The sequence below is a fragment of the Oncorhynchus nerka genome, linkage group LG8 (assembly GCF_034236695.1).
Source record: "Oncorhynchus nerka isolate Pitt River linkage group LG8, Oner_Uvic_2.0, whole genome shotgun sequence".
In the NCBI taxonomy this organism is placed as follows: Eukaryota; Metazoa; Chordata; class Actinopteri; order Salmoniformes; family Salmonidae; genus Oncorhynchus; species Oncorhynchus nerka.
In genome coordinates this window covers 27,395,588-27,532,753 of record NC_088403.1, presented here as the reverse complement: position 1 = coordinate 27,532,753, position 137,166 = coordinate 27,395,588, and the positions used below count along the sequence as shown (strand labels likewise).

General features: G+C 43.6%; 3 protein-coding genes across 14 annotated transcripts; 1 reads left to right on the top strand and 2 right to left on the bottom strand.

Annotated features, from left to right (window-relative positions):
• Window positions 1-5,524: 5,524 nt before the first annotated feature.
• On the bottom strand, window positions 5,525-22,635 carry LOC115133068 (protein ADM2-like). The gene is made up of 3 exons (XM_029665919.2): window positions 22,550-22,635; window positions 21,908-22,161; window positions 5,525-9,574 (listed from the first exon to the last, which is right to left on the bottom strand). The coding sequence occupies exons 2-3, from the start codon at window positions 22,003-22,005 to the stop codon at window positions 9,139-9,141; spliced, it is 534 nt and encodes a 177-aa protein (XP_029521779.1). The 5' UTR covers window positions 22,006-22,161; window positions 22,550-22,635; the 3' UTR covers window positions 5,525-9,138.
• Window positions 22,636-35,944: 13,309 nt separating this feature from the next.
• LOC115133064 (myotubularin-related protein 5-like) lies at window positions 35,945-117,104 on the top strand. 11 transcript variants are annotated; one of them, XM_065021612.1, is made up of 44 exons: window positions 35,945-36,158; window positions 68,961-69,046; window positions 69,750-69,887; window positions 72,835-72,960; window positions 73,194-73,304; window positions 73,911-73,997; window positions 82,419-82,448; window positions 83,920-84,025; window positions 85,880-86,012; window positions 86,252-86,360; window positions 87,423-87,536; window positions 90,307-90,384; window positions 90,641-90,754; window positions 91,004-91,132; window positions 91,235-91,333; window positions 93,635-93,845; window positions 94,383-94,495; window positions 94,899-95,048; window positions 95,323-95,391; window positions 95,514-95,672; window positions 95,842-96,122; window positions 96,363-96,535; window positions 96,767-96,840; window positions 98,399-98,591; window positions 98,676-98,803; window positions 98,986-99,161; window positions 100,563-100,699; window positions 100,900-101,107; window positions 104,320-104,516; window positions 104,851-104,988; window positions 105,806-105,901; window positions 106,225-106,299; window positions 107,001-107,173; window positions 109,085-109,261; window positions 109,451-109,552; window positions 109,750-109,935; window positions 112,458-112,584; window positions 112,807-112,937; window positions 113,160-113,402; window positions 113,525-113,632; window positions 113,886-114,091; window positions 114,189-114,276; window positions 114,356-114,487; window positions 114,633-117,104. In XM_065021612.1, the coding sequence occupies exons 1-44, from the start codon at window positions 36,104-36,106 to the stop codon at window positions 114,729-114,731; spliced, it is 5,865 nt and encodes a 1,954-aa protein (XP_064877684.1). In that variant the 5' UTR covers window positions 35,945-36,103; the 3' UTR covers window positions 114,732-117,104. The 11 variants fall into 11 exon arrangements, with proteins under 11 accessions (XP_064877684.1, XP_029521765.2, XP_029521768.2 ...); XM_029665905.2 differs by having other exon boundaries at window positions 95,842-96,134; window positions 104,320-104,534; XM_029665908.2 differs by having other exon boundaries at window positions 86,252-86,375.
• Window positions 117,105-118,137: 1,033 nt separating this feature from the next.
• Window positions 118,138-132,962, bottom strand: LOC115133066 (serine/threonine-protein phosphatase 6 regulatory subunit 2-like). Of its 2 annotated transcripts, none has more exons than XM_029665917.2 (23): window positions 132,593-132,962; window positions 129,406-129,571; window positions 128,524-128,778; window positions 124,851-125,037; window positions 124,625-124,762; window positions 124,422-124,487; window positions 124,075-124,301; window positions 123,672-123,798; window positions 123,248-123,400; window positions 122,835-123,074; window positions 122,214-122,278; window positions 121,955-122,070; window positions 121,758-121,843; window positions 121,540-121,620; window positions 121,368-121,465; window positions 121,186-121,243; window positions 120,957-121,084; window positions 120,669-120,841; window positions 120,409-120,490; window positions 120,127-120,209; window positions 119,824-119,977; window positions 119,358-119,480; window positions 118,138-119,107 (listed from the first exon to the last, which is right to left on the bottom strand). In XM_029665917.2, exons 3-23 carry the CDS (start codon window positions 128,748-128,750, stop codon window positions 119,056-119,058), a joined length of 2,664 nt encoding a protein of 887 aa, XP_029521777.1. In that variant the 5' UTR covers window positions 128,751-128,778; window positions 129,406-129,571; window positions 132,593-132,962; the 3' UTR covers window positions 118,138-119,055. The 2 variants fall into 2 exon arrangements, with proteins under 2 accessions (XP_029521777.1, XP_029521774.1); XM_029665914.2 differs by having other exon boundaries at window positions 120,409-120,553; window positions 132,593-132,960.
• Window positions 132,963-137,166: the final 4,204 nt, after the last annotated feature.

Sequence of the window (137,166 nt, the reverse complement as noted above, 5' to 3'; positions counted from 1 at the left end):
ATAAAACTGTGAAGGACCTCTGCGTTACTCTGGACCCTGATCTCTCTTTTGACGAACATATCAATTTTTCCATCTACGTAACATTGCAAAAATCAGAAACTTTCTGTCCAAAAATGATGCAGAAAAATGTATCCATGCTTTTGTTACTTCTAGGTTAGACTACTGCAATGCTCTACTTTCCGGCTACCCGGATAAAGCACTAAATAAACTTCAGTTAGTGCTAAATACGGCTGCTAGAATCCTGACTAGAACCAAAACATTTGATCATATTACTCCAGTGCTAGCCTCCCTACACTGGCTTCCTGTTAAGGCAAGGGCTAATTTCAAGGTTTTACTGCTAACCTACAAAGCATTACATGGGCTTGCTCCTACCTATCTTTCTGATTTGATCCTGCCGTACATACCTACACGTACGCTACGGTCACAAGACACAGGCCTCCTAATTGTCCCTAGAATTTCTAAGCAAACAGCTGGAGGCAGGGCTTTCTCCTATAGAGCTCAATTTTTATGGAATGGTCTGCCTACCCATGTGAGAGACGCAGACTCGGTCTCAACCTTCAAGTCTTTATTGAAGACTCATCTCTTCAGTGGGTCATGTGATTGAGTGTAGTCTGGCCCAGGAGTGTGAAGGTGAATGGAAAGGCTCTGGAGCAACGAACCGCCCTTGCTGTCTCTGCCTGGCCTGTTCCCCTCTTTCCACTGGGATTCTCTGCCTCTAACCCTATTAAAGGGGCTGAGTCACTGGCTTACTGGTGCTCTTTCATGTCGTCCCTAGGAGGGTGCGTCACTTGAGTGGGTTGAGTCACTAACGTGATCTTCCTGTATGGGTTGCCCCCCCCCCCCCCGCTTGGGTTGTGCCGTGGCGGATATCTTTGTGGGCTATACTCGGCCTTGTCTCAGGATGGTAATTTGGTGGTTGAAGATATCCCTCTAGTGGTGTGGGGGCTGTGCTTTGGCAAAGTGGATGTGGTTATATCCTTCCTGTTTGGCCCTGTCCGGGGGTTTCATCGGATGGGGCCACAGTGTCTCCTGACCCCTCCTGTCTCAGGCTCCAGTATTTATGCTGCAGTAGTTTATGTGTCGGGGGGCTAGGTTCAGTTTGTTATATCTGGAGTACTTCTCCTGTCTTATCCGGTGTCCTGTGGGAATTTAAGTATGCTATCTCTAATTCTCTCTTTCTCTCTTTCTTTCTCTCTCTCGGAGGACCTGAGCCCTAGGACCATGCCTCAGGACTACCTGGCATGATGACTCCTTGCTGTCCCCAGTCCCACAGACCTGCTGTTTTCAACTCTCTAGAGACAGCAGGAGTGGTAGGGATACTCTTAATGATCGGCTATGAAAAGTCAACTGACATTTACTCCTGAGGTGCTGACTTGCTGTACCCTCGACAACTATTGTGATTATTATTATTTGACCATGCTGGTCATTTATGAACATTTGAACATCTTGGCCATGTTCTATTATAATCTCCACCCGGCACAGCCAGAAGAGGACTGGCCACCCCTCATAGCCTGGTTCCTCTCTAGGTTTCTTACTAGGTTTCTTACTAGGTTCTGGCCTTTCTAGGGAGTTTTTCCTAGCCACCGTGCTTCTGCACCTGCATTGCTTGCTGTTTGGGGTTTTATGCTGGGTTTCTTTACAGCATTTGTTAAGCACATTTTTACTCCTGAACTTATTTAGGCTTGCCATACCAAAGGGGTTGAATACTTATTGACACAAGACATTTCAGCTTTAGATTTGTTTTTAATTTCTAAAATGTTCTACAAACAAAACTCCACTTTGACATTATGAGGTATTGTGTGTAGATCAGTGAAACAAAATCTCAGTTAAACACATTTTAAATTGTAAATAGTTTCTGAAGGCACTGTATCTGGGTTGCATGATTCCACAGATTTGAGGATTTACTTAGCATTTCTTTAAAACAAGCGTTTTATTGGAAGACAAAACACAAAACACACACACATAATTATAATGCATGAATTATCTTTCATGTGCAAACCTATACACTTTCACATTAATTTTCAGCCTGACAGTGTGTGCGTGTGTATGTGTGTGTGTGTGTGTGTGTGTGTTGCTACACAACTCCTATGTGATGGAATGTAAATGTTATGACAGGGGAAGAGGGTGAACCCTGACACTTGGGGTTCTGGTCAAGTGTGTGAGGAAAGAAGAGTTCTGGGTTCTGTCAGTTTATCACCTGACCAGCAGCGATTGACATACTATAGATCTCTCCGATTTGTAGCTGTATTTCTGTCTGTCTCACTCAATCCCTACTTTCCTCCCCATTTCTGTCTACCTCTCTCTTCTTTTTCTTGTCTCTTTCCCACAATCTCCAATGGACCCCTTTTCACTACAAGACACACTGACATCAAGCACAGATGCACACAACGTTTGGCAGCAGTAAGAAAGCCATCTCCATCTGTGCCCAATCAACATAGCCTGGATTTACGTTTTTATTACTTCTAAACAAAATAATTTTGGGGGGTTCTCATACGCTTACAATGATGTTTTGGTTATTGCTTGAACAGTCGCTAAGATTAGATTTTGTGGTGATCTTTGCAAAATAACAGTTGCTAGCTAGAATGCTGAAGCTCATTGACATACGTTGTAGCAAACGCTTGCCAAAGAGCCATTTTACTGGTTGAAGTGTTTTTTTAAGTGTAATGTAGTTGATTTGCAATGATGACGTGAACATTAAATTAAGCAGGACATTCACACGAGCCTTAAAATCCAATTACAATCCTAAAATAGTGTGAAACACACTCATAAGCAACATGTGAATTGAGACTTTTTTTGCTGGCATTGAGTACTTGCACGCATCGCCCCCGTGTGGCAATGTTTGCAAACACAGAAAGGGGTCTATACTCTCCATATGTGCATCTTTCCACGTCATCCTATCTCTTCCCAGCTCCCTCTCTTACTCCCTCCTCTCTTTGATATTCCAAACCCTCCCTCTCTCCCCATCTATCTTGTTCCACCTCTCTCGTGTTAGTGGTTGACACCGACCCATAGCTGATTTACACCAAGCAAGCTGTATTTGTGAGATGCATACCATGGTAGTGAAAGGAAGATGAATTCTATGGACTAAGTACAGTTTTACATCTCTCCCGCTGACCTGTCCTGCGGCGTGTAAATGTTAATGTGTTATACTGTATAAACTGACAACAAAAACCAGACCAACACACTGACACTGTCTGATCCCATCACAGATTCCACTACGCTGTTACAATGAAGTGCTTTGTAACACCAAAACTAGTGGCAATTGAGCTGCCACCAACTTAAAGGAGACAAAACCTTATCTGTGGTTGCAATTCCAAAGAAATGTATCATCTTACTGACCCTCCTGTTTCCAATCTGTCGAAATAAAGTACTGCAAAAATGAAGGTGGAATTCCACAAAAAAATAAATGTCTCTTATCACAATCAATATTTAGGCTATAAACAATTTGCATTTATAAGCCATTCTGTCACACCCTGATCTGTTTCACCTGTCTTTGTGATTGTCTCCACCCCCTTCCAGGTGTCGACCTTCTTCCCCATTATCCCATGTGTATTTATATCTGTGTTCTCTGTTTGTCTGTTGCCAGTTTGTCTTGTTTGTCAAGTCAACCAGCGTTTTTGTCTCAGCTCCTGCTTTTCCCAATCTCTCTTTTTCTCGCCCTCCTGGTTTTGATCCTTGCCTGTCCTGACTCTGAGCCCGCCTGCCTGACCACTCTGCCTTCCCCTGACCCTGTCTGACCACTCTGCCTGCCCCTGAGCCTGCCTGACCACTCTGCCTTCCCCTGACCTTGAGCCTGCCTGCCGACCTGTACCTTTTGTCCCACCTCTGGATTATTGATCTCTGCCTACCCTGAATCTGCCTGCCATCCGGTACCGTTGCCCCACCTCTGGTTTACCTACCCCTGCCTACCTTGAACTGTCTATTACCTGCCCCTGTTGGATTATTATACCATTGTGAATTCAACATTGTCTGCATCTGGGTCTTACCTTCATACCTGACATTCATTATCTGAGAAACACATTTTTTTGTGTTTTGATGCTGCCTTTTAAATGCACTGAAACCTCAAAAAGTGTTTTCACAACACTCTCTTAAGAACACCAATATTCAGGTTGAAGAACCACTTTGGGTGTTTCAGAGTCCTTGATTTTTTTGTTTTTAAACACATTCTGTAAACTGAAACACTTCCATTGGGTTTACATTCAAACACCCTCCAAACACCAGATCTCAGGTTAGGGGCACTACTTTTCATGGTTTCATTACATAATCATGGTGTTTTGAGATTTTCTATTTTTACAGTGTAGGTTAGAGATGTTTGCAGTTACATTCTGTCACTAGAAGTTTTACAAACATGGTCTTAGTGGATGGATTGCTGTACTGCACTGTATCAGTCAATGACACTGAACAGTCAGTTGAATACACAATGAGGCCCCCAGAAATGTTCGCACAAGACCCAGAAAGACAAATTGGATTTATCAGAACAATGTACTGGACTGAACTGGGGTGCTGCAGACTTGATATGTCTGATACGGGGCTAATAGATCTCTGTCACCATTTAGGCACTTGTGTATGATGCAACACCCTTGGGGGATTTAACAGACACACACCGTCTCCCAAGTTAAGATTCCACAAGTCCTGTGACTTGATCTCCACGTGTCCGGGGACTCTTGATGTGTGTGACACAGTTTTAGCTGACATGGGAACTCATATCAGGAAAGACGGCTGTAACATACTGAAACTACTCCTCGGATGTCACACATACTCTGAATAGACTGTGGGCATGGTCGGGTGTCCTGCACTCTGTGGAGGTTTGGATTTATCTAGTTCAGTGGTAGGACTAGTCCCCTTTCCCCCCCACCCTCCTTGCCCACCAACCAGCTGCCTCTAGGTGGGCAGACAGCCCAGGAATGTGGCTGACTACATGTGCCTTCTAGTTACTCATTAACTCTCCCTGTTAGGCACAACCTTTCGGGTATTACATGAATCTAAATCATGTGATGTCGAGTATGAATTTTGCTCCATTCATTGGGACGAATAATGATTAACTAGCTGTTAGGAGTAGTGGAGTGAAGGACATTGGATCAATGCTGATGCATCATGGTCAAGAGAACTTTCACCCATCTATTTTTCCACTATGATGTCACCTTTGCCCAGGTTTACCAGATTCGAGGAAGGGGTGTTTTTCCCCACATATTTCTGTCCCTTTAAGGAAATATTGTGTAATATGTATGATCTTGATACCTCTAGTTATGTTTATTTTTAAATGTAGTCATATCGAAGACTGCTGGCAACTGTCATGTTTTCTGATGTTTGTATAATTCTGTGGAGAGTAGATTTAATTCTGATTATAACTTCATTATTTTCCGTTTTGACAATGGCATCGATGTTGTTAACAATAACTGTTGTGAAGAGTTTCTCATACTGTACTCACACACACACGTGAAGGTAAACATGCATACACACGCACGCGCGCACACACACATGCACGCACACACACACTTTCACAAATTAGAGGCACACACTAGACTTTATCTCACTACAATGTAGTTCTTTATTTTTACAGAGAATGAAAGACATTGTCTGACATGAACATTTAGGATTGATTTTTCTTTCCTAACAAAAGGTCACCTTTTAGGGGCATGGAAAATACGAGATAAATAGTGTCTTTGGTGACATACATATATAAACATACAAAGATAACTTAAATATATTACTTTTCTTACATAGTACCGCTAATAATATATAATATGCACAAGTGCGCATGATATCATCTTCACTCCACTCCACTCATACAGATCTTTATCAAATGCAACATATACAATAACTCTCATCTGTCATTAAAAATAGAATTGCAATGTTTGAAATTCAAGTTGTGAGGAACTAACAACATTAAAGTGCTTTGCTCAGTTTGCTGTGACCCTAAAAGAGGCTTCTGACCTTAAGTATAATTAAACATTGAATGAGGAAAAACAGACTGGGATTGTGATGTGTCAGATCCCTGGCTAGGACGACTATACTATAAGTACCTACACATACACACTCACATACAGTCACATACACACTCACATACAGTCGCATACACACTCACATATAGTCACATACACACTCACACAGACGTGAACACACAACACAATCTCCTGCATCTCTTTACAACATAGGTTAAGTTAACAATGGCAGGCGATGGCAGCGTTAGTTTTGATGTAAGACTGATGGAGAGTGTTTCTCTTAACACACAAGGGGAGGTATTAGTGGTCAAAGGTCGTAAATAATCTGGTGGTACGCAGTTTACCCAGACAAAACACTCAGCTCTGCTTCTAGGAAAGGCTACGGACCCGCCAGTGACAACACTGACGTGTAATTACAACACAAAGAAAAAGTATAGCAAAAACAACATGGCTCCAACAATAATCCAACAAACACAAGATTGGTTCCTGATTCTATATGTGGCCGTTCAGACACAAACACACACCTGTGACTGTGGTGGTTAAGAAGTCGAGAGATTCACCAAGGTTTTTAGCATTTGAAAAGCCTTTTAATGGTCTGTCACGAGACATTTATTAGCTCCATTACAGCAGAGACAATGGCATGTGTGTTTCACAACGCCTTTGAACAGATTAGACTTAAAGAACCAATGAACCACTGATTATGACCTGCGACCTGGCGCAGGTCATAATCTGAGATAGAAGCTGAGAGAGTGGTAGAGGGAGAGATGGTGAGATAGAGCGAGTGAGACAGAGAATCACTCCACGATTAAATGAGCTAACTCTAAAATAAAATAAAGCCCCAGTTTTGATTAAGACGATTCAGTCCAAAAAGACAAAAATACGTCAAACAAAATGAAAGGGGGATATGGATGGAGGAATATAAGACCACACTATAGTATGATGTAGATCACAAAAAAAACAAAATGACTGTCAAGTATTGTCAGATATTTGGTGAATTTCAACCACTTGCCCAACTAACTTAAATAGTTATAGAATGACTTCATTGAGGCAACACTGTGGTCAAATCAAAACAGTAAAAACTTGGACCCTAAAAGACTCTAAGCTCATTTTGGGAACTCCTGTGACTGTATAATTATGACACGGTAACCTAATAGTTACATAGTTATAGTCATAAATACATGAATGTATGACTAATGGCTGACCTGGTTTCTAACAGCAATAATAGCAACATCAGCAAGTTTGGAAAACTAATAGTCTGAACGTTGAGGATTACTTCAACTATTCTAATCCTCTGACATAGAGAATATGAAACATTTGAATGTGTTTCAAAGAGCCAGGCTGCATGATTATTATGGGTATTAAAGATGTCACGGAGACGTTGTGGCTTGTTTTTTCAGGTGAACAGACTATGCACCTTTTGAAGGTTAGGCTAGTATTTTGCATGCATGCTGAGTTGAGATTGTTTTTGGTAATTTCTAGTGAGGGCATCCGGCCCACCATTTCAGAGACAGTTATAACAAGGGAAAATGGGAATCTCAGGGCATATCTTTTTTTAATGGTATTTCGTATCCAGATTTAAGATGTGGCACTCTGCCTCCCTTACTTTTGCTATCCGTGGTCTGTCATTACAAAGCCACAATGTAACAGTAGAGCACTTTGCTGTTGACTGTGCTAATTTAGACTCATTCGACATACTACACGCATACAACGTAATGTATTGTTGTATACACACTAAACTACTAGCGTTTTTAGGATCTCAGTATTCATAACTGACCGGATTATTATTGATAATGACAAAGTAAGCCTCAAAATATTCCTGGTCAGTACTATTAATAGCAGATTTTGGGTTTGGGTTGGCAACTTGTGATGCTTTAGTTATACGGTCCCCTGGGCAAGGCACGGTCAAGGTTTCTTTTGTTTATAAATACAGCAGACGATGTGTACCATGGCGGTACAACTAAAGAGATTAGGTCTGATTGGTTAAATTGCCGTAAACATAAAGTCGAGACTTAGTGGGAGAACTTAAGAATCACGTGAAGGGGATCATATTTCCCACTCAGACCCTGGGATAATGGCAGCAGGACTGTTCACTGTGTTCAAGAGCCAACCAATAGATATCACCGCTGAAATAGATCTGCAATGATTCATAATAAAAACATTGAAAATCTCCATCTTGTATAGGAACTGAGTCATTGAAATGTTTACCCTCTTCTTTCTCTTTCTATAAACAGTCTCTACTAGATGAGTCCAGAAGCATTCAGCCACTGCTGAACTTGACTATTATGCCTGAATGCGGCTGTCAAGGCTGTGGTCTGTTGAAACATATACTTCACAGAACCACAGACTGCTTCTGTCGGGAACATCATTGGCTGCAGATGAGAAAGGACTTACAGTAGGTTCTTGTCTGTAAGGTCTGTGTTTGTGAGGTCAGTGTCTGTGTCTGCCCACAAATGGTTGCTGGTGGTCTGTAAAATAGAGGATTACCCTAGATATGTCAAACATGGTCCCTCAAATTGTCCTGGCAGATCTAAGGGGGCAGGGTTTAGGGTGGGGTAAAAGGGTTCATCGGGTCGTTTTGACGGGTCTTCAGGAATATATTCCCTCTGACAGGGATCTGATCCTAGCCCTGGTAGAAATCCACATGAGAGGCTTAAGTGTTTGATCAATGGGGCCAGAGCTAACTGCTGCTGTGGAGGTCATCAGGCATTATACAGACACGTCCAGTTGCGTTGGCTTGTGTTAAGTAGAAAGGCAGGTGGACGGGAGCATTTATTCTTACATTAACAGGATTAGGAAGTCAAACTGAGCCCCTTGCAGCTCTTTGACTAGTCAGGAGGCCGGGAGAAACACAAAGACTTTGACGAGACCCAAATGTTCAGAGGATTTCTGGGTGACAGGTATTCGTTCCCAGGGGTGGTTGGTGGTGGGAAGCGTCGGCTATGAGGCTTTCATTCATGTCAGATTCCTTCTTCTTAAACAGCATGATGCGTTTTTGAGGTGTACAGAGGAGTAAGGCAAATGTCATTCAAAAAGTACATAAATTGTCATTTCAGGATCTAAAAAAGGTGTGGACTACATCTAATACTAATGCAAAGGCTATCTGTGATTCGTAAAATAGAGATAACTGTCTATATATTGAAGTTTGCTGGGGTGTTTATGTTTTCAGGGAAGAGAGGGAGAAGTATCTGTCAGTCGCTCATCCGTAACTATGCGGACTCCGGGGGTTAATGGGGGAGGAGTCTTCCCGTCCGCTCTGGCCAATCAGCTGATAGAGCCGGTGGCTGAGGTTCTGAACCTGGCAGGTTCCCAGGGCGCACCCCACTCTCATCAGCTGGGGGTGGTGACCCCCGCGTGACCCTGAGTGGGCATGGCGACGACCTCTTGACCCCATCCGTTGTGGCTCCACGCCCTCCTCACGCCTCGCCCGTACCAGAGCTTCAAGATGGGCTGTGTTCATGACAGTGGGTGGTGTGTCTCTGCGGAGGTAGCCAGGCAGCCATTTTGGAGATCTGATGGAGGACTGGAGGTCTGATGAAGGGCTGGAGTCTGTTGGTCTGGCGAGTTCGGTGCCAGTTTCTGGAGTGAAGATCTCCTCCTCTCTCAGCGCATGAAGCTTCTTAAGCAGCTCCAACCTAGGAACACAGAAAACAAATAAGACGTCGTTACGATTGATGTCTGTATCTTTCCACTCTGGTTCAATGCTGACCATTGAATCAGAGAAGTCATTTTAGAACTGGCCTAGTTATTCTCAGACTGATGTGAAGCACACTTCCAACAGCATTTTATGTCGACACACACTGACAGTAAATGTTACACACATGGAATGGGCATGGTGAGGGTTGATGTGTCACCATCCTGCCTTAATGCATTTTAGAAGACTAATGGCCTTTCAGCACAGGAACAAAACAGCATGGGGACCTGGCTGCTGTCCATTTATGATGGTCATTTCAACATACTGGACGTCACAACTATTGAGACTTCATGTTCACCTTAGCTAAAGCAAACAGACAGAGTGGCTCTGGAGATTTACTGACTATCCCCTCAATGGTCCACAGGACGGAGGCATCACTAAGTTTCAGGAACAGCCTGTTTAGCAAACACATCTCAGATTGACTCTGGCTTTTGCGCTGAGGAGGAGGAGGCCCTGCCATCTGTTCTCTTCTTGATGATGACACTAGCTGCTCAACTCAAACTTGGCACTGGGGATGCTATTCTCTGAACTGTTGTGGGTGTGTTTGCTCAGAGGGCTCGAATTTGTGTCTCTGTGTCTTAGTTTGTTACAGATGCCATAAATAGGTAGAGGCTCGTGCACCTGGCGGATGTCATATTGACAAAGCACTGGCCACAGTGAGTCAGGGAATTTCATTCTCAAAATGGCGCCAGTGCGTCCAGGTATATCAAGCCTAAATTATTTTAAGAAGTAAGTATGACTTTTGTGTGCTAAATGTCCTCCCATGATAAAGTTAGAACAAGGAAGAGAAAACGTCCCTTTTGTATCCTTTTTCCATTTTAAAGAGACACAGAAACATTTCCACAGCATCAGGTTCTGACCGGCTTCCAACTGCTCTTAAGGAGAAGCAGTAATGATAGTTGGCATACAGCGTAATTATAAAAAGAGCAGCGCTCTCCTTGTGAAACGCTGACTGGATTGTGAGAAATAACAGGGTAGGCCTACTGTAGAATGCCACTATGCCAGTGGTAACCAACCAATCTCTGTACAGACACAGCGAGAAGTGGCTATATTAATGAACAGGGTTCCAAACCCTTCTCTGCCTCCTCAAGGCGGTCTCTTAGTTAATGTGTTCAGTGCCTTGGCCAGGCTCTTGCTAAACATGTTGTTCGTGGTCAAAATTCTGCAGACCACAATCATGACTTTGAGCATTTATGGGTTTGTTCAACCAATTTAACCTCAAACTGAGTTTTCCGGTGTGTTGCAGGCTTGAAGCCCAACATAACTAGCCAATCTAGCTACTTCACAAACAAAAACATAGTGCTATTCCAGCAACAGCACTATGACTGGTCAGTCAGTGAAAGTTTCAAGGTAGCTATATTTGACGTGTACACAGAGTTCCGACACAAAGAAAACACTGAATCACCTGTGTCTCCCTGCCATCCAGCCTGTTTGCCCATACAGGGCAGGGCCCTGGTGCCTGGTGATGGTGGGTGTCACTGGTAACCACTGTGGTAATGTCGAGGGAGCACTATTTCCAGGAGCACCTAGTCATTCAGCTCTGTCCTGTGGCATTTTCCAGTCACACACGCCTTCTGTGCCAAACACCATGCTGACAGACAGGCACAAATTGTATTTGACTGCGCGGAAGAAGCTACATTCATACAGTATACCGCATAAATACTGCAATGTGGTTGTTATAGAGATTTGGATAGTCTATATTCATTACAGTAAACTTGACCTTTCTGTACACAAAATGGCTGAAATACAATCTTCTGTACAGGCTCAATCTTCTTTTGTGTTTGGAATCCATGGTGGAAAATGTGTTTCTCACACAGGAGGAAGGAGGAAACTTAATCCGTTTGGAAACAAGAGATGGTGAATAAACAAAACAAAGGTAAAACAGCTCCAGAACAGCTTCCTTTGGGGGAGTCCCTGGACAAAAACAGGACTTATGGGGTGTGTAGACTGCCAGTACCAAACAATGCCCACTGAGCACACACTGGTTGAATCAATGTTGTTGAAATGACGTTCAATCAACATGGAATAGATGTTGAATTGATGTCTGTGATCAGTGGGTGTGCTGTACCAAGCTTCACATCCATAAATAATTGATAGATTTAATTGTACACCGGATAGGTGCAGTCAAATGTGTTGTTTTACAGGGTCAGCCATAGTAGTACAGTGCCCCTGGAGCAAATTAGGATTAAGTGCCTTGCGCAAGGGCACATCAACAGATTTTCCACCTTGTCAGCTCAGGTATTTGAAACACCGACCTTTCGGTTAGTGGCTCAACACTCTAACCGCTAGTCTTCCTGCTGCCCTAAGACATTGTGTCAGTCCCAATCCACCCCATTGACCAAGTAGTTTGTGTGTGTGTTTCTAATGCCCATTTCCACCCCTGGTAGAGCAGTAGTGGACTTTGTGGCTCACTCAGCGCTGGAATCTCCCATAACACACCATGTCGCCCCGAGCCCGACCCAACGCAGCAGACAATGGCTGCTTCGCTAGTCAGGCTATTCTGGGCTGGCAGACAGCCATAAAGACCCTGTGATGTCGTTAAAAAAAACATTTTCTTGGAGAATTAGTAACTGGACAGAGGCGGAGAAGGAGAAAAAAGAAAGAAAGAATGAGTCTGCTGTTTAAAGGCGGTTAACCGTGTTTGGGTTTCTGTGGGGTTCACCTCCCACCTAGGGAGTTCTTGGCATGTCCTTTTGTCCTCCTCTCCTCTCTGTTACACCATCTGACCGGACTGCCTTACTTCCACCTGACACTGATGCCCTTAGACTTTTATATAGCTTTTATATAATGGCTTCACAAGCAAGTGTGAACTTGTCTGTTTTGTCGCTAGGGCCAGCCAGGACCCATTTGTATGTATCTGTGCTGGAGGGATCGGATGGATCTGAAGGGACTTTGGACCGGAGGTGTGACTGTGAGTCAGTGTGCCCAGAGCACATGCTCCTCTCCAGTTTCGTTGGGACGTTGTTCTGATCCCACAATAAGCCTTTTGGCCACCGTGTTCTAGCCCACAGCCAGGAGAAGGCAGCAGCACCATGTACTGTAGGCCGGCCCAACGTGGGAACTCTCTCACTGGATCACATCTGATCTGACAGCCCGTCTAATTTGGCTATTGAGAAAGTAATCCTGCAAATTGACAGTAATGGAGGTCTTTGTGATTGGGAGACGATCAAAGATATCAGAGCTTCACATTCTTGGAAACATTCACTCACTCACTCGTTTTCAGCACCATCTGATCTGTGGACGATTATAGAAGAAGAAAAAATATTGTAACAAATCCACCTACTTGTTCTGTAAAAGTCACATTTTCATTGGAGGGCATTAAGCTAAAAGTCACTCAGCCTGGGGAACTTTATTTTACCTTTATTTAACTAGGCAAGTCAGTTAAGAACAAATTCTTATTTTCAATGATGGCCTAGGAACAGTGGGTTAACTTCCTGTTCAGGGGCAGAACAACAGATTTGTACCTTGTCAGCTCGGGGATTTGAACTTGCAACCTTCCGGTTACTAGTCCAACGCTCTAACCACTAGGCTACCCTGGAATGGGCAGAGGGAGGGGGCTTTGAGGGTTCGATAAAAGGGTAAGCTGATCCCAACTCCTTTGTGCTGCAGTGTGGTGTTGTTCTTTCGTATTACTCCCACAGTTTAGACTGAGGTTTAGGTCTGGAATCACAACTGAGACCCACCAGTGGAACCACCACAATAGGGTGATTCCACACCAGCGGGAGTGGGAAATATTTTTGGTATTTACATTTGAGTCATTTGGTCATATCCAGAGCGACTTACAGGAGCAATTAGGTTTCTCAGATTGTTCTGACAATTCTCACATAGAAACTTGATTGGGGGGGAAGGATGTTTAACACGTTTTTTTTATTTTCTATCACAAGCCATTTTTTTGAAAATCATGATGAAATTAGCCATTTTATACCCTTTTTAGTATACATGCCTCCTATAAGACCCTATGATCTGTGAACTGTACATAATACAGACAACATCTGTCATTATACGCCTTATAGTGTTCTCTCTGAAATACACATTTTCACATTAATTTATTCAACATTAAAAATATTAATATTAATCTCAAAACTATCCTTTTTAGACATTCTCTTCAAACACGTAACATTTCCAGAGTGGGCTCTCTGGTACCTTTAATGATATGACCAATTTTATACATATAAATGGACATAATAGGTCATTAACCAATCACAGCCTCATGTAGGATTGCACATTCAGCAAATCACCAGCAGAGGGAGTTCCCTTTGAATCCATTTTCCCATTCACTGTGTTGGTGGTGCTCATAAAATTGATCATAACTTCAGAATTAGCAGAAAGGCCACACTGGAAATGTTATATACTTATATCTATATTGTTCCAAATTCTTAAAATAAACTAAATAAAAAAAGGTCCATTTGAGATATTAATATTTGAATGTTGAATAAATGAATGTGATATTTTTTTTTTTTTCAGAATCTAGACATACACTACCGGGAAAAAGTTTTAGAACACCTACTCATTCAAGGGTTTTTCTTTATTTTGACTATTTTCTACATTGTAGAATAATGGTGAAGACATCAAAACTATGAAGCAACACATGTGAAATCATTGAGTAACCAAAAAAGTGTAAAACAAATCAAAATATATTTGAAATTTGAGATTCTTCAAATAGCCACCCTTTGCCTTGATGACAGCTTTGCACACTCTTGGCATTCTCCAACCAGCTTCACCTGGAATGCTATTCCAATAGTCTTGAAGGAGTTCCCACATATGCTGAGCACTTGTTGGCTGCTTTTCCTTCACTCTGCGGTCCGACACATCCCAAACCATTTTGGTTACCACATGATTTCATATGTGTTATTTCATAGTTTGATGTCTTCACTATTATTCTACAATGTAGAAAATAGTTGTTTTTAAATAAAGAAAAATTAGTAGGTGTTCTAAACTTTTGACCGGTAGTGTACTCCATATTTTAGAGCACACTATAAGGAGTATAATGACACCAAGATGTTATCTGTTCCATGTACAGTTCACGGATCGTAGGGTCTTACAGGAGGCATGTTTAGGTCTAAAAAGGGCCTGAAATGGCTACTTTCATCATGATTTTCTCAAACATTGCTTGTGGTACAAATGTAAAAAGCATTTCAAACATCCTTTCCCTAATGAAGTTTCAATGTGAGAATTGCCAAAACAATATGAGATACCAAAAATATGTTCCGCTGCCGCTGGCGTGGAATCGCCAATGTCCCACCAGCCCCAGCCTGACGCCCTCCTCTGCCCCAGTAAGGCCCCCTCAGAGAAGGGTAAGCCTTGGCCAGCACCAGACCCTTCATACATGCTTATACCCAGGGGGCTGGAGCCTACCATAGGGTGCCTTAAATCAACAGTAAATGTGGCACATTCATACATAATCCTCGCCAGGCCCCATGCAGCTAACAGAGGACAGATTGTGGAGACAGAAATAAGCAAAAGGCGATTTATTTGTGAATGAACCATTGCTGACGCTTGTTCTCCATGCGTTGGTGGTTTTATAACCTCTTGTGTTGACGATAAGTACGTGCTGAGGCGTGATTTAGCACTTTCCTCATCATGCACTGCGTTGGGTGAAAGTGTACACAGTTGCTAAAATCCATGGCTTGAAAGAACGACTGCCACATATCCACTTAAGTGTGGACTTAAGTGTGTAGTGGTTTGGGAATTGGGAGACGGACTTCAAACCACAGTGGTTCCAATTGTACTGAGGCGGCCACTCACAGCTGCAGTGCTGACTCCTGATTGAGGCCTGATCTCCATTGGTACTGTAGGCATCCATCCACACTACAAATGACTGTACTTAGCTAGAATAACACCTACATTTTCCTCAACCACCAACAAGAGTATAGTCCTTCTCTCCTCAGACCTCAGAGCTCCATCTGTGTTCATTCTTCAGCCTTTATCCTGTGTTATTTCTTTAACACTGACAGTATACACACAGACAGACAGATATACTGTACAAGGATTGTCACGATTCCAGTACTGCGATAGTCAGAAGTATCGTGGCAAGTCACATTTTTATTGTACCATAGAGTTTTGTCTGATTCCTGTTTTCTTTATTGCCATGGAAAATCTGGTATCGTAGTATCTCAAGACTGGTATCGTGACAACCCTAATCCATACATACACACACACACAAGTATTTTGCCATGGTCAGGATATAAGTGCAGAGTGGAAGGATTTTCTTTATAGATGTGGACGGTGGAATTTAGGTCTTAGCCACTAATCCACTGTGGAATTCTGAGCTGCCTGGTGGGAGACTGGTTCCCCTTCTTCTTTAGGCCTGGTCATAATGACCCCCACGGAGCACAGAGAGAGAAGGAGAAAGAGAGAGAGAGAGAGAGAGAGAGAGAGAGAGAGAGAGAGAGGGAGGGAGGGTCATGGCAGTGTTTATGTGGTAGATACATTACATCTCCATACATCGCCAGTCCAGACCTCTGATTACAGTGTGGCCCACATCAGAGCAGCCATGCTTCCTCAGAGCAGAGGTCTAACCTCAGAGTCATACTTACTGCCTCTCACAGAGCAATCTACAGGGCCAGCTGGGGTTATATCAGACGGTGAGGCACGCAAAGTGTATTTTAGTACATAAAAGATAACTGGAGTAAAGTTTAAGTATTTATGAGCCATATTAGTCAAGTTAATGTTCATGTTATGTCTTTGATATTGTATAAGCATATCTATAAATCTATATAAAGTTAATGTATATAGAGTTATACAATCTATCACCATCTAATGGATGCAAAGAGCATCTGATATATTACTCAGAAGACAACAGTATGTCCTCTGGGTGGTGGATGATGATGCAATGTGCCTGATTCTGGGGTAAATATTGTGTTGGGACAATGGATGGGTGTTGACGTCTGAATTGCATGCAGGGGGCTTGGCTCTGACACTTGCCCCATATGGGGTGACAGAGGGAGTTAATGATTTAGGAGGAGGATGGACAGACGGGAAAACGTTGTTTTTTCTGTCCAGTCGGGATCCTGAGCAAATTCACACCCACAATACACACAGACTCAAATACACACAGACTCAAATCCACAGATTCAAATCCACACAGTCTCAAATACACACAACCTCAAATACACACAACCTCAAATACACACAGACAGACCAGTAGTCGACACATACACAGCCCCTCTTTCTAAAGAGAATATGCTTTACACTAACACACACGCTCAATACACAAACTGTGTTCACCCTGTCCGGGATGTCTGACATGTCATATCATTGACCTCTGTCCCAGACTGTGTGGAAGTAGTGGGTCATCATGACAACAAGCACATTACAGCACATCAGCTCCAGTAACATGCCTCTCTCTGGGGCGCCCTGCACCCCACAGCTGGAATCCACAACGTAAAACTGCTTCGTCGCTAAAGCCATAATTAAGCCATATTGGATTGGCTCTGGCCTACAACTATTTTCTCTCAAGCTGTTACTATATGTACAATGAAGGGTATACTTTGTATTGTGAATGGCCATGATCAGGACATAAAGCACTTTATCGGTACAGAGAAACAATGACCAATCACACCCATCACACTTCAGTCTGAAAAGGGGAAAGAGAGGAGGAGCAATGAGGCCTGTGTTATTGTTATCAGCCTGTGATGGGATCATCATGTGTGATGGGAAGGACAGAGCGTTTGGTATGGAGGGAAGAAAAAGTGGGACATTTACTGAGTAAATAAATAGATAAAAGGAGGGAAGAAGGCAGAGGGAGAAACCAGAATGAAAGAGGGAAAGAGAAGAGAGAAAACAGAATTGGAGAGAGAGTGAGGAAAAAGAGAGAGGACATTATGAATCGCCTTTCCATCACCAAGGGAACATCCTGAGGGGATTTCTAGGAACGATAACCCCTCACACAGCCACAGCTTGGACAAGACAAACAGACTCCCTCTTATTGAACTGTTTGTTTTTGAAAAGCTGCTGTGTTCACTCAAATACACTGATAGAGAGCACTGATGCAACCACAACCACATCCACCATTACCCACAAATTCTGTCCCTTCTGTTTTAAATGGAAAGTTAGTTCTGAGAGATTGAAGTCTTAACAACCATTGGGAAGCAGAAATAGCCCAACCCTGCTGGGAGCTCAGACTGACATAAACAGAGAGGTGTTTGAGTCATGCTTCTCTTTGCTTCAATTTGATTTCAGCAGCAGGTGTTTGTCCAATGCACAGACACACAGGCACACAGACACACACGCGCACACACACCTGTAGACAGAGGTTGTTGAGCTAAGTCCGAACCTCCAGCGTTGGGGCCCTCCTGTCAGAATAGGGTCACCTTATAAGGAGACTGTTGTCTGGCACATCCATCTCAGCCCTGCCAATCTAGTCCATGCAGGGTAAAAACAACCCTCTTTTTCCACATCCTCATAAATCAATAATCTCAATTATGGGCCTTAAAGACTTCACAGTCCATTGATGAATGCACGTCAGCAAAACGTGACATTTATCACTTTTCTGTTGAATGTTGATTCCCCTAAAATATCTGAGTGCAAATACAGTACCTTCGGAAAATATTTAGACCCCTTGACTTTTTCCACATTTTGTTACGTTACAGCCTTATTCTAAAATGGACTTAAAAAATAATAATCCTCAGCAATCTACACACAACACCCCATAATGACAAAGTGAAAAAAGGGTTTTAGACATTTTTGCAAATATATATATAAATATATAAAACATATTTACAGGAGTATTCAGACCCTTTGCTATGAGACACGAAATTGTGCTCAGGTGCATACTGTTTCCATTGATCATCCTTGAGATGTTTCTTGATTGAAGTCCACCTGTGATAAATTAAATTGATTGGACATGATTTTGAATGGCACACACCTGTCTTTGTAAGGTCTCACAGTTGACAGTGCATGTCAGAGCAAAAACCAAGCCATGAGGTCAAAGGAATTGTCCGTAGAGCTCCGAGACAGGATGTGTTGAGGCACAGATCTGGGGAAGTGTACCAAAAAATGTCTGCAGCATTGAAGGCTCTTTCTAGAGCTGGCCGCCTGGCCAAACTGAGAAATTGGGGGAGAAGGGCCTTGGTCAGGGAGGTGACCAAGAACCTGATGGTCACTCTGACAGAGCTCTAGACTTCTTCTATGGAGATGGGAGAACCTTTCAGAAGGACAACCATATCTGCAGCACTCTACCAATAAGGCCTTTATGGTAGAGTGGCCAGGCAGAAGCCACTCCTCAGTAAAAAGGCACATGACCGCCCGCTTGGAGTTTGCCAAAAGGCACATTAAAGACTCTCAGACCATGAGAAACAATATTTTCTGGTCTGATGTAACCAAGATTGAACTCTTTGGCCTCAATGGCAAGCGTCACGTCTGGAGGAAACCTGGCACCATCCCTACGGTGAAGCATGGTGATGGCAGCATCATGCTGTGGGGATGTTTTTCAGCGGCAGGGACTGAGAGACAAGTCAGGATTGAGGCAAAAATGAACGAAGCAAAGTACAGAGAGATCCTTGATGAAAACCTGCTCCAGAGCACTCAGGATCTCAGACTGGGACAAACATTCACCTTCGAACAGGACACCGACCCTAAGGAGACAGCCAAGGGTTAGCAGGTAGCCTAGTGGTTAGAACGTTGGACTAGTAACTGAAAGGTTGAAAGATCAAATCCCCGAGCTGACAAGGTAAAAAATCTGTCGTCCTGCCCCTGAACAGGGCAGTTAACCCACTGTTCTTAGGCCATCATTGAAAATAAGAATTTGTTCTTAACTGACTTGCCTAGTTAAATAAAGGTTTTTTAAAAATGTAAAAGACAATGCAGGAGTGGCTTCGGGAAAAGTCTCTGAATGTCCTTGAGTGGCCTAGGCAGAGCCCGGATTTGAACCCGATCTAACATCTCAGGAGAGACCTGAAAATAGCTGTGCAGCAATGCTTCCCGTCCAACCTGACAGAGCTCGAGAGGATCTGCAAAGAAAAATGGGAGAAACTCCCAAAATACAGGTGTGCCAAGCTTGTAGTGTCATACCCAAGAAGACTTGAGGCTGTAATCGCTGCCAAAGGTGCTTCAACAAAGTTGAAAGGGTCTGAATACTTATGTAAATGTGATATTTCCATGTTTTTAAATACATTTGCAAACATGTCTAAAAAAAACAGTTTTTGCTTTATTAAGGGGGTATTGTGTGTAGATTGATGAGGGTAAAAAACTATTTAATATATTTTAGAATAAGGTGGTAACCTAACAAAATGTGGAAAAGGTCAAGGGGTCTGAATACTTTCCGAAGGCACTGTATAAAGCAAGATAACAGTGGTGTCACTGACCTAGTAATAATATGAATAAGTCTCAACAAATGATCCTCTCCAGATCCCTCATGTCTGAGTTACCAGGCCAACAACACAACTCATGTACATTTTTTGGGACCTGTCAGTGTGTCCTACAGTGCTAACCCACATTAGAGGAACATTCTAGATACAACCAAGTGCCTTACTTCATTTGTCCCAAAAAATGACTAACAGGTGAAAATGTTCCTCTTTTAGCTTTGAACATCCCAGATTTATATGTAAAGGCATGGCTCTTGGTGAAAGTAATCATGTGTTTTAATTGGTTTCTCTCATTGATAGAGTCCAGGTTCCTGTCAGTCTCCCACCAGAAGAGGGCATGCAGACACTGACTCTACCCTCTGCTCTAGTTCTCACTGCACTAAAACACACCAGAGACTGGAGTCTTCACTAGTGCACTTCTCCTTCACTTTGAACAGGCACGTCTGCCCACCCAATGAAATAGGAAATGGGTATTATTGACCAATTCCCTGTGATCTTGGGATTTTACTACCACGTCACACATAGAAGAATAGCATAGTGGGGAAATACAAGTGCCACTCATTACAGTATTACAGTACAGTAGCCAATGGCTAAAACGTGGCAGGAGTTCAGCTAAATGCCAACATGAGGAGGACTGTTTTTTCCACCTCTGCTATCATATGTCCCACATGAGGTCATATCCCACATGAGGTCATATATACTGCTGTGTTAGGAATATGACCTCATGTGACCTCAAACTACTCAAACCAAATCTAATTGGTAAGACAAACACACAACCATATATATGTTGCATTCCAAAATATAGTCACACGTGAATAAGATAAAGTAGATGGTTTGGCGCAATAAACCTTGACTTTGAACACTGACGCAAGTAGCTAGCACTTTCGTTTAGGGACCTATAAAGAACTGTACGGAAGTATTTCGTGAATACGGCCAGATTTGATGTAACGTGTATCTACATGGGTAATATATCAATCAAATACTTAACAGTGTGTAATGACGCGCCTAACCTGCGCTTCAGTTTGCGCTTGTAGCGCAGTGTTGAAAAATATGATGCAATGACTGTCGTATTGTCCTCTGTCCCATTAGTTAAGTATGGAGTTTTTGGACTAAATTCAGTTGCATCATATAACAACACAGATTCTGAAGAGTACGCTTTATTATGCAGATGGAATAAATGCGTAATTTCGTCATAGTGCCCATTTTTCAACATAGTGGTCATGGATAAGATAGCACTCGTTAGCCTACACTATCATGAACTTTAAATCAACACAAGTGTTTAAATCCCATAACAGACCTAGCCCAATGGAGAGAGCAGTGCAAACCAGAGACTGCGCAAGGCGCGCATGGATGAACTCTCAATCCATTCTAAAAACAGGGATTCCCCTCAAACTTTACCACATTGTCATATCATAACTACAGAGTCCCCTGGTTATCTGAGCGGGAGCGCATGTTCCCTGTATCACGTCTGTCTTGCTCTGACCTTGCCCGCCAGGACTACACTCTATCCGTTATCTCCCCGACACAACACCCTGACTGAACAAACACTTCAGCGTACTTTATTCCATTAACCTCGACATTATATATTAAGTGGTTCATCTGTTTGTGGTTTGACAGTGTGATTTTTTTTTTTAAACAGTAGGCTAAAAAAAGGTGCACGTCAATTCACCAAACACCGGCAAAGTCATTGGACATTCGAGAACAACCAATGTCATAATAATGCATCTCATCCATCACTGTATTTTCCGAATCGTGGAATAAAACAAGACTACATATAGCCTATATTTGAATTAGACCTCCAGATTTCCTATCGAAATAGCATCAGCTTTTATATATCCAATGTGCCCTCCAGAAGAACGTTTCTGTTCAATAATCATCACTTCCAGAAAGGATCCCTTTTAGAAAGTGAAAGAGAAGGAACTGGAACGCAGGTTCAATATAGGAAGGTAATGTAATGCCTTTCTTCTTACCGGTTTCTCTCCAGACGGTCTGCGGCCGGGAGAGCCAGGAGCTGCTGGAGGGAGAGTAGGCTGATGCAATACACAGTAACCGGCAGAAGTGAACGCATCTCGGGACGAGTTCTCACACACACCCCTTGGGAAGGAGGGTGTTCCCAAACCACCTGGACGATGTTCAACTCCCGGGGAAGAAAAATTCCAAAATGTTTTGGTATTTAGGCTAGTACTGATATCCAGGCCACAATGCGTGAGACAGTCAAATGATGCTGTGATAAACAGAGAATACAAAAAAGGAAAGAAAAGTAAATACAATTGTCTAATTTAATCAGGATATTGATTATATTACCGAAATATGCACGAAATACAGTTATTTTGCAACAAATATTCAAGAGTGCCTGTGGGACACCTGCAAGTGCATTATTCACTCACTATTCAGTAGCCTAATCATGCGTACAAAGTGTACGAACCACTCTATGTGTGGCCAATTGAAAGCTATGCATAAAGAAACCTCAAGCACTAAAGAAAAAGTTTTAAAAAATATATCCAGCTAGACCCATTTTTCATATTTTACACAACAATTATATTGCATTTCAAATTATAGTTATAATAACTCATATAAAATAGTACATTTTATGAATGTTAGTAATATCTTACGTATATGAGGACTTTCAGAAATATTCTCGTAGGTCCAAGTACTTTCCCACGGATCTAACAAGTGTTGGTCAAGATGAAATTCTCAGATTCAACTTCTGAAGTTGAGCGAGACGACATTGTGCGTATAAATACTGAGTGGGCGGGACTCATTCTGAACCGGTGTACCTGGTAGGCTCCGTGGTTTGGTCGGATAATTTATTCCTCATTCACTAAATGACATGGATGTGTGCATGTTGAAGTGTGCCATTCACAACTATGTTGTTGGTTTTGGTGACAAATGCCAACTGAAATGCCAAAATGATGATGGTTCTTGACTGGTCAAAGACCTTCCAAGAACTTAGTTATACATATTAATATTTAAGATAGATTTTAAGAAAGATCCATACTAATCCTTAACCAACCATTGATCCAAATGTTGTTTTATTAACAATTTCCCATAGTATATGTCATGCAAACAAATGGTGGCATATTCTCAAAATTGTTTTCTCAGACTTCTATCATGTATTTTTCACCCCCTCCCTTTCCCTTCTCTCTTATCTTTGCCTTCAACACCAAGTGAGCCTGAGGGATAGGTATAGATAGTTCTCTTTCAGATTCCTCTGAATTTTGGACAGACACACCCATGGCTACACATTCTAAGTACTGCCCAATGTGCTATTGATACGTTAGATTGCTTCCTGATTATGCCACAAACATATATTTATTCTACATTTTCCAGAACTATAAGGAAATATGACCTCACAAAGAGTACCATGTGACCTATGATAATGAGTGGTTACAGTGGCTATCATACAGATTGATGCCACCAGGGCTATAAAGATCACGTGCAGCTAATTTGTTTAGGACATTTTCTTCCTGTATACAATGAGGATGTTGTCATTTGTGTTTAGTAACCTTACTACGGCGTTGTAGATGTGTCAGTCACACGTTTATCCTAAAACGGACTCACACGAGTCATATTCCACTCAGTGTCTGTTGGGAAAGTGGGTGAGTCTGTATTGTCTCCCGAGCTTAGCAAGCATGAACACCTGCGCTCTATCCTGTTTGTGACATGTTTGATTAATTAGGCTGCATAGTCATAATGTGCATATACCTGATCCACACAAAACACAGAGGAGAGTTACGAAGTTATGCAACCGTCATTTCAGAGAAAACTGACCAAATGTGTTGCCAAAGGTTGAGTGTCTTTCCTAGTTTAGGAGAGACCCCTTGAGCTCCAGCTTGGGTTAATATAAACAATAGAGTGGGGAAAGTAAATGTAGGGAATATTGGTCTGAAACAGAGCACCCCTGAAGAATCACACACATTTTGTTTGATTAAGTCAGTCAGACAATTTTCCACATTTTGAAATTCTCTCTCCCCCCTCTCTGTTATGAATTGTGTTTTTAAGCAATGTTCATTACTCGCCAAATCCTCTGACTGCTGCCAATTTCCCAATTTCTCACCCTCCACTGTTGTCACTGTGTTTATTCCAGCAGTGTTGAAGGCTTTGAAGTCCTCCATTAGTCTCTCATAATCATTATAATAACATTAGTATCAGTGCCCACACAGGTAATAGCCGCTAGCAGCCTAATCCAGCCTGGGCTGAAATTAAAGGATCCACTCCCTATAATCTATAATAATCTCTGGTTTGGTGTTATTTTCCCAGGGGGGATCATAACAATGACACAGTAAACCAATCAGGAAGTCAACTCACCTTCTTGACCTCGAAAGGCATCAGACAGGTCTAGCCTGTTACAGTGTTTAGTAAAAATGTACATTATACCATACATTACCCATCCATAAGCATGGTATAAACATGGCATTATAGCTACATAGAGCATTGTGATGTTCTGACCCTAATGAATGAGACATGTAATTCTCCTACTCTGTAGACGGCAATTAAAATTTGACCAAAGGTGAGTTCCCAATCAAGATTTTTTTTAAGTGACAAAAAGTCCAATAGTATATAACTTCACCCTTGCAAAACCAAGAGATGAATATCAACCGCAAGGATTCAGCAATGCATTACAGGTATCTGAATTGGTAACTGATTGATTCACATTTACATTTACATTTACGTAATTTAGCAGACGCTCTTATCCAGAGCGACTTACAAATTGGTGCTTTCACCTTATGACATCCAGTGGAACAGCCACTTTACAATAGTGCATCTAGGTCTTTTAAGGGGGGAGGGGAGAAGGATTACTTTATCCTATCCTAGGTATTCCTTAAAGAGGTGGGGTTTCAGGTGTCTCCGGAAGGTGGTGATTGACTCCGCTGTCCTGGCGTCGTGAGGGAGTTTGTTCCACCATTGGGGGGCCAGAGCAGCGAACAGTTTTGACTGGGCTGAGCGGGAACTGTACTTCCTCAGTGGTAGGGAGGCGAGCAGGCCAGAGGTGGATGAACGCAGTGCCCTTGTTTGGGTGTAGGGCCTGATCAGAGCCTGGAGGTAAGTGAGGTGCCGTTCCCCTCACAGCTCCGTAGGCAAGCACCATGGTCTTGTAGCGGATGCGAGCTTCAACTGGAAGCCAGTGGAGAGAGCGGAGGAGCGGGGTGACGTGAGAGAACTTGGGAAGGTTGAACACCAGACGGGCTGCGGCGTTCTGGATGAGTTGTAGGGGTTTAATGGCACAGGCAGGGAGCCCAGCCAACAGCGAGTTGCAGTAGTCCAGACGGGAGATGACAAGTGCCTGGATTAGGACCTGCGCCGCTTCCTGTGTGAGGCAGGGTCGTACTCTGCGGATGTTGTAGAGCATGAACCTACAGGAACGGGCCACCGCCTTGATGTTATTTGAGAACGACAGGGTGTTGTCCAGGATCACGCCAAGGTTCTTAGCGCTCTGGGACGAGGACACAATGGAGTTGTCAACCGTGATGGCGAGATCATGGAACGGGCAGTCCTTCCCCCGGGAGGAAGAGCAGCTCCGTCTTGCCGAGGTTCAGCTTGAGGTGATGATCCGTCATCCACACTGATATGTCTGCCAGACATGCAGAGATGCGATTCGCCACCTGGTCGTCAGAAGGGGGAAAGGAGAAGATTAATTGTGTGTCGTCTGCATAGCAATGATAGGAGAGACCATGTGAGGTTATGACAGAGCCAAGTGACTTGGTGTATAGCGAGAATAGGAGAGGGCCTAGAACAGAGCCCTGGGGGACACCCGTGGTGAGAGCACGTGGTGAGGAGACGGATTCTCGCCACGCCACCTGGTAGGAGCGACCTGTCAGGTAGGACGCAATCCAAGCGTGGGCCGCGCCGGAGATGCCCAACTCGGAGAGGGTGGAGAGGAGGATCTGATGGTTCACAGTATCGAAGGCAGCCGATAGGTCTAGAAGGATGAGAGCAGAGGAGAGAGAGTTAGCTTTAGCAGTGCGGAGCGCCTCTGTGATACAGAGAAGAGCAGTCTCAGTTGAATGACTAGTCTTGAAACCTGACTGATTTGGATCAAGAAGGTCATTCTGAGAGAGATAGCGGGAGAGCTGGCCAAGGACGGCACGTTCAAGAGTTTTGGAGAGAAAAGAAAGAAGGGATACTGGTCTGTAGTTGTTGACATCGGAGGGATCGAGTGTAGGTTTTTTCAGAAGGGGTGCAACTCTCGCTCTCTTGAAGACGGGAGGGACGTAGCCAGCGGTCAGGGATGAGTTGATGAGCGAGGTGAGGTAAGGGAGAAGGTCACCGGAGATGGTCTGGAGAAGAGAGGAGGGGATAGGGTCAAGCGGGCAGGTTGTTGGGCGGCCGGCCGTCACAAGACGCGAGATGTCATCTGGAGAGAGAGGGGAGAAAGAGGTCAGAGCACAGGGTAGGGCAGTGTGAGCAGAACCAGCGGTGTCGTTTGACTTAGCAAACGAGGATCGGATGTCGTCGACCTTCTTTTCAAAATGGATGACGAAGTCATCTGCAGAGAGGGAGGAGGGGGGGGGAGGGGGAGGAGGATTCAAGAGGGAGGAGAAGGTGGCAAAGAGCTTCCTAGGGTTAGAGGCAGATGCTTGGAATTTAGAGTGGTAGAAAGTGGCTTTAGCAGCAGAGACAGAGGAGGAAAATGTAGAGAGGAGGGAGTGAAAGGATGCCAGGTCTGCAGGGAGGCGAGTTTTCCTCCATTTCCGCTCGGCTGCCCGGAGCCCTGTTCTCCGGGCAGCCGATTCAAACTGAGGTTAGGATGTATTGGATATCAAAACTGGACAGCTCTACCAGGATTTTGACCCATTTATGTAGCAATGAGCAGGCATCATGTGACATCAGCCCCGTGAAGTAGTGCCCTCAGTGTACTGATGAACAGAGGGGTTACCGCCTGGTTTGATCTCTCAGTCTGTCACGACTCCTGCCGAAATTGGCTCCCCTGCCTGTTCGGGCAGTGCTCGGCGGTCGTCGTCACCGGGCCTACTAGCCGCCACCGATCCCTTTTCCTTTTCTGTTAGTTTAGTCTTATTAGTTTCACCTGTTCCTATTTGTGTTTTCTTGATTTGTTCGCCTATTTAAGCTTGTGAAGCCCGCTCTTGTTTGTGCGGGATTATTTTGTGTTCACGTTTTGAGTTGGAGGTGTTGTTGTGCTCCGGGCCGTGTTACCCTGTGTTTTGGGTTGGTCAGTGTTTTTCGCCCGGTGTTTGGGCATGACCATTTTGTGCCGGAATAAATTGCCATTTTTCCTTGAACCCTCTGCTCTCTGCACCTGATTCCTACCTTCCACTCCTAGTCATCCGTGACACAGTCATGCACTGGCGTTACTGGTTGTGTAATAATTTGGCAATTAGTGCACATGAGTAAGTGCTCTGTGCAGCACACACTGTGCTTGAAAAGATCCTCCAACTTTTACTCACTCTGGCTTTGAAATGGACCGACAGAGCTCCATGATGTCCTGTCGAAACAATGTCTTGGTCAAGCAATCAAAGGACATGGATCTGTGATTGTGCGACCCTGCTTTCTTTTTATATATGTATATAATTTAAAACAGGGTACACATACAAAATTATGCACTTGATTTAGAATCATCGAGGATGAACACCAAAAAGTCTACGACTTATTCCCATTGTGGTCCTCATTTTCATGATAGCACGTAGAAAGTTTGGCATGTACCAGGATAAAAAAACAGAAGCTAAAATTGAAGGCAAATTGGTTATTTAGTCATAACAACACAACATATCCATACTATACACAAAAGGAACGTTATTTAGCCATCATCAATGGGCGTGGAGGGAATTCTCACAGAGGCACACTATCCAATAACCGGGATGTCACCTTCCTTTAAAAGCTACACAGATTGGGAATAGTTTTAACAGAGGCTGACTATTCCACTCAGCGGCTCCTTAGTATAAAAAAGTACCTTTCTCTGTCAGGCTTCTGAATCTATATACACACACACGCACGCACACACACACGCACACACACACACACACGCACGCACACACACACAATCCTAGCTTTAGTGTTATGGTTGTGTGAGTCTCAAACATGGAGGAAGTAGTCAGACAAATACCTTGGGGCTGCCCCATGGATGATCCTATGTACCAGACTAAGCCACGTCTGTGTGACCTTTGACTCAACGGGCAGCCAGTTGAGCTCCTGAAACTGGCTTCTACCAATATGAGTACGTGGGCTCAGATTCAACACCAGCCTATTCAACTTGTTCTGGGCTCTCTGAAGCTTGCTTTTTAGTCGATTAGTTAAGCTTTCGAACCATGAAGTGCTATTGTAACGTGGGGGAAATGCACAGAAATATTTAATTCCTGTAGTCGTACTATGCCACCTTTTAATACGCGAGGTAGATCCTTGGGACTAAGCTAAACATAACAGGTTCTTTGCATCAAAAGGGAGAGCATGGGAATCAGACAACAACAATGTATTTTCATTGTCACAAGAAAGGCACAATCTCTTGGCCTACGTAATGTCCATATACTGTCTTCAGCTCCAGGAGCACCGTACAACTGTACTACAAGACAGACTTCAATATCACACAAATAATACTATACATTCCATTCACATACTCAAACAGACAATAATAATGTGTTGCCACGGTCGCGGAGGGCGTGCCCAGGGAGAAGGAGAGCAAGTCTAGGTGAAATATGGACGCCAGTGCCTAAACACACTACATGTACAATAATTCCTATTTCTCATACTTTATTAAAAACCACCATCACCGCTCCCGCCCTCCCAAGGCAAGCCAACCAGCACATAGTGAGGGGATCCACTGAATGACACAAACAGGAAGGGTTTTATACAAAAGGCCACACCCTTAAATAACAATGACACACACCTGGCGCAGGCAGACCAACAAGCGTGCGTTCAAAATAGGTAGACGGTTCTAACCCTTTACACTAGCATAGTCAAAATGACTGCATTAGCTAGCCCTTTCTTACCACGTACCTTAGTGACCATACTCCCCCTCCGATGTTGCCATCTAGTGTACATTCTAAGTAATTGCCGACTGTTTTGGCTGTGAGTACCTCTCCTGCTAGCTGTACCCTGATGCCTGAGGACTTGCTTAGTTTCAATTTAGACCCCAACATAATTGCTTCTGTTTTGCCAAGGTGCAGAGATAACTTGTTGTCTATGAGCCATGCATGGATGTTAGTGAGCTCTACATTCATTCTGCAGTGTGGTTTAGTTTTTGTGAGACACCAGGAGTGCAGAATCCTCCTCATACAGAAACCGGTTACATGAGCAAGCATCCTTTTTTATCATTAATGTACAGCAGGAATAACAGAGGCCCTAGCATGCTCCCCTGTGGCACGCCACAGTTTATGGATAGCCTCGGAGGGAAAACCATTTCCCTCTACCACTTGTTCCCTCCCCAACAAGTAGGACTCCCCCATTCAAGAGTGGTACTGCCCAACCTCCTCTCTTCTTGTCTCAGCCGATGTGACATTTTTTGGGTCACAGACTGGCTGATTGGTTGTGTAAACGTTCTGAAATTGCAAAATGTTTTACTATAATTTCACTGGAGCCCTTATAAACAGAGGCTCCCCAGGGGCGAAACAGAACATATTACACATCTGTGCTGTCTAATGTTGTGTACATAGGGGGGTCAGGGGATATGTCTGCTTATGGTTTCTGAACAGGAAGCACCACATAAACAAATTACAGAGCTGAAGTGTTCTGATCATTTCTCTCAAAGTAGGCGGCTTCGTTGCGAAACAACTTAATCGTTTTAGTACCAGTAATGTGCAGTCAAATGGCAGAAAAGATGTGCATACAAACAAACAACACCTGTGGGCTGGGGGAAGATTTATGGAGTCTCCCAGAGTCCAAAAGTCCCCCCCCTGTTTCTGAGAAAACCTCTTGATAGATCCTTAAAAAATATTTTCTACGGATATAGTACTTCATTTTCCGTATGTACTGAAAACAGTTACAGTATAACCCACTAGGCACAGACATCAATTCAACGTCTATTCCACGTTGGGTAAACATAATTTCATTGAAATGATGAGGAAACAACGTTGATTCAATTTCACAGTGGGTACCCAATAGCTGCTTTTCTTCCTTACACAGCAACTTGATCATAACTCAAGAATGATTTCTCAAATATTAATTTCTACTTTATCCATCTTCCAAAAATTCCATGTGCATCTAATCTATTCGTTTATCCATCAATTCACTCATTTATTAATTTACTTCCTGCTTTTTCTGTCGTTTCACTTAGTTATAGTGCAGTTCACTGTTTGTGAGTGTCTGCACAGTACCAGAAACCTCACTGTATCTGGTTATCTTACAATTGCTGCCCCCTAGTGAACCTCGTATCAGTCGAATGTTCTACAGTGGAGGACAGTTACTGAGGCCAGCTGCAGAGGCACACATAGCTGAGCCCAGTGGAGCTTTGCCAAGCACAAAGGCTTTGACATCCAATGGCGCTGGGGACAGACCAGATTATGTCCCAGATAGAAGATAAACATAATTTGTCAGCATTTTTTAAAACACAAGAAAACAAACATGATCAAATTAGGACTTTTTGTAATGTCAAGCAGACCCTTGAACCCTAAGTATGAGGCACCATTAAATCCTCCGTGAGAAATCATTTTGGAGACATGGTCTTTCCCACTGGGATGAGCATCTCCGTCTCCCCTGTGTGCTCACAGGCATAGTGGCTCCCCCCATCAAATTTGTTTACACCGCTAGTTTGTAGGGGATTGGGGCACAACCAAGATTGTTTGCATGGCTAGTCATCTCTCTGACAGCTCACAGTCAAGTTTGTTTGCATGGCTCTTATTACCAGCGAGGGGCCGAAGGTGACGGGGGTTGGAGGAGATGGCCTGATTGAGTTAGGGTTTTGCCCAGTGTGCCCATTTCATGGGCAAATGAGGGATCACTCCTATGTGTGGTGAAAGATGTTAGCACAGACGGGGGTGCTTGTTGCTCGGTGGGACAGTGGAGGCAGACAATAGTGGTGCTTCCAGAACTGACAGCGCCTGACTGGGCCCTTTAAAACTGGCGGCAGGAGAACAGGAGATCACAGTATCAAATAGCCAAACAAATAAAAGATTGATGATAGTATCATGGCTATGTACACTGAGTTTACAAAACATTAAGAACACCTGCTCTTTCAATGATATAGACTGACCAGGTGAATCCAGGTGAAACCTATAATCCCTTATTGGTGTCACTTGTTAAATATAAAGGGTTAAAGAAGATTATTAAGACTTGAGACAATGGAGACGTGGATTATGTATGTCTGCCATTCAGAGGGTGAATGGGCTAGACAAAACAATTAAGTGACTTTGAACGGGTTATGATAGTAGGTGCTTGGCACACCGGTTTGTGTCAAGAACTGCAACGCTGCTGGGTTTTTCACACTCAACAGTTTCCTGTGTGTATCAAGAATGGTCCACCACCCAAAGGACATCCAGCCAATTTGACACAACTGTGGGAAGCATTCGAGTCAACATGGGCCAGCATCCCTGTGGAATGCTTTCGACACCTTGTAGAGTCCATGCCCGGACACATTTAGGCTGTTCTGAGGACAAAAGGGCAACTCAATATTAGGAAGGTTTTCCTAATCCTTGGTATACTCAGTGTAGAATAAAACAAGGTTTAACCTACTGCAGTTAACCTACCTCATGCATTCTCTCAGAGGCATGCTTGGTTCATTAATACATTTACTTACAGACCTGGCAACGACTATGGGCAGGTGTTAAGTTTCTTTCAACTCATTGAATGGACAGGAATTTTCAAAATACAACTTGCTTATTGTCACGCCCTGGTCTTAGTATTTTGTGTTTTCTTTATTATTTTGGTCAGGCCAGGGTGTGACATGGGTTATTTATGTGGTGTGTTTTGTCTTGGGGTTTTTGTAGGTTATGGGATTGTGGTATAGTAGAGTAGTTTAGAAAAGTCTATGGTTGCCTGGAGTGGTTCTCAATCAGAGGCAGGTGTTTATCGTTGTCTCTGATTGGGAACCATATTAAGGCAGCCATATTCTTTGAGTGTTTCGTGGGTGATTGTTCCTGTCTCTGTGTTTGTTTGCACCAGAATAGGCTGTAGGTTTTTCACATTTATTGTTTGTGTTCATCTTTTATTAAAGATGTATCGCAATAACCACGCTGCAGTTTGGTCCTCCTCTCCTTCACTGGAAAAAAACCTAAACACTTATAATATATTTTTTTATATACAGTAAATTCATGTGACCTTTAATTCACTTTAAATAAATTAACAGAAGAGGTCTTGCACCAGAGAGCTCTGGAGAGACATCTCTGACATCTCTACCAGCCTTGAAGCTTTTTCTCTGTTATGAGTGAAAACACTAATAGTTACATAGCAGGAATATAGAGTTTACTGTACACAAAGCCCTTTGCTACATTTCCCATTGCCTGTGGGTGTGTGTGCTCCAGGCACCTGGGTACCATGGGGACTCTGTGGATCTCTGACCCCAGGGAAGTAGTGAGGAGGCTGAGCCTTGCAGCCTGGGTCAGGGCCTCTCCTATCAACCACAGATTGGTCCAATGACCACTTCATACAGGCCTCAGTCTGTCCAACACATGCATTTGGTTTGTTTTCTCAAATAGTAAATTCCCACGGCAGATAAACATCATAGGCTCAATTACTATTGTGTTTATGTATACTTAGATGGTATCTGCCTCCTTGAGAGGAAACATTCTGTATTATTGCAGCACTATAGACGTCAGTTGGATTGTCATCCTGAACTATCTCTCTTCCTTCCACAGTGGCAGCACTGCAGTATATATAGACCAGATTTGACCTTTACCAGAAAATCATAAAACAGTTAGCCTTTTCACTTCTATCGTCGGATGCAGTACAGTTTGAGACACTTGGGGAAGTGAAACCTTTTGATCTCTACTCTTCTTGTCCTCATTAAGGAGATTTTCACGCTTGCTTTATCTCAGAGGATGAGCAATTGAACGCTTGATGCCCCACGAGAGCTATGATTTGTAAGAGGCCTTCAACCCACTTCCTGTCTGTTGGTTTGTTAGCAGGAAGTCAGGTGACTCGTCGCATCCGGCCTGACAGTTCTTCTCTTTGTGTTCTGAGTGGGCTGTGTGTCATGAGTTACAAAGAATCAGTGACAGGAGGAGCTGGCCCTCTCTGTCGCTGTTTCTGTCTCGGTCTTTTTCTCCGTTTGACAATAATAATTGATGTAGGAACTGAGATCAGGAACAAATACTGTAGCCAATTCTCTCTGCTTAAAAGTCAGTTTTCACACGTTAATGGCACTTTCAAGTGTAACTCAAAATATTAACTTATTAATTTTGCTTAGTAATATTAGCAACATACAACATAATAACAGTGTATGTATGCCAATCTGAGATGTTGCTATCTGCTATGTCTACCCAGGGCATGGATGCTCCTAACAGGGGAGACACATGAGCGGTGAGAAGGACCAGGAATGTCAGCATCGCTGGGCTAGGTCGTCTTCAGAGGGGAACTGGATGTGGAGATGAAACAGCTGCAACGGACAACTTCATTAGTTTGGACTACGGGAAAAGGAGGACCGAGCACGCCCCCATTCTCATCGACGGGGCTGTAGTTGAGCAGGTTGAGAGCTTCAAGTTCCTTGATGTCCACATCAACAACAAACTATCATGGTCCAAACACACCAAGACAGTCATGAAGAGGGCACAACAAAGCCTATTCCCCTCAGGAGAATGAAAATTTGGACCATTTTGCATGGGCTTTCAGATCCTCAAAAAGTTCTACAGCTGCACCATCAAGAGCATCCTGACTGGTTACATCACTGCCTGGTATGGCAACTGCTCGGCCTCCGACCGCAAGGCACAACAGAGGGTAGTGCCTACGGCCCAGTACATCACTGGGCCAGGCTTCCTGCCATCCAGGACCTCTATACCAGGTACCAGGCGTTGTCAGAGGAAGGCCCTAACAATTGTCAGACTCCAGCCACCCTAGTCATAGATTGCTCTTTCTGCTACCGCATGGCAAGCGGTACCGGAGCGCTAAGTCTAGGTCCAAAAAACTTATTGTACAGCTTCTACCCCCAAGCCAAAAGACTACTGAACAGCTAATCAAATGGCTACCCAGACTATTTGCATTGCCCCTCCCCCCACACTTTTACACTGCTGCTACTCTCTGGTCATTATCTATGCATAGTCACTTTAACTCTACCTACATTAACATATTACCTCAATTACCTCGACTAACCGGTGCCCCCGCACATTGACTCTGTACTGGTACCCCCTGTATATAGCCTCGCTATTGATATTTTACTGCTGCTCTTTAATTATTTGTTATTTTAATTTCAAATGTTTTAGTTATCTATTTTTTACTTACCACTTAGTTTTCTTAAAACTGCATTGTTGGTTAAGGGAATGTAAGTAAGCATTTCACTGTAAGGTCTAAGATACCTGTTGTATTTGGCACGTGACAAATACAATTTCATTTGATTTGATTTGTCTTTCTCAAGGCATTGTGGGGGAACTTGATCAGTGTATCCATTGTAACTAAGGCCAGAAGGCTCTAGGTCGTTCTCTCAGGTCTCTCTGTATCTACAACACCTTTATTTAAGCACCAGCAGGGTTACTGCAGTTAACAGGGCAGTGAATATTGCTACCTTAAAGCCTAGTGCTCAACCAGGAAAGCCAAGGAGATGGATCTTCTGTGTTTCCCTCCCTCCTTCCTACTGGCAGTTTGTCAATTGAAGTTCAAGGCCATGTGTCCCGTCAGCTGTAAGGAGCATAGACCATCCCCCTTGACCTGACTCACTACAGGCATAGGAAACTAGCATCACTCTATTGTCAACAATGATTTATCTACAGTATATGCTATCGGGTTGACACTGTGCTCACTGAAAGGGGAAGGTATAGGGTGTTTCTTGACATACATTTTTTTGCCAACCACCCACAGTGACAGTCTATCATTCTAAATCAAGGGGGAATACCAAGTGCAGTAAGAGAGAAGGCTATACAAAACAAAAACAAAAAACAAAAATGCTTAAGAGCCATGCCTGGTTTTTAATCCTGGAGTGTTAAGTACTTTGGGTCAAAGGTCACAGTGCAGGAAGTGTTGGAATTTTCTCAGTGGTGTTACGGTGCCAGCAGCCAAGGACAGCAGGCTGCACGAAATAGGGCCTCTGTTTCAGAGGATGGATAAATGTCATGGAACAATGTCAAGAGCTCTGCAGTTTTACGCTGGAATTTGACATGGGCATGAATGTATTGTGTAACAGGTACTTTAGTTCTGTTCAGGCGATCACGAGGAGACAATGCGAGTGACGCTTGTGGTTAGGATCACACTGGCTATTCAACTGCACACAGAGGTGATGTTCTATTTCATCTCTCTCTCTCTCATACAAGCATACTGCGGAAAACTGAACATTTATAAATCCTATTTAATACCGATTATTTTCGGTATAGTCCAAGATTACATTTCAACTATATGGGCTACCATCTGTTTTGACCACACACACACTGCGAAAGCAGGCATTCCTGTGGGCTGTCCTCTGATCAGTTCTGGCAGACCCTCTGATTCCAGAGTAATTTCAGCAATGACATGCGGGCTGGGGAACACTTGTGACAGATATGAGGAAGATATGGTCTCTAGTTTAGATAACCAAAATATTGACAGTGAGTGCACAGAAAGGTTATGATACAGTTTTGTCATTTTCACTGTAAAAAGTCAATTTGGGATGTCAAAGCCTTGTTTCAACGTGTTTATTTGATATGTTGATGTGCATTGGTAGACTACATAAGGTTTCCCAAGTACCTTGCCTTGTAGCCAAGATGTTATTGATGCATGCTAAATACACTAATTGTTCAGAATCATTCTACCGCAAATATTGCATGTTTTCAGTAACATAATTGTCAGCATCTAGCTAGCAACGTGTTGCATTTCTAGGCAATAGTGGTTATAGTTTTTTTTGCAAGAGATCTACACCCAACTACATTCGTTAATGGGACGTCGTGGGACATTCTTGCCGTGCGCCCCTCCCTGTAACCCAGTGCGCAGACTCATCACACTCCGCTGTCAGCGCAAGGCATACTGACGGTATGGCGGCAGGACACAGCAGGAAGGATGCTACTGTCGCCCGTGATGTGTCTTTCGCTAACAGAATGTGAATGGAATATCAACGGTAAAGGGAAAGGATACCGCAATAAAGGCCTGTCTCCGTGAACTCCGAGATGGCCAGGCTCGCCGACTACTTCGTGGTGGTCGGTTACGACCTCGATAAGAGAGGTGAGTTTTGGGCTAGCTATTTTCCTAAGTGCTAGCTAGCTAATGCTGGCGTATTAGCCGCGGTTCAGCCCTGGTAAACATGAGGAGGCGGAGGAAAGGGAGGCGGGGACGGGCCGGGACAAAACGGCGTCCCACAGTTGTGGGGTGTCTTATCCGGCAGAGCACTGAACTATAAATCGCGGATGTCAAAGGCCTCTCGTCTGGTGTCATTTCAAACCACGAGGAAAGAGTTTGAGTGAATGTCTGCATTTCATTTTTTTGCTGTCATTCATAATTTTCATACTCATATCTAGCAAACGAATAACTGAAGTGAAATTGCCAGCTAACTAGCTTGGTGAAGGATTCTTGTTAGCTTGCTAGCTAACGACTTGTTGGCGGCGTTGGTTAGAGTAGACTTCTAGTTAATACGGATTTATTAAATCAACTTGTTAACTAAAGCAAAACCATTTTATGTCACCTCGCCAAGCTAACAGGAATAAGCTAGTAAAGCAAACGTCACACATTCGTGTCGAGATTTTACATGATGAGGTCGAAATGACCAGTTGGTCATTCTGAGAAGCAAAGCAAATCTTTGCTTGATAAGCGTACTATTTTTTTTTATTGCCAATGCTTGTGAACAACTAACGTATGTTTTTAGAAATGAAAGTATTGTTGGTTGTTTTCTTTGTCTGTTTTTGTTTGTGGACTAACCTAGATGGCTTTGCCCCTCCCCAAGCCACTTGAATCAGAGTGGCCGGAACCGAGCCCAGTAGATGCTCAGTTTTCTTCCTGTTGTGTTTCGGACGCTGAGCGTTTGGGACCGTTATCTGACGCTCCCCCGGTTTGTGCGGTGTCCTAGATCTGTGCGGTATAATTGCCTGTTCACCATGAAATATTAAAGCCGCTTTATCCGATGAATATATTAAGCTATTTGGAAACTTGTAACGTCTTTTATTCATAGAATGGATTCTGTTTATGACTTATTTAGATGGAGCATGCAGAAACATTGTAACATGACAAGTTCTCAGCGTCTAAAATCAAGCAATAACTGGCTTGTGTACTTATTTCTTGGTTGGAAGGTTGAGGTTGGACAACAAACATTTAGTTTTTCTTTGCATACATTTAATGCATGTCTGTCTTTGAAGGGGCCAAACCCTGCAAGGTTGAGTGGCAGGATGTTATGATGTGGACGTTGCACACACTGCAGAATGTCTCTCCTTCCTGTATCTACCCTGCTGTTCTTGCTGCTGAATGCAGACTAGGCCTGTAAAGCATCTGGGAAGCAGACAGTAAAACCCCAAGTGCTGAGGTGATCAAGGAGAAACGAGGCCTACGTACACAATAAAAAAACAAGATTCGGGGATTATGATTAGTCTGTCGTTGAAACCCTTTTACAGCAGCCCAATGCTTAATAAATACATGCATAGTAAATCACTTGCTGCAACATATGCATCTGACATTTTATTCTTTAAAGTATGCATTTTACTTTTCAGCATCACAAGCTTATTTTAGTCTTACCCCCTGTTCCTGAACACTGACCCCATACTCATTACCTAAAGTGGCTACCCACTCTTCTGCAATCAGATCGATACTCCAGTTTGATACTCTTTATTCTGTTAGGCTGACGCATGCTCCCAGGAGCAATGACATTGTCTTCTGACATCATTCTCGCATACCAGAGAGAGCTTGGTGCTCCCTGACATTTTGACAGAGCTGTAGTCCTGCCATGTCCTGAAAGCACAGATGTGGAGGTGTTGCTTCATCTGGTTTTTGACTGACACACATTTACACAGGCCTGGAATGTTTCACAACTGCTGACTAACAGGTTGGGTGTGTGAGCTCATCTGTGTTTGCAAGTTACTTCCACTGTCTGAGTTGAAACATCACTGTATTTCTAGAGAAGATGCTTCCTGGGGGATTACATCCTCAACATAACATTCAGGGATGGAGAAAAGCTTTTACCTGCATATACCCATCCTTTTAATTGTATGTGACCACGCTTAGAATTAGAGTCGACAGTGTACAATGTAAAGCATTCATCAGTTGAATTATTAGAAGAGGATATCCAGAGAAACAAAACCTCTCTACACCTTGTGGGGCAGGTTTTGCTACTGTACTGTTTACAGTCAATGTTGTGGTTGTAGGGCACGCCCCTGCCCTGATGACCACTGCCTACAGCTCCCATTCACACACCCCATTAGTCACTAAGGTGTCAGGTAGCCTGATAGTTGTGCTCAACCCAAACTCTCATCGATCAGATAGACTTCACATGGGGAGCCAAAATGGCCGGGATATGGTCAGCCTGACTGGGGCTTTTTGTGTAGCTCTGTTTTGACAGCCGTCCCCTTTTGTGCTGAGAACATTGCAGCGAATCGGATACTCCGTCCGCGGGGCTCCCGGCCCAAACAGGAAATAGGAGAGAGGACTCTTGGGAGATGTGTTTAGAGCGAAAATCCAGGTTGTCCCTCTGTTGTGTGTCTGTGTTCTATGAAAACTGGGAGAGGAGGAGGAGGGGGGGTTGTGTTCTCATGTGGGTGGGGAGCTGTATGTAATTTTGTGGAAGCCAAGATCTCATTCCATGATCAGCCACAACACACACTGCTCTCCATTCTGACCCCTTTTCTACTTCCCTCCCAGGCAGTTGGAGGAGTGTTACTGTTTGTGTATGCAGCAGTGGGGGACTAGACAGAATGCACAGCAGTTGTTTTTCACCCAGGAGTGACAACTCTGGCACTGTGAGAGAGCCTGGACCAGAGCTCAGCGTTGTGCCTCCGCTCCCTTTACAACAGCATGCAGCTCAGCTAGAGGTACACAGATCTGTATAGAGGAGAGAAACATGAAGAATGCCACCTACTGTAGTATTGTCCAATTCATTATAAAACAAAATACCTATCAGCGACAATTGAGCAGCATTCTTGTCATTGACAGCCAGGAGATTCACCCAATGCTTCTTTAGGTCAGGTGCATAGATATGCCTATGTTTTGCTGGACGATTTGAATTAGCTTTACATTTAGAGACTGTCAGAGTGAGACTGAAACACCACAACAACCATTGCAGCGGAAAAGGACATGAGAGAGAGGAGTGCTGGGATCTCGTCTCGATCTGTGGGCTACCACTTCCCCCCTGGTTCTAGAGCAGGCCAGGGTGCAGCCACTCAGGGCTTCCAGAAATAGACCTCACAATCTGTCTTTCATAGGGGACGGGGGTGCTGCTGGAAGGGGGACAGAGCTGTGTGTGTGTCGGAATGTCTCTACCATGGGACTCGTCATGCCATGGTATCTTGGTAACGTTACTGCTTCCCTGTCTGTTAGGCTGTAAACAAACACTGCTTGTCTCAGTGTGAAACTACACTGAATACTGGCTGGTCTGGTGTTTCTCTGGGCTTGTGCCGGATACTTCTCTCCCTGCAGACATGATGTAAAGTGACTCTCTGGTCCCTGCTCTGACCTGGATGTAAGCCTACTGCTCTTCTAGTGAAGGACTTTTGTTTATGCCCCAGCCCAGGGCCGTGTGCTTGTGTGTGCGTGTGACTGTTTCATCGCTGTCTGTCTGCTGAAATGAATGCTCCTTGTTCAGGAGGCAGACGAGTGCCCCAGGGCCCTGCAGCCTGACCCCAGTGACCCACTTCTAGAAGCTAGTGATGGGGATAGAAATGGATACAGTTACATATTGGGATATTATTTGACGATACATCTTATTGCTTTGCAAATTTCACAATATTATTTTTGCGCTAGTAGGCTGTACCTGCACCAATACTCCAGTATTTTTCCTTCATAGCTTGTTCTCAATCTACTTTTTAAATAGGGAGTCAATTGTTTAGAATCGCATTACATATTGTATTGGCACATAAATATTGTGATACTATTCTATCGTGAGGTCTCTGGCAATTCCCAGCCCTGCTTTGCTTTGATGGTCTTCCATGGAATTTGGAGAATTTATCCCCCTCACCCTTCCTCTCCTCCTGCTGTTACCCCTCAGGGCAGGACTGGGGCAATCCTGTTCCCAGTCAGCCTGGGATTAGAGGAGTAATCGTTCCAATCCCCCCCAGGGTATATCAGCGGTGGGACTAGATTGTCTCTTAGGCCAGTACAGTTTTATCTATGATCAAGACCCCCTCCCCTTCTTCATCATTGCCATCAAAGAAAGGAATTATAATCTGGTGGCCCACTGTGTTTGGCCTAATCCCGCACACAGCATCTGATTGGTTGAAAGGGACAGAGGAAGCAATGCTGATTGGTCCTGGGCCAGAAAAGGTTGCTCCTGATTGATGATTATTCATCTCTGGTGAATGGATGATTACATTTTATTTTATTTTTTTTAACAGTTGTCAACCCCACCCCCTTCCCTCTCCCAGAGAAAGCTGTTTGATTTCTGGGTTCCAGATTATTACTGTGTGTTGTTCACCCCCCCACCCCTGCTGTTTTTTTGTATGCACCCATCCTTGTAGGTCACTCCAGATATGATTGTCTATTAATATGCAAATGCACTGTGTTCCTCAAAGTGTGGTCCACTGGCTCTTTTCTCGGTGTCTCTGTACCCGTCTGTCTACTTGGCAGCATTTTCCAGTAGCGCCGGCCGGTGGCTAATCAGCGGGATACAGACTCATTTTCAGCAGGCTGTTTGTACGTACGTTAGTCACACGTGATAGCTGACACGATTTTGACGAAACTTGGTGAATGATGCGTCTTGCCATATAGATATAGTATTTACAAAATTACACACATTTTCCAGGTGGTGATGCTATAACGATATTGAAAATGCAAACTTTGAAAGGACCTAAACTCATGAAATTTGGTACAGATGTCCTTCTCCTCACAAGGAACACATTTATCCCAATGTCCCATAAGATCTGCCATTATGGTTCAGAATTTCTTGAAAAACACCGATCTGCACCAAACTTGATATGTGGCATCTATGGACAACGGTCTCTCGACGCAATATTTTCCAGACTAGTACCTAATGAATGATGCATCGTGCCATAGAGATTTGTCATTTACCAAATTACAAGGATTGTCCCGAAGGGGGCCGTTGTATCATTCGTGGGGGACGACCTGTTTACTGTTGCCATTGTATTAAGTAGGCTACTTTTCATTTAAGTTTCAATTCTCTAGTCCGTCAAGCCATCGCCCGCTAGAAAGAAAGATCTGCATCTTCTAGTGATCTATCGATAGGATTAGGTGCCTGTCGGTCACAAAGCGAGCGATGACAGGGAAATGCAGTCTGTTTTCTGTCCTGCCTCCTGGTACAATTTGTGTGTGCTGTGTTTGGTTGCAGTCAAATTTCTTTACACAGAGAAGGGAGAGAGCATGATGCTCGTGAATTTGCACGTCCCCATGTAATGTAAGCAGTAACGATGAGAGAAGTGACCATATACACGTGGATAGGTATACGCCCACTAAAAATCACTTAGCACCTCGAGTGATGGAGTAGCCACTATTAACCACGAAAAATTAGTGATGTAGGCGAAAACAGTGGCAGTGATAGCCATGGAGGAAAAAAACAGCTTCCAACGAAGAAATTATTGATTAAAAGGGTTCAACTGTTTCAGTAATTTGGAAGTGGTTTGGCTTTTTGAAGCCCGACAAAGAGCAGAGCAATCAATGTTCGATGTAAATTGTTCCGTAGACAGGTGGCTACGAAGTCTGGTAATACGTCAAACCTTTTTCAACATCTGAAGCAAAATCATTCTTTGGAACATGCAGAAAGTTTGAGTTTGTGCCTTGGTATTTATAAACGCCCATCAAGCACCAGCCAATCTAGGAATGTTTGCAAGCAAACCTTGAAAAGACAAAGACATCACAAATGCTATTATGCATTGCATTGGACATGCTACCAATTAGCACAGTCGAAAAGGAAGGTTTCAAGATGCTTATAAATTTAATTGACCCCAGGTACGTGCTCCCTGGCCGCAAACATGGAACATTTTCCCTTGAAGTAGAATTTTATGTGTAGCTCACATAATTTAAAAAAATGTCACCTTTATTTAACTAGGCAAGTTGGTTAAGAACAACTTCTTATTTACAATGACGGCCTATTGGGGAACAGTGGGTTAACTGCCTTGTTCAGGGGTAGAAGGACAGATTTTGTCAGCTCGGGGATTCGCTCTAGCATCCTTTCGGTTACTGGCCCAACGTTAATTATCGTTATCGAATGAAAAAATATATAGATATCGTGATCATTTATTTGCCATATCGCCCAGCCCTAGTTACATATCGTAATATTGTTATGGATGCTATATCGTGCCCTTCGTCACCACAAATGACTTCACATCGTAGACCTCAATACAATAGAATTATGAGAATTGCAATACATATCTCATCAGCACTTATTTAGTGATAATATCGTATCGTGAGGTCCCTGGCAATTCCCAGCCCTAGTGAGTGAATCTTCTATCCCTCAGTTTACTTGCTTTAAGTGAAGGGTAGGGAGAGGTGTTTGATAAATTTGATTGCTGTAAATCTATTGTTTGAATTTTCTGAGCCACCCACCCCTGTCCCACTCATTGGGAGACGACGACATGGGCATTAAGCCATAGGCCTTATATCTGTTGTGGTCAATCTCCGTGGTCAATTGCCCTGTGTAACAGCTCTCCCCATAGTCCCTCTGTTCTCTGTTAAAACCTCTTGATTCTAGCCATCCCGGGTCCGGGATCGTGAATACAGCCTCAAGCTCATTACCATAACGCAACGTTAACTATTCATGAAAATCGCAAATGAAATGAAATAAATATATTTGCTCTCAAGCTTAGCCTTTTGTTAACAACACTGTCATCTCAGATTTTCAAAATATGCTTTTGAACCATAGCTAAACAAGCATTTGTGTAACTATTAGGCCTGGCATTCAGCATGCAACATTTTCACAAAAACAAGAAAAGCATTCAAATAAAATAATTTACCTTTGAAGAACTTCAGATGTTTTCAATGAGGAGACTCTGTTAGATAGCAAATGTTCAGTTTTTACAAAAAGATTATTTGTGTAGACAAATCGCTCCGTTTTCTTCACGTTTGGGTAAGAAAAAAAACAAGAATTAAGTCATTTTAACGCAAATTTTTTCCCAAATTAACTCCATAATATCGACAGAAACATGGCAAACGTTGTTTAGAATCAATCCTCAATGTGTTTTTCACATATCTATCGATGATAAATCCTTCGTGGCAGTTGACTTTCTCCTCTGAAGAAATGGAACGCGCATGGACCAAGAGATTACGCAATAATTTCGACGCAGGACACCGGGCGGACACCTGGTAAATGTAGTCTCTTATGGTCAATCTTCCAATGATATGCCTACAAATACGTCACAATGCTGCAGACACCTTGGGGAAACGACAGAAAGGGCAGGCTTATTCCTGGCGCATTCACAGCCATATAAGGAGACATTGGAACACAGCGCTTTCAGAATCTGGGGCATTTCCTGTATGAAATTTCATCTTGGCTTCGCCTGTAGCATTAGTTCTGGGGCACTCACAGATAATATCTTTGCAGTTTTGGAAACGTCAGAGTTTTTTCTTTCCAAAGCTGTCAATTACATGCATAGTTGAGCATCTTTTCGTGACAAAATATCTTGTTTAAAACGGGAACGTTTTTTATCCAAAAATTAAAAGAGCGCCCCCTATCTCGAAGAAGTTAACTTAGGGCCAGGCGTCCTGTGAGCGGGACACCTGTCGACAACTTCCGGTGAAATTGGAGGGCGCACAATTCAAATAAATAATCATAAATTATGGATATTAAACATCTAGGTACATACAAGTGTCTTATATCGGTTAAAAGCTTACATTCTTGTTAACTGCATTGTCCGATTTACAGTAGGCTTTACAGTGAAAGCATGCCATGCGATTGTTTGAGGACGGCGGCCCACATCAAAATATTTTTCAACCAGCACAGGCTTCGTAAAATCACAAATGGCGACGAAATATTTACCCACTTTTTGAAAATCTTCCTCTGATTTGCAATCCCAAGGGCCCCAGCTATAACATGCATGGTCATTTTGTTAGATAAAATTCTTCTTTATACCCCAAAAAGTCTGTTTAGTTGGTGCCATCGATTTGAGTAATCCACTCGTTCAACATGCAGAGAAAGGAATCCAAAAAGCTACCGCTAAACTTTGTTAACCTCTCTGGCGCAGGCGTTCAAGAAGTTCATCTTTAAGCCGATGTATAACACTTGTATTTTTTATTTATGTTTATTATGACCATTTCTGTATTTTGAATTTGGCGCTCTGCAATTTCACCAGATGTTGTTGAGGTGAGTCGCTTGCAGAGCGCCAAATTCAAAATACAGAAATGGTCTTGTTAATCCAGCCACTTTGTCAGATTTCAAAAAGGCTATACGGCGAAAGCATACCATGCGATTATCTGAGCACAGCGCCCCGCTTACAAAAGCATACAAGCATTTTACAACCAAGTAAAGGAATTACAAAAGTCAGAAATAATCACTTACCTTTAAAGATCTTCATATGGTTGCAGTCACGAGTCCCAGCTACACAAATGTTTGTTTTGTTCGACAAAGTCCCTCTTTTAATATCCCAAAAACTCAGGTATGTTTGCACGTTTTGTTCAGTAATCCACTGAACAAAACGGCGGTCAAAACATGCAGACGAATACATCCTAATAGTACCGGTAAAGTTTGTTGAAACATGTCAATGTTTATAATTAATCCTCGGGTTGTCAATTGTCTAAATAATCGATATTTCAACTGAACAATAGCGTATTCAATAGAAAGGAAAAACAATGAAGGTCACGCGCGCAAACCAGCTCTGCATTCTTCCTCAGTCCACTGACAGAAAGGTCTCATTCTTCTTCATTTTTCAGAAAACAAGCCAGAAACAATGTCTAAAGACTGTTGACATCTAAATCAAATCAAATTTTATTTGTCACATACACATGGTTAGCAGATGTTAATGCGAGTGTAGCGAAATGCTTGGTGGAAGCCATAGGAACTGCAATCTGGGTCCTAACCCATTAGGTTCTCTATAGGCATTAAATTGAAAAGTACCTGCACAAAAACAAAAATCCCACTTCCTGGATGGATTTTCCTCAGGTTTTTGCCTGCCATATTATTTATGTTATACTCACAGATATTATTTTAACAGTTTTGGAAACTTTAGACTGTTTTCTATCCACATCTACCATATGCATATCCTAGCTTCTGGGCCTGACTAACAGGTAGTTTACTTTGGGCACGCTTCTCATCCAGATGTCGAAATACTGCCCCCAAGCCATAAGCAGTTAAAACAAGTCAAAATACATTTCTATTCAATCCTCAGGTACCCTAAAATGTAATTAAACTATAATATTTCATACGGAAAGAAGTATGTTCAATAGAAAAGCTAAATTAGCAAGTGTGCATCCTCTTCGTCGCGCGTGCGCACAAGACTGATTTCCAACTCTGACTCCATGTACCAAAACTCAAAAAGAAACAAGCTTGAAACCTTGAACAAAGACTAATTGACATTTAGTGGAAGCCATATGAATTGCAATCTGGGAGCTGGAATTGCATAGGACCCATAGCTTTCCAATGAAAGAGCATGGGCTCTCAAAAAAACAAAACAATTCTGGTTGGTTTTTCTTTGGATTTTCTCCTACCATATCAATTGTGTTATAATCTCAAATTATTTTAACATTTCTACAAACTTCAAAGTGTTTTCTATCCAATGGTACCAATGATATGCATATCCTGGCTTAACAGACAACAGTTTACTATGGGCATGTCAGTCAGACAAGAAGTGGAGGAAAAATAGACCCTAGCCTGAAGTTTTAAAGACCGCACCAATAAATATATACATTTATTAAACTTCACAAAGAGATTGAAAAACCATCCTGTCACTTTTTCAAAATACCTCTGTATAGGGTATATATGGTATACCGCCCTAGCCTTGTTGATGATCCCTGCTCTAGAAGTCACTGACCACTACAGGCCTAAAAACTGTAGGCTATTGCCGTTAGCATAGCATAGCATAGCACTGTGCTAACATGCTGAAGAGTGTCACTGATTAAAGTTGGAGATATTTGGATCCTTCCCCCCCCTAGTCTGTCTGCATACAGCTGTGATGTAAATGTGGGCTACACTAGTTTAGTAGCTTGTCACCTAACAGACTGTGCTGCTGCTGCTGGCTGGCCAGGAGTGTGTTGTGCATGAGTAGTTCAATGTGTGTGTGCCATGCTCCACAAGGAATGTGACGCTTATGAACTGTTGCATGATCAGTTCTCCCCAAACCTGACCCCGTCCAAGTTAAGTGAAAGCCAAAACACTCTTTCTATACCAGGGCACTAAGGGCTTTGAGACAGGGCAGGTAGATACTGTAGGCTGCTGTATTTCCATACCGGTAATGTAGAAAAGACAGGGGATCAAATGGAGAAGTCTGATACAGAACAGGCACTTAGTTTGGTATTAGAAAAAAGTCTGACCTCTGACTTCACAGTGCTTAGATTCATTGGAAAGTTTACATGTGTGTGGGTGGTCATTGCCAGAAAGTAGTAGAGTAGGAGGAGAAGGAAACAGACCTCAGAGACAAGCGCAGACGACTGCAAAGGAAGCGAGTAATTAAAAAAAATATATGTTTATCAGTTGACCATATTTGGAGGTGAACAGTGACCTTGACTGTTTTGCTGCAAAACAAAAAGGGAAAAGTTAAAGTGAATACTTGTTGGCCACATCTCTCTTGTCTGAATGGTACCATATTCTCTATGTAGTGCACAACTTTTGACCAGGATGTGCATTTCGGGTTACCTGCATAGGGTGCCATTTGGGGGACAACCTTCTCTCTCGCTCTCGTATTTCCTCTCCTTGAAAGGCAGTGTTTTTGTTTTGGGGGTTTGGGGAGGGGGCTGACAGAGGGGGCTATAAGTTTAGCAGGAATGATGTGGTTTTTTCCACAAAGAAAATGACCCTCATGGTCACTGGCAATGGCGGTTTCCCTTTTTGGTCTGTCTGCAAGCCAGTGTTGGTTGCTAGTAGAGATTGCTTTTTAAAATGGATTGGACTAATCTTTTTTTTGCCTAGTGATTATTTTTTTCCCCTGCTGACTACTATTTACAAATTCTGGGAAAAAAAACATAGAGATATTTGGATTCTATTTATTTATTTATTGCCATACTCTCCAGTGACCAGTCACATTGCATCCCACCCAGTGTCTCTGAGCCAAGTAGAGGTCTGGGCCTGCACTGCTGCTTTTAATCAGAGAGAGTGACTCTCACTTATTCATATTACACATCAACACTGTGTGTGTGTGCAACATAGAGAGAGGACAGTGTGAGTGGGTGTGGTGATAGGCTTGAAAATGATATCATGTTTGTTTATGTGTGCGAGGGAGAAAGAGTGCATTGTGCATCGGGCCTGTAATGGATCCACTTCTCTGGCCATGTGTGGTTTGGCCTCAGGAGCCTGAAAAATGCAGAGCTGCACAGTGCAGTAACCATGTCACGCTAACCTTGTTAGTGTCCTGCTGTCTTTTTTTTTTATCGGGTCGATACATATTTGATCATGTTGAAACTATAAAGATTAGATAAAATCATGACATATGTGCTAAGGATAAGTGATGTAATGTGAAGGCAGGCACCAGAGCAGCTCCCCTCCTGTCACCATTTTAACCTGTCAGTTGCAGTAACCATGGTAACCAGCTGTCACATCATGGTGGTTTGGAGACGAAAGCGAGAAGCTGTTGTCTGTTCTGATGCCAAGAACACAACATGCACAGAGAGCCGTTATCAGCCTTCCATCAAATCTAATTGGATTGGTCTTTCACATTTAGTAGATGTTATCGTGGGTGTAGCAAAATGCTTATGTTCCTAGCTCCAATAGTGCAGTAATACCCTTGACTGTCCATCCAAGACAATTATAATTTTCAGTCTACAGCCAGTCACTATTCCAACTTGTATATTCTCCAAGATCACTCTGTGTTTCATGGTCATCTAAGACAGGGTTTCCCAAACTCAGTCCTAGGCCCCCCCACCCGGTGCACATTTTGACTTTTGCCCTAGCACTACATAGCTTATTCAAATAACCAACGCATCGTCAAGCTTTGATTAATTGACTCAGCTGTGTGGTGCTAGGGCTAAAACAAAGGGTCCTTTTGGGAACCCCTGATCTATGGCCGCCATCTCAGCCCCTTGTCAGCATAGGACCCCTTCCCAACTTCAACTCCGTCCCTGCTTCACCAGTTTCTTACCTCTTTTTATTTTTTTATATATTTTTTATTTTACCTTTATTTTGCTAGGCAAGTCAGTTAAGAACAAATTCTTATTTTCAATGACGGCCTAGGAACAGTGGGTTAACTGCCTGTTCAGGGGCAGAACGACAGATTTGTACCTTGTCAGCTCGGGGATTCGAACTTGCAACCTTTCGGTTACTAGTCCAACGCTCTAACCACTAGGCTACCCACCTTTCTCCACCTATCTACCCCACTCCCTTCCTCTCTTTCTCCACCTCCAGTAGTTTTTACCCAACAGCATGTCCTGCTGATAGTAGTGTGTCTGATATTCCCTCACGCTGCCCGGCTCAGTTCACATTCCAGTCACGCTCCAGTCTGAATGCTCTGCAAGGAAACCCTGCTCTTACATCAGACTCTGTTACTTCGTCACCCAGGAGACAACTAAAGTCTAGTCTACCTGACTGTCCACGTTGGCCCGGACTCACTCTGCTGAGGTTTCACTGTTGATAAGCTCACATAGTTGTGCCTGAGCCAAGACAATCAGGGTCTCTCACCATATCTAATTTAGGCCCAAGAGCCCAGTTTTGAGAGTTCCTGCCTGTAACACACCTGATTCAATGAATCAACTGGGCTTTTGATGATTAGTGGAATCAGTTGTGTTAGTGCAATGCTGGAACAAAAGCCTGCACAGTCCCTGTGGGTACCCTGGAGTTAGGACCAGGAGTGAGAACTCAGGTTACTATGATGTCTATACAGGTTACTATGGTCTCTACAGGTTACTATGGTCTCTATACAGGCAATCTCCATGTCCGCTTTCTTTCTAAGGGGGAGGTCTAAAGAACTTAGAACTATGGTCAGGGCTGCTACCAACACGTCAGGTGTCGAGTGGCTACTTCTACCTTGTGATGCAAGGGGAAGCACTACAGTACTGTCTAGTGGCTACTTCTATCTTGTGATGCTAGGGGAAGCGCTACAGTACTGTCTAGTGGCTACTTCTACCTTGTGATGCTAGGGGAAGCACTACTGTACTGTCTAGTGGCTACTTCTATCTTGTGATGCTAGGGGAAGCGCTACAGTACTGTCTAGTGGCTACTTCTATCTTGTGATGCTAGGGGAAGCACTACAGTACTGTCTAGTGGCTACTTCTACCTTGTGATGCTAGGGGAAGCGCTACAGTACTGTCTAGTGGCTACTTCTATCTTGTGATGCTAGGGGAAGCACTACTGTACTGTCTAGTGGCTACTTCTATCTTGTGATGCTAGGGGAAGCACTACTGTACTGTCTAGTGGCTACTTCTATCTTGTGATGCTAGGGGAAGCGCTACAGTACTGTCTAGTGGCTACTTCTACCTTGTGATGCTAGGGGAAGCGCTACAGTACTGTCTAGTGGCTACTTCTATCTTGTGATGCTAGGGGAAGCGCTACAGTACTGTCTAGTGGCTACTTCTATCTTGTGATGCTAGGGGAAGCACTACTGTACTGTCTAGTGGCTACTTCTACCTTGTGATGCTAGGGGAAGCGCTACAGTACTGTCTAGTGGCTACTTCTATCTTGTGATGCTAGTTACTGTCTAGTGGCTACTTCTACCTTGTGATGCTAGGGGAAGCACTACAGTACTGTCTAGTGGCTACTTCTATCTTGTGATTCTAGGGGAAGCGCTACATTACTGTCTAGTGGCTACTTCTACCTTGTGATGCTAGGGGAAGCGCTACAGTACTGTCTAGTGGCTACTTATATCTTGTGATGCTAGGGGAAGCACTACTGTACTGTCTAGTGGCTACTTCTATCTTGTGATGCTAGGGGAAGCACTACTGTACTGTCTAGTGGCTACTTCTACCTTGTGATGCTAGGGGAAGTGCTACAGTACTGTCTAGTGGCTACTTCTATCTTGTGATGCTAGGGGAAGCGCTACATTACTGTCTAGTGGCTACTTCTACCTTGTGATGCTAGGGGAAGCACTACAGTACTGTCTAGTGGCTACTTCTATCTTGTGATGCTAGGGGAAGCGCTACATTACTGTCTAGTGGCTACTTCTACCTTGTGATGCTAGGGGAAGCACTACAGTACTGTGTGAAACATTTCCTCTTCTCTGGAAGAGCAGAACCACCCGGTCAACACTTAACATCGCTAACTTTCTCACCTTGTGACCACGGACCAAAATAAACATCACCTGCTCATAGTTTCACTTCACCTCCACCGTGTCACACTTAGTGTGTCACTGGGCCTCTCGCAGGTTTTATTTATTTATTTTAATTTTACCTTTATTTAACTAGGCAAGTCAGTTAAGAACAAATTCTTATTTTCAATGATGGCCTAGGAACAGTGGGTTAACTGCCTGTTCAGGGGCAGAACGACAGATTTGTACCTTGTCAGCTCGGGGGTTTAAACTTGCAACCTTCCGGTTACTAGTCCAACGCTCTAACCACTAGGCTACGCTGCCACCCCAGTGGCCTCTCGCAGGTGGGTCCTACTGATCAATGGCCTGCAAACCTCACTCATGAAAATATCTGCGTGTTAAAAGTTCACCAGGCATAGGCCTAACTTTAATTTTGACATGCTGCTGCCAACTGTCTCTCCAGAACTGTAGCTATGATTCATATTTCAAATCATTATAATTTTGTTTGTGTTTGCAGTTAACACCCTCTACTGTAAATGTTGATAGTGCCTCCAGGGCCTAAGGTCTAGGGCCTGTTCTTTTCCCATCAACCATACTCTAAATGGTTCAACTTTCACCTACAGGGAGAATTAACTAAGGATTATGCAAATGCTCCTGCTTGTGCCACCGCTCACCAAAAATGTAGGTTTTGAGAATAACAGTTGCAAAATCATAGGTAAAGGCCAAAACCAATAGCAACAGCCACTTTAAAGGGGTAATCTGCAGTTGCTACATCATCTTTTGATTAATAAATGAATGATATACTTAGTACCAATTGATTCTTGAAGAATGTAACTCATAAAAGACTCATAAGCTTAGTTAAACTGTCGTACCCCACCAGAACCCCAAATATATATGCTTGTTTTACGCCAATGTTTGTAAACAAAGTAAAACACTATTTAGCCTCAACATGGTTGTAACTATAATGTTGATATCACAGATGGTCAGTCCTTGCATCCATATATCTGTCTATGAATTTGAGAGCGGTTGCATTTTTTCAGCCCCATCCTGCATATTATTACCGAAAAAACTATTGTTTCAACTGCTGATTGTCACTGTAAGGCAAACAGTAATATTTAATCATTTATCTGACCATGTCATTGACATTGCTCTAGTACCTGGTGCCACCCTGTGCTGGCCAAGCCTGGTACACCTTTGTAGCACAGACCTTTCTAGGGACCAGGTCCCTTTGAATGTTTTAGACTTGCAGACAGTTGCCTGTCTATTGTTTCCTGGTTAAAAAATGTTGTCCATTAAAATAACATTTACATTACATTTAAGTCATTTAGCAGACGCTCTTATCCAGAGCGACTTACAAATTGGTGCTTTCACCTTATGACATCCAGTGGAACAGCCACTTTACAATAGTGCATCTAGGTCTTTTAGGGGGGTGAGAAGGATTACTTTATCCTATCCTAGGTATTCCTTAAAGAGGTGGGGTTTCAGGTGTCTCCGGAAGGTGGTGATTGACTCCGCTGTCCTGGCGTCGTGAGGGAGTTTGTTCCACCATTGGGGGGCCAGAGCAGCGAACAGTTTTGACTGGGCTGAGCGGGAACTGTACTTCCTCAGTGGTAGGGAGGCGAGCAGGCCAGAGGTGGATGAACGCAGTGCCCTTGTTTGGGTGTAGGGCCTGATCAGAGCCTGGAGGTACTGAGGTGCCGTTCCCCTCACAGCTCCGTAGGCAAGCACCATGGTCTTGTAGAATAACATCAAATTGATCAGAAATACAGTGTCGACATTGTTAATCTTGTAAATGACTATTGTAGCTGGAAACAGGAGATTCTTTATGGAATATCTACATAGGCGTACAAAGGCCCGTTATCATCAACCATCACTCTTGTGTTTCAATGGCACGTTGTGTTAGCTAATCCAAGTTTATAATTTTAAAAGGCTAATTGATCATTAGAAAACCCTTTTGCAATTATGTTATCACAGCTGAAAATTGTTTTTCTGATTTAAAGAAGCAATAACACTGGCCTTTAGACTAGTTGAGTATCTGGAGCATCAGCATTTGTGGGTTTGATTACAGGCTCAAAATGGTCAGCAACAAAGTACTTTCTTCTGTAACTTGTCAGTCTATTCTTGTTCTGAGAAATGAAGGCTATTCCATGCGAGAAATGACCAAAAAACTGAAGATATCGTACAACGCTGTGTACTACTCCCTTCACAGAACAGCACAAACTGTCTCTAACCAGAATGGAAAGAGTGGGAGGCCCGGTGCACAACTGAGCAAGAGGACAAGTACATTAGTGTCTAGTTTTAGAAACAGACACCTCACAAGTCCTCAACTGGCAGCTTTGTTAAATAGTACCCGCAAAACACCAGTATCAACCTCAAACGTGACGAGGTGACTCCGGGAGGAAGCTGCCATTTGAGGACTTGTGAGGTGTCTGTTTCTAAAACTAGACACTCTAATGTACTTGTCCTCTTGCTCAGTTGTGCACCGAATATCTACCTATGTAGATATTACATTTAAAAATCTGCCGTTTCCAGCTACAAGAGTCAATTACAACATTAACAATGTCTACACTGTATTTCTGATCAATTTGATGTTATTTTAATGGACAAAAAAATGTGCTTTTCTTTCAAACACAAGGACATTTCTAAGTGACCCAAATCTTTTGAACGGTAGTGTATATTGTCATGGTAAGCTTCATTACATTGCAGGCTTCTAGGCTCTGTTGTCCAGTACATAGAGACTGTTGTTATGACAACAATGTTTATTTGAACAGTGGTTTGTTTTTGTGCAGTGGGTGTGTGCATACATGCTCTTCCATGATTCTCTATGCAAAACTATAGTGAAAGGACTCTTTAAAAAAAAAATGAAATGAAGGAGCCAATGACTTGAGTGTTTTGTTTTAAAGCGGTGATATCCCACATAGACAGAACCAGCAGCAGAGAGGAGATCCATTAGCAATACCTCTGAAACACTATAAGCATCCCTAAACGTGCGCGTGTGTGTGTGTGTGTGTGTGTGTGTGTGTGTGTGGTCCTCCATGCCATGTATTAATGGAAATCCTAAGAGCCTGTTCTGTTTCGCTAACTCAGCAACATAAATATCCTGAAATGGCACCTGGGAATGTTGGAACCTGAGTGAGACTTTAGTATTCCACCATCAGCACTCAGGGAGTCAAGGAAAGTCAGCTTGAGTGTCCCGTTCCAGATGGCTGGCTGAGCACACAGCCACTGACAATTCATCACATGGTCTCTGATAGGCTGAGGGAGAGTGGGGGACGGAAATAAGAAGAGGGAGAGTATGATGGAAAGGAGGAGGAGAGACACTGGAAGTGATGGGTAGGATGACTCCGGTACAGTGATGGAATGTACACTGACAGACTAACCGTGCACTTTCCACCAGACGCGGTGTCGGCGGGAGAATTTCGGGGGGACCTTAATTAACAATATGCAAACAATGTGTGTTTAGCTTTTCAATGCTTCAGATGTACAATGACAAGGGCGCGTTGCACATGCCCGTAAGGCCACTAATGCCATCGTACTGTGGGCCTATTGCGGACAGCCCTGACTATTATGTTGCTATCACAGGAGGTTGGTGGCATCTTAATTGGGGAGGACGGGCTCGTGATAATGACTGGAGCAGAATGGGTGGAATGCTACCACACATCTAGTGGCTACTTCTACCTTGTGATGCTAGGGGAAGCGCTACAGTACTGTCTAGTGGCTACTTCATTCCATTAGCTCCGTTCTCCCCTCCGCAGCCTGTTGTGGTTCCTGTTGACTCTGTCGGTCTTCATAATTTCCCCCTCTAGGATAAATAATGACCTCCCGGTCAAATTTAACTAGCTAGTAGACTACTCTCTCCCTTTCTGGCAGCTGACGATGCAAATCCGTTCAACCTCCTCCATGCCTGTTATCTACACATGCATTTGCAGCATGTGTTTTTAATTTACAATGAAAAATACATCAAGATAACAAGCTAAAATGAAGTTAGCTAAGTGATGATATTTATCTTAGCTATACAGTATGTCAGGTTGGCTAGCTAGCTAGCACCTCATTGGCCTAAACACAGTGGCCTGCTGTAGCCAGCTAGCTACTAGGCGACATTCTGTTAGCTGTCTGAAAGCGCTTAAGAAAACACATCGCACCGAAGTATGGTGTGCTGTTTGTCTGCCACAAATGTTTGCTTGCTGACTACACAGTGTATTTAAGGGACCACCCGCCTGGGCGTCTGACTGTTGCCATTTTTGTCCGTTTTGCAAATTATAGCCGCCACTTTGTTCAGAAGTGCTAAGTACTCTCGGCCGGCAAACACTTGAATTGTGTCTGTGCCTTAAGGCAGACTCCTTCCCTCAGCTCTGCTTGGTAATATCACCTTTACCAGATGCAGGATGTCCTGCACCCTGGCTTTGTACTCAGTGCCATAAACCAGCACTCTTATCTGCACTATATAGCCAAGTTAATGTTATTCATTGTGTATTTATTCCTTGTTTTTTTTAATGGGGGCTGGGTCAGCTTTAATATTGCAGATTGTGTTTTATTCCTTCTGTTACTTTTTTTCTACTATTTCTCTTGTTTCTCTGCATTGTTGAGAAGGGCCCGTAAGGAAGCATTTCACTGTTAGTCGACACCTGTTTACGAAGCATGTGACAAATACAATTTAGATTTGATTCTATCCACCCCAATCACTGCCCAAGGCTGATAGCATATCTCAACCTTGTGGCAGAGGAATCACTCAGGGTGTGTACCTGACTGTGTCTGTTATGGTAACTGTAGTCTACTGTGAAAGGTTATTATTATCAAAGGCCATTTTAGGTCACTGTAAGTTTGTATGGAGGGAAATGTTACTACTGGGCCCAGTTACTCCATTTCCACTGAAGATTTACCCTGATTTACCCTGGCTCCTGGGACTCACTGGGCCATGGTCTCAGTTGACCTGCTCTGACTTGGGGCCAAGGAAGCCCTAGCTTTGTAAATGCAGTATAACATCAGGATGTCTGCATTATTAGAGCTCGACCGATTAATCGGGATGGCCGATTAATTAGGGCCGATTTCAAGTTTTCATAACAATCAGAAATCAGTATTTTTGGACACCGATTTGGCCGATTTTTAATTATATATATTTTTTTACACATTTATTTAACTAGGCAAGTCAGTTAAGAACACATTCTTATTTTCAATGATGGCCTAGGAACGGTGGGTTAACTGCCTTGTTCAGGGGCAGAACGACAGATTTTTACCTTGTCAGCTCGGGGATTCAATCTTGCAACCTTACAGTTAACTAGTCCAACGCTCTAACCACCTGATTACATTGCACTCCACGAGGAGACTGCCTGTTACGCGGATGCAGTAAGAAGCCAAGGTAAGTTGCTAGCTAGCATTAAACTTAATCAATCATAATCACTAGTTATAACTACACATGGATGATATTACTAGTTTATCTAGCCTGTCCTGCGCTGCATATAATCGATGCAGTGCATATTCGCAAAAAAGGACTGTCTTGCTCCAATGTGTACCTAATCATAAACACCAAAGCCTTTCTTAAAATCAATACATAAGTATATATATTTTTAAACCTGCATATTTAGTTAATATTGCCTGCTAACCTGGCTCGTTGCGAACTATTTCTTCCCAACAAAGACAGCCAACTTTGCCAAACCCGGGATGATTTAATAAAAGCGCATTTGTGAAAAAAGCACAATAGTTGCACAACTGTACCTAACCATAAACATCAATGCCTTTCTTAAAATCAATACACAGAAGTATATACACTGCTCAAAAAAATAAAGGGAACACTAAAATAATATATCCTAGATCTGAATGAATGAAATATTCTTATTAAATACTTTTTTCTTTACATAGTTGAATGTGCTGACAACAAAATCACACAAAAATGATCAATGGAAATCAAATTGATCAACCCATGGAGGTCTGGATTTGGAGTCACACTCAAAATTAAAGTGGAAAACCACACTACAGGCTGATCCAACTTTGATGTAATGTCCTTAAAACAAGTCAAGTCTGTGTGGCCTCCACGTGCCTGTATGACCTCCCTACAACACCTGGGTATGCTCCTGATGAGGTGGCGGATGGTCTCCTGAGGGATCTCCTCCCAGACCTGGACTAAAGCATCCGCCAACTCCTGGATAGTCTGTGGTGCAGCTGTTGGTGGTTGGAGCGATTGGGCGGCAGGGTAGCCTAGTGGTTGGTTAGAGCGTTGGACTAGTAACCAAAAGGTTGCAAGTTCGAATCCCCGAGCTGACAAGGTAAAAATCTGTCGTTCTGCCCCTGAACAAGGCAGTTAACCCACCGTTCCTAGGCCGTCATTGAAAATAAGAATTTGTTCTTAACTGACTTGCCTAGTAAAATAAAGGTAAAATAAAATAAATAAACATGATGTCCCAGATGTGCTCAATTCGATTCAGGTCTGGGGAACAGGTGGGTCAGTCCATAGCATCAATGCCTTCCTCTTGCAGGAACTGCTGACACACTCCAGCCACATGAGGTCTAGCATTGTCTTGCATTAGGAGGAACCCAGGGCCAACCGCACCAGCATATGGTCTCACAAGGGGTCTGAGGATCTCATCTCGGTACCTAATGGCAGTCAGGCTACCTCTGGCGAGCATATGGAGGGCTGTGCGGCCCCCCCAAAGAAATGCCACCCCACACCATGACTGACCCACAGCCAAATCGGTCATGCTGGAGGATGTTGCAGGCAGCAGAACGTTCTCCACGGCGTCTCCAGACTCTGTCCCATGTGCTCAGTGTGAACCTGCTTTCATCTGTGAAGAGCACAGGGCGCCAGTGGCGAATTTGTCAATCTTGGTGTTCTCTGGCAAATGCCAAACGTCCTGCACGGTGTTGGGCTGTAAGCACAACCCCCACCTGTGGACGTCGGGCCCTCATACCACCCTCATGGAGTTTGTTTCTGACCGTTTGAGCAGACGCATGCATATTTGTGACCTGCTGGAGGTCATTTTGCAGGGCTCTGGCAGTGCTCCTCCTGCTCCTCCTTGCACAAAGGCGGAGGTAGCGGTCCTGCTGCTGGGTTGTTGACCTCCTACGGCCTCCTCCACGTCTCCTGATGTACTGGCCTGTCTCCTGGTAGCACCTCCATGCTCTGGACACTACGCTGACAGACACAACAAACCTTCTTGCCACATCTCGCATTGATGTTCCATCCTGGATGAGTTGCACTACCTGAGCCACTTGTGTGGGTTGTAGACTCCGTCTCATGCTACCACTAGAGTGAAAGCACCGCCAGCATTCAAAAGTGACCAAAACATCAGCCAGGAAGCATAGGAACTGAGAAGTGGTCTGTGGTCATCACCTGCAGAACCACTCCTTTATTGGGGTGTCTTGCTAATTGCCTATAATTTCCACCTGTTGTCTATTCCATTTGCACAACAGCATGTGAAATGTATTGTCAATCAGTGTTGCTTCCTAAGTGGACAGTTTGATTTCACAAAAGTGTGATTGACTTGGAGTTACATTGTGTTGTTTAAGTGTTCCCTTTGATTTTTTTGAGCAGTTTATTTTTAAACCTGCATATTTTGCTAAAAGAAATCCAGGTTAGCAGGCAATATTAACCAGGTGAAATTGTGTCACTTCTCTTGCGTTCATTGCTCGCAGAGTCAGTGTATATGCAACAGTTGGGCCACCTAATTTGCCAGAATTTTACGTAATTATGACATAACATTGAAGGTTGTGCAATGTAACAGGAATATTTAGATTTATGGAACGGTTCCGTATTTCACTGAAAGAATAAACTTCTTGTTTTCGAGATGATAGTTTCCGGATTCGACCATATTAATGACCTAAGGCTCGTATTTTTGTGTGTTGTTATGTTATAATTAAGTCTATGATTTGATAGAGCAGTCTGACTGAGTGATGGTATGCACCAGCAGGCTCGTAAGCATTCATTCAAACAGCACTTTCGTGCGTTTTACCAGCAGCTCGCCACTGTGCTTCAAGCATCGAGCTGTTTATGACTTCAAGTCTATCAACTCCCGAGATTAGGCTGGTGTAACCGATGTGAAATGGCTAGCTAGTTAGTAGGGTGCGCGCTAATAGCGTTTCAAACGTCACTCGCTCTGAGACTTGGAGTGGTTGTTCCCCTTGCTCTGCATGGGTAAACCTGCTTCGAGGGTGGCTGTTGTCGATGTGTTCCTGGTTCGAGCCCAGGTAGGGGCAAGGAGAGGGACGGAAGCTATACTGTTTACACTGGCAATACTAAAGTGCCTATAAGAACACCCAATAGTCAAAGGTATATGAAATACAAATCGTATAGAGAGAAATTGTTCTATTATTCCTATAATAACTACAACCTAAAACTTCTTACCTGGGAATATTGAAGTCTCTTGTTAAAAGGAACCACCGGCTTTCATATGTTCTCATGTTCTGAGCAAGGAACTTAAACGTTAGCTTTTTACATGGCACATATTGCACTTTTACTTTCTTCTCCAACACTTTGTTTTTGCATTATTTAAACCAAATTGAACATGCTTCATTATTTATTTGAGGCTAAATTGATTTTATTGATTATTATATTAAGTGTTCATTCAGTATGGTTGTAATTGTCAATATTACAAATAAATGTAAAAAAAAATGTCCGCTTTAATCGGTATCGGCTTTATACACTGTTTACAAAACATTATGAACACCTGTTCTTTCCATGACAGACTGACCAGGTGAATCTAGGTGAAAGCTATGATCTCTTATTGATGTCACTTGTTAAATCTTCTTCAATCAGTTGAGATGAAGGGGAGGAGACGGGTTAAAGAATACTGTTTACGCCTTGAGACAATCGAGACATGGATTGTGTGTGTGTGTGTGTGTGCCATTCAGAGGATGAATGGGTAAGACAAAACATTTGAAGTGCCTTTTGAACGGGGTATGGTAGTAGGTGTCAGGCGCACCGGTTTGTGCTAAGAACTGCAACACTGCTGGGTTTTTCATGCTCAACATTTTCCTGTGTGTGTCAAGAATGTCCTTTGGGTGGTGGACCACTCAGCCAACTTGACACAACTGTGGGAAGCATTGGAGTCAACATGGACCAGCGTCCCTGTGGGGGGGGGGGCTGGGCTCGATATTAGGTGTTCTTACTATTTTGTACACTGTGTATATTGTGAATCACCCATATGTTTGAAAAAAATCAAGATATGATTTTTAGGCCATATTGCCCAGCCCTAGACTAGTTGCATTGCAAACACAGATGTGTGAACACTGGCCAGCCCACGTGCATGTAGCAACAGACGGGTACGGTCAAATATTCTACCTTAGACCGATTATTGGTCTCATAAGCTCTTACTGCACAGATGAACCCATTCAACATATACTACGTGCACTTACACACACAAAATGCATGAGGACTATATTCTGTGAGATAGACACACACACCTACCTGTGCTACGTGCTGAAGTTCTCAGAGCCAAACCTTAAGGAAGTTTTTATGAGCTCCTTTCTTCTGTCACAGTTTACAGTCCACCACTGAGGAGTACATGTAGAAAACACACCACTACCACCTGGCTGCCACTGAAACAATACGTTTCAATATCCACTCTAGCATACTACTTAAAATGAAGGAATGTATTTTACATGCAATTGTAAGTGGTATTCTAGTATGGATAATTTAGCCAGATGTACTATTGATAATCTACCACTAGCCATCCCGTCACCTTTTATGCTACCTGCACATCACTTATTGTAGCACGAAGAAGGTTTAAATTAATAAACAGCAGTGCGATAAAGTTGAAAATGTAAATTCCTTCCCGGTCCCTGACCGCTGCTCACGTCTGTTTAGACAGAACGTGAGTGGTGTTTTAAACGAATGAGAGAGTACATGTAATATGAAAGGCTGGCTGCCTGCATTTCTGCAGCTCTGTGTTTGACTGGTCAAAGTGTTTTTGACACCAGAAAGTTTTAAAAAAGTGTTCAGGAATGAAGGACAGCTGGTCTACTGAACACAACCCACTGTCTCATGACTCCCACCTTCTCACGAGAAAGGGAGAGCGAGACGGGGATGGTAGCAAAGGTGAGATGAGTAAGAGGAGATGGGTGAAGGAGAGCGTGCAGAAGAGACGATGAGTTGGCTATTTCCTTCCCATCTGTGTGTTTGGTTTTGGGAGCTGCCTGCCTTCCCTATAGTTGTTGTTTGTATTGTGACTGGGCTTAGCGGGCTCTTGGTTGTGTTCCCCGGGATAAAGAGTCTGAGACTTTTGTTATTCTCTCAGACTGATGCAGCATTCAACCACAAACTCTCTCTTCCTTCTTTACTTTGTGAATAATGTCTCTTTCAGTGATTGGTCTCATGCTGTGATATAAAGTGAATTCTGTGTGAAGACGACTGTCTGGACAGAGAAGCTCAAACGATGGTTAACAGAGTGATTTGTAGAGGTTACGTAAGAAGGCTTTTGTCATTCTGCTAAGACAAGCAGCACTGACATCTTAGCTGAAGTCTGAAGATAAATCATACTGTGTTCGGGAATAATCGCAAGAGCGTTGTGCCAAGAAAGTGTGCCTATTAGTGAGGCAGCCTGGAACAAGGCCAGTCCCTTCTGGGTCATGATCCCTCAAGGCCAGGTTTAAGGCTCGCACACGTTACACGAATGTGGATCCAGCGTTCGTCTGCCGATCGTTCAGCGTGCTTTGTTTTAGGGACCACCCACTTTAGATGTTTGTCTGCCGACATTCTTCATGTGAATCTACAGTACATGTGAAATCTGTGCACGCTCAATTTGCAAATTACATGCAGAGGTGAAGTACTCCCGGCCAGCAAACGCTGTTGATGTGTCTGAGCCCTTAGACTGAAAGTACCTCAACCACTGTGTCAACAATAACTGTGTCATGAAGTAACAGTTTGGCATTGATCTTATCTTTTTCTTTACGACAGACTGACCAAAAAGTGGGGGGGGGATCAATAGTTACATATCACGATACTTTTTAGTTTAATTTATTGGCACCAAAGAAAATAAGTGATGAACAATACAGATAACAACAAATAAATAAATAAACTGTGTGGTTAGAAGCCCAAGGGCCTTATCTACTGTAAAAACCACACCACAAACTATATACAATTCAAGTACAAAAATAGAAAAGGTTTGTTAAAACACATAACAAAACCCACTAATCGTAAATGTACAAATGAACTGATCAGCAATCACAACACATTATAAATAGTTTATGTTTTGTTAAAATGTCTGTGTGAGAGTTGGGCTATATGGAGGAGATTACTGAGTAGTTTGGTTCATCAGGCTGACCCCCAGTCTTGCCTTGAAGTTATTGAGGGATGATGATGTTTTGGCAATGTGAAGATAAGAATTACAGAGTATGGTACCTCTATATCTGATAGAGAATTGGCTATGTGAGGTCTGGCAGTTGGGAGGGTGAAGGTTATCGCAGTGTCTTGCTATATAGATAGATTTCAGGATTAACCCGGCAGAATCCATTGAAGGGTTTCAGTAAATTGTCTGGGAGGTATGAGTTTCTTAAATAAAGGTGCAAATCAAAGTTTATTTGTCACGTGCACTGAATACAACAGTGAAATGCTTACTTACAGGCTCAAACCAATAGGGCAAAAAAGGTATTAGGTGAACTGGTAGGTAAAGAAATAAAACAACAGTAAAAAGACAGGCTATAAAAGTAGCGAAGCTACATACAGACACCGGTTAGTCAGGCTGATTTGAGGTAGTATTTACATGTAGATAAGGTTAAAGTGGTTAAAGTGACTATGCGTATATGATGAGCAGAGAGTAGCAGTAGCGTAAAAGAGGGGTTGGCAGGTGGTGGGTGGGACACAATGCAGATAGCCCGGTTAGCCACTGTGCGTGGCCACTGGTTGGTCAACCCCGTGGATGGAGCCAGGTAATTAGAGGAGGTGGCTTGTCTTGGAAATGTATTTTCTATGATGAGTAATTTGTGTAGGAGGCATATGTTCAGTCCCATGTGGCTCAGTTGGTAGAGCATTGTTCTTACAACGACAGGGTTGTGGGTTAGATTCCCACGGGGGTACCAGTACGGGAAAAAATTGAAAATGTATCCACTCAATACTGCTCTGGATAAGAGCGTCTGCTAAAAGACTCAAATATAAATACTAGGGATGCACTGATATTACATTTTTGGCCGATACCGATATCCAATATTTTCCATGCCAAAAAACGATACAGATAACCAATATACAATTTTTATTGCTGCCTTTTTAAGAATTCTAGTGCAGTTAAATAGGTAACACACACACAGACGCAGTGGTCTAAGGCACTGCGTCTCAGTGTAAGAGGCGTCAATACAGTCCCTGGTTTGAATCAAGGCTGTATCACATCTGGCCGTGATTTGGGGTCCCATAGGGCGGCGCACAATTGGCCCAGCGTTGTCCGGGTTTGGTTGGGGTAGGCTCTCATTGTAAGAATTTGTTCTTTAACTGACTACTTAAATAAAGGTTACGCACATACACACACCCACACCACACTGACCAAAAAGTTATTTTGTTGAGAGTTACATATGTCCCCATTACCAGTAAAACATCATCAAAACCTATTTCTTTCACTTACTTGCTGTACTGTTTTGTTCATTTATTCAGTCGTTTCATTCTCAACCAGGATTTCATCATACATGTCAAGCAGTGAAGTTTCAGCTCTGTCTGTCCGTGGCCTCACTTCCTCGGTGCGCACTGTCATTGTGTCCATTTCCATCTTTCCATCTTGTCCAGCTGTGTATGTAACATTTCACGTAAACCCTGTTTCTTTTCTGCATCGAAGTACCATTATTTGTAGCTAGCGTCGAGCATGGTGGCGACACAGTAAAGAGGCTTATCGAGAATGCCACCGAATCGCTTATTCACAGCCTCGAGTAGTTTTGTAAGTTTTAACGCCACAGTCTGCGTTGGCAGTTTCATTGAGCAGGCATTTCAATGCCATGACAGAGGGTATCACGTCTGCTGCAGATGCAGTTGAGCTTATTTCTCGAGTCAGTTGTTTGAATGGAACTAGGAGTGTTCATGTTTCAAACATGTTCTCAAATGCCATTGAAATGGCAGCAGCGTTATGAGAACCAGCACATTCTTGAGCGTGCAGTACGGCTTTCTTCAGTTCGAAATCAAATCATTTTATTGGTCACATACACATGGTTAGCAGATGTTGTGAGTGTATCGAAATGTTTATGCTTCTAGATCTGACAGTGCAGCAGTATCTAACAAGTAATATCAACATTTTCACAACAAAACCAAATGCACAGAATCTAGTAAAGGAATGGGATAAGAATATAGAAATATATGGATGAGCAGTGACAGAGCGGCTAATATGCAATAGTATAGAATACATAGTGTAGGATACAGTATATACATGAGATGAGTAATGCCATATATGTAAACATTAAGTGGCATTATTAATCAAATCAAATCAAATGTATTTATATAGCCCTTCGTACATCAGCTGATATCTCAAAGTGCTGTACAGAAACCCAGCCTAAAACCCCAAACAGCAAGCAATGCAGGTGTAAAAGCACGGTGGCTAGGAAAAACTCCCTAGAAAGGCCAAAACCTAGGAAGAAACCTAGAGAGGAACCAGGCTATGTGGGGTGGCCAGTCATCTTCTGGCTGTGCCGGGTAGAGATTATAACAGAACATGGCCAAGATGTTCAAATGTTCATAAATGACCAGCATGGTCGAATAATAGTAAGGCAGAACAGTTGAAACTGGAGCAGCAGCATGGCCAGGTGGACTGGGGACAGCAAGGAGTCATCATGTCAGGTAGTCCTGGGGCATGGTCCTAGGGCTCAGGTCCTCCGAGAGAGAGAAAGAAAGAGAGGAGGAGAGAATTAGAGAACGCACACTTAGATTCACACATTATTAAAGTGACTAGTGTTCCATTTATTAAAGTGACCAATGATATCAAGTCTCTAATTAGGCAGCCACCTCTCTGTGCTGTTTAACAATCTGATGGCCTTGAGAAATAAGCTGTTTTTCAATCTCTCTGTCCCAGGTTTGATGCACCTGTACTGACTTCGCCTTCTGGATGGTAGGCAGTGGCTCGGGTGGTTTGTCCTTAATGATCTTTTTGACCTTCCTGTGACATCAGGTGCTGTAGGTGTCCTGGAGGGCAGGTAGCTTGCCCCCGGTGATGCTTGGGCAGAACACACCACCCTCTGGAGAGCCATGCGGTTGAGGGCGATGCAGTTGCCGTACCAGGCGGTGATACAGCCCGACAGGATGCTCTCAATTGTGCACCTGTAAAAGTTAGTGAGGGTTTTCGGTGACAAGCCACATTTTTTTTCAGCCTCCTGAGTTTGAACAGGCACTATTTCAGTTTGTTGGTGATATGTACATAGAGGAACTTAAAACCTTCCACCTTCTATACTGCTGTCCCGTCGATGTGGATAGGGGGGTGCTCCCTTTGCTGTTTCCTGAAGTCCACGATCATCTCTTTTGTTTTGCTGACATTGAGTGAGGTTATTTTCCTGACACCACACTCCGAGAGCCCTCACCACCTTCCTGTAGACTGTCTCGTGCAAAGAAGGTGTTTAGTTTGTCTGGAAGCAAGACGTTGACGTCTGCGACAGGGCTGGTTTTCTGTTTGTAACCTGTGATTGTCTGTAGACCCTGCCACATATATCTCGTGTTTGAGCTGTTGATTGCGACTCGACCTTGTCTCTATACTGACACTTTGGTTGTTTTGATTGCCTTACGGATGGAATAACCACACTGTTTGTATTCGGCCATATTCCCAGTTGCCTTGCCATGATTAAATGTGGTGGAACGTACTTTCAGTTTAGTTCGAATGCTGCCATCCATCCATGGTTTCTGGTTAGGGAAGGTTTTAATAGTCAGTGGGTACAACATCTTCTATACGTTTCCTTATAAACTCGCTCAGCGTATACGTCAGTGTTATTCTCTGAGGCTACCTGGAACAAATCCCAGTCCATGTGATCGATGCAATCTTGAAGCGTGGAATCCGATTGGTCAGACCAGCGTTGGATAGACCTAAGCAAGGGCACTTCCTGTTTTAATTTTTGCCTATAGGAAGGGAGCAACAAGATGGAGTCAGGGTCAGATTTGCCAAATGGAGGGCGGGGGAGGGCTTCGCGGAAGTTAGAGTAGCAATGGTGGAGCGTGTTACTCACCCATGTACTGCATTTGATATGCTGATAGACTTTAGGTAGCCTTGTTCTCAAATTAGCTTTGTTAAAATGCTTTAGGGGGGATATACATGGCTGTGACAATAACCTAGGAGAGTGCTCTTGGGAGATAATACGGTCGGCATTTGATTGTGAGGAATTCTAGGTCAGGTGAACAAAGGGACCTGAGTTCCTGTATGTTGTTACATGTTGGAATCAGTTCAAATACCCTGGGAGGTGCATGATCCGCTTTGGGAATGTCGTATTCCTGGTCGTAGTGCTGGTAAGTTGATGTCTCTGATATCCAATAGTTCTTCCCGGCTGTATGTTGGGAAGTATTTCTTAATAATGTAAGAAATAATACATAAACAAAATACTGCACAGTTTCCTACAGACTAGAACTGAAGCTGCCATCTCTATTGGTGCCAAATCCTCGTCGACCCACTGTGCTGTCAGACTCGCTGGTCCAAATGTCAGTCGTGACGCTAATAGCAGTGGATGTGTGTTTCAACAATACTGTGTAACTCCGGTAGGGCAACATCTGAAAAATAGTGTGTACCGGGGATGGCTCGACCAGTCGGCGAAAGCCAACATCATCTACGACAGAGCACGGTTGATTGTCATGGGCAATGAATTCCATTATCTTGGCGTTAAAGGATTTCGCCTTTGAGTTGTCTTGCTGAAATATTCTTACTCTTTCAAATGACTGCTCGACTTGAACTTGTTTAGTTGTTGGAAGTGTACGCTTAGTATTTTTCTGCTTTTGTTCTGCGTAGCGCTGTATATTTTTTTGGCATCATTACGTCATCTACTTACGTTATATAATAAAGGTGAAAAAGATATAGGTATGCACCTCAGCTTTGACATCGGTTTTGTACATCGGAGTTAAACTAGACATCGGGCCACTGCCGATGTTGGCATTTTTATCTAATATCAGCCTATTCCAATACGCTCACCGATTTTATGTTGTGCATCCCTATTAAATACTGGCCCAGACAATATTACAGTAATTGAGATCTGGGTAAATTAAGCTATAGTAAAGAGGTAGGAAGCAATTCTGATGATACCAACAGATTTCATCACTTGCTGTAGACAAATGTAATATGATCTTTCCAGGTCAACTTTTCATCAATTAGAACTCAGAGGAATCTAGTGGATGTAACTTATTCCATTTCATTCCCACCAATTGCGATTCTGGCTTTTTAAAATTATTGTATACCTTTTTTATACAATATTTCTTATTCTTAATAGTGAATACTATAAAGTTCTATTTTTTTTAAAATTTATTATTATTATTTTTTTATACATTTAAAGATAATTCGTTTATCTGGAACCATTCATGAAATGTTGCCGTGCCTGAGTTGGCTTCATGAACTATTGAATCAAAATTCTTATGTGATAAAATCAAATTGGTATCACCAGTGAAGAGCATGGGAAGTATGGTAGAGGACACATCAGCAAGGCCATTAATATAGATTAGGAATAAGAAAGGTCCAATTTTCAAACCCTGTGGGACACCACAGGATATCTTGGCCCTGGTAGATGCACAGCTATTTGCGTAAACAAATTATTTTCGATCATAAACATAACTATACATCCAATTATATGTATAATCATGAAAAACATAATGCAATTTAGGAAGTAATATTTCATGATCAACCATGTCAAATGCTTTGGCTAAATCTAGAAAGATGACGAGCCTATTAATTGTTAAGGGCTGTAAATATTTTATCCACAAGATGCATAAGAGACATATCGTTGGAGTAGTTTTTACGATCCTCATATAGAATAGTGTTGATTTTAAATGTTTCAACATTCTCTAATACACCAATTTTTCTAGAATTTTGGGTGATAATTTGTAAAAGATCTTGGATCCCCAGATTTATAGAGTGGGATAACTTTGCCAATTATCACATCTTTAGGAACAATACCAGTTTGCATAGATTTGGTGAAGGTATACGTTGGAGCCTCAGTGATCAAGGAAGACATGGATTTCATCAAAGAGGCACCCACATTCACAAAGTGATTAAATTAACATGAAATACCATCAGGATCACTATATATATGTCTTATTTCCAACTATACATTTAGATGGGATAGTTGTAGATGCCTTTTTCTTATTCAACAGTTTATTGATGATTTTCCAAGTTGACTTAATATTATTGAAGGATTCTTGGAATTTGTTAGTAAAATATATATTTTGGGGGGGTATCTAAAGTAGGTGAGTAAATTTGTTAATATACTTTTTGTAATTTGCAGAATTCAGGGGAGAGGGATTTTTGGGGGACTTTTTATACGACTTGTTTTTTTAACTGAGGATTTTTTGAGACCGGTTGTAAAACCAAGATTTCCAGAACCCTTCTGCTGCTCTCTTACGTGGTTTAACTAAGGAAAAGCAGTGGTGAAATGAAAGATGTGAGAAAAGTCTGGAAAGCAGATTCCACATCGGCCTGATTTATAAACATTTTCCTATGAAATATCATAAATCAACATCTTAAAGCGCTCACAATTACTTGAGTTAAACATTCTACATGTAATGCTTCTAATCATTCCCATCTGTTCATTTCCAGTTGCCAACGAGAAGTGGAAAATTGGAAAGTGGTCAGAAATATCAGTATGAAATATACCTGTATTAGCTACTTCTGGTACATTTCAGGAAATTTAAATCAGAATCAACAATCATATTTCCCATTCGCTTCATTAATATCTAATGGGTTAAGGATCATGTTATCAGGGTTGATATCCTGCCCAACTAGGAGAGAGACAGAAGTGCATGTCTCATGTCCAATACAACCATACATTTGTGTTAGTTTTATCAATAGGGGTGCACTTCCTTTGGAATGCACATGACACAGTCCACATAACACCACTAAAGACTTCAGAGGGTTATGACATTTAGAGCATTGTGTGTGTTTGGTCATGAGGTTAGCTGAAACACATGAACAAAGTTGTGTGTGTGTGTGTGTGTGTGTGTGTGTGTGTGTGTGTGTGTGTGTGTGTGTGTGTGTGTGTGTGTGTGTGTGTGTGTGTGTGTGTGCCCGTGTCAAATCAGTGGACTATAGCTGACTCGAAGTATCAACTTGTAAAAATGAGCGTTAGCGCTATTTTTAATATAATTTTATATATTTTTTTTAATATATGTTTTTAAACAGTGAGTTAACATATTTTCAGCACTTTAGTTTCCAACTCATTTTCTCATGCTCTCTCTTGTCTCTGTGCAGCAATATAGTGAGAAATATGTTTGGAACATGAAATCGCAGTATTGAATCGCAATACATATAGAATCATGAGAATCGCAATACATATCGTACCGGCACCTAAGTATTGTAATAATATCGTATGGTGAGGTCCCTTGTAATCCCCAGCCATACAGTAGTGGACTAGGCCCTGACAGATAACTTGGCTCTCTGATCAAGAGTTCTGACCTGAACTTTGTCACCCTCTTTTCTCTCTCTTTCTCCAGGGGGCAGTGAGGGCCAAGGTCACATTCTCCAGCGCTTTCCTGAGAAAGACTGGGAGGACAATCCCTTTCCACAAGGCATCGAACTGGTATGTAACTAACATTACTCGCACACAAACAAATGCACAATAGCCTACATATTTACCCGATGCTACATGCATCATCTGTAACCTGAAGAAAGGCTGCATCGTGAAGGGATCAACATCACCCTGAATAATTGACTGTTAATGTGTATTTAATGTCTCCCAAATAACCCTTATTCCAGTATTGATTACCTCATTATTGTCTCGTGTTTTTTGCCCGAGTCAGTATTGAAGAATTCCTAAGTGTTCATTATGTTTTACAAGATGAATGCCTACAGAACAATGGTTATTCCTTGGTTTGCTTCTAGCCTATTTCTCACCCCGATCCAAAATAAGGGTGTAAGGTTAATCATTTCTGACACGTGGAAAGTTTTCTTAACTTGGTGTAGCCTAGTGGTGGAAAATAACCTAATGATAGGCTAGAGATCAGAGGTGAGTCACAGAGATGCAGAGTAGGGACATGTGACATACCACACTGGTATACGGCCCACTAATACTGTATGTTCCTCTCCTGTCATCGCTCTCACTCTCGTGCTTCCTCATCTATCTCTCCCTCCTCTCCTTCTATCCCTTTCACCTCATTCCCTTTTCCCTCCTTCTTCCCTTCTTTCTCAACCCCTGCGCCCATTGACTCATTTTCTGTCGATCTCACCCTCTCCCTCCTCCTCCCTCCTCCTCCTCTTTCTCCCCATCTCCTTTTCTCTCTCAGTTCTGTCAGCCCAACGGATGGCAGTTAGTTCCAGAGAGGGAGCGTCCGTCGTTCTTTGTGTCGGTTCTGACCGACATCAACTCAGAGCGTCACTACTGTGCCTGTTTCACGTTCTGGGAGGGCCTGGACAACCCACAGGTGAGAGACTAGAGGAGAAAGAGAAGATTCCCCCTAGCCACACTACTCCTCACACACTGAGCCAATGTCATTATGAACCAATAACAGTATCCTTATAGCTGTACTAGAGGTTGACCGATTATGATTTTTCAATGCCGATGCCGATTAATTGGAGGACCAAAAAAGCCGATACCGATTAAATCGGCCGATTTTTATTGATTTATTTGTAATAATGACAATTACAACAATACTGAATGAACACTTATTTTAACTTAATATAATACATCAATACAATCAATTTAGCTGTTCAATTTGCTTTAAATAATGCAAAAACAAAGTGTTGAAGTAAAAGTGCAATTATGTACCATGTAAGAAACGTTTAAGTTCCTTGCTCAGAACATGAGAACATATGAAAGCTGGTGGTTCCCTTTAACAGGAGTCTTCAATATTCCCAGGTTTATAGGACTATTTCTCACTCTACCATTTGTATTTCATTAACCTTTGACTATTGGATGTTCTTATAGGCACTTTAGTATTGTCAGTGTAACAGTATAGCTTCAGTACCTCTTGCTCCTACCTGGGCTCGAACCAGGAACACAACGACAACAGCCACCCTCAAAGCAGCGTTACCCATGCAGAGCAAGGGGAACAACTACTCCAAGTCTCAGAGCGAGTGACGTTTGAAACGCTATTAGCGCGCACCCCGCTAACTAGCTAGCCATTTCACATCGCATTGTTACACCAGCCTAATCCCGGGAGTTGATAGGCTTGAAGTCATAAACAGCAGAGCTGCTGGCAAAACTCATGAAAGTGCTGTTTGAATGAATGCTTATGAGCCTGCTGGTGCCTACCATCGCTCAGTCAGACTGTTCTATCAAATCATAGACTTAATTATAACATAACAACACACAGAAATACGAGCCGTAGGTCATTAATATGGTCGAATCCGGAAACAATCATCCCGAAAACAAGACGTTTATTCTTTCAGTGAAATACGGAACCGTTCTGTATTTTATCTAACGGGTGGCATCCATCAGTTTAAAAATTCCTGTTACATTGCACAACCCTCAATGTTATGTCATAATTACGTAAAATTCTGGCAAATTAGTTTGCAATGAGCCAGGCGGCCCAAACTGTTGCATATACCCTGACTCTGCGTGCAATGAGCGCAAGAGAAGTGACACAATTTCACCTGGTTAATATGGCCTGCTAACCTGGATTTCTTTTAGCTAAATATGCAGGTTTAAAAATATGTGCTTCTGTGTATTGATTTTAAGAAAGGCATTGGTGTTTATGGTTAGGTACATGTTGGAGCAACGACAGTCCTTTTTCGCGAATGCGCACTGCATCGATTTATATGCAACGCAGTACACACTAGATAAACTAGTAATATCATCCATGTGTAGTTATAACTAGTGATTATGATTGATTAAGTTTAATGCTAGCTAGCAACTTACCTTGGTTTCTTACTGCATTCGCGTAACAGGCGGTCTCCTCGTGAGGCAGGTGGTTAGAGCGTTGGACTAGTTAACCGTAAGGTTGCAAGATTGAATCCCCGAGCTGACAAGGTAAAAATCTGTCGTTCTGCCCCTGAACAAGGCAGTTAACCCACCGTTCCTAGGCCGTCATTGAAAATAATGTCAACTTAACTTCTTATGGCTGGGGGGCAGTATTGAGTAGTTGGATGAATAAGTTTCCCAAAGTAAACAGCCTGCTCCTCAGTCTGTTGCTAATATATGCATAGTATTATTAGTAGTGGATAGAAAACACTCTAAAGTTTCTAAAACTGTTTGAATGATGTCTGTGAGTATAACAGAACTCATATGGCAGGCAAAATCCTGAGGAGAAAACAAAACAAAAGATCTGAGCTTTGTATGTATTCACCACAGTCCCCAATGAAATGCCCCTGATATATTAATGATGTTGTTTTGGAAACGTCAGTGTTTTCTTTCTAAAGCTGTCAATTATATGCATAGTCGAGCATCTTTTCGCAACAAAATATCTTGTTTAAAACGGGAACGTTTTTTTATCCAAAAATTAAAAGAGCGCCCCCTATATCGAAGAAGTTAAGGAGAGGTATATCTATAATTCCATGTGTATAACTTGTATTATCATCTACATTTATGATGAGTATTTCTGTTGAATGATGTGGCTATGCAAAATCACTGGATGTTTTTGGAACTAGTGAATGCAACGCGCCAATGTAAACTCATATTTTGATAAATATGAACTTTATCAAACAAAACATACATGTATTGTGTGACATGAAATCCTATGAGTGTCATCTGATGAAGATCATCAAAGGTTAGTGATTAATTTGATCTCTATTTGTGCTTTTTGAAACTTCTATTTGGCTGGAAAAAAAATGGCTGTTTTTTTTCTATGGCTATGTGGTGACCTAACATAATTGTTTGTGGTGCTTTTGCTGTAAAGCATATTTGAAATCGGACACTGTGGTGAGATTCACAACAAGATTTGCTTTAAAATGGTATGAGATACATGTATGTTTGAGGAATTTTAATTGAGATTTTTGATGTTTTAAAATTGGCGCCCTGCACTTTCACTGGCTGTTGTCATATCGCTCCCGTCAACGGGATTGCAGCCATAAGTTAACTGACTTGCCTAGTTAAATAAAGATTAAATAAAGGTGTAAAAAACAAAACGGCGTCCAAAATGAACGATTTCCGATTGTTATGAAAACTTGAAATCCGCCATTCCGATTAATCGGTCGACCTCTAAGCTGTACTGTATAGCAAGTGTTTATCCCTACATTTTACGCTGGCAACAAAGTTGTGGAAATAAGACGATTTGATCATATGAGAAACCGATAACGATTTATAAATGTTCCAAGCAGTACTTGACGTCTGATATTGCATTTGATCTTTAATGATACATCTATAGAACATTTGCACAGGATAGGCTACGTTCTGTACACTGTATGATATTCTGTGTCTTGCTGTGTGTGTAGCTACAGAAAGCTGAGGCCAGTGAGGTGGATGAGGACGAAGTCCCAGGGCCGGTCCAGCCGGCCCAGGTCTTTGCCCCCAAGAGCCTGGTGCTGGTGTCCCGTCTGGACCATACAGAGGTTTTCAGGGTACAACGCACCTCAAAACAATACTGCCTGTCCCTGTCCGATACTCCCATTGCACTTCTCATCTCTGTTTCTTGTTACAACGAAGTGTGTTTGAGACAAATCTAGGCTTGATTTGGCTGTATTTTGCTTTAAGTAGTAGATGTGTTATTTTCCACACAAACCTCATTTGTCATTTCACTACAAGTCAAGGAAAGGTTGTTCTTGTCTTCTGACTGGGTGCCTCCCCTGTGCAGAACTGTTTGGGGCTCATCTACACCGTGCACGTGGACAGCCTCAGTGTTCCCTTGGAAACAGTGATCGGAAACCTCCTCACCTGCGTCATCCCCGTTGCTGGTGGTTCTCAGGTAAACACACCTCCTGCATGCACACTGACTTGTACGTATTCTCCTGAGCAGTGCAACACTCCAATCCAGCTAGCCTATTAGCTTGTTAGCCCCATCCAACCTGCTAGCATATTAGCTTAGCATATTGTCCGATGCCGACTGCTAGCACATTAGCTTAATCAACCGGTTAGCGTTGTAGCTTAGCATTAGCGGGTGTGCTATGCTAACCCACAGTGCCGAGTCAATTTCGGGTCCTCAGCACAGGCCATCCTTGTGGTAGTGGCTTGAGCGGAATTAGTGGAATGGTATCAAATACATCAAACACATGGTTTCCATGTGTCTGATGCCATTCCATTTGCGCCATTCCAGCCATTATTATGAGCTGTCCTACCCTCAGCAGCCTCCACTTCTACACACTATGTATAGGAATATCTACTTAGCGCTTGTATTCGCCCTATGTGCACAATTTAAACGTACCGTTTGTCTCAAACTAATTCAAGGATGCTACAGTGTAACATACAGTACTACTACTATATTGGGCCTATACGTACATTTCTGTACATTTTGTTCCCTTGTATAACATGCCATTGAACTCCGCTGTACATTGGTTCCTCCTGTGTGTTACAGATAAATGAGTCCCCAGTATGTAGTTTAAATCTTTCGGTTCCTCAGGCCTTAGCCTGTGACTGGCTACTGGGCTGCTTTCAGGACCAGGTAACATCACCTTCCGGCAGCTTCTTACCAATCCGCTTGCCTCATTGTGATTTTTTTAGCTATTTAGATAAACATGACTATTCTAAAAAGTATGTTTTGTATTTCCTGTAATCATCTCAAACCATGCTGATTAATATTCACTCAGTGGTTTGCACTAATCTGCTTTTGTGGGTTTTGTGGCCTAACGATGCTGCATATTCCATGCTACATTAACCTGTCAGTCATTTTGATCATTTTTGAGACCTTTTTAAAATCAATGAACTGTTTTGATTTTATGTGCCGTTGTTTGTCGTGGATCGATCTGACGTGTTCGCCATTGTTGATCTGTTATAGAAGTGTGTAGACTTTTCACTTGATGAGGAACACACATTGGTTCTCGGAGGGTGACCATATGGGGCACCAGATGGCCTCATAGCAGGCAGTGCTGTGATCTGAATGAGAGAGAGGACTAAACAGCATTAACACAGACACGACGCGCATATCTTGCAAACAAAAACAAACATACACTTGACTTACACACACTCAGAGACCTTCATGCATTGGATAGTATAGCACAGAGTGTTCTGTAATAAACTCAGCAAAAAAGAAACGTCCCTTTTTCAGGACCCTGTCTTTCAAAAATAATTTGTAAAAATCAAAATATCTTCACAGATCTTCATTGTAAAGGGTTTAAACACTTTTTCCCATGCTTGTTCAATGAACCATTAACAATTAATGAACATGCACCTGTGGAAAGGTCGTTAAGACACTAACATCTTACAGATGGTAGGCAATTAAGGTCACAGTTATGAAAACTTAGGACACTAAAGAGGCCTTTCTACTGACTCTGAAAAACACGAAAAGAAAGCTGCCCCTGCTCATCTGCGTGAACTTGCCTTAGGTATTCTGCAAGAAGGCATGAGGACTGCAGGGCAATAAATTGCAATGTCCGTACTGTGAGACGCCTACGACAGCACTACAGGGAGACAGGACGGACAGCTGATAGTCCTTGCAGTGGCAGACCACGTGTAACAACACCTGCACAGGATCGGTACATCCGAACATCACACCTGCGGGACAGGTACACAATCCCTCCATCAGTGCTCAGACTGTCAGCAATAGGATGAGAGAGGCTGTACTGATAGCTTGTTGGCATGTTGTAAGGCAGGTCCTCACCAGACATCACCGGCAACAACATTGCCTATGGGCACAAACTCACCGTCGCTGTACCAGACAGGACAGGACTGGGTCACGGTTTTGTCTCACCAGGGGTGATGGTCGGATTCACGTTTATCGTTGAAGGAATGAGCGTTACACCGAGGCCTGTACTCTGGAGCGGGATCGATGTGGAGGGTCCATCATGGTCTGGGGCGGTGTGTCACAGCATCATCGGACTGAGCTCATTGTCATTGCAGGCAATCTCAACGCTGTGCATTACAATTTAGACATTCTCCCCCCTCATGTGGTACCCTTCCTGCAGGCTCATCCTGACTTGACCCTCCAACATGACAATGCCACCAGCCATACTGCTCGTTCTGTGTGTGATTTCCTGCAAGACAGGAATGTCAGTGTTCTGCCATGGCCAGCGAAGAGCCCGGATCTCAATCCCATTGAGCATGTCTGGGACCTGTTGGATCGGAGGGTGAGGGCTTGGGCCATTCCCCCCCAGAAATGTCTGGGAACTTGCAGGTGCCTTGGTGGAAGAGTGGGGTAACATCTCACAGCAAGAACTCGCAAATCTGGTGCAGTCTGTGAGGAGGAGATGCACTGCAGTACTTAATGCAGCTGGTGGTCACACCAGATAATGACTGTTTACTATTGATTTTGACCTCGCCCTTTGTTTGGGACACATTATTCAATTTCTGTTAGTCACATGTCTATGGAACTTGTTCAGTTTATGTCTGTTGTTGAATCTTATGTTCATACACATATTTACACATGTTAAGTTTGCTGAATATAAACTCAGTTGACAGTGAGAGGACGTTCCTTTTTTTGTTGAGTTTATAACAGTACATGAAAAGCTATGGTAGGTGTTATGTTACGGTGTAATAGCAGGTTTGATACTATCAAATGTCAAACTTCTAATCACACATGCCTTTTTATTAGACTCAGGTCTGGACTTGCTAGGACTCTCCCCAGTCATGCCACATCAACCACAGTCATCCCAACATGCATTGCAACATATCCACTTTACTACTGGAACTGGCAATCATCTCAACTGTCAGATATGCACTCCTGGCATACAGAGTAGCAACCTTTAGCCCCAATACTGTACACTGGAATATATATGAGTCTGATATGGAACCTGCCTGAACGTTTGTGTGTGCGCACATCTGCCCGTCTGTATGAGTGATTGAATAAATAATTGTAAATGTCTGTCTAGTCTCCACAATGTCTTCCCATGTACCAGCCCAAGGACGTTCTGTCAATGGGCCAAGCTCCATAAATAACTTAATTTCCTGAAATATTAACTGTAAAACATTAACTAAGCAAATTTCCCTTTTTAAATTAACTTTACTGAAAATTGTCAATGTTACACAAGTTAACATTTCAGTCCTCAGTTATTTCATCCCATGGTCATGAACACATCGTCTGACTAATTCACATGTTGGATGTACAGTTGAAGTCGGAGGTTTGCATACACCTTAGCCAAATACATTTAAACTCAGTTTTTCACCATTCCTGACATTTAATCCTAGTAAAAAAAATCCCTGTTTTAGGTCAGTTAGGATCACCACTTTATTTTAAATAAGTGAAATGTCAGAATAATAGTAGAGTGATTTTATTTCAGCTTTTATTTCATTCATCACATTCCCAGTGGGTCAGAAGTTTACATACACTCAATTAGTATTTGGTAGCATTGCCTTTAAGTTGTTTACCTTGGGTCAAACGTTTCGGGTAGCCTTCCACAAGCTTCCCACAATTTTGGCCCATTTTCTCCTGACAGAGCTGGTGTAACTGAGTCAGGTTTGTAGGCCTCATTGCTCACACACGCCTTTTCAGTTCTGCCCACAAATTTTCTATAGGATTGAGGTCATGGCTTTGTGATGGCCACTCCAATACCTTGATTTTGTTGTCCTTAAGCCATTTTGCCACAAGTTTGGAAGTATTCTTGGGGTCATTGTCCAGTTGGAAAACCCATTTGCGACCAAGCTTTAACTTCCTGACGGATGTCTTTAAGATGTTGCTTCGAAATATCCACATAATTTTCCTGCCTCATGATACCATCTATTTTGTGAAGTGACCAGTCCCTTCTGCAGCAAAGCACCCCCACGACATGATGCTGCCACCCCCGTGCTTCACGGTTGGGATGGTGTTCTTCGGCTTGCAAGCCTCCCCCTTTTCCTCCAAACATAACGATGGTCATTATGGCCAAACCATTCTATTTTCATTTCATCAGACCAAAATACATTTCTCCAAAAAGGTCGATCTTTGTCCCCATGTGCAGTTGGAAACTGTAGTTTGGCTTTTTATGGCAGTTTTGGAGCAGTGGCTTCTTCCTTCCTTAGCGACCTTTCAGGTTATGTCGATATAGGACTTGTTTTTACTGTGGATATAGATCTTTTTGTACCTGTTTCCTCCAGCATCTTCACAAGGTCCTTTGCTGTTGTTCTGGGATTGATTTGCACTTTTCGCACCAACATTTACATTACATTTAAGTCATTTAGCAGACGCTCTTATCCAGAGCGACTTACAAATTGGTGCATTCACCTTATGACATCCAGTGGAGCAGCCACTTTACAATAGTGCATCTAAATCTTTTAAGGGGGTGAGAAGGATTACTTTATCCTATCCTAGGTATTCCTTAAAGAGGTGGGGTTTCAGGTGTCTCCGGAAGGTGGTGATTGACTCCGCTGTCCTGGCGTCGTGAGGGAGTTTGTTCCACCATTGGGGGGCCAGAGCAGCGAACAGTTTTGACTGGGCTGAGCGGGAACTGTACTTCCTCAGTGGTAGGGAGGCGAGCAGGCCAGAGGTGGATGAACGCAGTGCCCTTGTTTGGGTGTAGGGCCTGATCAGAGCCTGGAGGTACTGAGGTGCCGTTCCCCTCACAGCTCCGTAGGCAAGCACCATGGTCTTGTAGCGGATGCGAGCTTCAACTGGAAGCCAGTGGAGAGAGCGGAGGAGCGGGGTGACGTGAGAGAACTTGGGAAGGTTGAACACCAGACGGGCTGCGGCGTTCTGGATGAGTTGTAGGGGTTTAATGGCACAGGCAGGGGAGCCCAGCCAACAGCGAGTTGCAGTAATCCAGACGGGAGATGACAAGTGCCTGGATTAGGACCTGCGCCGCTTCCTGTGTGAGGCAGGGTCGTACTCTGCGGATGTTGTAGAGCATGAACCTACAGGAACGGGCCACCGCCTTGATGTTAGTTGAGAACGACAGGGTGTTGTCCAGGATCACGCCAAGGTTCTTAGCGCTCTGGGAGGAGGACACAGTGGAGTTGTCAACCGTGATGGCGAGATCATGGAACGGGCAGTCCTTCCCCGGGAGGAAGAGCAGCTCTGTCTTGCCGAGGTTCAGCTTGAGGTGGTGATCCGTCATCCACACTGATATGTCTGCCAGACATGCAGAGATGCGATTCGCCACCTGGTCATCAGAAGGGGGAAAGGAGAAGATTAATTGTGTGTCGTCTGCATAGCAATGATAGGAGAGACCATGTGAGGTTATGACAGAGCCAAGTGACTTGGTGTATAGCGAGAATAGGAGAGGGCCTAGAACAGAGCCCTGGGGGACACCAGTGGTGAGAGCACGTGGTGAGGAGACGGATTCTCGCCACGCCACCTGGTAGGAGCGACCTGTCAGGTAGGACGCAATCCAAGCGTGGGCCGCGCCGGAGATGCCCAACTCGGAGAGGGTGGAGAGGAGGATCTGATGGTTCACAGTATCGAAGGCAGCCGATAGGTCTAGAAGGATGAGAGCAGAGGAGAGAGAGTTAGCTTTAGCAGTGCGGAGCGCCTCCGTGATACAGAGAAGAGCAGTCTCAGTTGAATGACTAGTCTTGAAACCTGACTGATTTGGATCAAGAAGGTCATTCTGAGAGAGATAGCGGGAGAGCTGGCCAAGGATGGCACGTTGAAGGGTTTTGGAGAGAAAAGAAAGAAGGGATACTGGTCTGTAGTTGTTGACATCGGAGGGATCGAGTGTAGGTTTTTTCAGAAGGGTGCAACTCTCGCTCTCTTGAAGACGGAAGGGACGTAGCCAGCGGTCAGGGATGAGTTGATGAGCGAGGTGAGGTAAGGGAGAAGGTCTCCGAAATGGTCTGGAGAAGAGAGGAGGGGATAGGGTCAAGCGGGCAGGTTGTTGGGCGGCCGGCCGTCACAAGACGCGAGATTTCATCTGGAGAGAGAGGGGAGAAAGAGGTCAGAGCACAGGGTAGGGCAGTGTGAGCAGAACCAGCGGTGTCGTTTGACTTAGCAAACGAGGATCGGATGTCGTCGACCTTCTTTTCAAAATGGTTGACGAAGTCATCTGCAGAGAGGGAGGAGGGGGGGAGGAGGATTCAGGAGGGAGGAGAAGGTGGCAAAGAGCTTCCTAGGGTTAGAGGCAGATGCTTGGAATTTAGAGTGGTAGAAAGTGGCTTTAGCAGCAGCGACAGAAGAGGAAAATGTAGAGAGGAGGGAGTGAAAGGATGCCAGGTCCGCAGGGAGGCGAGTTTTCCTCCATTTCCGCTCGGCTGCCCGGAGCCCTGTTCTGTGAGCTCGCAATGAGTCGTCGAGCCACGGAGCGGGAGGGGAGGACCGAGCCGGCCTGGAGGATAGGGGACATAGAGAGTCAAAGGATGCAGAAAGGGAGGAGAGGAGGGTTGAGGAGGCAGAATCAGGAGATAGGTTGGAGAAGGTTTGAGCAGAGGGAAGAGATGATAGGATGGAAGAGGAGAGAGTAGCGGGGGAGAGAGAGCGAAGGTTGGGACGGCGCGATACCATCCGAGTAGGGGCAGTGTGGGAAGTGTTGGATGAGAGCGAGAGGGAAAAGGATACAAGGTAGTGGTCGGAGACTTGGAGGGGAGTTGCAATGAGGTTAGTGGAAGAACAGCATCTAGTAAAGATGAGGTCGAGCGTATTGCCTGCCTTGTGAGTAGGGGGAAGGTGAGAGGGAGAGGTCAAAAGAGGAGAGGAGTGGAAAGAAGGAGGCAGAGAGGAATGAGTCAAAGGTAGACGTGGGGAGGTTAAAGTCGCCCAGAACTGTGAGAGGTGAGCCGTCCTCAGGAAAGGAGCTTATCAAGGCATCAAGCTCATTGATGAACTCTCCGAGGGAACCTAGAGGGCGATAAATGATAAGGATGTTAAGCTTGAAAGGGCTGGTAACTGTGACAGCATGGAATTCAAAGGAGGCGATAGACAGATGGGTAAGGGGAGAAAGAGAGAATGACCACTTGGGAGAGATGAGGATCCCGGTGCCACCACCCCGCTGACCAGAAGCTCTCGGGGTGTGCGAGAACACGTGGGCGGACGAAGAGAGAGCAGTAGGAGTAGCAGTGTTATCTGTGGTGATCCATGTTTCCGTCAGTGCCAAGAAGTCGAGGGACTGGAGGGAGGCATAGGCTGAGATGAACTCTGCCTTGTTGGCCGCAGATCGGCAGTTCCAGAGGCTACCGGAGACCTGGAACTCCACGTGGGTCGTGCGCGCTGGGACCACCAGATTAGGGTGGCCGCGGCCACGCGGTGTGGAGCGTTTGTATGGTCTGTGCAGAGAGGAGAGAACAGGGATAGACAGACACATAGTTGACAGGCTACAGAAGAGGCTATACTAATGCAAAGGAGATTGGAATGACAAGTGGACTACACGTCTCGAATGTTCAGAAAGTTGAGCTTACGTAGCAAGAATCTTATTGACTAAAATGATTAAAAATGATACAGTACTGCTGAAGTAGGCTAGCTGGCAGTGGCTGCGTTGTTGACTTTGTAGGCTAGCTGGCAGTGGCTGCGTTGTTGATTCGGGGGCTAGCTGGCTAGCTTGCAGTGTTGATTACGTTACGTTGCGTTAAAAGAACGACAATAGCTGGCTAGGTAACCTAGAAAATCGCTCTAGACTACACAATTATCTTTGATACAGAGACGGCTATGTAGCTAGCTATGTAGCTAGCTACGATCAAACAAATCAAACCGTTGTACTGTAATGAAATGAAAATGTGATACTACCTGTGGAGCGAGGCGGAATGCGACCGGGTTGTTGAGTTCTAATCGGTAGACGTTGGCTAGCTGTTGGCTAGCTAGCAGTGTCTCCTACGTTAAGGATGACAAATAGCTGGCTAGCTAACCTCGGTAAATTAAGATAATCACTCTAAAAACTACACACTCTAAACTACACAATTATCATGGATACGAAGACAGCAAAGACAACTATGTAGCTAGCTAACACTACACTAATCAAGTCGTTCAGTTGAGGGTAATTGTTGATTCAGGGGCTAGCTGGCTAGCTAGCAGTGTTGATTACGTTACGTTGCGTTAAAAGAACGACAATAGCTGGCTAGGTAACCTAGAAAATCGCTCTAGACTACACAATTATCTACACAATTATCTTTGATACAGAGACGGCTATGTAGCTAGCTATGTAGACGGTGGGCGTTAGCTAGCTGGCTAGCTGCTGGGCAGCTAAAGTACGTTAATCTCTAGGAGACAAGAACGTGTCTCCTTCCTGAGTGGTATGATGGCTGCCATGGTCCCATGGTGTTTATACTTGCGTACTATTGTTTGTACAGATGAATGTAACTGCTTTTGGAAATTGGTCCCAAGGATGAATCAGACTTGTAGAGGTCTACAATTTTTTTTTCTGGGGTCTTGGCTGATTTCTTTTGATTTTCCCATGATGTCAAGCAAAGAGGCACTGAGTTTGAAGGTAGGCCTTGAAATACATCCACAGGTACACCTCCAATTGACTCAAATAATGTCAATTAGCCAATCAGAAGCTTCTAAAGCCATGACATAATTTTCTGGAATTGTCCAAGCTGTTTAAAAGGCACAGTCAACTTGTACTGGAATTGTGATACAGTGAATTATAAGTGAAATAATCTGTCTGTAAACAATTGTTGGAAAAATTACTTGTGGCATGCACAAAGTTGATGTCCTAAGCGACTTGTCAAAACGATAGTTTATTAACAAGAAATTTGTGGAGTGGTTGAAAAACGAGTTTTACTGACTCCAGCCTAAGTGTATGAAAACTTCTGACTTCAACTGTATGTAGCTGTGGATGCTTAAATTTTATTTCCCCTAAGTTGATAGCTGGTTTGACTCTGTATCTTATGTTCATTTTGCTGCACTCTCATGTCATAATGCAACGCTGTTACCGTCTGAATATATTTGTAATGTTAATGTTTTGTCATTGTTTTGCCATGTTTTTGTTTGGATCCTGTTGTCTCTAATTTATGTGTTCTCCTATGGTGTATTTCTCTCTCTCTCTCTCTCTCTCTCGTGTGTGTGTGTGTGTGTGTTGCTGGACTTGTGTAGCCGGGCCAGGAGGAGAGAGAGGAGAGCTTGGTACGCCGCCTGACTACTTTATTCTCCTTTCAACCAATCAGCTCCTAGCTTTCCCCAATTCTGTCGGGATTCTCCTATGTCTTTGTAACTCACATACCTCTCTCAGCCCATCCTCCTCTCCTCCTCTGCCAGTCAAAATGGTTTTCCCTTGAGAGGTCTGCAATCAAATCACTTTAAGGCTCAATCTGTTACCCGATGGCTGATCCTTTTACAATCTGTTATTGGTAGCCTGGAAAAATTAAACTATCTAATTTGTTGTTGACCAGACGAGTGACTATGAAATGGTGATCAACAGCTGGGTCACTGTGTTCTCAGTGCTGCTGTTGAGAGCATGAGCTAATGCCAACCTTTCCTTCTAAGCTATACACAGATATACCTGGGCACTGTATTTTATGTACTTTGAGATGAAGATTTGGCTGCAGTAGATTCCTGCTTCTGGAGTTTATTTGAAACGCCTGTATTTTCGAAGAATTTCTGGACTTAAAATCATTTGCATTCCTACTTGTCAACTGTGGTATACAGCCTCTGTAGGTAGTTCCAGTTGTTTCTGTATATTCTGTGTTATTACTATGTGATGTCTGTCCTCGAGGCTGCTGTGGTTGTGTTTCTTTGATGTATTGGATGCCTTCTTTGATCTTGTGCTACCTGTCCTGTATGCAACTTTTTCTAATCTGTCTTCATTTGCAGGCAAGACTCACTGTGCTAATCATGCTGTGCAAATTATGCCTTAATTCATGTCGGCTAACAGGCTTTTTCGGTCTTGCAAATACTTAAAAATCCAAAACAGTCATTGAAATTTCATGCAACATAAAGATCACATTTACAAATTATGGCAATTTATATCTTACACCAACTACTACAACTCTCTTGAGCTATAAATGTAATGTATGCGCTGCAATGTGAAGTTTACATGGCTAAGATCAGATGTTTCATGAATGTTACAATCAACAACAAAAATCAATCATTGTCTTTCACTTTCCTTCTGCGTCACATGGCCGTAAGAGCTATCCCGTAACACTAAACCAATAAGACACTAAACCATTAAGACATTTCAAATGGTAAGACCCCCTGAAATCCTTCAAACGTATGAACTCTGCCCTTTCCATACTCAAAACACAATGGAAATCTTTCTGTATGGACAATCTGGCATGTCATTGATATTTGACTCCCATAAAGGCTCATTAAATATAGTGGGCTGATTGAGTCTGTGGTAAGGCCCATTTCTATGGGTTTCTCAGTTCAGCATAGGTCAGTTCTCTCATGTTCAGCTGTGAATGGCCGGTTACTGTGGAGTTCTAATGTACCTGCTAAACCCCTGTGATTCTCCCCATCTGATTTCTCCTTGATACCTCTGATTGTGCTGATTGTTGCTGATCCCTTTTTTTCCCCCCAAGAAAGGGCGTTCACATGATCTGTTCTCTTTTTCCACGCGTCCCTCTTTCTCTCTTTTTCTCTCTCTTTGTCTCTCTAGAGGACTATAACATTGGGTGCGGGCGATCGACAGGTCATCCAGACTCCTATCAACGACTCCCTCCCTGTCAGCGGCAGCAGTGTAGCCCATCTCTTTAGACAGCTTGGTACGGCAAATCACGATGCAGCTTATTCAGCCCTGGACCGATGGGGCACTTTATGATCAGTGATATGGACCAATCAAAGTCCAATGTTCCTTTGAGAGAAGACCTTCACCAATTGTTGAATTTCTAAATGAACGCAAATCACAGGCCTATATTTGATATGAGTTAGGGGACAAGGCAAAAGTGTGTGTAGATATTTCTATACTACTGTTGAAAAGTTTGGTGTCACTTAGAAATGTCCTTGTTTTTGAAAGAAAAGCACTTTTTTGGCCATTAAAATAACATCAAATTGATCAGAAATCAGGTGTAGGCTTTGTTAATGTTGTAGCTAGAAACGGCAGATTACATTTAAAAAAAAAAAAATTATATTAAAAAAATGGGAGGCCCATTATCAGCAACCATCACTCCTGTGTTCCAATGACACGTTGTGTTAGCTAATCCAAGTTTATCATTTTAAAAGGCTAATTTATCATTAGAAAACCCTTTTGCAATTATGTTATCACAGCTGAAAACTGTGGTGCTGATTTAAAGAAGCAATAAAACTGGCCTTTAGACTAGTTGAGTATCTGGAGCATCAGCGTTTGTGGGTTCGATTACAGGCTCAACATTTCTAAGTGACCCCAAACTATATATACATACGTTACAGCCTCATTCAAAAATGTATTTAATCGTTCTTCCCCCTCATCAATCTACACACAATACTCCATAATGACACAACAAAAACAGCTTTTCAGAAATTTTGGCCAAAAAATAAACATTTTTGCACATGTATAAAAAAAAAACTGAAATACCACATTTACATAAGTATTCAGACCCTTTACTCAGTACTTTGTTGAAGCAACTTTGGCAGCGATTACAGCCTCAAGTCTTCTTGGGAATGACACTACAAGCTTGGCACACCTGTATTTGGGGAGTTTCTCTCATTCTTCTCTGTAGATCCTCTCAAGCTCTGTCCGGTTGAATGGGGAGTGTCACTGCACAGCTATTTTCACATCTCTCCTGAGATGTTCGTCCGGGCTCTGGCTGGGCCACTCAAGGACATTCAGAGACTTGTCCCGAAGCCACTCCTGCGATGTCTTTGCTGTCTCCTTAGGGTCGTTGTCCTGTTGGAAGGTTGAACTTTGCCCCAGTCTGAGATCCTGAGCGCTCTGGAGCAGGTTTTCATCAAGGATCTCTCTGTACTTTGCTCCGTTCATCTTTGCCTCTATCCTGACTTGTGTCCCTGTCCCTGCTGCTGAAAAACATTCCCACAGCATGATGCTGCCACCCATGCTTCACCGAAGGGATGGTGCCAGGTTTCCTCCAGACGTGACGCTTGCCATTGAGTTCAATCTTGGTTTCATCAGACCAGAGAATCTTGTTTCTCATGGTCAGAGTTCTTTAGGTGCCTTTTTGCAAACTCCAAGTGGGCTGTCATGTGCCTTTTCCTGAGGAGTGGCTTATGTAAAGGCCTTATTGGTGAGGTGCTGCAGAGATGGTTGTCCTTCTGGAAGGTTCTCCCATCTCCACAGAGGAACTCTGGAGCTCTGTCAGTGACCATCACCAAGTTGTAGAAACCTCTCAAGGATAATCAATGGAAACCGGATGCGCCTGAGCTCAATTTTGAGTCTCATAGCAAAGGGTGTGAATTCTTGTGTAAATAAGGTATTTCAGTTTTTTATTTGGTATAAATTATCAAAACATTTGAACAACCTGTTTTTGCTCGGTCATTTTGGGGTATTGTGTGTATATATCAGTCTTTATGCCTGCATGTTTGATAATTTGTTCGAAGATACATTTGATCTTTACAATCCACGCAGTCGGTCTTTCCCTGCAGGTGAAGTGAATACTGTACTTCTGTTATGTTGTTGCTCTCAGGTATAGTGAACGTCCTGTATCTGTTCTGTGCTGCTCTGACGGAACACAAAATCCTGTTCCTGTCCAGCAGCTACCAGAGACTAACAGACGCCTGCAGAGCACTACTGGCCATCATGTTCCCCCTCAAATACAGGTGTGTGTGTGTGTGTGCACGTGCACGCACATGACTGTGTGTATGTGCGCGACTGTGTGTATGTGTTTTTCATTGTAAAATAGGGTCATAGATGTCTTTTAATATAGGGAATTTACAGGGATTTGATTAATAAGATATTGGTCTGTTTGGGGAATTTTATGATTTCCTCACACTTATCTTATCATCTCCTAATCTGATTGCTTGTAAATCTGTTGTCCTCTTGTTTTCCCTCCCGTCAGTTTTACGTACGTCCCCATCCTGCCGGGAAAACTCCTGGAGGTGCTGAGCACGCCCACGCCTTTCATCATCGGGGTCAATTCTTTCTTCCGTTCCGAGACCCAGGAACTGGTGGGTAGCATGACCGTATGTTCCAATCTACAATACTTCTTTTTTTCTTCTTTCTATGTAATGTTTATATATTCCGTCAGTGTATGCATTTGTAAAGCATATCTGCCAGTAAAGACAGTCTTCATTCTGTCTTCATTCTGTGTTGCCCCCCAATACTTTGACAGCCTGTAGTACTATCTTGATAACTAGATATGTGTTTGTCAGTTCTCTGGCCTTCCTTCCTTATCTATAATTAATCTCACTCAACAACCCAGACCTGCTGTGTTTTAGCCATCTGAAACCTCTTTTAACTTAAATATCTCGCAGTACTAACACAACGGTCTCTGTAACCAATGCCAAGGCACATTCGCAATATACCTGACACGTAAATTAAATATCTTCATTCTATATTTAGTGGAATGTTGGATGACTTTGAAAGTGTTTCCTTTGTTATTAAGGACAAACTAATGATTAAGATGAATAATACTAATAATATGTTTATTTTGTATATCGCTTTTCATTGGTTATCTCAAAGCTCTGAGGAAAAAATAATACAAAGGGATATTCAATAAAAACAAGGTACATTTTAGAGTGAAGGCAGGTAAAATAGCAGTAGTGGGCTAGGCACTAAATACATTTCAGATTGGGACTAGGTCTATGAAAAGACAGCCATTATAGTGTCATGTTTCTGAGGTCTAGGTTAGAGTGCGTCAAACTACATGTGGTCCCTCGCCATGCTTTGTTATGTAATGACTTTAACAGCAGACCGTCTGTCTGTATAATATAGTATACAATACAGTCACATGGCTCTGGTAGATTGATTTGATCATGGAGTGTAAGGGGTGAGAGGCTATCGCTTCTCACCCCTTAAAATGTTCCCGGTAAAAGGTACATTTCACTGCTGCAGTAGGTAAAGTTCTGTAATGAACAGCTGTTGACAAGCGTTTGTGTCTGGCTCTGTCAGTCACTACTGTTATCAATCAGCACACTTGGCCTCATGTACAGTTTACAGTATAGTGATCTCTTACAAGCTCAATCAAAGAGATCGTACTGACTGGGCCGTCCGTGTGTGTTGTTCTACAGTTGGACGTGATCATCGCTGACCTGGACGGAGGCACAGTGACCATCCCGGAGTGTGTCCACATCTCCCTGCTCCCCGACCCCCTCTTGCAGCAGACCCAGACCGCCCTCTCCATGGTAACTACCATGACGACAACACTCACACCCCACCGCAACACCCTTCAGACTTCTACACCTTCACTTCATACAGCTACATCAGTCACCAATACCAGTACAGCACGTTAACCCAACACAGGGACTCCCACTATGCATTACCCTGAACCATGTACAGCTATAGTGGTTTAACCACAGCATCACATTGAGATGTTGATTTACTACTTCTGAACCAACTCCTTTTCTAAATAAGATCAAGTTCCTTATTGTAATCGAGCTTCTCACTGCCAGCACAATCTGGAAATTCCTCTTGTTCAGATAAGATCCATGTTATGTAAAACAAATCTGATTTCCTGACTGGGCCTGCCTATCGTCGGTATCTGCCGGCTGGCTTAAGCATTTGTTCCTATGTGGAGTAGAGGCGAGCCATGCCATAGCTTTCCCATCAATAGCTACAACAAACAAATGGTGGCAGAATTTATTTATTGAATGATTCTCTTTGATATTGTATGCAATCATATGTTTGTGGGAAATTACTTTGATCACAATCTTAAATTCTAATTGTAAGAGATCAGCACTACCATTACACAACCCTATAAAACAATATCATATTTTACAATATTGAAATTACCCATGAGTCACAACTATAAAAACAATACAGTCTTGAACTGTTCATGAGGTTATGTCCGTTTTTAGTTTCACAATTGGTGTGAGTTGCCACGTGCAGAGTTTACTGTAATACACAGTAGTCCGATAAAGAATTATGAAATGGATCTTCCCATCTTCAATGAATGAAATGATACTACAATCTGCAGCCAAAAGAGGAGTTTTTTGTTTGCCTGTATGACATTGGCATTGATTCCCACAGCCCAAACAGTGTGTGTTTGTGTTATCAGAGTTAGACCAGAGGGAGAAGATGAATTATAGAATCTGACATGCAGTCCCACATGAGAAATATTTGGGAACATATTATTCCCTAGATATAATTGTCTTCCTCCCCTCATTTCTTTATCAGGATAAGAGTGAAGTTGTATGTTTTAATATGAGGGAACATTTGATGTGGACTTGGCGTAGATTGCTCAGAATATTGCCAAACAGACATTGCTCGGGACTTCTCAAAATGCGTACTTAATTCGTTTTTTGGCACTTTTCTTAACTGTTATAAATGAATTCCAATTTGGGTTGTTTTCTGACATGTCCGTGGTGAATTATATCTTAGTACATATGACAGTATACAGTGTTTATGCTTTTGTAACTCTCCAAGGCTGTCTGTCTGAGACCAATGGGGTTTATATCAGGCCGGTCTCTATGATCTCTATTGGCTGGAGGGCATGAAACATGAGCCATACTCAATCTGCACGGTTACTAGCCAATCTGTTACGGCTAGACTGAACAGGAGAAGAGGGGGAGGGAGGGAGGGAGGGAGAGTAAGAAAAGGCTAAAGAGAGAATGAGACAGGGTTAGGCTGTTATTGTGTCCTCTCGGTCAGAGGTACATTGAAAAGGACCTGCTCCTAAACCGGTATACTTTTCCATTGTCCGTCATTACCATGTTTAAACATTCCTTGGTGTTTGATGAACAACACAGTAGAAAGAGCTAGGTACCAGCTAATACCTGCTCTGGTAAGTAATAGGGACTGTAAAATTGTTCCATCTCAGAACAACCAGTCCTGTGATGGGACCTGACCATTCTACAATACAATATACAGGCCTCTCCCTCTTCCCTCTGTTCTTTCCTCCTTTCTTCCCCCTGTCTCCCTCTGTCCTAACCTGTGTGGGCCATAGAGACTTGTAGTGCTGGCCCGGTGACCCTGCATGGCTGGAATGAGACCAGAGCCCGATAATGCAGGGAGAATTTCACTGGAAGTGCTAGTCCTCTGTGTCCTGAGTCAATAAAACACTTTGCGTTCATGTGACATGTATGCACACATGCTTCCTTCCATAACCAATGAAGGACATTGTGAGTGTGTGTGATCGTGGGGTCCATTTCACCCTGCATTTGTCTGTCTGCACTGTCAGTCTGTGCGGCGCCAGCCCCAGGACCCATGGCCCTGTCAGTCTGGATGGGGTCTGACCTACGTTGTCAGGGAGGGACACATTTCCCCAGTCCCAGCCTCCACCTCCCAGCCGGCTCACGTAACATAACAGGCCTGAGTCTAAGTGACCTTCACCCAGACCAGCACAGAGAGGATAATTGCCGAGCGTGAAAAGCGATAGCTTTTGCAACTGGAGGGATAATTAATTTGTTTAATCATCTGGAAAAGTTATGTGGGTGGTGGGGGTTGGTGGAGTGCAGTGTGTGTGTGGGTGGTGGAGGTTGGTGGAGTGCAGTGTGTGTGTGGAGGCGGGTGGTGGGTGAAGGTCGTTGCTGTGATGCGTCTAGAGATAGTTGGGCAGCAACCGTTAGGTGTGGGCTTATCTAGGTACTCTGCTACTCTCAGCGATTAGCTGAATTTATTCACATCACCATCCCCAAATATAAATAGGACTGTGAATAGGAGATGCTGCAGCTAATTTAGTTAATGGGTGTTTGCTGCTTAGTCTGAAGCCACATGTCTCATTTATGAGAGGGGCTTCCTAGAATTCTCATCTTCTTAAAAGCTTCTGACAGCATATTGTAATTTATGGTACCCGATGAAGCAGTGTCCGAAAGCCAAAATATAGCAGCCAGCTGCTGTAGGATTTATGTACTGAATAATATTGATGAACTGAACGGATGTAATGAGAAGACTGTTAGATTATATTTCTGTCCATGTTATTGTAATGTGATTCCTGCCATCTTGTTGCGTTTGTAGGTGTTGGACCCAGAGCTGGAGATAGCTGACCATGCCTTCCCCCCTTCCTCCACACAACCCTCCACACTCAAGATCCAGGTAATGTAGAGCCCTTCCATCCTCGTTGGAAGATGTTTGGAAAAAGTATGAATAAAATTGCACTCACTACTGTAAGTCGCTCTAGATAAGAACGTCTGCTAAATGACTCAAATGTAAATGTGAGAAAGTCTCTGTCCCTTTGTTTGGGGCAATGCTGCAGCAATGTCTCTGGATTTCTGAGCTTTCCCAGGCTTACTGTCCAGCTGTCCCATACTTTCCCCTCAGTATGTTATAATTCCCTGTCTGTGTGTTGCAGGATAAGGAGATCCGGGCGGTGTTTCTGTGGCTGTTCGGCCAGCTGTTCCATGGCTATCGCTGGTGTTTGCACATCATCCGGATCCACCCTGAACCAGTCATCCGCTTCCATAAGGTACACATCACCTTCTGTCTCTCTGAACTTTATTCCTAAGGTGATATATTACATTGTGTTCATACAAGCCTGCAACTAACTACGATCTTTATGAACACAATGGAATATATCACTTTAATGTCTGCCTGGAGGAGAAAAACATTTAGCTCTAAACAGACCTGCGAACTGTCTGTTTTGAGTCTAACACTTAGAGAGGAAGAGTGGAACAAGAATCTCAGGCCTGATGAGTGTGTGTGTGTGTTCCTCCAGGCTGCGTTCCTGGGCCAGAGGGCTCTGACTGAGGATGACTTCTTGATGAAGGTTTTGGACGGTATGGCGTTCGCTGGGTTCATATCGGAGAGAGGGCCACCTTACAGACCTACAGACCTGTTCGATGACGTGAGTATCCCCACACACACACACACACACCTTCCCAATCAGTGGTAAAGATGTGAAGGATAAAGCATTCTAACTTCATGTTTTTCTTTTTCCTGTGGACAGCTGATAGCCAATCAGGTGGAGCGTATTCGCCAGGAGGAGTGCAGTCCTCACAAAGTCATGAACCATATCAAGGAGCTAGCCGAGCAGCTTTTCAAAAACGTATGTTGTCCATAAAAAAAATGAAAAACATGTTTATTGATTTTATTTACAGATGCAGGATCATGATTTTATCACCCTTTTGTTGCTGAGAATTTATGCTGATGAGCTTCGTGATTTATGTAAAATTCACTGAAAACCCAAACAAACGTGTTTATTTTAACAGTATAGGCCGATTTTCACACCAGCATGGCCCAGGAATATTTTTGGTATCAGAGAAAATCATGAGGAAAGTAGCTGTTTTGGGCCCTTTTTAGACCTAAACATAAGACCCCATGATCTGTGAACTGTACGTGTAACAGTTAACATCTTGGTGTCATTATACTCCTTACAGTGTGCTCTAAAATATGGGGTACGTCTTGATTCTGATTTTTTATATATATTTTTTTTATTCAACATTAAAACTTCTGTTCATATCTCAAAAGTATCCTTTTTGATTTAGTTCATTTTAAGACATTGTTTGGAACTATACTCTTAAAACACAGCAAGTTTCCAGTGTGGTTTCTCTGCTGCTTTTGAAGAAATTATCAATTTTGTACATAGCGATTGTCATAAAAGGTCATTAACCAATCACAGCCTCATGTAGGATTGCACGTTTAGCAAATCACCAGCATAGGGAATTCCCTTTTGAATTCATTTTCCCATTCATTGTGTTGGTGGTGCTCATAAAATGTTTCAGAACTTTAAAAGTAGCAGAGAGCCCACTCTGGAAATTTGATATACTTGTAGACAATGTTCCCTCTATGCTCCGCTCGTGCGCAGGTGCGCTCCCCGGGACTGCAGAAGAAATATCAACTCGCGCAGAGAAGCACGAGATTGAACTTCAGTCAACTTCCTGCTTTTCCCCTTTTAGTTAACACGATCAACAAGTCAGGCCCATACTCCACACATAGACTGGTGCGCCATAACCAATCAGAGCTGCAGTATCTCTATATGCAAATAGATCATTGCCATATATGGATCTGTGCTTTTCCCTTTTAACTGGACTGTGTTTACAGCATCAGTGATTGTGTGCAGATATGCTTGTTTTGCATGTGTCCTAGTGTGTACATTTGTTCATATTCTTGGCTATTAAGTGAGTTATTAGCACATTTCTAGTCAGCAATGGGGGAGTGGTTGCTTCTGACAAGAGCACATAATGTGTGCATTTCTAGCCATCTTTGAAAAGCAAGTCAGGTGAAGAGCTTTTTTTCTGTCTTAAAGGGGCAGTGTTGTATTTTGAGACAGGCTTGAATTAGCTAAGGCAGAGGGTAGCATAATTTGTCTTATGTAATAATGGTATGGGAATAATAATACATTTTATTTTGTATCAAACACAACATTTTCAGTCACCACCTTGTCTGAAGGACAAGTGCATAAACATGTTTTTAAATTTTTTTTTAAAGTCTCATGGAATTTAGGCCTATGTTGAACACCACACATTAGCTGCTATTGTTGGCTGAATGATAGAACGGCTATTTCCATGTTAAAATGTTATGGGATGCATTTTCTCCATATTTTTTTTTATGGTAGACCACTCTGATAGGCCTACATATGATCAAATGGCTACAGAAGCTTACTTGGCCAATGTTAAAACGGTAACTTAAAGTGGGTACAGCCTCAGTGTTCACAGTAAACGCGCACCAGAAGTTGCACAGAATTTACACAACGTTTGCACTCAGCAGACCTGAAATTTGTTCAGTGCCTAATTTTTGGGGAGGTAAAATTGCTTGTAGAGTAAATTGTTTAAAACGATGTCTAAAAATGTTGAATGAATTAATGTGTGTAATTGTATTTCAGAAAGCATCAATATTCCATATTTTAGAGAACCTCTTGGTGTCATTATACTCCTTATAGTGTTATCTGTATCATGTACAGGTCATGGATCATTGGGTCTTACAGGGGAGGCATTTACAGGTCTAAAAGGGGACTGAAATGTTCACTTTCATTATTTTCTCAATGGTTTGTGTTACAATGTACAAAGAGTATCAACCATCCTTCCTCCCAATAAAGTTTCTATGAACAATCTGAGATACCAAAACTATTTTTGGTACATGCTGACATGGAATAGTCCTATTTTGCACTTTTCATGTAGCCTATTTTTGGCCAGCTAATAGCCTAACCAAGCTAATAGCCTAACTTGGCTATTAGCCAAGTAACATCATGGGCTAAGCATTCAAATCCTGTTGCTGTGACAATTAAGGTCAAATGAAGGTCCTCCATCTGTATGTAATGTAGTAACTAAAATAACCACTTACCTCTTTTCTTTGCCCTTTCTCCCCCTACACCTTTATGGTCGCTCACCTTTTATTCTCCCCCCATCAGGAGAACCCATACCCTGTCGTAGCCATGCATAAGGTGCAGCGGCCAGCTGAGAGCCCTGGTCACAATGACCCCAAGAACTTGGCCATCTTCCCTCCGCTGGACGACGTCACAGTCCAGCTCTTCATCGACCACGCCGCCGCCAAGCTCAAGATCGCCCCGCCCATGGTCAAGGCCGAGCTCAATGGCATGGTGCCCTCCGGACCCCCACTGGGTGAGTGTGCCAGGCTGGGTGGGAAAGACTGAGTGGAGGTGATAGTGTGGGCCGGGGGGGTGGAGCGCCATAGGCATGAGATGGTGGGATTAAGTAGTGGAGTGAATGGACGGTTGAAAGACTGATGTAGACATTCCTATTGGGTTGTGGGTTAGAAGTTAGCAGAGATGCCAACATGAGATTGTGTCTGATGGATTGGCTTGATGTCTGGTGTAAAGAGGCTGATACAGGCCACCCGGCAAGCCTCCAGACAGTCCACTGTGTTAGATGGGTCACATAGAGGTCATCCTATCTCACCGCATGGGTTTAATTGAGCCGGATTCAGTGTAGCTTCAGGGTAGACTGATGAGTGTGTCCGGTTCACCCAACAGTCCACCCGACAGTCCTCCAGTCCACCTGACAGTCCACTGTGTTAGGACGACCTCTATGTGACCCATCCATCTCTCAGCATGGGTTTAATTGAGCTGGATTCAGTGTAGCTTCAGTGTAGACTGATGAGTGTGATGTAATAACCGCTGATTCGTGGTGTTCCTCCAGGAGACATTGTGGACAGGCATGGTCATGTCCTGGCTAACAGCGCTCGCAGGCTGGAGGTGGTCAGGAACTGCATTACCTACATATTTGACAACAAGATGCTGGAGGCCAAGAAGGTGAGAGACAAGGCCACAACCGCATCTCCATGCTCGGCCATTTTAGAATGATAAAAGTTGTTTGAAACTGTTAACAATTTATAGCTGATTCATAGTAGAGGTCGACCGATTAATTGGAATGGCCGATTAATTGGGGCCGATTTCAAGTTTTCATAACAATCAGTAAACCTCCAATAATCGGTATCGGTGATGAAAAATCATAATCGGTCGACCTCTAATTCATAGCTAGTTTAGAGGTTTGACCTACATGGTAGTCTAGTGACTTTTCATCTTTTGAAAACATAACATTTTTTATAAAAGCAAAATGAAGTTCCTGCACATGACACCTAACCATAAATATCTTCCTAAAGTTGCCATCTCCTAATATTGTTGTCCTGTGTCTGCTGCCCCCCCCCCCCCCCAGCTGATGCCAGCAGTACTGCGAGCGCTGAAGGGCCGGGCGGCCAGGGTGTGTCTGACCCAGGAGCTCAACCAGCACGTCCTGCAGAACCGAGCTGTGCTGGACGACCAGCAGTTTGACTACATCGTCCGCATGATGAACTGCACCTTACAGGTACATGCCGACGCCACAAAAAATTCTCTCTCCTCTTCTAAACAAAGTTCTATTGTAGACCGCAGCTCACAGTCGGGTTCAGTACATAGAACGGCTGTATTGAAGGAGTTCTGAAAGCAATAACTTTAACTCCTTGGGACTTTTTCAAAATTTTTACACTGCGATGGAGACCTTTATATTTTCATAAGATCACACACTGAATAATGGAGCCTAATCGGTGGCGTTTGCATGACTGACATTGTATGGCGATGTTGACCTCTATTCTCCTACTCAGGACTGCTCCCACATGGATGAACACGGTATTGCAGCCATCCTCCTTCCCCTGGTCACGGCCTTCTGCAGAGTAAGTCACAAAAACAAGCAATCCTTATTCAACACAAAAGAAACATCATTGTCCTTTATCATAGCTTTAAAGTGGTCTGTTTCTAAAGCTTCTGTGTGGCCTTGTGTGTTTGTGTCTGGCAGAAACTAGGAGCGGGCATCACCCAGTTTGCCTACAGCTGTGTGCAGGAGCACATGGTGTGGACTAACATGCAGTTCTGGGAGGCCATGTTCTACAGTGATGTCCAGAACCACATCAGAGCCCTGTATCTGGAGGCAGACGGGGGGGAGCTGTCCACCTCTGTAAGAACAGACCCTAAAATTACACAAGCAGGAGCTAATGCTCCTGTATATTAGCATCAAACACAGCAATAAAAACATAACCGAGGCCTTTTCCTTGATAATAGTACTTAGTCCTTGGAGTACATCCTTACATTGACCCCATCTGATCTTCCCCCTTCCACCCCCCCAGTCTCACGGTCAGCAGGAGTCTGGTCCAGCAGCGGGAGGTCAGGAGCTGCTGGGTGCTCTGGAGCTGGCGTCAGAGCAGAGCAGGCTGTGGCCCACACTCAGCAAGGAGCAGCAGAGTGAGCGCGTGCAGAAAGAGGAGAGCACGGTGTTCAGCCAGGCCATCCACTACGCCAACCGCATGTCCTACCTGCTGCTGCCCCTGGACACCAGCAAGAACCGCCTGCTCAACAGGTCCGGGATAGGGGATGTGGAGAGTGTTAGCAACAGCTACGTCACCAACAGGTACACCAACAGGTGGGGGACGCACACACACACAAACACACACTCGACAACAGACAGACAAACACACCCAACAGCTTCATCACTAATAGACATGTTAAAAACAGCTTGTCAAACGGTGGGCAGCTTTGTAACATCTTACAGTGGAACCAGCAACAAACTTATGCCAAGCGATACGACTTTAACTTTGAAGTTCAAGCTCATAATGGTCGTTCCTAAGATGCCTTTGTTGTTTTTATTTAGCATTGCTGGCAGCATGGCGGAGAGCTACGACACAGAGAGCGGCTTTGAGGACGCTGAGAGCTCTGACGTGGCCAACTCTGTGGTGCGATTTATCAACCGCTTCGTAGACAAAGTGTGTAACGAGAGTGGGGTGACCAACGAGCACCTCAAGGCACTACACACCATGATACCAGGTAGGAATCTCCATTTTGTGTTTTTGGTGCTCATGTTGTGAACTTTCCTTGATAGATCAGGGTTGTATTTATTAGGCACTAAATGGAAGAAAACGGACTGATGGGGAGGGATTCCCTGAACTTGTCCAATAAGAAACACTTGTTTTAGTTTTCCTTTGCAAAGCGTTTTGCTACTGTGTTAGGGGAGAGTTTTAATCAGTTTCTCTCTCTCCCTCCTGTGTTGTTCCACAGACATCGTTCAGATGCACATCGAGACGCTGGATGCAGTCCACAGGGAGAGTAAGCGACTGCCACCGATCCAAAAGGTAACCAATTCCTTATTTTACATTACGCTGGAAAAAAGCCACGCAGATCCCCGCCCCAGGCCAGCCCCGCTCAACCCCCTCTCCACCAATCCCTGCTCAGTGACACAGTGCCACGCCCACGGCAGGTACGTCTGTCCCAGCGACAGCACCATGTGTGACTCACACTACTACGCCTGAGCCGTGCATGCTGGGTTGATGTAGTTCCCCCCTCAGAAGCCGGGGTCTCGTTCATTTGGAACTAAAATGGGAGAAAATGTTTTGAAAACGAGGTACTACCTAACTTTGTCCAATACGAACAAGAATGTGGATTTCCTGTTTCAGTACATTTTCTCCCGTTGGTGCCTACTGAATCTGGACCTGGAAGACGACTACAGTCCGAGCAGTGCATGCTGGGGGTTGTAGTTCTCCGTGACCTGGTTGACTACCGCCACTGACTCTTGTGCCTTCAGACAGAAGGGTGCAGTTTGCTCTGGTTGTTCTGTGGAGTTTTCTGCCAGCAGTTGGAGAGGGATAGTAGCTTGGCACGGCATCATCGGCATCTTAATGGCATCTAAGCATTGCCCTAGCATATGCATCAACCAAGAGCTCAGGGATGCCCTGTATCAGATATCAGTCCAATTGGATCTCACCTTTTGTGCGTTTTCTGTGTTTATCCCATCTTATAATTTGACCTGATCCCACCTCCCAGAATGCGCTATTTTTTTTCTCCCTGCATGAGCATTCATGTCATATGAATTCCAGTTAAATCCTCTCCCAATGAGCTGGACCCAGGGCATTAGGAGTTGCACAACAGATTATGAAATGGGTTACAAATGAGTGCCTTAACAAATGTTATATTATGAGTTGAGCTGCTCTGTTTGGTGTAGTTGCCCCAGCATAGGCCTCTCCAGCATCGCTGAGCACAGGAAATGATGTCATGCTCTGAGCCAGATGTTCTATTGGTCTTTAACAGAAACTGGACCTGCATCCAAGAATGCTGTGAGATGATTTTGTGAGAAAATATACAAATGGTTGTAAACACGTTACCTCTTTTGAAGGGGAAAACCCTAAACTACTCAAAATTGCAGTTTATATTATACTAGTCTTAAGAGATTTGAATAGTTTCATATCCAAATTGTTGAGCATCAGGAATGTCTTTGCCAAGATCCCACCAGCCAATTGAGATTTAGGCAAACCGTTATGTAACATTAACAAAAATAACAAATTGCAATCAAATGTCTCCATTTTGATATATCCGTTTTCAACTGTCTGTCGTGTGATACATTTGTGCTTCAGCATGCGATCTGGATTGACGTGTGCCATTTGTTGTGGTGAATTTGGTTTGAAATATAGAACCACCAATGTAAGGATGGCTTATATATTTGAGTTCTGTTACCTACCTTGTCCCTCTACTCAATCTGCTTACTCTTCTCCTTCCATCAATTATCAACTCTTCTCGTTTCTTTACCCCACATCTACCTCTTCCTTATCTTCCTCTGCCCTCCCTCTCTCTTCTTGTTCACAATCTCTTCCTCCTTTCATTTTCTATCCTTCACTCCTCCCTTTCTCTGTGCTGCAGCCCAAGCTTCTGAGGCCCATTCTTCTGGCGGGAGAGGAGCTGGTGATGGACGGCATGCGGGTGCACCTGATCTCAGACGGCCGGGAGGAGGCCACGGGGGCCTTGGGGGGTCCAGCCCTCCTCCCTGCCGAGGGGGCCATCTTCCTCACCACCTACCGCCTCATCTTCAAGGGCACGCCCAACGACCCGCTGGGTAAGAGGGTGTTGAAAACACAAACATGCACGCGCGTTAATACACACACACACTTTCTCTCTAACCCTGAGTGTTGTTGTGCAGTGGGTGAGCAGGTGGTGACTCGGTCGTTCCCGATCGCCTCCCTGACTAAGGAGAAGAGGATCTCTGTCAGTCTGTCCATGGATCAGTTCATACAGGAGGGTCTGCAGCTACGCTCCTGCACTTTCCAGGTACACCTCTACCCTCCGTCCTGCCACCCTCGTATCCATCACCCTACTGCCTAAACACCAGGCCCCTAGGCCTTCATAGCTTCTCCTCCCTCCACACACTCTAATTTTTCATTGTAACGCTCTCCATTTAAAATTTGACAGAACACTCATTAATTTGTGTTTTTCTGACACTCCTCCTGTAGCTGATGAAGATAGCGTTTGATGAGGAGGTGGCGTCGGACCTGGCCGAGGTGTTCCGGAAGCACATGCACAAGCTCCGCTACCCACAGCACGTCCAGGGAACCTTCGCCTTCACCGTGGGCCAGAGTGGCAAGACGTTGGTCGAACACAAGACCAAGGACAAGAACCAGTCAATAAAGTAAGACCAGACCGATATAACACACACTCACGTCAACCACAAGAACCAAAACAACACTAAAAGGAAACAGGAAGAGCATACACACGCCAAACGCATTTCAACACACATCCGCGTTGTATAAAACGTCAGTACCGCTCCAGTTTTATTGTCAGTTAGCAGAGTAATGAGAAAGTGTAAATCTGTAAGACGTTTCACACCTCTCACATCCTCCACATCAAGTACAGAACATCCATTTAAAAAGTGCTTACTCACTAAAGGATGTGGGTCACGGATGACACCCCAGCACTGTAATGTGAGCTGAATATACGGCCTGCCCCAAGCAGCAGCCTCTGGAGATATAGTAGTCCACATTATTGCCCTACATTTCATAGCCGTCCTGACAGTTTAAAGAATATATCTGACGGTCTCTGATTTAAAGTCAGTGTTTGGTGTGATGTATTAATAAAAACAGGATTTATAGACTTTTTGCTTGCGAGTTTAAGTGCTTCGGTGAATGTGAACCCTTGTTCTTGTGTAACCACCAATGGGCCATATAGCATGCAGACTGTCTAGTTCTGCTCGCTGCACACTGACGTATTTCAGGCAGGGTCAGTAGAGAGGAATGCAACTTCACATCCTACACTCTATTCTGTCCACTGTCACTGCCAGTAGACCCCCAGAGTTCCCTTTTGCTTTATCATCCCCCACTCTCTCCACTTCTCCCTCTCTCTCTCTCTGTCGCTCTCTCACTCTGTCTGTGTGTATTCCCCTCCCCCCCTCATCACTCCTTCCTTTTTTCTCTCTCATGTGGGGTATGAAAAGAGCATGAGCTCTCTGAGCGCTGGCTTCTATCTGTTGAATAATGCAGCAGTGGAAACAGTGACGGCTCCTCCGTGTTTGTCCCTGGTGTTTCCATCTCCTCCCCGAGGCGTCACGCCACTAAAAGACTCCATTCATTCACTGATATTAACCTCACGACAATGCGGGCCCAACCCCCCTGCAGCAGTGAGCAAGCTCAACTAGCAGTCTTTTAATGCATTCATTAGCTTTAATTATGCATACAGACTACCGCCGAGTCTGCATTAGGGATGTGCCTTGGATTTAATTGACCGGTTATTTAAACTTCTAAGTACCACTCAGAGCTTTTGTACCTTTAAATTTATAACCAGGGTTGTATTCACTTGACATGAAATGGAAGCAAACGGGCCAAAACAGGGAGGTACAATCGAAACTTGTTCAATAAGAAACACTTGTTTTCATTTTCCGTTGCAAAGTGTTTTGCTATGGTGTGCCCAAATGAATATGACCCAGGAAGTAGACGTCATTAAGTTTTGCTTTAATTGAAGTTAACTATGTTGTGAACCCCTTTCTCTTCCCCCTCTCCTTCTCCTCTCACTTCCTCACCCCTCCACCCTTCCTAAGAACACTTTCCAAAAACCTGGTGAAGAGTGCCAAGAGGACGATCGGTCGACAGTATGTGACCCGGAAGAAGTACTCACCTCCCACCTGGGAGAACAGGAGCAGCCTGCAGTCAGAGCTGGACGAGGATGAGATCTCCGGTAGGACATGTTGTTGACAACTCAAGCAGCAACGTCAAGGTTTAGGGCGGCATTTTGACCTAAGATCCACGTACTCCCGTTGACATAAATACATGTCTTCTGTAAAAGTCTTGAGTTGCTGTTGAATGGTCTCTACAGTGTTTGATCTGAGGTAGTAGGCCAGTGTATGCTGTCTCTGACTGTCTGTGTGTCTGCTACAGTCTCAGAGGAGTTGGACCAGGGCTCCCTCACCCTGTCTTCCACCATCCGCTCCTCGGACAGACAGACCATGAGCAACGTGGTGGAGCGTGCCTGTTGCCGTGACTACCAGCGGCTAGGACTGGGCACGCTCAGTAACAGCCTGACGCGCTCCAAGAACGAGCCCTTCCGCATCTCCACCGTCAACCGCATGTACACCGTCTGCAGGAGGTAAGTTCACGGTCCAACCGCAGATAGAATATGTTTTTACGACGGGTTCACGGTCAAATATCATGTGGGACTCCCTAAAAACACGCCACTTCGACACTCTTCGTTTTTAGCGGATATCAATCGCATGTTCTGTCCTACTATCCAGGTCTGTACCCAAACAATTTGAACTTCTACTTTTAAAAATCCACCTCTCTAAAAACAAGTCTCTCACCGTTGCCGCCTGCTATAGACCACCCTCTGCCCCCAGCTGTGCTCTGGACACCATATGTGAACTGATTGCCCCCCATCTATCTTCAGAGCTCGTGCTGCTAGGCGACCTAAACTGGAACATGCTTAACACCCCAGACATCCTACAATCTAAACTTGATGCCCTCAATCTCACACAAACTATCAATGAACCTACCAGGTACCCCCCCAAAGCCTTAAACACGGGCACCCTCATAGATATCATCCTAACCAACTTCCCCTCTAAATACACCTCTGCTGTCTTCAACCAAGATCTCAGCGATCACTGCCTCATTGCCTGCATCCGTAATGGGTCAGCGGTCAAACGACCTCCACTCATCACTGTAAAACGCTGGCCTTTCTAATCGACCTGGCCGGGGTGTCCTGGAAGGATATTGATCTCATCCCGTCAGTAGAGGATGCCTGGATATTTTTTTTTTAAATGCCTTCCTAACAATCTTAAATAAACATGCCCCATTCAAGAAAATTAGAACCAGGAACAGATATAGCCCTTGGTTCTCCCCAGACCTGACTGCCCTTAACCAACACAAAAACATCATATGGCGTTCTGCATTAGCATCGAACAGCCCCCGTGATATGCAGCTGTTCAGGGAAGCTAGAAACCGTTATACACAGGCAGTTAGAAAAGCCAAGGCTAGCTTTTTCAAGCAGAAATTTGCTTCCTGCAACACTAACTCTAAAAAGTTCTGGGACACTGTAAAGTCCATGGAGAATAAGAACACCTCCTCCCAGCTGCCCACTGCACTGAAGATAGGAAACACTGTCACCACTGATAAATCCACCATAATTGAGAATTTCAATAAGCATTTTTCTACGGCTGGCCATGCTTTCCACCTGGCAACTCCTACCCCGGTCAACAGCACTGCACCCCCAACAGCAACTCGCCCAAGCCTTCCCCATTTCTCCTTCTCCCAAATCCATTCAGCTGAAGTTCTGAAAGAGCTGAAAAATCTGGACCCCTACAAATCAGCCGGGCTAGACAATCTGGACCCTTTCTTTCTAAAATTATCTGCCGAAATTGTTGCCACCCCTATTACTAGCCTGTTCAACCTCTCTTTCGTGTCATCTGAGATTCCCAAAGATTGGAAAGCAGCTGCGGTCATCCCCCTCTTCAAAGGGGGGACACTCTTGACCCAAACTGCTACAGACCTATATCTATCCTACCATGCCTTTCTAAGGTCTTCGAAAGCCAAGTCAACAAACAGATTACCGACCATTTCGAATCTCACCATACCTTCTCTGCTATGCAATCTGGTTTCAGAGCTGGTCATGGGTGCACCTCAGCCACGCTCAAGGTCCTAAACGATATCTTAACCGCCATCGATAAGAAACATTACTGTGCAGCCGTATTCATTGATCTGGCCAAGGCTTTCGACTCTGTCAACCACCACATCCTCATCGGCAGACTCGACAGCCTTGGTTTCTCAAATGATTGCCTCGCCTGGTTCACCAACTACTTCTCTGATAGAGTTCAGTGTGTCAAATCGGAGGGTCTGCTGTCCGGACCTCTGGCAGTCTCTATGGGGGTGCCACAGGGTTCAATTCTTGGACCGACTCTCTTCTCTGTATACATCAATGAGGTCGCTCTTGCTGCTGGTGAGTCTCTGATCCACCTCTACGCAGACGACACCATTCTGTATACTTCCGGCCCTTCTTTGGACACTGTGTTAACAACCCTCCAGGCAAGCTTCAATGCCATACAAGTCTCCTTCCGTGGCCTCCAATTGCTCTTAAATACAAGTAAAACTAAATGCATGCTCTTCAACCGATCGCTACCTGCACCTACCCGCCTGTCCAACATCACTACTCTGGACGGCTCTGACTTAGAATACGTGGACAACTACAAATACTTAGGTGTCTGGTTAGACTGTAAACTCTCCTTCCAGACCCATATCAAACATCTCCAATCCAAAGTTAAATCTAGAATTGGCTTCCTATTTCGCAACAAAGCATCCTTCACTCATGCTGCCAAACATACCCTTGTAAAATTGACCATCCTACCAATCCTCGACTTTGGCGATGTCATTTACAAAATAGCCTCCAATACCCTACTCAACAAATTGGATGCAGTCTATCACAGTGCAATCCGTTTTGTCACCAAAGCCCCATATACTACCCACCATTGCGACCTGTACGCTCTCGTTGGCTGGCACTCGCTTCATACTCGTCGCCAAACCCACTGGCTCCATGTCATCTACAAGACCCTGCTAGGTAAAGTCCCCCCTTATCTCAGCTCGCTGGTCACCATAGCATCTCCCACCTGTAGCACACGCTCCAGCAGGTATATCTCTCTAGTCACCCCAAAACCAATTCTTTCTTTGGCCGCCTCTCCTTCCAGTTCTCTGCTGCCAATGACTGGAACGAACTACAAAAATCTCTTAAATTGGAAACACTTATCTCCCTCACTAGCTTTAAGCACCAACTGTCAGAGCATCTTACAGATTACTGCACCTGTACATAGCCCACCTATAATTTAGCCCAAACAACTACCTCTTTCCCAACTGTATTTAATTAATTTATTTATTTTGCTCCTTTGCACCCCATTATTTTTATTTCTACTTTGCACATTCTTCCATTGCAAAACTACCATTCCAGTGTTCTACTTGTTCTCAACTTGCTTACCTGGTTAAATAAAGGTGAAATAAAATTTTAAAAAAATGTGGTAGGTTTATGGTCAAACCATACATGGACCATGTTTCAAGTAACTTCCTGAGTTTAGTCTCAAAGCACTGCATTCAGGTTGAATGCCGTCTTGATTCAAGTACACGTTTGATCTTAACATTTATATAAATAAACATTCAGTCATGTTACTTTGATGTTACTTGATATGCAGAGTGGGCCAATGAGCAAACTATATTTTAACACATGACATTATCTTGTGGTCATGACATTCTGTAGTGACATGAACAGAATGTCATCTCAACCCTAACTCCCTCTGCTCTCTCTCTCTCTCTGTGTGTTACCAGTTACCCCGGCCTGTTGATCGTGCCCCAGAGCATTCCAGACTCCACCATCCAGCGCATCTCCCGCTGTTACAGACAGAACCGTTTCCCTGTGGTGTGCTGGAGGAACTCTCGTACCAAGGCTGTGCTGCTGCGCTCTGCAGGCCTCCATGCTAAGGGAGTGGTGGGCTTCTTCAAGTCCCCCAATGCCCCCAGCGCCGGTACGACACAAACTAAAAGTTAGTTAGATGGTGTCTTTAAGGGAATGACTGGGGATGTTGGGCTTTGTTTAGGAATAATAAAACACGCCAAACCACTCCAAAGCCAGCTATATCAGTAGCAATGTTATGTGAAAGTATAAGAATGTGATCCAGAAAGTCTCAACTCATCAGAAACAATGAGCAAATAAACCAACACTTTAGATGCATAGAAATGCACAATGCACAGCTCATGCCCCTTACAGCTTGAGCATCATTTTTTAGTCTTCAGCATTTTATACCCAGCATGCAAATCTGCAAAAACCAGTGGTGATTGACAGTTGGGATCCTTCCCCAGGCCCCTCCCAGGCCGACTCGACCAGCCTGGAGCAGGAGAAGTACATGCAGGCGATCATCAGCTCCATGCCCTCCTACTGTGAGCCCAGTGGCAGGAACACACTCGGCGGCTTCACCTCCACTCACATGAGCACCTCAGGTAGGACACACACACACACACACCAGGGTTTCTGTTAGCCCGCTAAAATCTGGCTTTTGGCCCAATTTTTTAAAATGAAAATCCAATAGAATTGACACCGGCCAATTGTCCCCCAAGAAATAAAATAATCCCATTTCAAAATAACGCTTTTTAGCCTATTCATTGTTGGAAATACCAGTTGATGGAAATACATTTGAACGGTCATGCTTATCGGTCTTTTGTTTAATTTGCATAATTTAGTGGAATTAAATTGGCTTGTGTGTATTTTCGTTAGTTGATATGATTCTTATTTATCACACACACTTTTGGGGGGGGAAATCTGTAAAATAGTGCCAGTTGCTGCTGGTGTGAAATGTGCTTTTATAAGCCCAATCATTGCACAGCAATTCTAAATGCGATCGCATGTTAAAAAAAAGCTACTATATTTTTCAACTGGTAATTGAAGCACCATTCAAGTGCTTAGGCAACAGTAGGCATGATTCAGCACTTTAGAATGTGAGCTGGAGAGGGAATACATTTTGAAAACATGTATACTTAATTGTGTGAAACCTTAACGTTTTACTTCATATTATGTGGCACGTCTTACCTTGCTTCAATGTAGCTGAGCCAAAATCTGTTTCTATAAACGTGGAGGCATTTATTTTCTAAAGACTTCCATATGCCAATGAAACAAGTAGCCAAATGTTCTCTTTTTTTCCCTTTTTTTCCCAAACTGTTTTTCATTGTCCAGTAGCCAAAAACACAATCCTAATAATTTTTTTTCATACACTCTCTCATAAGCCAGAGTTTGTGACTCTTAGCTTGTGTCTATCTCCAGACTCGTCAGATAAGCTGAGGCAGCCTAAGATCGGAGCTCTGATGAAACAGGTGATGGGAGGCAAGGAGGACGTACCTGGAACCTTCAGCCGCGGAGGTGAGATTGTGGTTTTACTGTGTGGGTGTATGTGGTTGCGTTACTTGCATCAATTAGTTCGTAGAAACTTCCTTTGCAAGGAATGCCTTATATTTCTAGGTTTGGTTTGGGTTTGTATTGTGGCTCGCCCTACAATTACCTGCCAAGGAACATTCACTGGAACTAACCCAAAAGAGGAATGGTGGTTGTTACCTTAATAATAACCAATCTCCATAGTGTATCCATATTTGGGCCTGTGTGTATGTATAGCTGTGTGAAACCTTCTCCCCCTATGGTCTATGGTGTTGGTTAATGGGCATTATCTCTGTGTCATTTGACCTCAGCTCTGGGTCAAAGGGCGAGAGTCATCTCCCTTTCTCAGCCCAGAGTTTCAGGCAAGGCCAGAAACCCCCCTGGAGGTACAGTATGCACCGACCCAATCTAACCAATCAGGACTCTTAACAGTTACGTCAGTCTGTCTGCGTTGGCTGGCGTCCCCGCCCGTCGGTCCCTCTTTCCCTGTGATGTCCTAGTGTGTGTCTCTCGCTCTCAGGACTAACTTTTTGTTGTCCAATCTCTTTGTTAGAGAGATTCTCTTCTTCTTTTTAGGCATCTGTTTGCATGCTTTTCTAGTGGGCTGTCGACTCTACACACACTGCTGCAGATCGTCCTGTTTGTCCATGTTTCTGTTCTGTGTTTGATTACTACTTTGTGCTGTGAGTGGTCTGATGACTCATGTTTTCCCAGCGCTGTTTGGTTTGGAGCATCATTTTTACATATAGCCTATTTAGCAACATAGATCAATCTTATTATAGTTGTTCAATTATTCATACCTTGGTACTTTTTTTTCAGCATGGCTTTCAGTTAGTCTAGTGGTATAGAGTACAATGAATGTATCTGCCACTGCATAAATGTGGCTTGTGTGTGTTAGTAATGCCAAACTTGGAGAGTGCACACTGTATGTGTGTGTGATAACCCCCTCTAAAACCTCTCCCTGTGTGTGTGTGATAACCCCCTCTAAAACCTCTCCCTGTGTGTGTGTGATAACCCTCTCTAAAACCGCTCCCTGTGTGTGTGTTAACCCCCTCTAAAACCTCTCGCTTGTATGTGTGTGCTCTAGGGAAGTGGGGCAGTATCCGGGGTAGTGGGCGTCTGAGTGCCTACAACCCAGAAGTGGGGAACAGGCTGTCCAGTAAGGAGTCTCCCCAGCCCAACGGGGGCCCCAGCGAGGCCCTGTTTCTCAGACAGCAGAGGGCCTACCTCTACATCATCGGAGACAAGACACAGCTCAAAGTAACTGCCAATACACAATACTACACTAGACTGTCTACTTATTTAATATTGATTGACTCAATATCCCAGAAGTCTTTGGAGGTCTTAGTGTCATTGAACCTTCAATCAATCAATCAAATGTATTTATAATGTCCTTCTTATATCTCAAAGTGCTGTATAGAAACCCAGCCTAAAACCCCAAACAGCAAGCAATGCAGGTGTAGAAGCACGGTGGCTAGGAAGAAACCTAGAGAGGAACCAGGCTATGAGGGGTGGCCAGTCCTCTTCTGGCTGTGCCGGGTGGAGATTATAACAGAACATGGCCAAGATGTTCAAATGTTCATAGATGACCAGCAGGGTCAAATAATAATAATAATCACAGTGGTTGTCGAGGGTGCAACAGGTCAGCACCTCAGGAGTAAATATCAGTTGGCTTTTGATAGCCGATCATTCAGAGTATCTACTGCGCCTGCTGTCTCTAGAGAGTTGAAAACAGCAGGTCTGGGACAGGTAGCACGTCCGGTGAACAGGACAGGATTCCATAGCTGCAGGCAGAACAGTTGAAACTGGAGCAGCAGCACGGCCAGGTGGACTGGTGACAGCAAGGAGTCATCAGGCCAGGTAGTCCTGAGGCATGGTCCTAGGGCTCAGGTCCGAGGGAGAGAGGTAGGGAGAGAGAGAGAGACAACAAGGGCAGTTCGTTGCTCCAGAGCCTTTACGTTCACCTTCACACTCCTGGGCCAGACTACACTCAATCATAGGACCTACTGAAGAGATGAGTCTTCAATAAAGACTTGAAGGTTGAGACAGAGTCTGTGTCTCTCACATGGGTAGGCAGACCATTCCATAAAAATTTAGCTCTATCGGAGAAAGCTCTGCCTCCAGCTGTTTGCTTAGAAATTCTAGGGACAGTAAGGAGGCCTGCGTCTTGTGACCGTAGTGTACGTGTAGGTATGTACGGCAGGACCAAATTGGAATGATGGGTTGGAGCAAGCCCATGTAATGCTTTGTAGGTTAGCAGTAAACCTTGAAATCAGCCCTTGCCTTAACAGGAAGCCAGTGTAGAGAGGCTAGCACTGATCAATTTTTTTGGTTTTAGTCAAGATTCTAGCAGCCGTGTTTAGCACTAACTGAAGTTTATTTAGTGCTTTATCCGGGTAGCCGGAAAGTAGAGCATTGCAGTTGTCTAACCTAGAAGTGACAAAAGCATGGATACATTTTTCTGCATCATTTTTGGACAGAAAGTTTCTGAGATTTGCAATGTTACTTAGATGGAAAAAAGCTGTCCTTGAAACAGCCTTGATATGTTAGTCAAAAGAAAGATCAGGGTCCAGAGTAAAGCCGAGGTCCTTCAACAGAAGATCTCTTTGTTTCTTGGGACATAGAACAAGCATCTCTGTTTTGTCCGAGTTTAAAAGTAGGACATTTGCAGCCATCCACTTCCTTATGTCTGAAACACAGTCTTCCAGGGAGGGCCATTTTGGGGCTTCACCGTTTTTCATTGAAATGTACAGCTGTGTGTCATCCGCATAGCAGTGAAAGTTAACATTATGTTTCCGAATGACATCACCAAGAGGTAAAATATATAGTGAAAACAATAGTGGTCCTAAAACGGGACCTTGAGGAACACCGAAATTTACAGTTGATTTGTCAGAGGACAAACCATCCACAGAGACAAACTGATATCTTTCCGACAGATAAGATCTAAACCAGGCCAGAACTTGTCCGTTTAGACCAATTTGGGTTTCCCAATCTCTCCAAAAGAATGTGGTAATATGCAGAGCCTCGGTCTGACGCCATTAAAAGGTCATTTACCACCTTCACAAGTGCAGTCTCAATGCTATGATGGGGTCTAAAACCAGACTGAAGCGTTTCATATACATTGTTTGTCTTCAGGACAAACCTTGACCCCTGTTTGTCCCATATCATCAGGGTGGGAAGCAGGACTCGTTCCAGCAGTGGGAGGTGGTGCCCATCGAGGTGTGTGATGTGCGTCAGGTGAAGAACAGCTTTAAGAAGCTGATTAAGGCCTGTGTTCCCAGCTCAGCCACCTCTGAACCCAGCATGACCTTCCACCGCTGCCTGGAGGAGTCCGAATGGATGTGCCTGGTAATGCTCTCATTCATACAGTGTGTGTATGTTTGTTAGCGTGTGCAGCTGTAAAAGTGGATGTATTGTGCAATAGAGAGACCTATGGATGCATTTGATTTTTGTATGTTTATCCTGACTCTGCCTGCATAAGGTAATGTGTGTATGATTTAAGTGTGCTAATCATGACGTGTGTGTGTGTGTGTCCAGCTCCACAGAGTTATGCAGGTGTCTGTCCTGGTGGTAGAGTTGTTAGACACGGGCTCGTCAGTCATGGTCAGCTTGGAGGACGGCTGGGACGTCACTACTCAGGTATAACACACGTACTCACTAAACATACTCACAATGCAAACACACCTCTCACAGCTAATGTAGGTCAACTTGTACATACATGTGATATATCGTCTCTGCCTGTGCTACCGATCTGTCTCCTCACTCCGCTGTTTAGGTAACCTATAAATTACAGTCATCCTGTCTGACTGTCACACCGATTCTTGGTCTCTCTCTAGGTGGTGTCTCTGGTCCAGCTTCTGTCAGACCCGTACTACCGGACCTTCGATGGCTTCCGCCTGCTGGTGGAGAAGGAGTGGCTGTCGTTTGGCCACAGGTTCAGTCATCGCGGCGCCCAGACCCTGGCCAGCCAGAGCAGCGGCTTCACACCTGTGTTCCTGCAGTTTCTCGACTGCGTGCACCAGGTATGTACGTGTGGGGGTGGGTTTTATGAGTGCAGGTGTGACAGTAAAGTGTGTGTGTGTTTGTTTAACTGGGTGTTTACATGTCAGCTACTTTACCCATATCATCTGGATTCTGCTATTTATCTGTATAGGTGTGCATCTGTGTGTCTGAGTAAACATGTGCGTGTGTTTACCTGAGTGTGACAGTGAATTTCTTTTTTTTCCCGGCCAGTGATGTGGACTCGCATGTGTGATGCGTCTCTGGCAGAGGGTTTCAATAGTCCTGTCTGTATTTATGATCCCAGCTTCACAATGGCTTGCTCTATTTTAACCCCCTGTTACACAGGGACATACACTGTGTGTACAAAACATTAGGAACACCTTCCTAATATTGAGTTGCTTGCCAGTTTGCACTCAGAACAGCATCAATTTAACAGGTGACACTAATAAGGGATCGTAGCTTTCACCTGGTCAGTCATGGAAAGGGCAGGTGTTCCTAATATTTTGTACACTCAGTGTTTATATGGGTTGTCGTTCCCACAATGAGTGCCTTTTGCGTCCCTTTGATATTTTAAGTAGAAATTGTACACAAATATTGAATTTTAAAATCCTATTATATTAAATGAAGTGCCCTTGAATATCGACCAAATGGAAAAATCAATACATTTTGTGCGTCCCCTGACTTGTAGGAAGTTTTTACCCACTCAATCCCAATATCATTGTAAAACACTAGTTACTTTTGTTGCTTTGATAGTCATTTCTGAAGACGATTAATTTGAAGGTCAACCCTGCTACGTTAACGCTCTTTTTAGTATGGTGGGAATCAGACCCTTGAAATTGAGCTAAGGTGCATCCTGTTTTCATTGATCATCCTTGAGATGTTTCTACAATTTGATTTGAGTCCACCTGTGGTCAATTCAATTGATTGGACATAATTTGGAAAGGCACACACCTGTCTATATAAGGTCCCACAGTTGACCGTGCATGTCAGAGCAAAAACCAAGCCATGAGGTCGAAGGAATTGTCCGTGGAGCTCAGAGACAGGATTGTGTCGAGGCACAGATCTGGGGAAGGGTACCAAAACATTTCTGTAGCATTGAAGATCCCCAAGAACACAGTGGCCTCCATCATTCTTAAATGGAAGAAGTTTGGAACCACCAAGACTCTTCCTAGAGCTGGCCTCCTGGCCAAACTGAGCAATCAGTAGAGAAGGGCCTTGGTCAAGGAGGTGACCAAGAAACCGATGTTCACTTTGACAGAGTTCCTCTGTGGAGATGGGAGAATCTTCCAGAACGACAACAATCTCTGCAGCACTCCACAGGCCTTTATGGTAGAGTGGCCGAATGGAAGCCACTCCTCAGTAAAAGGCACATGACAGCCAGCTTTTAGTTTGCCAAAAGGCACCTAGAGGACTTTCAGACCATGAGAAGCAAGATTCTCTGGTCTGATGAATCCAAGATTGAACTCTTTGGCCTGAATGCCAAGCGTCACGTCTGGAGGAAACCTGGCACCATCCCCTCGGTGTTGCTGCCACCCATGCTGTGGGGATGTTTTTCAGCAGCAGGGAAAGGAAGACTAGTCAGGATCGAGGGAAAGATGAACGGCGCAAGTACAGAGAGATCCTTGATAAAAACCTGCTCAGGACCTCAGTGGGGCCATGGTTCACATTCCAACAGGACAACAACCCTAAGCAGATAGCCAAGACAATGTAGGAGTGGCTTCGGGACAGGCCTCTCAATGTCCTTGAGTGGCCCAGCCAGAGCTCGGACTTGAACCCAATCGAACATCTCTGGAGAGACCTGAAAATAGCTGTGCAGTGATTCTCCCCGTCCAACATGACAGCTTGAGAGGATCTGCAGAGAATGGAAGAAACTCCCCAAATACAGGTGTGCCAAGCTTGTAGTGTCATACCCAAGAAGACTCAAGCCTGTAATCGCAGCCAACGGTGCTTAAACAAAGTACTGAGTAAAGGGACTGAATACTTATGTAAATGTGGTATTTCAGTTTTTTATTTTTTTATTTGCAAAAATGTCTTAACCTGTTTTTACTTCGTAGTTATAGGGTATTGTGTGTAGATTGAGAAATTATTTAATCCATTTTAGAAGAAGGCTGTAACAAAATCTGGGAAAAGTCCAGGGGTAGGAATACTTTCCAAATGCATCCTACCTGAGTTCTTCGCGGAAGAGTTCTGAAATCTGCCACACCCGGATTGAATCAGCTTTTGTCTTTTCGGTGGAGAAAAGTATATACACGTTTAAAAACAATATGCTACTTCTATCTATAAAATGTCTTTCACAACTAGCTATCGTTTGTTATATCACTTAATTCGCCGATGACGTGTGAGTGGAGAGGAGTCTTAATTCCAATTTCTCCTCGCAGTTTCTCCTCGATGACCTTTGACCTTTTTCTAAAGGAGGCGAGAGAGGACGCAGGAGCTGCGCAAATCCAATTGAGGAAGGGCCAGTGAATGTTTGATCAAGAAGTTGAGCAGTGAACACAGGAAGGGCAACTGACGTGTTACCTTAAATCCTGTCCCCCTTCAGATCCACCTGCAGTTCCCCATGGAGTTTGAGTTCAGTCAGTACTACCTGAAGTTCCTGGCCTACCACTACGTGTCCAACCGCTTCAGAACCTTCCTACTCGATTCGGACTACGAACGCATTGAGCTCGGTGAGCCTTTTATCCGTTCTACGCATAAGGGCAGGAGTTTTACCTTATCAGATGGCCTCCAGATTCAGGTTACATGGTTAGGAGAAACTCCAGACCCCATAGATACTATCTGAATTCTTAGAAGTAGGTTATTTCAGTACACATTTGGGTATGTGAGTGTGACTTATATGCCAGGTGAGTGATTGGGTTCAGTGAGTTGATGAATCTTCTGTCTGTGTTAAGGGGTTCTGTACGAGGAGAAGGGGGAGAGGAAGAACCCGCAGGTGTGTAAATCAGTGTGGGATTACATTGACCGGCTCAACAAGAAAACACCCATCTTCTTCAACTACATGTTCTCACCAGAGGATGAGGAGGTGAGTGAGCCTGGAACACAACTGGGTTACATTAGACTGCCCCCTGGTGGTGAAGTTCACTGAAAATCCAAGTGGCTATCACACATTTTTAATCAAGTGGAGGTTTGGTTTTACGATCTTAGACTTGACCTAAGATTTACTAGCCGATCTTGAAGTTAGAATTATTACTTTTAATTACATGCACATTTTGTGGTAACAAAAATAAGTTCATGTGGTCCCCAGGTGCTGCGGCCGTACAGCTTCATCTCCAACCTGAAGGTGTGGGACTTCTACACAGAGGAGACGCTGTCTGAGGGCCCGTCTTACGACTGGGAGCTGGTGCAGAGGGGCCGGCAGGAGAGGCTGGCTGAGGAGGTGCCTGACAAACCAGACACCACCACCCCCAAATCCCAGCGACACATCGTCTGGCCCTGCTACGACAGCCGCAGCAGAGTGGTACCCGACGCCATCACCAAACTGCTGCAGGTTAGTGGCGATTACTTACACATTACGTACCATCAGTATACTGCAGTAGTCCCTGTATAACCCTAACTTGTTGTATAAATTCTCATACATGAATCTGACTTGCTCTGTGTATTCTGTCCTAGGACCTGCAGAGTCTGGAGGCTGAGTTGGGGCTGCCACCAGAGAAATGGAAGGACACTTGGGACAAGATCAAGGCCAACCAACGGGCCGAGGCCAAGCTGGAGAACAGGGTGAGAAACGCTGGACAACCAGGAGCTAACCTAGGATTTCACTAGCTATTAGGATGCCATCCTTCTGACAATTTAACTTAGACACTTACTTAGACTTTTTGAAAATAACTTCTTGTAGATTTATAGTAATGTGTTCTACTGACCTCTTGTGGAAACTATTTGTGTTTTATTGAATAGATTAGCCCTCCCTAATCTAACCAGAGGATATCCCACTGTATTTTCTTGCTCTTCCTCCGTTCTCTCACTCTTTCAGCCGTCGTTCAACAGCTCCTTGCTGATGTCGTCCAACCTGAGTCACCAGCGGCGGTCTCAGGGGGTGTACCTTCCGGAGAGTGGGGTGGGCTCCTCCATTAACCTGGCCATGGACCATGAGACCAGCACCACCTCCACCCCTGTGGCCGGGCGCCCCAGCACCAGCACCCTATACAGCCAGTTTCAGAGCACGGAGAGTGAGAACAGGTCTGTACCCCCACCCTTATCGCTGCCCCAGCAACACATTACCCCTCGGTGTGTTACGAAAGTGGCTGACTGGGTTCCTTCTACCTTTGACTCCCAGGAGTTTTGAGGGCATCCTGTTTAAGAAAGGTGCATTGCTGAAGCCATGGAAACCCCGCTGGTTTGTGCTGGACAAGACCAAACATCAGGTTAGAGGAGGGAGGTGGACCATGATACTGATGGTGATTGTTACTGTGGTGGTGATGATAATGATCTCTCTCTCTCTAGCTGAGATACTATGAGACCAGGCAGGACAAGGAGTGTAAGGGGGTGATTGAGCTGGCGGAGGTGGAGTCCGTCATTCCAGGCACGCCCACCATGGGAGCGCCCAAAAACATAGAGGAGAAAGCCTTCTTCGATGTGAGTTACCAGAGCCCTCAGGGTGATGTTTTTTATGACATGTAATTATCAGTGAATGCGTTTGCTAAATGACTAAAATGTAAATCTACGAGTTAACTTAAGAAAGGTCACAGTCTTAACCTCTCTCGTTCTCTTTCTACGGCAGCTCAAGACGACCAAAAGAGTGTATAACTTCTGTGCGCAGGACAGCCCCAACGCACAGCTGTGGATGGACAGTATTCAGAGCTGCCTCTCTGATGCCTAGAGAGATGCACGGCTCCACCATAACAGGAACCAATGAGCAGTGCTGAGGCACCTGATGGACATCTCTGCTGGCCAATCACAGGAGTTCCTCTCCAAAAGGAGGAATTGAGACAGATGGGGGAGGGTCCTTTCCACAGTTGAACGCCGTTCAGTGTCGAACTGATGTCACGTTTCAGTGTTGTTATAAAAATGAAAATTAAGTAAAGTCCCTGAATAACCACTCGCTTTTGTCTCACCGTGTTGCTGGCTGCAGCCTGTCACCTTGGTAGTACGACCACTATTTGCGCTGGATGTCTATGCAAAATGGAGCTAAAAGAAACAAAGCATGATGTAGTTTGTTGTGTGAGCTTGAAGATGGACAGTTTCTCACCAGACTAATCTAACTGGTGCCTCCAGCATGCATATGTAGCCAGACCCACCCATCCCAACACTCCAGGGAGGAAGTACATTATCCAGCCATGCAGAGGATCCTGCCTGTAGTCAATGAAAACTGGAAGTGAATTGGAGTGTTTCCTTTAACAAAAGAACACAGAATCGGCCCCAACTAATACAGGACAGTCGTCATGGTCACCTGCTAGCTGACGTTGAAGCCTCCCCTGTCACTGCCTGATGTAGCTGAGTCTTACCCGTGAGGAGTTGGACACTCGCAGATCCCCTCTCTAAGATGTCTCTTATTCCCTAGACACACCACCAAGGGAGCCCTCTCAACGGTTTATGAAGGATTTCTATTTTTGGGTCACTCAAAATTGTGAGATATCAGTCCTCAGAGCAGTTGATGGTGATATGCTGTTATTAGTCCTCATGATCAAACCAGGAGAATGGCAGTCGGAGATTCTAAATCTGCCGGTTAGGGAGTCTGTCTGTCTGCAGAACAATATTAGTGTTTACACAAGAAGCTAAAGTTCTTCCTCTATTTATCAAAAACAAATAACCACTATTACAGTTCAGAATGTTAAGGGATGCTGAAGGAACATGTTTTTGTGAAGATTAATTTATGCACAAAATGATAAAACAAAGTTCAAAGGTGATGGGATTATGGGATGGATGACTAGTCTGTTTACATGACACAGTGCTGAGACTGGATCTGACTAACATGACACGACCCCCCTCCCCCTCTGTTTCTATGGTCAGGTTTAATGTTGGACAAATGGTATCAGTTATACAAGTGCCAGTGGATTTTAACATGTGACAAGTATTAGACAGTTGGATTGGAATATGCTCTAAACAAGTAAAAACAACCAATTTGTTAATGTAATACAGTTCTTGACCAGAGGGGGGCGTTAGTGGTCAAGGCACTTAGACTAATACGTTCACATTTCCAACAATAATTACAGCCAATTAATAGCATTGAAAGTCTCAAAAGCATGTGTCTGAGCATAAGATATCACTCGGTGCACCTTCCTCAGCCTTTGTGTGGTGGTCTGTGAGTCACAGCTTGGCTTCTGAACAACTGCATCTACGTGAACAGTAATACTTCAGCGAGTCCCGACTTTCTCGCCGCTGCTCTTCTGTCTAAACCAGTGTTTTTAGCTAGAGGCTGGTACATTCTATTCTTAATCCTGTACATAGGAGTCAATGTCTGTTAGAGCCTTGTAGAGAGAGTATGTTTAGCTGGAATTTGTGAGATTGCAATTAAGTCACTTGTTAAGTATTTTTTACGCTACAGAGCAGTATCGGTTAGCCCTCATTTTGAGCCCCCAAGTTACGAAAACGGACACATACTCCTCATTTAACACACACGTTGCTCTGTAAAATATGGTTATACTGCTCTTGTTGAACATAAAATTTGAATTGTAGATTTGTGTCTAATAACTCCTTTTGTATATACTACTCAGATTTGTATGTAACGTTTATGGTAGTAATTTATTTAACTTTGTCTCCTCGGCAAGAAAAGTTCCTCAATTACCACTTAAAATTAGGAATCCAATGTGCCATTTGTTTTTCTGTGTTAACGTGACTAATGCTACTACTTTTTGGAAAATGTGTTGTGGAAGTAAATCCTAAATGTCTTCTTTTTTTTACATTGTCCTTCCCCAATATCAATCCCTAAGCAGAGTGGAAATGGTGTGTTTGTATGAGCAAGAACTAGCCTCCCTAGTTAAGGTGGATTTTCTGGAATGGAATCTTTTTAGCTGCACAGGTGGGGTGTTTTTAAAATGTCACACCCAACACACACTTAAAACCCAGCTCACCCAATTTACTGGTCTACTCATCTCTCCTGATTTGGGTAGATTATATCCACAACGTTAATCAGTACAATATAACCTTATTTATTTAGGTTTTTTTCTCTCTAAATAGGAATTTCCTTCTGAGCTGGGTCTGTCAATCATGTAATATATTTTTTAGAATTAAAACACTGTGGGTTTAAACATCACTGTTTTGGTGTAGGTTTGTCCTTTTTTCTCTCGTCCAATATTAAGGATCAGTTTAACACTTGCTTTGGGTGTTAATATCTCCGATCACTTATGCTCTCAATTTTAGCACTACATGAGTGCAAAGACACAGCACCAGCCAGGTAAAACCAACCTCATTCCCTGGTTATGAGAGCACCAGTCTGAAGAATAGAGGGTTATGATCAATACTGTATCTATGCATGTGCGGATGGTTGTGTCCAGAGGGGCCCCACCCTGTTGGGAGTAGTTAGTGGTATGGACAGGGAACACCATTCTGAACTCTTTATATAGCCTTCTTAAAGCCACTGTTAGACTTGGCAGGAGAAACATATCAGACTCGCCAAGTTAGAACATGCACTTTTTGAAGAAAATGCTGTCAGGTCAAAGACAAGTTAGAATCTACTCATTTCACTGTTCAACCCTAAACTTAACCAAGGCAAGAACTGTCGGCAACATACTATTAATGACAGTGTGAGGAAAGCTGATGCTATGACAATTAACCTGTTAATACAAAGCATAATCATTTGTTCTACACTCACACTTTATATATTTAAATTGAAACAAGTTTGGTATTTTGATTCACCTCCATTCTGGCCACAGTCCCAAAAGGAGGGTGTTGGGGGGGGAAACTAAAATGCATCCTCCTCTGCCTGAAGGAAACCATACATGATTGGATGGGTGAAAGCACTAAAGTTGTCATCCAGCAAAATCTCAAAGGGAAGGATGCATTTAAGTACTTTGCTATTCATGTGGTCAACCACAAAGTGTCAAATGAGTAAGTATACTACTGCAGTGGTTCTTAACCTTTTTCGGTTGCTGTACCACCTGAATTTGGCTCTGCCCAGAGTACCCTCCCATGTGACTTTTACCAGTAGACCTATGGTGTCATGAGTCAAGTATACCCTGGTTGGGAAGCACTGCACTAGAGGTATTTAGCAGAGCCCAAAGTTGACCCTCTCAAAGACAGCTCCTGCCCTGTAAGTGTTTAGGAATAACAGAACATTAACACAGTGCTCAAGATTGCTTGTAAAATTTACTTTAAAATGTAGATATTTGAATATAGGTGGTTGATTTTAAGGGGGATAGCAAATAAAAGTCAAATACAATCAGGTCTCAGCTCACTAGCTAGGTCAACGGAGAACCGGTTATACATGCAGTAACAAGTCAAAACCTTGTTCAGTTTATATCCAAATTAGTTGGCCCATAACTATACCGAATGAGTCTTCCTTCTGACAACACTAAAAGTTGATTTAAATAAAATGGCTAATTGTCATTATTGCACATGAGCAGAAGACTAATACTGTGTTTCTTGACCCACCCTTCTCCTTGGACACTTTAAAACATTCAGAACTAGTGAGGTACAAGAATAGATGTTTTTCCATGACAAAAAAAACAGGTTTGGTTAAAACCTTGATCTGAGAGAGAGACAAAATGGCAGAACACTTAACATTGTCCTATAATGTACAGTAAAAATGGCTGCATAAGTGCCTTTTAAGCTCAAGGAAAACATGTTCAGAAAGGTATTTATTGTTGAGGCATCATTTCGTTGAGTTGACCTGTGCTATCCGCTCCTTACTACTCAGGTCCAACCATTTGAAAAGAGTACGAGAACAAATCCTTCAGAAAAACTTTATACTCCTCTCAGATTTCAGTTGTTTAAAAGAGATCACTGCTACAATAAAACCACACGTATTTATGTGCAACATTAGAAAAGGCTTTGAAGACAATTTCCTCTACACTGTTCTGCCTGTTTGCTTTTACATGTCTCCTCTCCCCATTATTGGTGTTGATTGGCAGTGTCCAGGTCCAATAACATGGCAGCGTGATTCATTAAAACACTGTAGGTTGCAGTGAGGTTATTTGGGAGGGGGTGGTCTCCCTGGAAATGGCACAGTCTATCACACCAGTCTGGGGTATAGGACTGTCTGCCCCTCAGACAGGCCCGTTGACTGCTGGCATCTCTGGGCACTCTGATGGATCCTCTCTGGAGGGGGGAAGAAGGTGTAGAGAAGATGGGAGACAAAGTAAGAGGGTGATAACATAATCCTACATTGCAGACCACCTCTCCTTCTCTGGCAGGCTAGAGTTCACAGTAAATTGTTCAACATCCAGACGTGTCTTGGCTCTGGCTTGGAAAAGGAAACCAGGTTGCTAGAATATTATTTTGCCCTAAACTGCCTGGGATCTCTACTTGCAAGCATGCATTATTTGTACACACATGAGCTGGCACCTACTTGTTGTCTGTCTGAGAGGTGGGGGCCGAGGCTGGCAGTGTGTCTGCTGCAAGCTGTGCCTTTGGGGGGGACTTGAGAGTGTCCGTGAGGGACAGCTTTTCCAGAGGGATGGGGTTCGCCTCACTAGCAGAGGAAAGGTTAGGTTGCTTGTTAGTCAGTCTTCAACAGAAGTGTTGTTCAACTGTATTTTGGTAGCTACACCACTCCAACTCTTTTACATTTTTATTTCTATAAATGCTAGTGATTCTTCCTCTCCAGTAAAGTACATTCATGGGAAGCTCCCTGGATTTCCAAACTCTGAATCCAGTAATTTCATTTCAAGTCCAGTGTATAATTACTTCAATGTGGTAGTTATGTTTCAAATATAGATGTTTATTTACATGGGTACTATATAAGGCTTGAGTGGACTTCAACAGAAAATGTTTTAGCATTTACTGTGCATGAGTTTAACTCTTGTTAAACAAACCTTTTGACTTCAGCATTCTTGGTGGTTTCTGTGGAGGCAGTCTTGTCATCGTCCTCGCTGTCGGAGCCCCCGGAGGAGCTGCTATCTGAGGCTACGAGGGGAGCCTTCCTACCCTCACCCACCGGCCACTCACCACCGGCAGAGGGGCTCGCACCTGGACACACAATCACTTTAACGCACAAGCCAAAGCGATAATGAAAGCCTTGTAACATGTTTTGTTCTCAATGCAATAGTGAATGTCTCCACAAGGGGGAGCTAGGTCAAATGTCAGGTGGCTGAAACCTCCCATCATCCCACACTCACCACTCTTGTCTGGACCCAGTTTGACTTGTTTGTCTGCGTCACTGCTGCCTACGGGAGAGCTGCATCTAGGGCCAACCTCTGGGCTGCAGGGAGAGGAGGTAAGCTTCAGGTACAGAGAACTGACAACACACCACTAGGTATGTCACACAATGAAGTAAACAACATCTTATGTTGGTGATTTAAAAAGGGCTTACTAAAAACATGATAAATTGACAAGTTACAATATCCCAGACAATAATATCAAATGTATATAAAACTGTGTGGAGAGTGTTTGGTTCCCACCTGCTGAAAGGTTGGAACTCTGTGAAGTTGGCCCAACCTGCCTCTTGTTTGTCTCCTCCACTCCCCCCTGGGGAATCCCAGCCTGCAGGACCCGGAGAGGACGAGTTACCCCCAGCTTCCCCGAAACTCGCTGTCCAGCTTGGACCTTCACATGATAACATGGTAAGAGGATAAAGTCTACAATAATGTTTTTTGCCAAGTGGAGACCATTAATGATTGTCTAATTGGTTGAGTAAAAATGGTTAATAAGCATAGTTTACAAGTAGCTGATTGATTGCCAGGTGTACTGGGAGTGTTGTCCTTGCTCTCCTCCAGGCTGCCTGGAGCTGAGGCGCTCTGTCTGGAGTCGTCGTCCTCGTCAGAACCCGACCCGCGGTCCCGCTCCCGACCCCCGTTCTCCAGACTGCTCTCTGAGGTGTGGGACACCCCAAATCTGACACACACACACACGGGAGAGAAAGAGAAGAGCGGTTTGATGAGAAATCGATAGAGCTGCACATTAACATAACATCCCCTACTTTGTTTTTGCATCTTGAATTTTTACCAACCTTGTTCTGGATTTGACTTGTGTTGCATAGTTAATCTCCTTCTCCTCCCAAATGTCCTCCTCCTCTTCAGCATCGTCAAACTGACGTATCCTCTCTTTACAGCAGGCCTCAAAGGCAGTAGCGTTGGCCTGCATTCAACACAGGGAGAGGGAAACGCATGTAAACATTTAACTTTCACTACACACACAATGAAGCTGGTAGACATTTACATAACAATACAACAACTTACACTATTATCATCAGCATCTAGATTGAAGTTTATTTCTGCAATCCGGTCAAATGTGGCACTTAGGAAAGGAAGGAAACAAAATAGCAGCTGTTAGCCCCCAGAGGTCTTTGTCATAGCAGTCTGTTTCAAAGCTGATTTCTGGTTATTGGAGAAGGAATAGTGGAACGATTGAGTAAACTCACTTGATGTTTTCATCATGCTCACTGAACTCCTCATCGTTGAACCCAAACTGATCCACAAAGTTGGCAGTCATCTGCTGGATCTGATAGTCTGAGAAAGCCTGGGGGGGGACATGAATTTAGTCCTTTCAAAATAATTATATTTCCTCATGGGTAGACAAATGTGGCTTCCTACCTGTTGGAGTGACAGATCGTTGGGGAAGGGACTCTCCATATCATCATCTTCACTGGAGGAGTGCAGGTTATGGGTGCTCACCTGGGACACACAGGACAGACAGAGAATTAGAGTGAGGAAATGACAGAATGTGTAGAAGGGAATGCTTGCATGATTGAGCAAGGGAAAAAGCATCTTTGTGTGTGGCGAGACAGAGATGGTGACTGAATGGTTGATACCAGTTCCACTGTGTTTCTCCTGTTGGTCTCTCTCAGAGTCTCATCCACAAAGCTCTCCCAGCGTCCTCTGCAGTCCTCTGGCAACTCTGCAATATCACAGACCAGTTCTAAGCACTCACCCAGGCACAGTAACATTCTTTGCTATTCTTTTCTGAATACAGAAGTGTTAATCTGGCAGCTCATCAAAACACGCATACCTTTGATGAGGTCACTGATCTGGGACTGGACTGGTCCTTTCTCTAGGTTCTGTACCACCATGTTGGCCATCCTGGTCAGGTGACCCATGTTACCTCTCCTAGTGCCACCCTCCGCCCTGAGAAAAAAACCACACACCGGTTAATGACCTCTAACAGACACTACTATCATGTTAGATACCACTATTGTAGTGAAACAATACTGGACAATAGCAAAAGCTGTTGTTCCCCAGATTTGAGCGTCTGTGACATGTTGTCTTACTGTATTTGATCGTTCTCCTCCCAGGCGTCCAGGATCCTCTGTACCAACCGACACTTCTGGAAGAGCTGAGGAAGACAATGTTTAACACTCTCGGACCAATAAGCTCCGAGATGGCTTCTACCCCCTAAATAGTCTTAAAGGTACCCAAACTATCTGCACTGACTCTACACACACTCACTAGACCCCTCAAACTCAACGCTGGATCTCGAAGCCAGTTCCACTGTGTTGTTTCATTGTTCCCCTCTAATCAGGGACTGATTTAGACCTGGGACACCAGGTGGGTGCAATGAATAATCCGGTAGAACAGATAACCAGCAGGCTCTAGACTTCGTAAGGTAAGAGTTGAATACCCCTGCACTACACTATATATACACACTTCATTGACAAAACCCACACTCAATTTGCTGCTGTTACTCTGTTCATATATCCTTATGCCTAGTAACTTTACCCTGCCTTTATGTACAGACAGTCTACCTTGAACCTCTGCACATTGATTTTATTTATCTTATGCTACTATTTTTGTTGTAAACTCTGCATAGTAAAGAAGGGCTCATAAGCAAATAAATGTTTTACACCCGGCTATTACTGCACATAGACAGACAGAGCTGCCAAGCCACCTACATGTGCCACCAGGGTGTTGTGAAGGGTGGTCTCCTCCACCGAGTCACTGGCCTTGGCTGGCTCCCCAGCTTCACCTCCTGCCTCCCCCTGGTTCTCTGGGCCTGCTGGGGGCTTCTCCTCGTGGTTCTGGAGGCCAGGGATGGGCCGCTCCTCTGGGACAGAGTGGTTCAAGATGGACGCCACACACAGCTCCACTTGGAAGTGCAAGAAGTTATTCCATGAGTACTTGAAGAACAGGTCCTGTAGAGAGCAAAGAGCGAGAGAACCGTGGTGACCGATGGTAAGTGACTGAGTGACAGAACAAGAATGTGAACGACAGAGAGGTAAAGAAAAGTGCCAGAGTGTGAACAAATGAATGAATGCGAAAGAGAGAGATAATGACAAGTTGATGAGTCCCGGCAGTGCAGACACACCAGTAGCTGGTCCATGGTGGTGAGCTTGCAGAGCTCCTGACAGACACTGGGGGCGCTGGTCTGCAGCAGGGCGGCCACTAGCCGGGCCACGTGAAGGCGGGCGTTCCCCAGCGGCTCCTCCAGAAGGCCAACGGTCGTCAGTATTGCACTTTTCTACACACACCATGTTCAATTCAATTACTAAACAGTCATTGTATACAGGAAGAACTGTTGAACAAGTTGATTCAATTGTGTGTTAATGGTTGGTAAACCCCCCGAACAGTTTGCAGAAAATTCCAACCATAATTTTATACTGTCTGTTGGCCTCCAACATAATCAAAAAATTTTTTTTTAAGTATTTGTATGTTTCATGACAGTCTCTCGTTCCCACTGACCACTGTAAATTGATCAGCCACAGGCATACGGCCTTACTGTATGTCCTTACCTTGGGGGGATTCAGGAGAAGCTGCTGGAAGTCCTTTAGATGGGGCTCAATGGCATGTAGAATACTGCTGTTGACAGTGTAAGACCTTTCATATCCCTGAGAATAGAGATCCATCAGCCCCTCCAACCTGACGGAGAGAGAACGAGGGTGTTCACATGCTAAAATAGCTGGAGAGATGGTCCCCGTCTAGAAACAACCTTTAGCCCCTGCCTTAAGCATTTGTGGTGATAAATCCAGACAGCCTATCAGAAGGCAAGGTGGATGTATTACCATATTGCTTAAATCTATCATGTCCTTTTAAGATGTCCACAAGTGGCTAGAGGTTGTTTCTGGACAAGGCAATGGAAAGAGATATGAGGGAGGGAGAGTACATATGAGGAGAGAGAACAGTTGTTCCACTCACCCGGACCTCCTGGTCTCCAGTAAGGTAAGTAGCACTTGAGTTCCGTTAACAATGGAGGCCTCACTCCTCTCCCCCTCAAACATAGTCTTCAGGAGCCTCGCTACGCTCTCCTGCGACTCTAGAACAGCCAATAAGGGGTCGGTTTCAACATTCTCCTGCATCTGATTGGCCTGGTCTCGACTAAGGCGGATGATGTCACAAAGCGTCTGAGACGCATTTGATTGTCTCTGGAAAAAAATAAAGATTCATGCAAATCAGGATTCATACTTCTGACCAGATAGTTAATATCAACTGCCATGCCTTGTCCAGGAGAATACTGCAATATCAGACTACGGTCTATAACTCACTTCCTCGTCTTTGCCTGTATGGATGAGCTCTGTGAGTCTCTGAATCAGCTTCTCTTCGCTCAGCCACTGAGATCAGGAAAGAAAAAGTATGACAGGGAATGAATGCGAGAAATACAAGACTCCCAAGTCAATAAGAAATTATATTTATAATTGAACACAACATTTATGAGAACAGGAATAGCTGGCAGACAGTGGCAGCTTACATTAAGGACCTCTTGTCTCAAGGGGGCAGGCTCCACACAGCTGATGAGGCGAAGCAGCAGGTCCATCATTGCGGAAGCGTCAATGTGTTTCAGCACCAGGCCGATGAAGCCATCCTTTTTCCTCAGGAAGGAGATTACCTGGAGCAAAAGAGACGTTTGGTGAGCTCCAGGTAGGTCCTTACACTTTCTTTATCCACCTTTATAACTTATTGGGCATTGAGGTTACCTGTTCTGTTTTCCTAGCGATGAGGTTGCCGATGGTCTTGCTGAAGAAGCTGGCTAGTAGCGGGTTGAGGGGCGGGTCCTGCTCCAGGAAGTGGTAGAGAGTCTCCAGGAGTGACGTGTCCCCGCCCAACTTGTCGTTGATAAGGGACACGTCTGATGTCAAGAGCTCACAGGCGATGTTAGGGAACCTGTGGGAGGGAGGTGTACAGTGTATTAATTCTTGAAATATTACTTTTACGATGTTTGGAAATATTCTGACAATGCTCATTGTCAATTCTGAATTCATGTTTATTGGACTGAGTATGCTGAAGACCACATTGTGTATGCTATGTTAACAGACCCCATCAAGACCAGGGCCCAGTTTCCCAAAAGTATCTTAAGACTAAGTTCTTCGTTAGAACCATAGCATCCTATCCTAAATCAACCTTAAGATGCTTTTGGGAAACAGGGCCTATATGGTGTTCTTTGTGTCTTGTAAGCTACTTTTGAGGGCGAGATGTTGTCCACAAGAGGGCATGCATACAATTAGGAATTAGAATAGTAATGTAATAGGATCTCTGGGCATGTTTCAAACCCAACGCCACCTGTTGTACTCTTCTGTTACATTAAAGGAGCAACCTAAAAACATGAACTAATTCAGAGGCATCTATCATGGCACTGGGAGTTCTGTTCCCAGTTCATGACGTGGAGTTCAAAACAGTGTTTCTACTGTCAATTATCAGTCTTCAACCTTAAAAAAAAGCCTTCAAAAATATATCTTGGCTCCCACTAAATTCAGGATTCAATCCAATTACGAGTTATAGGCATTGTTGCTTTTAAAGGCTATGTTCCTATTTTTGCAGAGATCCCTTTCACGGTAACCTTTTATCTATTTAGTCAGTTAAAAACAAATTCTTATTTACAATGACAGCCTACCCCAGCCAAACCCGGACGCTGGGCCAATTATGCACCACCAATCACGGCCGGATGTGAAACAGCCTGGACTCAAACCAGGGACTGTAGTGACACCTCTTGCACGGAGATGCAATAATGTAATATGTCTGCTCAATCGAAATTGCCTTTAAAAAGCCACAATTCCTATTATATAGGGATTGAATCCCAACTTTTATATTTAACATTTTCAAAGAAACATCCCATTCTGGAGGAGACAGTGGGTGAGATAACAACCTGGCCTCACGTCTAAATTTGTGGGTTCAAATCTAGCAGGCGGTGTTATTGTTTAAACAATTCTTAAGATCAAATATTCAAAGAGAACTGTATTTTTTGGGGAGTATGAGGTAAGACCATTGGGTAAAATGTTTGAATCTAGCTGGTTGTGCTTGTTTGTTCTACTCAACCTCAACTGTATGAAGAGAACATGTATAGTGAAGTAGTCAGTGGCTCTGGCGTAAGATGGTCGTGGGTTCAAAACTAACTAGTTGTTTGTTGGTGCTTTCACAAATTCTCAATGTCAATCATATGCAGAAGCACGTATGAACTGTGAAGGTGTTGTGGCTCTAGGATAAGAACCAATACTGATGGCTATGGGTTAAAATCTAACTGGTTGTGCTTTCTCAATGTCAAACATATGCGTTTTCAGTGTGAAGGAGTTATGGCTCTGGGGTAAGAACCTTTCCTCTGGTGGTTTTATTCATGTTCTTGGGGAGTGGCTGCCACAAAAAAATGGTTGGAAGGCAGTGGTGTTGGGAGTGATGAGCAGATGGGATAAACCCCCCCGGGGTTACAAGACGAAGACTAGACCCCACAGACAAGCTCTTTCGCTCTAGACAGGGATCTCTTCGTTTGTTTGACATTGAGAATCACAGGAAAACAAAGAACATAATAGTGTATGCATGCTGGTCTTAGGTTGGCACTTATCCACTGAGCATAGAACCCAGGCCATGTCAGAGCATGTTACAGAGAAGCCCCTTTCATTTTGTACAACTGGTCTTTAGAGGAAAGGTCAGTCCATGATGGCTTAAGCATAGGGTGTATTTGAATATTTATTTAATTAAAACTATTCTTTGTTAAGCACAGATTCTCTTACAATAATGAAATAGTATACAGTGGGGCAAAAAAGTATTTAGTCAGCCACCAATTGTGCAAGTTCTCCCACTTAAAAAGACGAGGCCTGTAATTTTCATCATAGGTACACTTCAACTATGACAGACCAAATTAGATTTTTAATGAATTTATTTGCAAATTATGGTGGAAAATAAGTATTTGGTCAATAACAAAAGTTTCTCAATACTTTGTTATATACCCTTTGTTGGCAATGGCAGAGGTTAAACGTTTTCTGTAAGTCTTCACAAGGTTTTCACACACTGTTGCTGGTATTTTGGCCCATTCCTCCATGCAGATCTCCTCTAGATCAGTGATGTTTTGGGGCTGTTGCTGGGCAACACAGACTTTCAACTCCCTCCAAAGATTTTCTATGGGGTTGAGATCTGGAGACTGGCTAGGCCACTTCAGGACCTTGAAATGCATCTTACGAAGCCACTCCTTCGTTGCCCGGGCGGTGTGTTTGGGATCATTGTCATGCTGAAAGACCCAGCCACGTTTCATCTTCAATGCCCTTGCTGATGGAAGGAGGGTTTTCACTCAAAATCTCACGATACATGGCCCCATTCATTCTTTCCTTTACACGGATCAGACGTCCTGGTCCCTTTGCAGAAAAACAGCCCCAAAGCATGATGTTTCCACCCCCATGCTTCACAGTAGGTATGGTGTTCTTTGGATGCAACTCAGCATTCTTTGTCCTCCAAACACAACGAGTTGAGTTTTTACCAAAAAGTTATATTTTGGTTTCATCTGACCATATGACATTCTCCCAATCTTCTTCTGGATCGTTCAAATGCTCTCCAGCAAACTCCATGTACTGGGTTAAGCAGGGGGACACGTCTTTAAGCAGGGGGACACGTCTGGCACTGCAGGATTTGAGTCCCTGGCGGCGTAGTGTGTTACTGATGGTTGGCTTTGTTACTTTGGTCCCAGCTCTCTGCAGGTCATTCACTAGGTCCCCCCGTGTGGTTCTGGGATTTTTGCTCACCGTTCTTGTGATCATTTTGACCCCACGGGTGAGATCTTGCGTGGAGCCCCAGATCGAGGGAGATTATCAGTGGTCTTGTAGGTCTTCCATTTCCTAATAATTGCTCCCACGGTTGATTTCTTCAAACCAAGCTGCTTACCTATTGCAGATTCAGTCTTCCCAGCCTGGTGCAGGTCTACAATTTTGTTTCTGGTGTCCTTTGACAGCTCTTTGGTCTTGGTCATAGTGGAGTTTGGAGTGTGACTGTTTGAGGTTGTGGACAGGTGTCTTTTTTATACTGATAACAAGTTCAAACAGGTGCCATTAATACAGGTAACGAGTGGAGGGCAGAGGAGCCTCTTAAAGAAGTTACAGGTCTGTGAGAGCCAGAAATCTTGCTTGTTTGTAGGTGACCAAATACTTATTTTCCACCATAATTTGCAAATAAATTCATTAAAAATCCTTCAATGTGATTTTCTTTTCTCATTTTGTCTGTCATAGTTGAAGTGTATCTATGATGAAAATTACAGGCCTCTCATCTTTTTAAGTGGGAGAACTTGCACAATTGGTGGCTGACTAAATACTTTTTTGCCCCACTGTACATGGGCTGAATGTGCCCTCTCAATACACATCCCCTCTTTCCCCTGGGGTGACCCTTTTCTCTCACTTAAAGCGGCTCTTCTCCTCTAAGTCAGCAGGGGGCTCTGTGGTGATGAGGTTGACCAGCTCTGTCATGCAGTGGTCCTGGGAGAGGAAGAGCAGCAGCCGGCGGTTCTGTGCCTTGCACTCCTGCAGGACATCATCCTCCTCCATGAGCTCCCGCAAAGTCACGTCCTCCCGGTCCAGCAGCTGGTCGATGTGGGACGTGGTGTGCAGGTCAAACTTCCAGAACATGGTGGCTGCTTGGACAGGGGGCACAGCCCTAGGAGAAGGAAGGAGAGAGTGAGAGAGAGAGAGAGGGACGCAATATTGGCATGGTGCCCTTGTAGTAGACTAAGCAGAGAGCTCCTTTAAATATTGGTTTTAATTATTTTTATTTTTTTATTAGACGTTTAGTTTTTCTGCACATTTCTGGTGGTTATGTAGCCCTCTACAAGATCACCACCATCTCCCTGACTACAGTCCTCTGAGCAAGCCATGAACTGTCCATCTCCATCTTTAAAGGATGCATGCACTCTATTGTTTGAACTAGCCAACTAACTCATGACGATGACTTATTGGTTGACCTAGCCAACTATAGCTAGGCTACTCATGATGTATTGTTTGACATAGCTAACTAAAGCTAGGCTACTCATGATATTGCTTGTTTGTTTTTTGAAGCGCTTTGAGATTAAAATAAATCAAATTAATGAGGAAGAAAAAGGAGATTAAAAGAGCTGAGGTTCATGCGTGGTAGGGAGGGTAACAGGGGAAATACAAAGAAACAGATGAAAACAATGAAGCAGGAACATCTAAAAACAGCAAACATGGTCACTGACTCGGTCCACACATGAACAACAAACTCATTACAGATATCATTTGAGATGTAACATCCAGTAATTGTGCTTACCAGCAGATTAAATGTGGGTATCTTTAATCAGACCTCCCTCAAAGGCAGGCATTTGTGTTTGTGCAGACAGCAGAGAGCGTGGCAAGGCCTGGCATTTATCAACATGGGTCTCCTCTTAGAACACAGGCATCCTTAGTACACAACACACTGAAAGGCTCACCATAACCTGAGAGAGACAAGGGGATGGGGATTATAATTAAATTCACATAGGACCTTGCATCTGATCGCAAAGTCATCTATTATTAGTCAGCAGCAGTATTATATGCATCTTGTGTTTAAAGATGACTGTGTTGCATCAGATTTATTCGACATTACAACGAGGATTCTGAACAGAGCTATTAGAGAAAGACGTTTGTCTGGCTGTCATTAGTTATAGGGTCATGACATAGCCTTCTAGTTAGTAGACTGCTAGTGAGAAAGCTGTAGTGGGGTTTGACTTTTGAAATCTTAGCCTAGAGTAGCCAAACCCTAAGTCAACCTGCTTCTATAGAACTCTTCGCTTTCAGTTTTATGAATGAGACAATGAACTGATGTGCCAACAGCCTGTCCTGACTTGCCTTGTGGTTTATTAAAAAAAGAGAACAAGGCCTAGACTAACATATCAACTCAACTTAGCCTAACAACGGTGAAATGTGCAACGCTTAGTGTTGTGTCGTCAATAACACAAACAACAAAATAACTCCAGCTAACTTAATTACTTGAAGATAGTAGTGAATGGTATTTTGGCCAACAATGGACAGGCTCACACAGAAAAATGGGCATGCCATCAACTAAGATGCCGGCTGGAAAATCTTAAACAAAATTCCAGATACATGCTTCGGGTCTTGTTAGGCCTATGCAAATGCTTTATGAAATGAGACAAGCATTTTTAAATAGATTATAGGCTTGCATAGGCTACCAATTACAGTCAAATTCATGAGTATTTTGTCTTAAGTCTAATGTATGAACACTGGGCTGACTACCAGGGGTTGCTGCCTAGCTACTACAATAATTATTACCTGTATGCTTTAAAATATATGCAGAAGTAAAAGCATCTAATGCACACTTATCCTTTCCTGGACCCTCACTCATACATCACTAATGTGAAAAGGTTGTGGTTAGCTCTAGCTACTTCACTGTTCTTGACGTCAGCATCTCACACTAAACAACCTAGCTATAAGCTATAGCCTAGGCAACCACAACTACAGACAGGAAATGAGAATAGTTTAGAATAATCTGTTGTCTATGGTTGCTATGATAAACACACCAACTAGCCTATCAAGACCATTATTCAGGCATGTTAGAAGGGACAAAGTCAAACTAACTTGCTTAGTCAACAAAAGACGAATGTGCTGGCCTGTGCAATACAACACTGACTGGCCGCCCACACAACACAATAATGGGTCTGAAAAAGGAAATCAAAGTGTTTCCTACTTTTTCCTCTTATTTGGACAATCCTGCATGTGCGGGAGAGTCCACCCGGCATACATTTATACAGAGCACACTAGCGCAACTATAACCCCTAGAGTGCTCCCCCGTGAACGCTACACAGGAAAAAGCTCAAACTTGACTTCTCATCTAAAATAGAAGTCACCAGGGGCATCTTCAACAAAACAGTCCACTGGCTAATAGAGTAAATGATGAAAAGAACAATGGTTGAAGAGCAATCAACTGGATGCTATGACCTAACAGTAGCCTGTCATTAAGCAAAGCAAGTGGCTTATGGGGCAGCGTAGTAACGCAGCGTTCGTTCACATGCTCGTCGGAACTTCCTATTTCATAGTTGTGATGTCGGATATATGGCTGTTTCTTGCAAAAGCAAGATGGTGGAAACTAATTAAGTCTACTACGATCAGTGGTTATGAAGGAGAGTTGATAGGGAAAGGAGGCTATCGAAGATAATTGGGACATAGCCAGGCTCTCCCATTTCCTAATTAGGTGCTTATCGGTCTCAGTTGGTTGCACTGCTAGGCACCTGCAGTTGTGCTTCTCCATGAGTTGCTAACAAAAGTAGCAAGCCCCATTCAAGGGAGCCCCATTTAAGACGCTCGTTTTTGTTGCCACCTTAGACCTAGGATTCAAGATGTGGTTGGTTTTGGATAACTGCTTTTACAAACATGACCATTTTGTCTGTAAGCCTACGAAGAACCTCAGACTGTTCTCCCCACTTCCATTATTTAGATGCGGACAGTATACTTACCCTGCCCCCACTCTCCAATGGACATGTATACATTGCTACAGTTGTCAAAGTGTATATTATTATTATTTGTAGGATTGTCTCAGGTAAACATGTATATAATATTTTTTCTATTATTGTTTTATTGACATCAACCCCCCAAAATTATACTTTTACGTGTTGATAATTTCTCTGAAAATACATTTGCAAGATGGTTTAGGGTTACTATCCCTCCTTGTCTGACAATGCAGGGACAAGTGTTCTGTAGAGCTGTAAAATTACATGGTGGTGGCCTTGGCAAGAAATGCACATCAACTGCTGAGTGTTGGAAGCTCACATTTCTGTTTACTTCAAGTCACTACAGTAGTACTTGCTGGCTACTTCTATTCACTACTTGAAGACTTGACATCTGATTATTTATAAGGTAACGCTGGCAGTGCCAAACCCTTGCCCTGCAGTTGGAAACGGGGTTGAGTTTGTTTGTTCAATGGATAGAAATTCCAAGACCGTCGATTTGTTTCTAGACAACTATAATTTTACAACGGTGTGGAATTTTCCGCAACAAGTATATCTTCACAAATGCAGGAAGTAACGTGTTTGGTAGTTAACAGTTCTTGCAACCGAAACATTATCTTGAACGAACTTCACTTCTCTTTTTGGTCTTACTAACGTCGAATGTCTGAACAGCAGCTAACGTCAGCTAGTATTAACGTTAGCTAGCTAGGACATAGCTACCTAATTCAGTTAGCAAAAAGTAGATTGGCTAAACCAGAGGGATTCGACACAGTTAAAGGCGTAGAGAATCCTGAGTCGCTAGCTATCCAGGTAGCTAGCTAACTTAACGTTACCATACAATTTAACTAGCGTTAGCACAACGTTAACATTAACACAACTTTAGCTGGCTAAATTGGCAAAAGCTAGCTAACCCTCTTTAGCTAACTAGGTACTGATAGCTTAACCAGGTATTTTAAGTCGCCAAGCACAAATAACTCACCAGCTTTAGCTAGCCAACGTTGGTCCTGAGAAACTTACCGTTTTGTTCAAAGTTTGCAATCCACTCGTCTGTATGGCTAATGTTGCGCTACCTACCTTCGTTAGCTAATAGCTAACGTTAGTTAGCGAACTAGCCAAACGTGATTTGTTTTGATGGGTCAGTCTGACGAGGAGTATGAGCAAAGTATCTGTCAACCTGGTAACACGGATATTTGTCTCGTGACGTGGCAACGGACAGGCCTCACATTTGTACCTTGTATATTCAATATTATTACGCGTAATATATATTCATATATTCTACAGTACATAAATTCATAAGCTAGCCTCTTCCCAGCTCAAGCATGCAAAGCAGGAAAAACTCGGTCATATTTTCGAATCAAAATGGCGAATATTATCGCGCAGGCGAGTGCGCATTGACTTCTTCTGTGGCTGGGGTGTCAAACAAATTTTGCCCCGCGGCCACATTCGGTCTCCAACTAGGTCCGGAGGGCCGCACTGAAAATTGGTAATGTTCCTGTGCCTTACCATCTACATTTGCAAAATGTAGTTCTCTATCCATCGTTTTTGGAACACCCTGTCTACCTTTAATTTCCGTCATTATTAGGGACACATTCAATAAACTGTATAAAAAGGCCATTATCATTTTCTACACAGTTTCGAGTTGGTTTTAGTAATTTTAAAGTATACTGATCAAAAATATAAACGCAACTATTTCAACGATTTTAGAGTTACAATTCATATAAGGGAATCAGTCAATTTAAATAAATTCATTAGGCCCTAATCTATGGATTTCGCATCTGGGAATACAGATATGCACCTGTTGGTCACAGATAAGTTTTTTTTTTAAAGTTAGGGGCGTGGATCAGAAAAGTTAGTATCTGGTGTGACCACCATTTGCCTCATGCAGCGCAACACATTTCCTTCGCATAAAGTTGATCAGGCTGTTGATTGTGGCTTGTGGAATGTTGTCCCACAATTTTCTTCAATGGCTGCGCAAAATTGCTGGATATTGGCGGGAACTGGAACATGCTGTGCCTGTGGTACATGTCAGTCCAGAGCATCCCACACATGCTCAATGGGTGACATGTCTGGTGAGGATGCAGGCCATGGGACATTTTCAGCTTATGTACAAATCCTTGCAACATTTATTTTTTATTTTTTATCCTTTATTGGTGCATTTTCTTTGTATCCTTTATTTGGAGGTGGCTTATGGTAGATACATGAACATTACATTCTCTGGCAACAGCTCTGGTGGACATTCCTGCAGTCAGCATATTGCATGCTTACTCAAAACTTGAGACATCTGTGGCATTGTGTTGTATGACAAAACTTCTTCTGTGACAAAAGCTTCTTAATATGCCACACCGGTCAGGTGGATGGATTATCTTGGCAAAGGAGAAATGCTCACTAACCGGAATGTAAACACATTTTGGGACTAACAATTTACATGTTGCGTTTATATTTCTGTTCAGTGTATATTGAGTAATTTTAAAGTATTTACTCCCTAACAGTCTAGCTTGAATTTCTGTGATTATTAGCAAGCTGGACACAGTCGTGAAACTATGTAAAAAGGTCCATTATCATTATCTCATTTACTCAAACCACTCACTTTTAAACCACAAGCTTTAAGGTGTATGCTGCCACCTACTGTGCTGGAGTGTGTGGTCAATCACGGTTTACATTAGATCCACCTACCTAACTGTACTATTAAGAACAATTAAAAGAGCCCTACTAACTTCTAACAGACCCCTTCCCCAGCCCTTCCAAATTCATCCAACCTCAATGACAAACCATGCATGCCAACCAAATGTAATGACGAGTTCAATGTACAATGTCGTAGACACAACTGAGCAAACACCACCTCTTCCTTCATTATCTGACCTTTGAATCTTGGTCCGTCTACCATTTTTGGTGCAAGGACTTCAGAGAGAGGCGAGGAATAAACTATACAACTTTGCATCTGTTCCCTGTCAAAACTGTCGATTTATCAAACAATATAATTTCAATTATGACATTATGATTGGGATAAACAGTATATTTAAAAAAAAAAAAATATTCACCAGGTCCTGGCTGCATGCATGAGGAATTTTATGTCTGTCTACTAAAGTTTTCAATACATTGGGACCAGGTTGGGGCTTAAGTGGATTGTTGACAACAAGCTGCATATTAATGTAAATAAATCACAAATATACAGTATATGACATTTCCTGTCTGCAACATTACTGTCTAGGATAGTGGACCTAATGGTCTTGGCCTGCTCCTCTGATAAGGCCCTTTTCCACTAGATTGGACTAGAGGTCTTCGATAATTCCATCAAAAGATAATCAAGTGATTTACCACTAATTACCAGTTGAATACAGAAATTACCATGCATCATCTGCACTGTGTATGAAATAACCTTTATTGTTCATGTATGTCTACAGATCTAATACAATGTTCAAACATACATTTTTCTGCACAAACACAATGCGTTACATTTGCAACTCAGTTATTATGTATGATAAAGATATTATTATTATTATATTATTTATTATATTTGTTAGACGCTGGGATGAATGCGGAAGATGGAATTAATGGCGCATGGCAAGATGAAGCGAGGCTGAAAGAAGAGCGTGAGGTTCAAACCCAAACCAACATCTGCGAAATACAAGCACAGTACCTTCTCCTTTGAGTCAAGTACAGAAGAGATAAGTACGTGCCTGAAACCCCTGAGCAGTCAACAGATAGTGAACCTAGGATAGGATAAAGTAATCCTTCTCACCCCCTTACTAGATTTAGATGCACTATTGTAAAGTGGCTGTTCCACTGGATGTCTTAAGGTGAACGCACCAATTTGTAAGTCGCTCTGGATAAGAGCGTCTGCTAAATGACTTAAATGTAAATGTAAATGAACTCTCAGAAATTGAACCTGACAGAAGTGAAGAGGAAGAACCTGCACCGACAGGTGATGTGAAGGCTTCCGAGCCTCACCCCAATGATCAGGAAAATGGCCGAGATGACTCTAGCCCAGTGGGAGTACAATTCTTGGAGAAAGTAGATCCATGCCTTTTGGCCGACCCGTTTGTGGTATCAGGATGTGTGAAGAAGGAGTTGGTTCTTGTCAATTCAGTCAAAGTATCCAGAAGTGGACTTGAGTAGATTTTTTGTGTGTCTGCTGCTCAGAGGGAGAGGGCGCTATGCGACTCGGGATGAGAGCTGTGTCCTGCTTTGCTCTCCGGAGTAGAGCACTGCTGAAAGGAGTGATAACTGGGGTAGCGTTGAGTGTTGAGGTGGATCGACTGATGCAGACCCGGTGGCAAGCACAAGCCTGAGGAGACCCAGCCTGTCCTTCTGAGTTTTTATGCATTCACACCCCTTGACTTTTTCCACATTTGTGTTACTGTACATCCGGAGAGCTTTTGTTTCAAACCCACTATGGTGTTTCAGGTGCCAAGTTTATGGTCATGTTGCAGCAGTATGTAGGAAGGAGATTCCGAGGTGTGAGAAGTGTGCAGGAGGGCATGGGAGAGTGTGTAGGTTCGGTGGAAAAGGTGGAATGCTTCAATTAGGGGGTGGCCATGTTGCTTGGGATCAGAAATGTCCTATGTAAGTGAGACAGGTTGATGTTTCCAGGGTGAGAGCACTGCAGCAGCAGAGATGTTTTTGGGTGTCAAAGATTTTAGTGCAGATTAACTAAAGGGGGTTTTGAGAGAAGGGGTTACACCCAAAGTAGTGGGAAGGGATGGTGGGGTGTATTGGGGATAGTGGTATTTTTTAAATGTTTTATTTAACCTTTATTTAACTAGGCAAGTGAGTTAAGAACAAATTCTTAATTACAATGAAGGCCTACCCCGGCCAAACCCGGACGACGCTGGGCCAATTGTGCGCCGTCCTATGGGACTACCAATCATGGCCGGATGTGATACAGTCTGGATTCAAACCAGGGACTGTAGTGACAGCCTCTTGCACTGAGATGCAGTGCCTTGGACGCTGAGCCATTCGGGAGACCAAAAAAGGATATATACAGTATCTGGTTAGATGATGGTGCATTTTCCTTTTCCCCCATATCCTCTTTTTTGTGAACAAATGTTTTAAAATTCAAAAAGGCACTCACACATCCGAGCAATCTTTTTTGCAGGTGCATGGCAACAGTTGATCAAGATGAAGGAAAAAGGAAACCGCACACTGCTCTTGATAGAATCACTGATCTTAAATAAGCTTACGTATCGGCCTCACAGCCTCGTCAGAGCTTTTGTGATTTAATTGTAGCACCCTTATGTAGACCTGGCCCCACCCACATCCGTTCCACGCATCGACAGGGGTTGGAGGCGAAGGAAAATCAAATAAGTACTACCAAATATAACAATATGCATTTCATAAATATTCGAATAAAGTGCGTAAATAAGACGTATTAAACACGTCTGTAAAATCACAATGAGGACATAGCAAGTTCTCATTAATCATTTGGTACATCGTACGAAAAACAGAGTAATCTTAAATATGGACATAATTCATGTTCAAATTCACAACATAACATACTTAGGCATTTCATCATTAAGTCCTTTAGGAAGTAATGTCTGCAAGGTGAAAATCCCAAAACATATTTTACTCAGAGTATTATTATCACCTCCCCT

Coding starts and splice junctions, on each gene's coding strand:
- LOC115133068 (XM_029665919.2), bottom strand. CDS start 22,005: ATGCGTTCACTTCTGCCGGTTACTGTGTATTGCATCAGCCTACTCTCC. Junction 9,575..21,907: donor GACCGTCTGGAGAGAAACCG/GTAAGAAGAAAG, acceptor CTGTGTTCCTAG/GTTGGAGCTGCTTAAGAAGC.
- LOC115133064 (XM_029665903.2), top strand. CDS start 36,104: ATGGCCAGGCTCGCCGACTACTTCGTGGTGGTCGGTTACGACCTCGAT. Junction 73,305..73,910: donor CCGTTGCTGGTGGTTCTCAG/GTAAACACACCT, acceptor TGTGTGTTACAG/ATAAATGAGTCCCCAGTATG. Junction 96,841..98,398: donor GACTGCCACCGATCCAAAAG/GTAACCAATTCC, acceptor TCTGTGCTGCAG/CCCAAGCTTCTGAGGCCCAT.
- LOC115133066 (XM_029665914.2), bottom strand. CDS start 128,750: ATGTTCTGGAAGTTTGACCTGCACACCACGTCCCACATCGACCAGCTG. Junction 124,302..124,421: donor ATACAGGCAAAGACGAGGAA/GTGAGTTATAGA, acceptor ATTTTTTTCCAG/AGACAATCAAATGCGTCTCA. Junction 121,244..121,367: donor GAGCATGATGAAAACATCAA/GTGAGTTTACTC, acceptor TCCTTTCCTAAG/TGCCACATTTGACCGGATTG.